Here is a 121,896-nt window from a genome sequence, read left to right as displayed (position 1 = left end):
TTTACAACATTCCTCTAGCTAGATTTAGCTAGCTAGCTAACAGCTCTACTGGGACTGAAAATGTTTCCTGAAAACTCGATGATTAAATAACAGCTTACCTCAGATACTGATGAGCTTGAAAAAAAAGGTAAATGAATAGGAAACCAGCAGAATATGTATGCAGGATCATCAGATCAGAAACCCTTGTGAGGTATGATTTAACAGCAGTTGTCTGGGAAAGTATACAAACTGTTGCCATGGTGACAAAGCATTCTGCAGGCAAGTTGTTTATTATATTATATTATAATTGCACTGTATACAACTTCCTCTGAAGTGTGGCCGAGGAAGATTAAAACTCAGCCCGTGTCCGTGTAGCTCTCTCCTCTGCAGGAACGGGGCGGTGGACCTGTATGATAGAAAATACAGGCAGAATGAAAGCAGACAATGCAGACAGTACTGGTTTCCTTTTCTTTTTTTGTGCCTCCATGCATCAGCCTGGTGCACGCCTGGTCTGCTGTGAGTGAAGAGTCTGGTCATATTTTTGGTGAAGTCTTAATAAAGTAAACATGATTTAAAGCTTAATAATGGAATACACACAGAGGTCCGGTTGAGACATACCAACATTGGTAGAACGGCAGTTGGTCGATCCATCAGTTGAAGGTGAAGTCCACAGTGAAAAGGTCTTGTCTTCTGGAGACATTTTCATGTAGACAAAGCTTGTCATGTGAGCATACTTATTACTTATTTATTTATTTATTCCATATGTGTAATCCTGATCCTAACTATCCCACATGTCATTAGTGAACTGGTGGTTGCAACATGCAAACTGACGCTAACTAACTACACCACTGTCATGGTCCTGTGTTTTTTTTTTTTTGTTTTTTTTTCTTATACATAGAAAATAATTTGGATAAAGTGCCTTGCCCAAGGACACACAACAATGACTAGGGAGGAGTTGGGGTTGAACCACCAACCTTCTGGTTATTGGACAAACCTGCTCTACCACTGAGCCTCTGCTGCCCCTGTTTTTGGTTGTTTTGTGTAGTTGTGGTTTCCCTGCTTTGCGTTGCCCTGTTTTGGGTGTTTCCTGTTTTATTTTGAAGGTCTTGTTTTGCTTGTGTATTCCCCTGTGTTTTTTTTTACTTCGTCTTGTGTTTCCCACCATTTGTGATTACCTGCCCCGCCCTGATTGGGTTCACCTGTGTCCTGTAGCCTTGTGTATTTAAGTCTTTTGTCTTTTGTTGCTGTTTTGCTACCTGTGATGTTCCTGTCTCGTCCCTGTCTCGATGCTGTGTTCCCTCTACACTCCCTGTGTTCCCCTGTCTCCCTTTGGATTACTTTGGTTGGTTTGGTTTCAGGCATTTTCTTTGAACTCTTTTGTTTGTACGTGTTTTTGTTTTTTTGAGGCCTTATTTTTAATAAAGCTTACCTTTTGTTGGATACCTTGGTTTATTTAGTCTGTTTGCATCCTAACTGAACTCTAACCCTGACAACCACAGTCACAAGACTCCACAAAGCTTTACTTGATGATCTGTGTTATGGTGTTTTTAAGACAAATAGGCTTCAAAGTGACAGTAAAAATAAAATCTTGTGAACTTGTGTTAAGCCAAACATCTTAAACAATACAAATATCACAGTTACTGATTAGTTCTTTCATGCAAAAGCTAAACACTGAACCCATTTTCTTAACACGATCATCAGACAAATCAGGTGAAAATTAACTCTCATAAAAGCACAAAATAAGAATATATTGATCATCTACGTGTGGGTCATAATCATGATGTTCTTCAGTGATTGTTCCTAATTTTTTTGGTGAGCTGTACACATCGACCCTGAGTTTAGTTCTTCTAATAAAAAGGTGCAGCAGGACTGGAAACATTGTGTGGTCTTGGCAGATGTGTTCTCTGCCTCATGGTGTGATCTGGACCAAATGAATTCTTGCTTACAATTTCCTACAGCAGCATGGTAAATCGAGGCGCTGGCAACTCCAGTGTCTGCTACAAGTGCTACAGGGCGCACGGAGCCGCTGTGTGAATACATCATGCAAATAAATGCCGATAGTCTGCCGAGCACAGAAGATTGATTTCAACAGTATTAATTTCATGAATAAAGTTCTTACAAAAATGCCAAAGCCACAGTGGATGAAAGTGTGCGTACATCATGTCAATGAGGCTTAGTGAACACATCCACTGAGTCTGTGCTGGTTGTTTTAGGAACTTCCTCCCCTGTTATCTGTGTAAATCTGAAGGCTTTTGGTGAGGTGTAAATCACTGGTGCACAACAATAATCATCGCCTAGTCATAGTTCAGCAGAGTCAGGCTTTAATGGTTTGGTCTTGGGCTTGTCAGAACCATCGGGTGAATGAGTTTGATGTGATAATTCCCAGGCAGTGAACATGCAGCCCTGTGTATGGCCCCTGTCTGCATCGCTGCACCTCCCACTCTGCAGTCGGTTAGTTGAACTCATTTGGGAGCACAGTGTGTTTGTGTGCTCTGCTGTCAGCTTTTGCTTCGGCGCTTGTGTGCATGTGTGCATACTGAAGACGGTGAATAGACGTTCAGCCGTTTGTATGTGTGTGTGTGTGTGTGTGTGCTGGTACATCTGAGCTCCCATCGTGTGTAAATCAGAGCGCCTTGTCTCATATATTGTAATGTGCACAGAGCATGGTTAACCCAGGCCTCGGGTTTCAGATGCTGGAGATGAGAACAGTTAAGACTTGTGCACCTTTTTGATATGTAAACAGGAGGGTGTGGGGTCACCATGTTGCCTTCTGACACTGTACTCCCAGCTGAAGGGCTCATTTGATATTCACTTAGCCATTGTAGGTTTGAGTCAGACAGCAGAATGCTGATGTTGTGGGGAGATAATAAGAGACAATAACAACCAAATCTCCAAAATACTGTTTGTGCATGTACACCATAGTTTACTCTATGATTGTAGTAAACCATAAGACTGTGAATATTTAAGTTTTTTCTTCACGCTCTGTGCTTGCATGCTGTTTGACATTAATATTATTAATACAAAAGGATTTAAAGTGTCACCTCAGCATTAATATAAATAGGTTTATGTAAGTGTCTTTTAAATAATCCTTAAAGTTACACTGTTCACCACCAGCAAGGAATGTAAAAACACAGATACATATCTATGTGGAGGGGTAGGTGTGTGAGAGTAAACCCTCTTCCTGACAGGGCCGGTCTGCTCTCAGTAATGGTCGAATGTGTTGCAGATAAGAGATGTTTGCCCTGAAACACGTGTTTAACCTCCTAAACCTGAACCAATAGAAACAAAATTAAAGCAAAAAAAAAAAGTATTCCAGCAGATCAAATATCAGCAAAAACGTTTCAACAGAACAGTATCTCTTAAATCATAAATATCCAGGAAAGGATTAAAAAGGTGGAGTCGACTGCTACCAGAAAACGCTGTTTAGTATTCTTTCTGTTTTATTCCAGAGATATTGCTATCGCCGTTAGCAAATGGCCATCTGTTGGAGAAAATCACCATCCAGCAGCAGCAGCAGCAGCAGCAGCATGTTATTGAGGCATCAGAGTCCTCATTCTCTGGCGGTGTTGTGTGTGTGCTGAGCGAGGCAATTGGTTATTAGGAGGAATCCCAGCCAAAGGGGGAATCAGTGAGTCAAAGCAGCAGGCGGCAGAGATGTTCATTTGTTATTCAGCTCGGGATGGAGACGATGATACAGATCCAGATCAATCCTATGCTGATGGTGCATGCACGTGTGCACAAAGCCTACTTGTTGTGACAAGGTCTGCCACATCCAGCTCGTGCCGTCATATCACACCTACAGCGGGTCAGTTTGACAGAGTGAACAGGAATTCTCAGAGCATAGTATTATCACTGCGAAGTTCAAATGTTGCTATAAGTCGCTTTTACGTTCTTATCAGATTCATTTTTTTGGCAGAGGACAGGGAGAAACATTTAAAAAGCTGACACAACTTTGTGATGAGCCGTCAGGCTTGTTCTCATTATTACTTTGCAATTTGTGAAAAGGCTCCTAAGCCACTTTAAACAGAGCTAAATATAATTAGCCTACACTTTGTAAGGGCAGTGCAGGAGAGTCTCTATAATTATGAAGCACTACTATGAAGAGTGTTAATTTAATTACTGCTGTTACAAATTACAGCATAATTGTCAGAGTTTTGCTGACTGCTGCTTAAATTAGGGCTGGTTGCAGCCAGTGTGTTATGATCCCCAGCAAATTACATATTCTCTTTCTGTCTCAGTGTGCCTTCCCCACTTTCTGTGCCACCCTGCCCCATTATAGCAATGGGAGATTAATTGGTGTCTTTTAGCCTCACTGACTGCCAAGAGTGATGTGTGGAGAGGAAGGCGTTCTCATGACAGGGAAAATTGGACCATTTAGCTTTCTCTTATGGTTCATGTAGCTTCTCCATCCTCCCAACTACAGCTTTGACTCAGCAGCATGGAAAAAATCGGTGATGTTAGGTAAGTCAATTAAGCATCTGAGCAGCTGTGTGCCTGCGTTTGTGTCTGTGTGTGTGGGTACAGTGAGTGTGTGTGTGGTGGCCCACTGCCCTATGGATGCAGGCCATTTCTGGCAATGAAAGTCCTGGCTTCATCAGGAAATGATGGCTCAGCCAACCATGATCAGATTATGAAAAGACGGAGAGCCTTCTCAACCATTCACAACAATCGGCCAAAGCCTGCATACATATCAGATCCTAATGCTTTGAAGCAGGAAGTCCAATGTAGCTTATAAGCCCCGTCATTGAGGGTAAAACAGCAGCTTTACTATGGTGTCAGCCATAAAACAGTTTTATGGCCATAGACCTTAGCTTTATTCTGCCTAAAAACTTTAAGAAGTTGTCAGTTGTTCAGGCACTGTGATGTCTGTCATTCATTCATGCTGCTTTTTGGCATTTTTGGTGGATCTTGGTTGTCCAAAATGACAGTAAGACCAGTATTTGGTCTCATTTTATGGCTGAGTCGGTGAGAAATTGTATATAACTCATTTATTCATATTAAGACTTAAGAATTTGCATAATCAAGCGATAAACAACTTCACTTGTGCAATTACAGTGTTGTAAACATCAAGAAAGAGTATGAGGTATAAAACAGAACAGTGGAGGACAGTGAATGTAAATGGTTTAAGTGTGATGGCTTGAAGGAAGAAGCTCCTCTTCCTCTTAATGTTGGCCTTCAGCTGTCCAGCTGTTCAGCTGTTCAACGTCTCCCTGATGGTGGAACAGGGTGGTTGAGTTCTCTGGAAATCTTCCTGGCAGCATTTGGTGTGAATGTCCTGCAGGTTAGAAAGGGCGGTCTCAATGAATCACTCGACCCTTATAAATCTAATTTGGACTAATCAGAAGTTTAGGCAGATGCTGCCAACATGGTGACAGTGGTAGCCTCCAACAAAATGGCTCTTCAGAAACCCGGGGGGGTGATCTCACATGAGATGTTGTTGGTTTATGAATCGATCGTCACTATCTGGAAGAAAGCACATCAGGCGTCCAATGATGGGAAGTATCTGAGGATTGTAACATGGATATATGTTTTACTATTTTGCGATTCACAGTAAATTGTCACAACATCGTCATATAGACGCAGATACTCCAATTCAATAAGTCATGATCTTGGTTTTTGTTTACAGACATCGTGCCCTTTGTTTTGTAAGGCTCGGCTTGCCATCATTCTCAGGAAAAAAAAGTGTTGACACCAAAATGAAAAGGTGTCACACGTAGACGCTCTGCATTCATGCTGTCTGACAGCCTGTCAATGAGTGTTACCCAGGCTGGCCTGTCAGTGATATCACTTGTTAGGAAAATCCCCTACAGATATGGGATTAGAGTCATATCTGAGGGACACTGCCATCAGTTTCTTTCACATATAAAGGACCAAAACAACCACAGCAATAACAAGCACTGCACCAAAATGATCTGCACTGGAAGATGGCACCCAACTGGGTTGTGCTGCGTATAATGACAGTAAAGATTACATTCTGGTCTACTGTGTGTGTCCAGCTTCTTCGTGTGTGTTGCTGTGTTGTTTTATGAGTAACCACACGTCAGGGGCTGTAGTGTATGGAGACATTTCAATCATGGGAGACTCAGCGAACTGAATGAGAAAGATTTATTAAGTACAAAGTTTGAATGTGCATTGGCGTCCTAGACCCCGTTGTGAAGACCACATCCGGAAAGGGGGGAAAACGCAAGAGGAGAGGCCGCTGGATCAGAGGATCCCCCCCAGGGTCTAGACCTGGTGGTGGTGGAGAGCTGGAGGGCAGAAGATAGGAGGTCTGAACTGGCGTGGATCTGGTGGTGCTTGGGGTGGAGGAGGGTTGCCGGGTTCGATCAGAAGACAGCTGGAGGAGAGACAAAGACTTTTAAATTTCATGCTAAGCTGTGATTGGTCAGGAGAAGGATGGAAAGCGACAGCTGATTGGTGAGGGAGGTGCTTTCTATTAAGCACCTGACTAAGAGAGCGGAAGAGAGGGGGAGCAGAGGAGTGAGGGATAGAGGGAGAAAGATTAGGAAGCGGATAGGGATAAATGGTGAATGATGGGAAACAGAGTCTTCCTGATTGAACTTACTCTGAGAGCTACATATCTCTATTTCTGCAACATGTATCATGTATCATCATCTTTAACTCTAATCATTATTTTCAAAGTTCTGTATTTTCCCCTCAGTTGTTGCCCTAAAATAAGAGAAGTGACTCCTTAATAATTCATTAACGTAAAATTAATTCTTCTTTTTTGCTGACTTGACCAAACCATTTTTCATACATTTGAGTTATAAACTTAACTTATGTAGCTCTTAGCGTAAGTTCAATCAGGAAGACTCTGTTTCCCATCATTCACCATTTATCCCTATCCGCTTCCTAATCTCTCTCCTTCTATCCCTCACTCCTCTGCTCCCCCTCTCTTCCGCTCTCTTAGTCAGGTGCTTAATAGAAAGCACCTCCCTCACCAATCAGCTGTCGCTTTCCATCCCTCTCCTGACCAATCACAGCTTAGCACGAAATTTAAAAGTCTTCGTCTCTCCTCCAGCTTTCTTCTGATCGAACCCGGCAACCCTCCTCCACCCCAAGCACCACCAGATCCACGCCAGTTCAGGCCTCCTATCTCCTGCCCTCCAGCTCTCCACCACCACCAGGTCTAGACCCCGGGGGGAATCTTCTGATCCAGCGGCCTCTCCTCTTGCGTTTTCCCCCCTTTCCGGATGTGGTCTTCACGACGGGGTCTAGGACGCCAATGCACATTCAAACTTTGTACTTAATAAATCTTTCTCATTCAGTTCTCTGAGTCTCTCATGATTGAAATAAAGTTGTGTGGATCAAACAAGTTGTCACATTGGACCAAATTTTCATTTTCTTTTCAAACCAAACCCACTATTGATTAAAACTTAAAGACAAAAATAAATCTAGCAGGTGGTAAGCTAATCTTAACCAGACCTACCTGTTCTAAATAAAGCCTGCAACCAAAAATATAACTTAAGTAAATTCATTTGTTCAGTGTGTACAAAAAAAATGCTTCTGGAGTACAGCCCACACTGTAAGGTTGCCAGGTAACTGGTGGAGGCTTCAGCAGGTACACACAGCCAAGAAGAAGTCCAGCACTTAATCTCCTGTAAAACAAGTGACCCTGCCCTCTGAAGCTCTGTTATTTTAACCTTTAAAAGAAACATGTTTCTCTTGCTTGCAGTAATGCTAACCTATGTGCCTATTGGGTTTAAAAACAGTTAAGAGAATTCAATCAATCCTCTTGTCTAAACAAGAAACCCATCCCCCCAAAACATTTCCCTAACTTCCCATTTGATAGACAGTGTGTGATAGTGCACCCTCCAATCTCTGGCTCCACTGTTGTACACTCAGGAGGTTTTGCTAATTAATCAGTTGCTTGGCAACATGTGGCAGGGACGTGATTTATGGCAAACACTTGTTATACTGAGATGGGAACGGCTGTAAGTTTTAGTCATTGTGAAGGCTATCATCAGGCCCCCTCCCACAATAGAGTCAATATCTGTGACTGGGTGACACGCTTGTGTTTGACTGCAGCATTTACATATTTAGAAGTCCCTTGCTCTGAATTTAAACAGAAGATTGGGTTTCTATTGTAAATGAATGCAACAGCTTGGAGGATGTTTCAAGTCTATTTATTTACATTTCTTTCCACTGGTGTCACCACTCGTTAGTTGTTGTTAAATGAAAAGCATGCAAAACATTTCTGATTGCAGGGCTAAGATAAACCGAGGCTTTGTGTCTTTACAACAGTTTCCCTCACATCCTCATTAATAACACACGTCACATTCAAACAAAGCTTCACAACCAAGCAGAGATTTCCAGAGGGTACCTCCAATTATTACCAAGCTGTTTTCCTGTTTTCCCCCCCTAAATCCTCAGCTAGCTTGTTTGTACCTGCAGGGATATGGCAGTCATCCAGGGAATCTTGTTGTCTCACATTTCTCAGACTGTTCCCCTGGCATCTGTTTGCAAAAAGAGAAAGATAGACTGTGCCCTCTGTGTGACACTCATTCCAAACAATACGCTCTTACCTGCTGTTTGTCATGTATGAAGTGACACAGTGCTGAGACAGGTGTCAGGTGGTCATGCTTAGCTATGATGGAGTGTTCTGGGAACTCATTCATCACAGCTCACCAAATAAAATCAGCAGTCCATTAATTGGATTTTGCAACAATCATGATCTACTAATAAGGAATCAAGGAGCTCATTTTAAATACACTACTGTAACTGCATGGTGATGCAGCCACTAATAACTAACTTATCCCTTTCAGCTCTGATTCTTAGTTTGTTAATAGGAGCAGGTGAAAGGTGCATTTATAACTGTGAGGTAGGAGAAAGAACAAGTGAAATATTGCTAAATAACACAACGTAAAGTACTGCACCACCTCCTTCAGCTGTAATCTCTGGCCTATAGAGCATCATTCTATGTGCTTCTCGGACCTGTTATGCTGTTATTATTATCTCTACCTTGCTTTGTGTTTGGTATCCAACAAGACTTTGAGAAATAAGGATATTGTGGTCATCGATGTTCTTTAGAAATCTATCCGTCCACCTATCCGTGTGACTGTCAGTTTAGGGTGTTTGCTTGCTCTTTATTTATTTGACCTTTCTGCTGAGCGCAGCAGCTGCAGTGAATGTGAGCCATCCAGCCGACAAAGCACTGATTAATTGTCTGCCTGCAACGAGAGAGAGTGAAAGCAGCAGTGAGGGGAGGATAGAGATGGACAGAGAAGAGAAAATCAGGGGGATAACTGCCCAGTTAAGCTTTGAGACGTCTGACAAAGCAGATAGTTCTCGGTAGTATCTGTGCACACCTGTCCTGTGTATTTGTGTTTTTTGCTTGTATGCATGTAAATGCGACGTCCGCATTACACAATATAGACCTCCCCAGCCCACATCCCTCCTACTCCTCTCCCTGCAGGAGGTCATCTGCTTGACATCTCATCAGCTAGGCTGTATCTGAGATAAGTGAGTAATCAATAGTTATTGATTAGCGGAGCTGCCACAAGAAACTCTTCCCTTTCCCCGCCTGCTCTGCCAGAGCATCCCAGTGCAGAAGGCAGATGGCCCTTACTTAGCGGGCGGATGTGCTTAGTGGCCCAGACACAACCTCTCCACAGGACTCAGCTGTGTCCTCTGCCTCTCCAGCAAGCTGACAAATTTAGATCCTCACATAGACACACATACTGAGGCCATCACTAATTGAAAGAGTTGTCAAGGATGTTTTTTTTTTGTTTTTTTTTAATATTGTGAAATGTTATTTAACCACAAGGTGCTTGGTTAAAATGCAGTTTTGTTACAGTGGGTGAGTGATATGTGCAGTAATTGCTTGAATGTTGATGCTCTATCCTTATGCTTACTGGACCTTGACAAGGGAGGAAACGAGTTCAGATTTCCCCACAACCCAACACTCCCACTCATCGATTCAGAGCCAATTTACTGTCCCAGCTCTTTCACCATTGCTGACACCAGTCATCTTGTCACATAGCTCAACTATATGCATTTTACAGTTTGTGGTCTGATTTTTAATTCAGTATTCCAAAGGAGTCGACATACCTGAGCAGGTGTAGAATAGGAGGCTGACTCAGCATATGAAGAACCTGCCACATAAGCAATAAAGCAGCAGAAAGAGATACATCCAAGTCACTTTTTTATTCAGTCATATGTACATAAAAAGAAGAATTTCATCATCATTTCAATCATTTTCTGAATGAACTGCAGATGACAGTAAATATCTGCCTTGGATGACACATAGTAATAGAAAAATTCCTTCATTTCCCCCTCTAAACCTGTTGCCTTAGTTCTGTATTCCAGTCAGTTAACACAGTGTGTGGGAGTTCCACTGGCTTCTGATGCAGACTGACTCTTACTCCCTGTTTGGCTTGGCGTTGTTTTATGAACATGTTGTAAACTGGCAGTCTTATAAGGTCTCAGAGGACAGAGCATTTGTGGCAGAAGAGTAAATGCTGGTGCAGCCTGTCAACATGATGTGATGGCTCGGATGAAGCGGTGTGGTTCCTAACTGCATTCTTCATCAATCATTCACAAGATCTGTCCTTTTAGGAAGTCGCTGCAGACCGTGTGGCGTCATTACACAACATATACAAATGTTCTATATTTCAGCAGAGAGCTCTAAAAAAACGCACTGGTGGTGTTTACAGTTTCGCACGAATAAGAGGCAACTAATAGGTTTGTGGCCTAAGATATAGATAAGATATACATGCAAGTGTAGAACTCCCTCAAGACCGCATCCCGGAATGCAGATTTTAACTCTCTGCCCTGCTCACTTGTTTTGGCATTCCTTGACTTCTTCTTCTCTAAGATAAAGAAGAACAGTGGTGATGATAATGTTACTGAGAACCAAATCCTGGAAGCCTGAGATTTGCTCTGATATATAAAACAAATACATTGTTATCCTTCACAACGGCTGGATTAAGTGTGTAAATGAGGGGCAAGGCTTCGAAAGCTAATTTAACTGTCTTATCAATCACTTCTCTTAAGTGTAACTCACTCCTTTTCTCTTGTGTAGTGACTGAGAAGTATGATTAAGGACACAGACACAACAATCAACACAGAGGAGCCTTCTATATGCAGAGGAGTGACTCATTTTCTGTAGCCATCCAAGATTTCACAACAACTTTGTGAGTGTGTGTGAGAGAGAGAGAGAGAGAGAAAAAAGAACCTTAAAGGTAACTACACAGCTTTTTTTATTAATGTAAAACAAATACTGACTCAATCTGATTATAAGAATGGTTGTGCTTGATATTCCAGATTTCGCATGACCTTGAGTTTTATAATAAAAAAAGAAAGCCCAAAATAGCTCTGAGCACAGCAGATGTTCATACATAAATATGTACTGTGATGTCAAAGACAACATCATATGTTTGCATCCTGTCTGGAATATCTAATTACTGTGAGTAGTTTGAAGGTTATTTCATTTGGAAAGTTTAATGTATAAACAGTAAACATTGTTTTTGTTCTTTCAAAGCCCACTAGTTGACAGAAATAGTGATGGTTCTGTTAAGCACACATCTCCGTTGACTCAGCCTGAGAAATAATGATAATTTTGCAGACTTTTCATTAGGAGATAAAACACCTCTCTTTGAAGCATAGACGTGTATTTTATTGTCTCAAAGTCCCACATCATGTAGAGATTCAGTGCTGTCCTTGAGGAGTTGTTGCCATCTGCCTTAGAGAATTCTTTTCTAACTGTTGCTCACATGACCCCTGCTGCCCTGAGAAGATGCTCATGACCTGTTTGTCACACTGCTCCGCTTTTCCCATCCAGACACAGGATATGTGTGTCAACAAAGAAGGACTGCTGGGACAGTCTGAATATTGCAAAACCCAACAGATGTTGTGGCTGCAATGTTATACATGTGCATGTCAAAAGCTATGAAATCCACCCAGCCACACATTTATTACCACAGAACATCCTAACCTCACACATTTAAGGTGTCTGCAGTGGAAGGCTGCCTCTCCAATTCCCAAAGCGACAGATAATCACGTCTTTGAAACAGCACTTGGCCTGAAGTGGTGTATGAACCGATCTGTAATCTGCTACTTAAGCATATATTCACTGCAGGGCGAGGTCGCAGGCTTGCACTCATGAAGATGAAACCAGGAGGTGCTGAGCATCAGAATTTGTAACGTCAGCACATGTGATGAACTTTAATGAGCCCTGCATGCTGGGGAATCACAGACGTGTCAGGTTATTACAGCAAAGTGGAGCTCAGAACCCTGATCAATGTTAAAGAGCCCATCATCCTGACTAATAATCTGCTCCATTACTTAAATGAGTAATGACAGCAGCTACAATCAATACAGCCCCCACTCCTGTTATGTGTGGATGATTTAGCATCTAGTATATTTACTGTAACCTTTTGTAATGCTTAAGTGCAGATTGCAATTAATAAAGCGGTTTATTAAGGAGACAGGGCTCCAGGGAGGCGAGCTAATTTCATTACCTAAGCACAACAATGCTGAGACTACATGCGGTGATTATGTCTCTGTTGATGCTTAACAGACAGATGGATTTTGAGAGCCCTGGCCATCTCTTTACAGACGTGTGATACTTTATCCCTGCTGTTGGTCTAACTGTTCTGGGTTTTTTAACCTCAGTCTGGAGCTCTGCGGGAAAGTTAACACAGTCCACCTTTTCAGTACTTAAAGCACGCATAAACTATTACACTGCACACAAGCCCAGCTCTGTTTTTACTTTGCATAGCAAAATAAAACCCAGTAGAGGTCTGAGAGGGGAAAAAAACACACACACCACGGCACAACTGCAACGAATTTCTTCTCACAATCATTTCAACTGCCACTCTGCAGCATCCTCTAATTACAAAATAGCGTCTCCTCCTCATTCGGTCCTAATGACACATATCGCTAGTGGAAATCTCATAAAACATTTGGCCTTCACCCAAAAAATGCAGCAGCTCCAGTGAGGTCATCACTGTGGTGAACAGAGAGACGTTTGTGGGTTGGGTTTTTGTCACGCTGTGACTAACACTGCTTCAGGAAGGCGTGTTTAATGATTCAGAGGTGAGTTGTGAGAACTACACCTCCCTTCAGGGATCTGTTTCCACAATCCTTCAAAGCCTGCACACTCATTTTCTGTCATCTGCATTGCTTCTTCTTCTGCATATAACTGAATTAAGTGTTATACCATTTTTTTCCTCTGTTGCCTGCTAACCTGCTCTGCTGACTTGACTAGCCGCTAATAGCTGTATGGTTTGTGGGTTATGCATGCCTGTCAAATGATACCGTGTGTTGAAATTGTAGAAGCACAGATGACATCATATTCACATCATTGAGCAATGTGTAAGCAGCTGACTAAAGAGCGTAGCAGGAGGAAGTTATTGTGTCCAGTATGTTGACTTGCTTAGACTTGCTGGATGAATGTGAGGCTGTGTATCTGGCACTGTTACTTTGATTTAATCATACAAAAACTCACAGTCATTACTGTGTTCTATCTGGATCTATCTGCACAGGCTTTTGATACCAGGTCTGAACAGATGCCGAGTGGCTCCAGTCTAAAGAGGAGAGCCCTCTCTTACCTAGCGCACAGACAGACACAGGGCTACTGCTGAGCTGGCACCAGAACAAAGCCCTCCAACAGCTGCTTGATAACCATTAATTACCTTTTGATGCCTCAAGTCTGGCCCGTGTCACTGAACGGAGAACCCTCGCCTTGCTGAGCATGGAGCAATTATGTAAGAATGCGTTACACAATGTTAACCAGATACAGCACTGTATATATCTAAATAAGGACTCTCTCATTACATATTCAGACCCCAGGAATCCTTAAATACTGGGATTATAGTGAGATTAAGAACTGGGAGTCTGGCTGTGAGGGTTAGAAGGGTTATTTTGAAAAAAACATTACACATCATGCGTGTTTAAAGGCCTGCTAGGAAAGCTGATGCTTACAAAGCTAATAAGCACATCTGTACATTGTGGCTGTGGGAGGGATTCTGTCAGCTCGTCCAGCCAGTTTGAACAGTAGCTAGAAAAAAAACAAGTGTGATTCACGCCCTAAACTGCTGCTGAAGGTGCTTCTTAAAGTTACAAACTAGGTGTTTGATGTGGAAAACTGTACTCAGGGCACTGTTGGTGTTATGTGAGGCTTATAGGAAATTGCAGACAAAAAAAAGTAGCCAATTTAAATATCATATTAATTCATTCTTTTAATCTACAGCACTGCTCGTTGAAATTATTCAGCTACTCATGTTTTTTCACCTTGATCCTGTTAAGAAAGGTTCACACATGCCTGTCCTGTACCAGTGCTATACCTCCTGCAGAGCAGCTCTCCACTCTCATTTGACTTTCCACTTTAGCTAAATGGTATTAGGTTGTTAGAGTGTGCATGATAAGCTATAGCTCAGCGAAGCACCCTGGCAACTGAGGGCTGCAGTTGAGAAATGTCTGCTCACTGCCAAAAGAAGAATTATATGACCCACAATGCTTTTGGACTTTCTGTTATGTCAATATCATCAGACCTTGGGAAAGGAGTTCCACGCAAACCTGCTGAGGGCACAGCTGAGTTTTTCAATCACCCCGTCACTCAGGAAGCTATAAAAAAAAAAAATGGGGAAAATATTTGGCTTTTCTTCTGCCATAATATTTCTACCAAGCAATGCAAAATTGCTATTTAAGATTTAGTCTATAATTTTGATAGCTGTGCAAAGATAAAAACAGACCGTCAATGTTTCACTGTTGCCGGGAAGATTTCAGTTGAAAACCTAGAGGCAAAGACCCCTCGCAACCTCACTTTCAGATCCCACGGGTATACAAACACACACACACAGGTAGGTGTCCGGCTCTAATCCAGTCCTTTCCACTCTAATGGATCTTATTCACTGATTTTCTAAAAAGGATTAAATAACGCCTAAAAGCCAGGACACGGGCAAGCAAGCAACATTCCTATTTCTGTTCCCTTTCCTTAAAAAGTGTGATCTTTCAACATGTTAAACAGGGATTTTATTAACACTGTGCACTCTGGTCAATATGAGGTTAATTAGAGGGCATATGAAGCTCAGTATTGATATGTTTTTTTTGGTGAGGTATTGTCCTACTGCCTGAGGAAAAAACAAGCAGTTGTTCTGTATGTCACATTGCCTGGAAGCTGTGTTATTCTGCCTCAGGTGAGCGGAACACAAAGGGCTCAGTGTTTGACATCTGCCATCGGCTAACTGCTACCCCTCACCTTAAGAGTTACTCTCCTATGGATAGATGACCTGGCAGTTGGCAGATACGTCCACTTCCCACCCCCCCTCCACCAGCGTGCTCACACTAAAACAGTGGCCTACCATGTGTCCAAACAAAACAACAAAACAATGCAACACAGTGCAACAACAAGCCGTGCACAGTGGTGTTGAATGACTCGTCTTTGTGTGCTGTGAAAGGCTGATGCTGCAGTTTCATGCTGCACAATGACAGAAGGCGGAGACCAAGAACTGAAAGGTAGAGTTGAAAGTGTGGGGTGCGTTAGTAGACTGTGAATAGTGCCTGTCTGTACCTCGCCAGGCAGAGCAGGGCTCGCCTCTTTAGGACATCAAAATCCTGCCTGAAACACTGTCTGATTTGAGAAATAGTGTTTGAAAAAAATTCTACCTTTAACTGTGCGACTTAAGCGTCTGCAGTGTGTGAATCCACAGCTCATGATGTGCTCACTGCATGTTCTCATTGTTTAACCATGTGCACAACTGCTGTTGTATATATATGTATGTATATATATGACCTATATATATAGGTCTCTGCTTCAAATGTGTTTTAACTTGAAAGTCAGAAATTCAAGCCGGCATCCTGCAGCTCTTCAGCATCATCTGGCTTGTTGTGCTTATTTAATCAATCTTTTTTTTTTCTTTTCTTTTTGCCATATGTGCCAGAAAAAAAGAACAAATTGAACATGGTAAGAGCCTCAGGTGGCAATTAGTTCCTGACCTGGGGGCAGAGTTTTGAAGAGGACTCCTCGCTGTGTTCAAATACTGTAGTTTTTCTTTAATATTTTAGTAACACCTGTGTGGTTTTCTTTTTGTCTAGGACAAGACAACCTGTCTGATGTGAAACTGGCTTACTGGGGCCCAGGAGATCAATAAGGTCCTGAGGGGGCCAGTTAATCCATCCCTGCCCCCCCTCCCCCATGTTTGATGTCCCTTAACAATATAAAAAAACACAAATATATATATATATAGATGCTCCACAAAGATAAGCAAGTCGTTTGATACGTCTGTAATTTCAAGGACATACATATAAGTGGACTTTACCTGCCCGCCCTAACCCCCCACCCCCCCTTCCTTCAGCCATCCGCCGTTGCCAAGGTTTCCGTGTACGCGCCGCCTGTGAGAGCGGAGCCGCGCGATTGTCATACAGTACAGCCAGACATGGCGGCGGATCTACAGCCGGAGTGGATTTCTTGTCTCCCGTCTTCCTGGAGTTATGGGGTTACTCGTGATGGACGCGTCTTCTTCATCAAGTAAATATCCCCACGGAGGACTCGGTTTAAGTCGCCCTGTCTTGTTTCTCATTCGAACAAAGTCTCTCTTTTGAATAATGAATGCATGTCTCTCTCTCTCTCTCTCTCTGTGTGTGTGTGTGTGTGTGTGTGTGTCTCAACAGCGAAGAAGCCAAGAGTACAACCTGGCTGCATCCAGTGAGTGGCGAGGCAGTAATAACCGGCCACAGGAAAACTCCAGGTACAGACAGCAAGTTTCTCTTGTTAGCCTCAACGTTTGTCATGTCCGCCGTCATGTGTTGTTGTTGTATCCTGAGCGGACACTTCCCACGCTGACACACACACACACACACGCGCGCTGTGTGACATCCACGCTGTCTTTCTTACTGCGTGAGTGGGCATTTGACGCTCGTGCTGTGAAAAGTGAGCCCTCTCGTGCCCACCTCTGCCGTGGCTCTTGCCACTTCCTGTTAGCTCGGTCAGTGAGTGGAGTTAAAGATCGGACATTAAAGACGGAAACTTGGTAAAACTACCATTTATTTACTGCTGCAGGTCAGAGCTGCACCTTCGATAACAATACCGAGCTAACTAGAGTGAACACTAACAGCTGCTATGAATGAAACTGTTGAAAACATTGTTGACATATTTCTGTACCACAGCCCCGCTCTACTTGTTTTTAATGTCAACGTGTGTTTCATGGTAAAAAAAAAAAAATAGCTCATATCAGTGCAGCGTGCCCAGCAGCACCCTCCTCTGTAACTTAGTGTCCTCACACTAATGTCAGGACATCTTCACTCATGTTATCAGATTCATTTTGCCTGGTGTTGATTTATTCCTTGAGCGTCAGTGTGCATGCTGCCCTGTGATGGACTGGTGACCTGTCCAGGGCGTACCCCGCCTCTCACCCATAGAGGGTGAGGCTCCAGGAGAGGCTCCAGCCCCCCTCCCATGGCCCTGCACTGCAGGACAACGCAGAGTCAGATGATGGATGGATGGAAAAAGTTCACATCTATCACATCAGTTGCTTTGTTTTTGATGCAAACTGAGGTCTCACATACCCATGCATGAGGTCACAAATAGAGCGATGCATAAAAAGGCAACATCACAGTGGTCCTATTTGACAGGAATAGGGTGACTAGTCCATGTAGAGTCACGCCGCCTCCTGACTTATGTGTTGTCAAAGGCCCTTACCGAGCCAGGCGTTAAAACTCTGGCATTATAAGATCGTGCTTCTGTTCGTCAAATATAATAGTATATTACATGTATTTCAATGGTTGGTGAAACAAACTTGTTGCTTTTAGTAATTTTCTAGATTCTATAAATGAAATCTGTCAGAATGAATCAGTAGTTGAAACAATGACTTCATCTTTTTTCAAGCTGCACTCCCATTAACTATAATATATATGACAAATAAGCAACAGATGTAACTCACCAGCTGGGACTAACAAATGGTGACACACTAAGGTAACTGCATGTTAGTCCTTTGACTGAATCAGTGAATGCACTGTAGAGGCCTCGTTAAATTAAAACCCGCTTCATAATGTTTCTTCCATCAGTTTGTGTTAACATGTTTTTTTTTTCCCCCCCACCTTTCACAGACCTGCCCACCGGATGGGAAGAAGGGTTTACTTTTGAAGGAGCCCGCTGCTTTATAAAGTGAGTCTTCCTCCACAGAACACACCCATAACAACCTTAGACCCTGCATACACACTATCTCAACGGCTGTATGATCTGCATGTAACCATGATCCTGTTGTAGTCTCCTCAGATGAATGTGGCAACGTTGTTTGTAGACATGCTGTGCGCTATAAGTCAATACTGAAAGGTTGTAAAATTTGGAACCTTTACTCCCTTTTCCTGGACTGCAGAGGCCTATCACAAAAGTTAATGATTACACAGGAACACTGTGCAAATACCAGTCAGACACGGGTAGTGTGTGTGTGTGTTTGCTGTCTTCTTGTTGTTGTGAGTTGTTGTTATTTATTCTGACATACCCTGCTCCTCAAAGCTGAGCCTACTTTTTTTTTTTGAGAGAGTTGAACCAAAGCATAATGTGTTCTCATTTTCTGACAGTTATCCTCACTGTTTGGATTTATATGGTCTGCTTAAAGTTTAAAATGACACTTTTCTTAAGTAGATGCTGGAAAGTATTTTTCAGAGTTGTACATGCCAGTCCCCACTGCATTACAGGAATTTGAAAACGCTTCTTATTTAAAGTCTCCTTCCGCTTATTTGGGTTGTACATCGTATCCTTTGTATGTATCATTTCCTGCGGTTGTGTGGGTAGGAGAAAATGTGATATATCCTCCATGTCCACTGAAACTGTGCAGTTCACTCCTCTCTCTTTCTCGGGAAGACCAGGACTGACATGAATTACATTAGTAGATAGTCTTTGAACTATAGTATATTTCACACCCCCCCCCCGGACTCTCTCTCCTCTGATGCAGGCAGCTATAGCAAAAGAGATCAGAGACGATGTCATTTAGTTGGCACTGATTCATCATCTGTCCTCCAAATCCAAGGATATAAGTTGAAATATTTAGTTATTTTGCACATCCTGTTGAAATACGTATGTGCCAAAGTACAAGAATACTTCTGTATGACTGAAGATATTGCAATACACACCCTTCAAATTTAAGATATTATGCCTTATTATCCTCACTGGATCCCTTCTCCTGTTTTGACATCCTTATGAATATGAGTAGCTGCATGTGGCAGGTTGCCAGGAAGACTGACTGAATAACAGTAATTTTATATTCCAGCATTTTTATCAGAGCTTCTCAGTGCAAAATTGACTCATGGACCACATTCATTAGTGGATCGCTGTGATTCTGGCACAGACTGATGGCGTTTGTAAGGTTCCCTGTAAAACAAGTTACAAATTAATTAGGTTGCTCCCTGTAAAGTCTGCAGACTATGCAGTGGAAAAAAAAGCACTGGTTTAATCCTCAAGCTGAATTTTAGACATGTTTTAGGTCTTAAGACAAAAACTGTTAAGTCATTTAAGGTGTTTGTCTTGATCCCACGTACAAGATCATCCCACTGTACAAGGTTTAAAGGAGCCAAGTGACAGTAAACAAAAACATGTGTTCAGCAGCTAAGTATAATACAGAATAGCTGCAGCGACAGTAAACATCTTATCTTAAACATGTAGGACTGTGATCAAACCTCTTTTTATCGTTTTCATAAAAAAACAGAACATTAAATTCATTTAGCAAACACTCCCCCCCTAAGGTACTGTTGCAGTTTAATTGATTACTTTCCTTTTACAGCACTCTCTCATCTCTTGCCCTCTGTTTCTTCATTCCTCCTGTTGTGCATTCATATTGCATCACACTTAGGTTTTTTTCTGTACTTTACTTTAGTCCTTTTTAAATCTGAATGCTGAACGTGATCTTCATCTCATATTGTCGTTTAGTTTTCAGCAGATGCCGAACATTTTGCAGACTAACCAGCTAGCCTGACCATACCTTGGTATAATTACCACTTCATAGAATTGTGAGTCAGTGTGCTGTCTTGGCAACATGAGAGGGAGAAAAAGTAACATCAACCAGACATGGAGTGCATCAGTATAATAAACTTTTAACATGAACATGAGAACTTATCTGCAATTCAAAATCTTGCAGATAAGTTCAACCGGTGTGATAATCTGCAGGATAAACTGCATCATCTCTGTTTGCTGCGAGCAGACTACATGGTTTATAGACTGTTACTCTCACAGAGATTTGGCTTATCGTCAGCATTCCGGCTTGTTTTGTGCTGATCTGTGCTGGTAATACAGAATGGTGCTATAGTTTCTGTTGTGTTAAGTAAGTCTTCCAACTGGTTTGCTGGGACTGGCTCGGGTCCTTTTGGTTGTTCAACAGCTTTTATAAATCCAGTCACAATCGTAAGTGTCATAAATTTGGCTGGTTGCACTGATGAGCATGTATGGTCAAATCCAAGGCACTAGATCAGTCAGTGTTTGTGCGGTGATGAAGACATCTTTCAGATGTACTTAGCTTTAAGCAATTAGTCGATGTAAAACCGTGCATGCCTGTTAACTTCATTGTGACTCAATGTTTTGACACAGAGATTTGTTGACAGCTTTATGTGATAAGTGTCTTGGACAGTCCTTGGGACATTTTGAGGCTTCATGTGAGGTTGCCAATAAAAGCCTCTGAAAACTTTCCAGATCCATTAGCCTAGTGACAGCTGGATAAGCCTGAGCCTTATGTTATACTGTAGGTTATTATTACTTTGTCATCATTTTGTGTGGTGTTTACAAGTTTAGGGCTATATTTTTTGCGCTTTTATGTAAAGAAGGTGCAAACAGTGTTAACCAAATAGTCCACATGCTCCTGCAGAATGCATGCATAGCAGATTATTGATTCATTTCTGTCACTCTTTTTACTCAAAGGGATCTGGCTTATTCACATGCTGGCAGTGTAGCCTGGCTGTTACCATCAGGTTACACAGTGTGAGCATCAAGGAGCAGATTGTGCTGACGCAGATTGTCCTCTGATATGTTGGGAAGGATGACTTGTGGGTTGTTGGTGCGACAGTGAGAACTAAAAGCATCCCAAAATCGGATTATTTTATGGTGCTGTGGGTTTTTGAATGACTGAAGGTCAGTGCAGATGTTAATGAAATCAGTCATGGCTTACTGCACCTCGCAGACAGCCATCTTGTTTACATTTCTAAGTTGTCTAAGGGTGGCCCAAATGAAACTTGAATTTTACACTGATCAGCCTCTGATCACCCTCATAGTCTGAGTCCCTCTCCCCCACCCCCTTAAAAGTCAGTGGCTCAACCAGATTGAGATTTGGGAAATTTGGTGCCTCTGTCCCTGTCAGTTATGGACAGAGGTCTGTAGGGTTACCACAAATTCTGTTTTTATTGCTCATTAGGCCTAGTTGTAACTCTATTCGGTTAGTAATATAACACTAGATTAAGGAATAGCTTAGGGAAAACACCCTGGTTTGGATCTTGGTTGCCTCCTTGACAGCTCCTTCTGCTTTTAGAATATGATTTGGTGCCTGAAATGGAGTGATGACTTTGGTCTTACGGCATCTCTTCCTTCTGTTATAGTGCTTTTATTGTTAATGTGGAAAACTTACAACAAACTCTGGCTTCGGACTCTGACTGTATAGTTGCAATGAGACAGCATCTAACAGTAATGGGATAATCATGGTTATTCACTACAGTCTGTGGTTTTAGTGTTAAGACTGGTTTCCAAGTCTGACCTGACAGTGACAGTGTATTTAGATGCTGCCTTATATTAGCTTTAATGCTGTATATACATAATCTTATTTATGTAGTCTAGTGAGGAAGGTGCTGCAGGTCAGTAGCGCCTTAGCAGGAGTTGGCCCAACTTGTTGAGTGTGATTGAGACTTTGCCTGTAGTTTGTACCCTAAGTTGGAAGCTGAGACATTTGAATTCTCTTACTGAACAGTGCAAGGAGAAAAAAAACCCTCATTGCCTTATAGTCTCAGTGCAGAGAGTCAAGCAATTCTACAACCTTTTTTTGGCATTTTATCTGTATTTGCTTCCTTGTGACTGTCTGTTAGGACATCCAAAAGCCCCCCCAGAGTACAGTATCTGTTGAGCTTGTTTTTGTTTGGGACATAAACAGTGTTTGGATGAGACAGTTCCATTTGGCAGATTTGTGTTTTTCATTTTATCTCTGTAGCACATAATCCTGCATTTTAACTTAAGCCTCATTTTGAACAAGAAGTGGGTCCATGATTTGGGCAATTTTAACCATGATTTGTCACAGTGTTGGTCCGTCACTGCCTGCCGAGGAGTGCTGACCTGTAAAAAGCCTTTTAGATGGGTATATAAATGGGGAGGTGTCAGTTTGACTGGTGCAGAAGGCCTAATATTATACTTGGAAAGTGCTGACCCTAATTATGACTTTGTTTCCTCTTGGGTGTAAGAAGTGTTTACAGCAATTATATTTATGAATAGACAGGTGCAGATTCCTGCCAGTTCCCTCTCTTTGTTTGCTATTCTTGCCTCATTAATTCTGTTTGGAAAAAGGAAGGGGGAAAAAAGCCAAACAGCTGAAGTCAGGGCTAATTGCTCTCGGCTGTACAATGAAATACAATTGGTGTTGTCTTGTTTTGAAGACTAATGAGTGAGTAATAAGTTGAGCTGACCACTCACAGTACTACGGGCCTGAAGTCTAGTGCTGTACAGTTATGAATGTTTTATCTAATGATATATTCTCAGTGTCTTTTGAGGACAATTTGCTATTTCCTAGAACTCACCAGTATAAAGTGCAACATAAAATATAAATATTGCACTCATCTGCTCTGCTCCACCACTTTCATTAGACCGTTCACTTCTACTGCTGCATTATTCATCACTCAGAAGAAAGCATGTCAATTGAAATTTGGCCAATTATGACAAAAATCTCTCAAGTGGCTGTCTGTTTAGCTGTTGGCTTATTCATTTATTATTTATTTTGGCTTTGAAGGCCCACACTTTCACCGACTGAACATTTAAAAGCATGAGTATGGAGTTGCTCTCATGTCAACATTCACTTTTGCTAATTGTCATTTGGAGATAAGCAATAATAATTTGAGCTTTTTCATAATTACAATGTAGATAAAAAAACTACTGTATTCATATATAAACGACACAACGACGTGGATCTGATGGCTATTTCGTATGTCTGCTAACATTTTAATGCTAGGTGAGTTAGCCCGTTCACTCACCAGATCTGCACCTGTAGTTTCAATGGCTGTTTATGGAGACAATGCACCTGTGCTGTGAGCATGTCCTTGGTTTACTTTTTATTCACTTTGTCAGTCAAGTGCCACTTTGAATGCATTTTGTCTATATAGGGTTTCTGATTTCATCTTTTTCGTCTCTGTGTTTTATCTTCAGACGCTGACACCTCAGGCTTTAGTCAAATGAGGCATCTTATCAGAGATCTTACCTTATCTGAAGAACGGATTAGCATCTCATAGGAGGGACTTGTTTCCATTCTTACGAGTTACATCAGCTAACATGAATAAAAGTCAGTGTAGGAAAATTTTCACAGTTTTTCTCCTTTCTGTCCATGTGACTTTTCGGTAGAGCTTTCTGCGTAGCTTCACCTGGAGAATGGCAAGAACTGAGAGCCCAGGTCTGAATCTCTGGGGGCGAGAAAGATGGGAATCCCTGTAAACCCTCTTCAGCTGTTAGTCAGACAGTCAGACATTTAAAGTCTGTTCTCTCTCTCTTCAGGGAAAAATCCAGGCTTCTATCTGTGGGCAAAACCTTGTATCAGATCTGATTATGTAACCATGAAAATCCACTCACACTCAGCAAAGGGACCAAGTGTCTAGAATTGGAATGAAATTGAATTAAATTAAAAATAGGGTTATATTTATAATAATTTAATGACAACGGTGACTCCTGAGGAAGCAACCAGTCAAAGTAATTGTTCTATAATTACTTTCCACTTCCAAAACATGTTTACAGCTTTAGGCAAGAACAGTGTCAGCAACCTATTAACCTTAGTGTCACATAACACCATTTTTTTTATGATAGGATCAATTGTTTTTAAGCATGCATTATGCATGCTAATTCTCACAGATGAAACTAACCTAATCATTGTAATCTAGCCTAATGAACCTGTATCCTGTGCGGCTGTCCTGCAGCTCTCCAGCGTGCCCCTGTCTGTGTTCTCTTCCTATTAAATCAGCTACAGTCCAATGTTACACACAAAGCCCTGCCTCTCTGGGTGTATGTGTGTGTGTCCTGGTTGTGCCTTGAAGTACATCAAGAGATTTATTATAAAAGGGAACGAGTAGAGCCAGTTCCTTTCATTTGTATTGCTGGAGCCACAGCCTGTTCCAACACACTGGAGAAAAGGAAAGGTTGCACACTGGAGAGAGAGAGAGAGAGCTCACCAGCACAAAGACAGATGACCATATTCACACCTACAGGTGAATTCTTTTCCTTTTTCACCCTCTGTATCTTATACGTTGGAGAAAACTTGTGCAACCAAACCAAACTTCCTACTGGTGATCCATGTACTGGAGCATTTGATCTGTTAAATCTACACCCACTCTGACCTTCACTTAGCTGCCTTCACCCAGATGTCAGTCAGTAGTACAAAGATTCTGAGAGCAGAATTTTACTAGTGAAGTTGAATACATTTAGGCTCACCAAATGAACTCAGCTTTGTTTTTTTTGTGTCCATTCATATTGTTGTTTTCTGCCTTCTACAGAGGCTGGGAGTCGTTGTCCATTTCTCCTGTGTGTCTCTGAGTCCTTGTTGTTTAATAGATCAGATGGATGTCTGTCTGGAGATAGACATCAAAAGCTCTCTCTGTGTGGAGTCGGTAACATTTGAAAAGTTTTTGTTTTGTCTGTAGGAAATTGGCATGGCAGACGCCATGTGTCATGCAGATGTGTGGATGTCAAACAGTGATGACTAATACGTCCTTAAATTGATTATAATTTCAGTTCTAATCATGGAGTCCATTTCTAGAGGTCTATTGTAAAAGAAACGAGGTGTGTCTACATGGTTAACATTAACAAATGGCACACTTCTGCACAATGTCTCATTCAAACTGCAAAGCACTGGGAGAATATTTACTCACCCCCTTTGGCAGGAGAAGGCTGTGATGGCTGTGACTGCTGAGTCACTAACTCTGTCAATGCTCTGCACACTTGCAACTGATTTGTGTGTGTAATGTGATCGAAGAGGGAAACCAGTAGATCTGGATCTGCTCTACATCATCCCTTATAACTCTCAGGGTGCTGACTGGGAGACAGACAGACAGTCAGCAAGGCGAGCTCGAGCTGCTCAGACTGCTCTCACACGTTTCAATCTCTGTGGGGTCCCCACCATCTGGCTAGCACTGGAGGAAAAGCATGTGTCTGTTTTGGTGTTGGGATGCTCTGTGTGTGAACATGTGTAGGAGATCCTCTGACCGCCCCAGTTGCTGATTAAGACAGTTTCTCAGAGAAAATCCACATCAGTGTTTTGTAATGCACAACATTTGTTTGCATTGATTGATGTTTGTCTCTCCATGCATCTCATCTTTTGTAAAGACTTTGTCAGGATCAGAAGGTGATGGGGTATAATAGAGCATACAGTCATACAGCTTTGCTGCTAATAGGACTGTCAGTCTTTTACGACATGTTCTCGGATGCTCTATCTGGCCAAATTGTCTATGCAGCAATTTCCAGTGTTAAAGAATAGGCTTGTTTAATCCTTACTGGCATAGAATAGAATATACTTTATGAGTTTAGTAGCATACAGACTACAGTAATTCTTTGGTCCTAAAGCCTCTTAGTGGTGTGGTGTCTTTGATTTAATGCTGAGAGACCAGTTGAACTTGATTAATCCCTGTATTAATCTGCAATGAGCCATCCTTTGCTGATGTTGTGCCAGGTTGAATGCGGGGACAGCTGCCTTCATGGGGGTCATGCTGTTGGTCTGCTGTAAACCAACACAATATAAATTCTGCATGCAAAAAAATGTGGTCTTCCAGCCTGTTCTGATCATTAATCAGACAGTCAGAGTTTGTATTTCATAGGCTCATGTCTCCTTCTAAACAGTCCACTTACTTTTATTTTCATCCATATAGCTGCAAGTTAGAGAAGGATGCAAAGCCTGAGTCACAAGGACAGGTGAGAACATTCATGTCTTAAATATCCCTCCATCCAGCCCAGCACAGGGGTTTTTATGCATAAAGTGCCACACAGAATGGTTCTAGATGCAGTGTCAACATTTATTTGTATTTGAATAAAACAGAAGTCTGGTTAGTTTCTCAAAATAGCAAAACATAAACAAAAACCCACACCGTTCTCAAACAAAGCTCTTCCAGCACAAGGCTGTAGTTATGAAATAATATTTTTGATTTTGTTACGTTCTAAATTGCACATATTTCTGTTCAATAACACACTCACAGCCTTCACTATATACTCTTGTGCACAGTCACCCCCAAAGCAAAGTGTCCCAGGGTAGAGGAACCCATGGTGGCAACAAAGAATTGATCAGTGAATGTGGACGTTTTAGGAGTCCATTATTTGCAAAATAAGGTCCTTTTTAATTTGTGATCTTTAGGTGGTGGATATCTCGTACAGATGTGATATCATGCCCTAAAAAGCACTACACTGACTTATCTTCCTCTCTCTGTTTCTCTTGTCTGTCTACCTCAGTCCAGCGGACATTGCATGGCCCAGTTGTTTTCCAGATGGTCTGTGATGATTAGGGAGAGTTTGGAAGCCATCACTCTGCTAAAATGCTCTACAGCTGTGAGCTCTTGGACTAACATGTTAAAATGTCCACACAGGACTTTGGACCAGTGCACTGTTTGATCTGAAACAGATTGTTACAAATTCTGCCCCTGAATTTGTCTTCCCTCCAAATCCAGACAGGCAGCCACTTAGAGAAAGAAACCAACCCTGTGTTTGCACCGTCACACCTAAGGGTCCACTAAGGTATTGCAGCTTATCTATTTTTCACACTCTTGGGTTGAAATTAAAGAAGCGCTATACAGTGCTTACCTTCTTGGTGCCAAGCTTTCAATTTAGCAGCAGCAGCGGGGGGACTAATATCATACCCTATTGGTCCTGTGGTTTTGGTTGATTCTATCCCCTCTTGGCAACAGTGTCACCTGCACAATTCCCCCTCTTCTCAGGCATGTGTTGTTCAGGCTATAGTGTATGCTATCAGCAGGACATTGTTCCAGTCTCCTGTTAAGATTTTAATCCTTTCAAAATTCTCCTCTGTGTTGAGCTGGGCGACTGCACAAATGCTTGTTGCTTGTTAAGTGCAAAGCGTTTGATGTTGTGTTGCTCACAAGAATCTTACACTGTGGGCTAATAATTGGGTATAAAGTTGCTGGCTGCCTAATATGTAGATTGACAACCCTTAGCCTATCTCTAATGCTTCATGCACCGAGTTTTCTCTTTAGTCTGTCTCCATTGCTGGCACTTATGGAAGCCATTCATCTAAAAAGGTCCTTATATAATCTCATAACTGTGTAAAGGGCTTCCAGAGTTACTCTCAATAACTCTGGAAGCCCTTCACACAGGGGCTTGAAAAGTTTCAAAGGGAAACAGCTTTTTACAACCTTATCAGGCCTCTTGTATGTCTGTGTGCATGCATTTTAGAGTGAGGCCCATCATGACTTGAGTGCACTGCTGCTAGATGGGACACTTGACAGATATAAATAGTAGCCAGGTCAGCACGACTTCTTCAAATAGTACAAAATTCTCTGAGTATTAGTACATCAGAACCACCAGATTAGACAGAAGTGGTGCATCATGTTGAAATACTGTTACTGTAAGAGAGTTTCCTTTCTTGGTTATTTTGGTTGACTTTTATGTGGGACAGAGACAGTAGAAGCAACTGGATACACTGCTTTTATTGCTCAGCTGTGGGGCAATGACTTTAGTCTGCTGTCCTCATGTGTCCTCGCCTAAACAAACATTTGAACTGTGTGCCAGGTCTCTTATTGTGTAACGTATACTTGCTGTGATTGATATTGTACGCCTGTTTATCTCGCATGCTTAAAGATGTCACCACAGTTACCCTGAAAGGAATGTGTCACGCTGTGGTAAAACATACAAAAAACCCTGGAGAAAACAAACTGCTAAATGCACATCCCTTGATCTAAACTGGTGCCTTGCAAGCGCCGCATGCTTCTTGTATCCCGGTGATCTAGCCTTCTGTTTGGGGTCAGCTGATTCACAGAGAGCTGAAGAGGCTAGCATGGCTGTGTTCGGCACATAACTGTGGAGTGTGTGTCCCCTGATGGAATCAGGTGGCTATTTGGTTTAGTTTTGAGGTGCATCATGATTATGGTAATATTTATATGATTATGTTTATGGTATATGAGGCTGTAGTACAATGTAATATATATATATTTCAATCATGAGAGACTCAGCGAACTGAATGAGAAAGATTTATTAAGTACAAAGTTTGAATGTGCATTGGCGTCCTAGACCCCATCGTGAAGACCACATCCGGAAAGGGGGGAAAACGCAAGAGGAGAGGCCGCTGGATCAGAAGATCCCCCCGGGGTCTAGACCTGGTGGTGGTGGAGAGCTGGAGGGCAGGAGATAGGAGGCCTTACTGGCGTGGGCCTGGTGGTGCTTGGGGTGGAGGAGGGTTGCCGGGTTCGATCAGAAGACAGCTGGAGGAGAGACGAAGACTTTTAAATTTCGTGCTAAGCTGTGATTGGTCAGGAGAAGGATGGAAAGCGACAGCTGATTGGTGAGGGAGGTGCTTTCTATTAAGCACCTGACTAAGAGAGTGGAAGAGAGGGGGAGCAGAAGAGTGAGGGATAGGAGAGAGATTAGGAAGCAGATATGGATAAATGGTGAATGATGGGAAACAGAGTCTTCCTGATTGAACTTACGCTAAGAGCTACATATCTCTATTTCTGCAACATGCATCATGTATTATCATCTTTAACTCTAATCATTATTTTCTGATGTGTTTCATAGACCATAGTTTTTTGGTCTTTGGGATAAGTCATATATATATATATATATATATGGTATGGTATATATATATATATACATATAGCGCTTTGAAGCTAAATTTATCCCACTTCAGTTTTTGCAGGCTGCCTGAGCAAAAACAATATGTACTGTTTTTACTTTTTCTTTCTACCATGGTAACCTAGGAAGCCAGAGGAAGATCCGTTGGTTTTTGAAGCTTGATTTGTTTTTATGTTATTACATTTTACTTTGATAATTCTGCACCGCTGCCAACTGTTTACTGCACTCAGCAGTCTGTAGAAATGTGCCTTTACCCTGTAAGCCTCTGCAAGTCCCTAATAGAACTGAAGAAACAAACAATAGTGGGACCCATTCAACGAGACATCATCCTACATTGTCACTACTGGTTATGAACTCCATAGGTTACCTTTAAAGATGAGGTGCAATGGAATCAATCGTTCCCTCCTTGCACGGTGCATATCAGCTCCACACAGCTTGCTTTCAGTTTCAGTTAGCAGCTGTGTGAGAGATGAGGCCAGAGAGGAGTGAACTGACAGGGGCCTCCTAACAGTATAGTAATGGTTGCACCTCATAGTGATCCATCAGTCTAATCAGCTGTCAGCCCTCTGCAGCGTGTTTCTGCAGCAGTAGGAATGGACGTCTCTGCAAGTCAAGAGTCTGGTTTCAATATCAGCACCACTTGCACAAGGACAAATGCAGCCTTCCCACCTTTGTGCTGCAATTCACAAACTGATGTGTGCAGGCAGGCATCCTCCCTCCTCTCTGAGTGAGAAGTGACCCACTGTTTTTCATTGTAAGACCTCTGCTGGTGGTTCAGATAAATACACCCTCAACTTTGACTGTGATGATTGCTACATCTAGAGTGTGTGTGAGCTAACCCGATTTAGATGCAACCTCGCACAAGACAGCTTTATTACTGCCTGCCACTCTGATGATGGCTCTTACTGAGTGTGCACAGAGTGTGCGGTATGTGTGTTTGCATGGTGGGAAATATAACTGGAATAAATGTCACAACTGTATAGAGATGAGCCACAATATCATTTTGATTATACTGTGTGCATCAACACAATGAACACTTTACCTACATAGCACATCTTAAGAGTAAAGTGGATTAAACGCTATAGTGCAGGGTTAGTGCTAGAAGAGTTTTACCTATTACTCCCAAATTCTGTTTATGTTTGCAGTTTATTTACATCACAGATATTAGCATGGACACTCTATCTGAGATAGAGTGTCGGCCACTCTGTTACGTCCCATGCTGAGCCACAAGCAGTTTCAGTGGTACATCAGATTTTTTTATTTTTTTTATTTTTTTTTATTTTAGATACTTTATTAATCCCAGAGGGAAATTCTTTGTCATACAATGACTAGCAAGGCAGCCACAGGCTAGGGTGAAGTGTCTTGCCCAAGAACACACAACAGTGACTAGGGAGGAGTTGGGATCGAACCACCAACCTTCCGGTTACTGGACATATACATGTTTGTGTAATCACTCCCACTGACATACCCTGTCTACAGCATCTTGAAAAGTGGTGGAATAGGAATTGGTATTATGATTTTAATAAAAGCTAAGTGAACTGTTGTGAGAAGTTAAAGTAAGATTAAGATTTACTTTATTAACCCCCATGGGGAAATTACGTTATTGTCTGTTTTCTTGGTTATTCATCTCAGTACGTCTCAGTACATATATTTGGATTCTGTTTTGTGACACTTTACACGCTGCATTTACTGTATTACAAGAGAAAAGAGTCCATCGAAGTATTAGAGTAGTACATTACAGGCCTGATACATTTGTTCTTTAGTATGGTGGTTGGTGGTTTGTTCAGGAATCCTTCCAGTTCCAAAAACAATTTTTACCAACCACTTGAGGTGGTTCACCATGCACCCACAGCACTATTTCCTGCCCTGTATCAAATGATCTTACAGCCTGTAACCCCCTTTGAATCTCTAAAATCCACAATCAGAATAATGAAGCTTTGAAGACGCTGACTATTTTAAAGTCGGACTTGAAGTGCATGATTCTGAGTTGTGAAGTGCTGGATAAATGATTTGTCTAATAAATTCCAAACCTTTCTGAAATCTATAGCAAGTGTCTGTGCTGTGATTTGGAACTGTCTGTAAGTGGACTGTAAGATCACCCGAGCTGTTAGAATTGCCGCTCTGCCTATTTGTTTTCATTGTTTATTTATGGAGGAGGGAGGCTCATTAGTCATTCAGTGTGACTGTGTAAATGTGTACACAAGAAGTTTGCCAAGAACTAAAGCACAGTTGAAGCTGGCGCCCTGCCACGCCTAAAACTGGCTTTGCTCCGTACCTACAGACAAAATGGCAGTATTCTTCAAACCATCTTCATTAATGTTTTAGAAGGTGAACCAGCACACAGCCTGCTAGGAGCTGCTGTACTGTAGGTACATTGCTGTACATTGTTATTTATTAGCAAGGCTAGTCTCATTAAAGTTCTGGTATTTAGAAGTGCATATTAGTCGTCTCCCACAGGGATTCCAGTCAAAGATGCTACTGGGACAGAGAGCTCTTCACTTGTGAGATCCCAAAATATGAAAAAGTCCCCAAATTAGGAGGCCCACAAAACTTCAGAGTTCTTGATGAGCATGAAACTGAACCAACAGGTGTTAAAAATATGCATTAAACAGTCCAACAGACTGACAGAAATGCCATGGGCTCTATAGACGGTATGAAATGTAGCTCTGACTCAAAAGTTTTTTTAATAATGCAAAGGTTACTATTAGAGTTGCTGGTGTATACAGGGTCAGTGGGTATGTGTCCACCCTTTTCATGCGCAGCTGTAAACTGGATACTTAATGGACTCAGACAGATGCCCCTTTATCTGACTGTTTAACATTATTCTGATCACCCATGATTCATGGAAGTCTGTTAATCCTGTAGACCAGTGTTTTCTTTTTGTTGTATGTAAAAGGCTTAGGTCACATTTCTCATAAGTAACTGGTAAGAGTTGCTCTGTGTGTGTGTGTGTGTGTGTGTGTGAGTCAAGGGTCTCCCTGGTGGACCACTATACTACAGTATATTCACCTAGGTTGTAATGAATGTAAAGGAGGACCTACATGTTTTAAATAATAACATAATGAAAGACAATGCATTCATTTGTTGTTCTCATTTAAAGGTAGGGTCGGAGATTTTGAAAACTCAGTGAGAGTCAGCCAGATTTGGAAAGTAAACACGGCGCCCCTTTCTCTTGGAGCTCACACCAAAACCACGCCTCCAAATCACATGGACGTGCATTACCTGAAGACGAGCTGCGGTCTGTGACTTTGGCCATCATGCACGTACCTCTCTGGTGCGCGCAGAGCAGGAAGAGAGTGAGAGGGTCCACCCGGAGGATTGGCTGATGTTTTTAGCGTTTTATAGCTTCCACAGATGATCAATATTCTAACTAATCGGTTGCTATCGGATTGTAAAGAGAAGTTACACTAATTTAACAAAAAGTGCATCAGAATGAAATCTCCTACCTTTAAGTGCTTATTTGACTTTGAGGTGTGGGGACAGTAGCTGCTTTTCAACATGCAAATATTTCCTTCACTGAGGTTTTTAACATCCTGACTCAGATTTAGGTAAGGCATAAAACCCTTGTGGCTGCAAGCTATTTGCAAGCTGTCCTCTGTTTAATGCTACCTGAAGCCTGGGGAACAACAGCAGCGTTTCAGTGTCCCCTTCTTTGTTTACAGATTGAGTTGTTTTGGCCTTCCATTGAAACTATTTAGTATTCCTGCTGAAGAGGTGCGGTCCAGTGCTTTGAATGGCAATTTACATGGTGATGAAGGTTTTATAGTGTGTATGCACTGATGTAACTGCTGTGCCTGACTTGTGGGCTAAAGACAGGGAGAAGCTATTCAAAATGGGTGATTTACCACTCAGCATTTGTGACCCTAACCTCTGATTAGAAATAATATGAGGGATCATAAATAGAGGCTTGCATTACTTACATCATAACAGTCTAGTTTAGTGAGTGACCCCCCTTGAACCTTGCATTTGAGCAGCTGATTCACTTTGTATTGAGCAATTTGAGGACATTAAAACTGGTCCAGGTGCACCCAAGGCCGAGGAGAAATGACGTAATGAATTTCTGTCCACATGGAAACCTTTTGAAATGCATAAGCTCAGTGACATACAGTATATATGTTTTTTATGTTATTCTCCATCAGTACGACCATTAGCAGACTCTATGTGTGGAGTACAGAGATGAAAGGCACTTTGATGTGCATTATTTTGAGGTTTCCTTATTTGACTGAAGTTATTTTCAAAAATTAAATGGAGGCTGTTCTTTGATCAAGGTTTAGTTTCTGACATTGTCTGATTGAGTTTTAAACATTTGTATTTTCTTTGATCTAAATAATCTTTCTCTCTGTGGGAATTGATTGTTTAAAGAAGTGAGACATTTTCACAACTCAGACACCCTGATGGGTTTTGCCTGCAGTTTACACTTTTTGTTTGATGCAACAAGAGCATCGCTAACACCAAAAAGACAATTTCCAAAATAAACCAGCATCTTTTTTTTTTCTCATGTGTGTATTATGCTTAATACAAACCACGAAACACTGAAGGTTTGCATTTTTCTGGATTAGTAGTTGCACTCTGATGATCGAAAGTGGGCAACGCTGACATTGGATATGTGTGTGTTAACAGTGCTTTGGCTTTGTATCTATCTGTTTAAACGGCCTCTCTTCCAAACATAGATGAGTTGTCAAGCAGATGTGCTCACAGATCTCCTTCCTTGGAGTCTCTGATGAATATGGATAGAATTGCTGAGCTCAACCAGACCTCCTGCCATGTGGGGTTAATTGTTTCTGCCTGCATGCATCTCTTTGCTCATCTTCAGAAAGTGGTTTTCCCTTCCATCCTTTTCCAGCCTTAGGGCAAGCTGACTGTGGAAAGTGAGAAATAAACACTGAGATTAGGACCAGATGTCATCCCTATCCATGCTTCCTATTAATGATTTTGCTAACTAGGTGTAATTACAGATTTGCTCCAGCAGAGGGCGTTAAAGTAGCATATTGTGATCTCTGGCTTTAACATAGTCGTATAAATTACTCATTTTGTCACTTTGATTCAACTCTATATTTAAGTAGCATCTCAAATGGATCTCCATCCATCCATCCATTTTCAACTGCTTATCCGGGGCCGGCCTACGGGGGCAGCAGTCTAAGCAGGGACACCCAGACTTCCCTCTCACCGGACACTTCCTCCTGTTCTTCTTGGGGGATCCCGAGGTGTTCCCAGGCCAGCCAAGAGACATAGTCTGTCCACCACGTCCTGGGTCTTCCCCGGGGTCTCCTCCCAGTGGGACATGCCCAGAACACCTCCTCTCGATGTGGAGGAGCAGCGGCTCTACTGTGTGTGACCGAGCTCTTCACCCTATCTCTAATCTCAAATGGATCTCATTAAATTGCATTTCTAATGCAGAGACTTGTAAAACAGAATTTCAGTTGGTGATGTTTGTGTATGTTTCCTCAAGGTGTGTTATGCCTGTCTCCTGTGCATATGTAGTGTAATGACTTATGGTTGCCGTTAGAGGACAGTGTTGGATCTTGGCATCACCATCTAAACATTCAGCAATACTTATCCATTAAGACTTTCCTCTATTGCTGAATGTGTGTGGAAAAAATAGTGTGTGTGTGTTTGTGTGAGATGGAGAGTGGGATGGTTTTTTTTAGTACTTATTAGATGTTTTTGTGCACCTGTACTAATTTCCTGCATTTTTTTTGTTTCTACCACTTTGTGTGCTGGTTCCATCATCAATCCAGGTAAGAGGCACTTGAGAACATGTTTTTAAAAAACAGAAAAAAGCTTTTTTTTTTTGCCAAGAGTGGGAGGATGATGATGTGTATTTTACCTTGAGCTGTTTACAGTAGGGAACTGCTTTAGTGTTCACTGCGTCTCACACAGCTGCTCACATTGTTTTTCTGGAGGTTGCCCTGTGCCTGTTCCCTGTGTCACAGCTTCCCTTAAATCTTTTATGTTTGTCTGTGTGGTTTAACAGAAAGAGTAATCAGTGTTTGTACTTCTTCTGTTTATTCTTTAGACTTCCCTGCCTTCCCAACTCATCTTCTGCCTTCTTATTATCTTCACGGTTGTCACGGTGTCGATGTATTGCTGTTGTGAACCCTTACACCTCTACACCCGACACATGCAGCTGTTGCTCAGTAGCCCTACAAAATTTACAACACCACATTATCACAGCGCTTGTTGATATGAAACAATATAATCCTTCAGCAGTTTATCATGAATAAGCTGGACGGGTCTGCTTGCTTGTAGGCGTGCTGAGCTATAAAGGAACAGGATTTGAAACCTGACAGGAATAGCTTGTTATCCTTTTTCTCTGAGGATTTGAGTAACGCAGCTGCACCTACAAAAACATCAGTGGGCGACCTAAGAGGAGACACTCCCTGTAAAACAGATACAAATGTCTCCCTCTGATGTGTCTGTTTTTAAAGACCTAATAAAATTATAAAAAAATACTTGGGACTGCGATGTTATCCTCCAGATTTAGAACTTTATAGAAAGCGACTTTGTTTATTTGAATGAGCAATATGAGGGAAGGAGACAAGAGGGAAGAGATGTGAACGTGCCAAACTCCTATTGGATTAAGTCAGTTGGCTGCCCAGCATAGAAAGCTGTCCTCAATTTGTCAGCTGTGCCTTCCTCTGCACACACCCAGCCCTTGTTGTGCCATTGATTGCCCTCTTTTTATATATGGATTAACAGGGTGTTATAGTAGAATGTCAAATCAGGATGTGGGAAACTTCAGCAAGGACATCAGTTTGGGATGCCCTTGGGCTTTTTACTTTAGTTTTACTTATTTACTCATTTTACTCATTGATCTGGACCAATATCTATCTGTAACCATGTTACACACCAATGTAACACATACACATGTCTCCCTGTGAAGTCAGTGTGGAGCTGATGTTCTGCCCCTCTGTGTGTTTTTCAAATTCACCACTCCTCTGTGTGCATGTTTGCGGACTTGGATTATCCTCCTGAAGCTGTAACCACTGATACGGTTCTTGGATTTAGACTGTTTGACATGTGACTGCACAGAAGTGCAGGTGTTGTGTTGAGTAATGACTCATTAGTTACTGATCCTTAACAATACTGATATGGATTATTCACCCATTCGTTCACTTTTACCTGCTTCATGCTGTAATTTCTTGGGAGTCTATTCCACAAGTAACACGCACATCTTCTGCCTGTGGGAGAAGCCTTAGTAATAAAGTACACACCACTAAATAATTTAACAATAAAAAAAGGTCACAAGAATTTTACTTTATGTTTTTTTTTTCCACTACTGCTTTACATGACTGCAAACAGGAACTAGATGTGCTCTCCCCAGTGTTTGTTTAGTCATCTGCTGCTTGCTTTTCTGCAGCCTGCGGTTGATAACATTTGACAATCCACAGCAGTGTTTTTTGGTTGCTTTCAGACTGCTCGTCGTATCCTAAAAACAATGTGATTCTAATCAACAACTGTACATGTAACTGGTAAGGTTACCTCTTGTGTGGCCTGCATGATTACTGCATGAAGACTGTTTACTCCATAAGGCTTCCTCCTTTTAATTACCATCATAGATCATTTTCTGGCTCACTTGAAATCCTCCTTCCTCTAACTCCTTCACTCTTTCCCTCTCTCTCTCTCTCTCTCTGTCTCCAAGTATCTAAATCTGTCACTCTTATGGCTGACCCACTTCTGTTGGTCATCTCTTCTATCATCAGTTGTACCACAGTGACTGAGGCACTGCTGCCCCGTCTCTCTGCTCACGCCAGCAGCAATCTTTGCCTGGGGACTAGAAGAAATAGAGCTTAACAGACCCTGCACTGTGTTTCATTGTTAAAGGCTGGCGTTCCCTCAATCTTTCTGAGGATAAAAGTAATTTTCCTTCAGCAGTTCTTTTCCTTTAACTACAGTCTTTGCCTGTTAAAATTCGTAGTGATAGACAGACGGCGGTGGTATTATTTGTTTGTGGCTGCAGCTGATTAAATTGGATTTTTCTCGAATATTGGGGCCACACACACTCATTGTCTGTCACACACACATACACACACACACACATTTACTGCGAAGAAACTTTCAATTCAATTTCAATTCAGTTTTATTTATATAGCGCATATTACAATCAGACATTGTCTCAAAGCGCTTCACAGGAACCCCCCTAAGAGCACTGTGGCAAGGAAAAACTCCCTTTAAGAGGAAGAAACCTTGAGCAGGACCCGTCAACTTAAGGGGGAACCAGTCCTGCTGCTAGTCAGAGAGGATGAGGGAGAGAGAGAGAGAGAGAGAGAGAGAGAGGATGAAGGAGAAAGAGAGAGAGAGAGAGAGAGAGAGAGGAGCAAACATGATACAAACATGATACAGTACAGAGCAAACATGACAGCAAGATGAAACAGTGATATATTGTAATGATATCTATATATATCGTCGGTCCATAAGTAGGAATAGTAATTTGATAGTAAAGATGAGCAGCAGGGGCTAGTGAAGTCGATGAGCACAGGAGAGACTGCAGGTCAGTATGCAGGTCTTGAGCCCTGCAAAGAGAGAGAGCGAGAGCGAGGCACAGAACTACAAGGAAGACAGTTAACACAGATTATGAGACGATATTACCCAGTATGATCCAGACTAAGGAGAGTGGAGGAGAGGTCAGAGGGTGTTCAGAGGATCGTGTTTGTGCCCCCCGACAACGTAGAGCAAGAGAGACTTCACGGGCCGGACTGCAGGTCATCATCCAGGTCTTGAGACCAGTGTGAGCCAGACTAAGGAGAGAAAAGGAGAGGTTAGAGGGTGAGAGGGTAACTGCTCAGTGGATCATGTTTGTGCCCCCCGACAACGTAAAGCAAGAGAGACTTCACGGGCCGGACTGCAGGTCATCATCCAGGTCTTGAGACCAGTGTGAGCCAGACTAAGGAGAGAAAAGGAGAGGTTAGAGGGTGAGAGGGAAACTGCTCAGTGGATCATGTTTGTGCCCCCCGACAACGTAGGCCTAGAGCAGCATAGCTGTGCTACACACTAGGTCTAAGGCTAACTGTACGCCTTACTAAACAGAAAAGTTTTAAGTCTAGTCTTAAAGGTGGAGGCAGTGTCTGCCTCTCGGACCCAGATTGGTAACTGGTTCCATAATAGCGGTGCCTGATAGCTGAAAGCTCGTCCTCCCATTCTACTTCTATGAATCCTAGGAACTACTAGTAAACCTGCACTCAGAGATCTGAGTGTCCTATTAGGAACATATGGTACAATCAGGTCCTGCAGATACAATGGAGCAAGTCCATGAAGAGCCTTGTAGGTTAGAAGAAGGATCTTGAAGTGTATTCTTGAGTCCACTGGGAGCCAGTGAAGAGACGCTAGGACAGGAGAGATATGATCCCTTTGGCTGCTTCCTGTCAGAACTCTAGCTGCTGCGTTCTGGATCAGCTGCAGACTGTTGATGGAGTAATGTGGACATCCAGACAATAAAGAGTTGCAGTAGTCCAGTCTTGAAGTGACAAAAGCATGGATGAGCTTTTCAGCATCACTCTGAGAGAGGATGCTCCTGATCTTAGTAATATTACGCAGGTGAAAGAAAGCGGTCCTGGAGACCTGCTTAATATGAGAGACAAACGACATGTCTTGATCAAAGATAACTCCAAGGTTCCTCACAGTCGTACTGGAGGCCAGAGTAATTCCATCCAGGGAGAAAGTATTATCTGATAAACTAGTTCTGAGATGTTTCGGTCCAAAAACAATGACCTCAGTCTTGTCTGAGTTTAATAGTAAAAAGTTGGAGGACATCCAGTCCTTTATGTCCTTTAGACACGCCTGTAGTCTGACTAGCGGCTCCGTTTCTTCAGGCTTCATGGATAAATACAGCTGGGTATCATCAGCATAACAATGAAAGTTTATGCCGTGCTTCTGGATGATGTATCCTAGAGGGAGCATGTAGAGGGTGAACAGGATCGGTCCGAGCACAGAACCCTGTGGAACACCGTGGTTAACCCTTGTACCTGTGGAAGACACATCGTTAGTGTGAACAAAATGAAATCTGTCAGATAAATATGATTTAAACCAGCGCAGTGCTGTTCCTGTAATCCTGATCTCGTGTTCCAATCTGTGTAGCAGGATGCGATGGTCTACGGTGTCGAAGGCAGCACTGAGATCCAGTAGAACGAGTACAGAGACGAGACCCCGGTCCGATGCCATGAGGAGGTCATTGGTGACTTTAAGCAGTGCTGTTTCTGTGCTGTGATGGGCTCTGAAACCAGACTGGAAAGCATCAAACAGACTGTTACTACACAGGTGGTCGTTTAGCTGACTTACAACAGCTCTTTCAAGTAGTTTGGAGATAAAGGTGAGGTTGGAGATCGGTCTGTAGTTTCCTAGGACGTCCGGGTCCAGTGAAGGTTTTTTAAGTATCGGAATGATCACAGCAGTTTTAAAAGCCTGTGGTACATATCCTGTTTCCAGAGACAAGTTGATCTGTCCTAATATAGAGTCTCCGATCAGAGGAATAGCATCCTTGAGGAGCTGTGAAGGGATCGGATCCAGAAGACAGGTAGTAGGTTTAGACTTGCTGATGCTGGTGGTCAGCTCAGGGAGGCCGATGGGCGCGAAGCAGTCCAGAGTTAGATCAGGATCCGTTTCCAGAAGTGGCGGTGTATCCTCAGCGGTCACAGAGAGATTGTGGTTGATTTGTCCTCTAATAGTGGTGATTTTATCAGTGAAGAAGCTCATGAAGTCTTCACTACTAAGAGCTGCAGGAATGCGAGGCTCCACAGAGCTGTGGCTCTTTGTCAGCCTGGCCACGGCGTTAAAGAGAAAGCGCGGGTTGTTCTTGTTTTCTTCTATTAGTGATGAATAGTAGGCTGTCCTGGCTTTACGAAGGGCCTTCTTATACGTCAGCAGACTGTCTCTCCAGGCCCTCCGGGAGTCATCTGATTTAGAGGACTGCCACATCCTCTCCATCCTACGTGTAATCCGTTTCAGTGATCGGATGTTTGAGTTGTACCACGGAGCTAGCCTCTTCTGGTTTGTAGTTTTCTTCTTCTTCAGTGGAGCAATCCTGTTTAAGACTGAGTGTAGTGTGTCTGCAGTGTTGTTGACAAAGCGGTCCAGCTCTGCAGGAGTAACATTTAAGTTGGTACCCCCATCAGTACTTGGGACTGTGGGGAGTACTGGTAGGATTGCTGTCCTAAACTGCTTTACGGCGTCTTCAGACAGACATCTGCTGTAGTAGACCTTTTCCTCAGGTGCTGGTAGGTCTGAAAGAGAGAAGTCAAAAGTTATTAATGAGTGATCTGAAAGAACAGGATTTTGAGACCACACTAGCAGGTTCTCAGCTTCCAGGCCGTAGGTGAGAACCAGGTCGAGGGTGTGACTGTGACAGTGTGTGGGTTCATTTACTAACTGAGAGAACCCAACTGAATCCAAGAGTGAGTTGAAGGCAATCTTCAGACTGTCGGAGTCGACGTCCATATGAATGTTAAAGTCACCCACTATAATGACTTTATCTGTGCTAAGCACTAAACTTGATAAGAAGTCTGAAAACTCCAGCAGGAACTCTGAATAAGCAGCAGCAGGTGGACGATACACTACGACCATGACATTATTGGTTTTATCAGAAGTAGGCCAAAGCAGGAGCCTAGCCCTCTGGCAGGCCTCCTGAGCATGCTCAGTAGTAGATCAAAACCTTGTTTTATATTGTCGCCACACTTCTCTCTGTGCTTCTCTCTGTGTCACTGTCACAGCATAGGCGGCTCAATGGACCAGACAGGAAGGGAGACTGCAAAGTCAGCCAGTGTAGTATTGTGGGGATGTTACAGTGCTATTTTTCTTTCTGCTGATTTTTTTTTTTACAGATTAATTCAGTGCCCAAAATAATCTGTCTTGTGGTAAACAACAGGAAGCACATTTCTGGAAGAATTAAAATGAATTTTGCTTAAAATGGAAAAGAAATTGAGACAAAACTAAAAGTTTCAGTTCTTGAAAGTGGGTTCGGTTTCTAGTGGGATAAAAGGCTTGTGCTTCATTCAGATTTAGTGCACAGATACAAGTTTTTTTTGGCAATATGAAACACACACGTGTAAAAGAATAAGATGTCTGTTATATACAGTATATGTATATATAAAAAACTCACAAATCAGGGAAAATGTCAGGTCTGTCTGTAGTCTGACTGTTTAACATGTTAAAAAAACTGCCCACCCAGGTGGAGAGAATTGGGCCTATCAGACGCTATTCTGCAGCTGCAGCTAACTAATGCAAAAGAAATGTAAGTGCGTGCAATAAAACCTATTGTAGGGTATTTGAATTGGTGTTGTTGTCCTTGAGTCACTGAATTGCATAATAGACAACAGTGATTAGAGAAAGAGGAAATGCTTGTGAGGCCAGTCAATCGTCTTGCTGGCCTCTTGGCTAACTTTTTGATTTTCGCTGAGAAGTTAAAATTACGTTTGTTTGAAATTAAAATCAGACCTTTTCATTCCTTTATTACATACGGACACGCATTACCTCGAGTCTGGTGGAGCAGCAGAGGTACCGGTAATTACATTCATAATGGTTGTCTCAGCACAGTTGCTGTAGTATAAAGGGCATTTGGGTGGCAAAAGCTGACCCCCGCATCTCAGACCTTCTTCTTCATAATCAATCTGAAACTCCAGAGGGAAATGAACTGATAGACTGTGCTACTATACACGCCTTGCTGTGCTTTTCTGTATTGCTGTATGATCATCAGTTTTATGGAGGCTCACTGCATTGGTGTGGATGTGGTTGTTGTTACTGTCTGTATTGAATCAGTGCCACAGATTGCATTATCGGCTCCCGGCAGGCTCATTACACGCAAAGACAAGAGTTGATGCCTTCATTAGGCTTACGTAAGTGTGTAAGGTTCAGACTATAGGCTGTATTTTGTGTCTCAGTCATGTCCACAGCTAAAATGGTTCAGATATTTTTTCATTATTTATTATTTTAGTACTTGAGAATCAGTCCTTGATTGTTTTTTTTCTTCTGCTTTCTAACTCTATTACAGACAATATATGAGAACCGCCTGAAGAGACAGAGACATTTGTCTTACCGAGACTTGTTTTATACGAATGACCACTTTTACAAGTGTGTCAGAACACAGTGTGGAATCTCAGTGAAGTACTCTGAACTTTATTTAGCACATCATAGGCTTTTGTGCCTTGTTCTCTGGAATTTCTCAGAATTTTTTGTTAGAAATTGTCCATATACTGCAGAAAATCTTTGTATATTTGTATATACAGCTCTCAAGCTGCTTGGACTCCACAAGTTGCGTATGCAAAACATGATCCGACAGTGTCCCAAGAAGTTCTTGTGATGTCACAAGCACTTGGCTTTCTCAGTCTTCAACTGCCACCATAAATGTTCTATGCTGCAAAGTGTTTTAGAGTGCCATGAACCACTTCCTTAGAAGCCTTTGGTCTAGCCCTAATTGGATGCTGAGAAAGCTTTTCTTTGCTTAAAGAAGCTTGTTTGACGTATCACTTAGTTCTGATACCATGTTTCCCGCTGTCACGTGCTTCTGGGACTCTCTGCTGAGAGGATTGTTTGGACAGAATACCTAAATATTTTTTTCTAGCCCAGTACATGACATTTTTAATGCTCATTATGTTGCCACACTGAAGCCCTGTGGATTGACGATGTGCTTAGCCAAAGGTTTTAGTGTTTACTTTGAAAAGTTGAACTATAAATTATTCATATATTACCTTGTGTGTTTGCCTGACTGTGTGTTGTAAACACAAGCTGTGACGATAGATGTGAAGCTCCTACGTGCATCTATAGAATGAATAGCCTTGGGAGCATCCATTCTCTTTGCTGATGCACTGAGTGCAGAAAAAAAGAAGTGAAAGTCAGACCTAGCCAGCATGACTTGACATGAGTTGTGGGTGAGGGAGGGCATTGAGGGGGCTGGGCAGGGTGATACCTCATGCTAGAGTGCATCGCCATTGGCGTTTCACAACTTGCAAACTTTGGAATTTGTGACTGTCAGTGCTGCCAAGGCTCACAAAGCAGCCTGAGCAATGAACGATTCCAACCCCTCTGTTCTCATGCTGACCTCCTGTGATGTCACTAACCATGGCCATTGTGCTTGATAAATACTGTGTGTTCACTGATCTGAACACCTCATTTTTCTCCCACTCCTTTACTTTGTTATTGTTGTGATTAAGGAATCTGAGCTGATCCCTGCATGGTGCACGTGTTTCCAACATATAGAAGCACTCCACAGGACATGTCATTGCAGTACGCTGATTTTGTAGGCGGCTTATTAAATTATGGTCAGTGGGGTGTTGCAGTTCATTAGAATATTCAGCCTTCACAAACTTCCCGGCAGCCTGCGGGACTGTGTGACTGACTTCCTCATTGATTGGTCCAATTTGTTAACCACAGCAAAATTAGCCATGTCCCCCTTATAACTACTACTGTAAGTCTTGTGTGCAAGTGTAAACACAATTTCATTCATTATAACAAATAAAGATATTTACAAAGACATTGGTAGCTTTGAAAAAATACTCTCAGGTTTGCACAAGATTTAACCCTTGTGCATTGTTCGCAAACACTACCCTTATGTGTTGTTTGGGACAAAAACGTCCCCTAACTTTAACGGTTTTAAAACTATATCAGAAAAATATTTTTTTGAAATTTTTTTGCATAGACCTTTTAATTAACTTCAGTTCTGATCAACAGTAGTGAAAAAATCATTTTCCCCCAGGATTTTAACCCTTTAATCACCAATTTCATAAGAGGTGGTGCAAATAAACGGAAAAAAAAACACACGAAATGGCTCATTTTTAATAGTAAAGGTGAATGTGGACTGGATTTTTTTTAACCTTTATTACAGTCTTGGTCATGTCAAACATCAGTAAAAAATTGACTTTATTGCATTATTAGTTTTTGCACAGCACTGGATAACAACTTAATAACAACAACTTAACAACTTAATGACCCTATTAATATGGTCATTAAGTTAAGTTAAGTTAAGTTAAGTTAAGTAAAAATCAAAAATGTTACCTCCTACCAACAGGGTAAACCGCCAACAATCAAGAATGCATGATTATGTAGTGCCATGGCTGTGCAGTCAAAAAATGTGGTTATAATGGAAGTCTATGGGACAAAAATGGCCACGAACAACACATTAGGGAGAAAAAATGAAAATCCAGTGCTGTGCAAAAACTAATAATGCAATAAAGTCAATTTTTTTACTGATGTTTGGCATGACCAAGACTGTAATAAAGGTTAAAAATAATCCCGTCCACATTCACCTTTTCTATTAAAAATGAGCCATTTCGTGTGTTTTTTTCCAATTTTCAGCACCATCCCTTATAAAATTGGTGATTAAAGGGTTAAAATCCTGTGGGAAAATTCACTACTTTTGATTAGAACTGAAGTTAATTAAAAGGTCTATGCAAAAAAATAAAAAAAAAAATATTTATCTGATATATTTTTAAAACCGTTAAAGTTAGGGGACGTTTTTGTCCCGAACAACACGAAAGGGGGTAAAATTTATATATATATATAGCATCCTGTGTGTGACGTATTTTACCTCTGGAGCATGCCATGTCATGTCCCAAAAGTAGTGAGAAATCCTTCCTATCCAAAACAAAGCCATGTGATTCCTTGGTGTAATCCATGCTTATCAGTCAACAGTGAGTCAACTCTTTAAAAAAATATGTTAGTTTTAATGAAGTAATGTCTCTGGAGTGATTTGAGCTGGTGCATCTGAATGTGACCACTAATATGGTGCCTTGTTATTTTTCAGCTCCACTCCACACACACACTGCTAATTACTGTAGCAAGAGACACCCTAATTCCCTATACATTCATCACACCAGTATACTAAGAGGGCGGCCATTTCAGCCCATCTTCTTAGTGTCTCCCTGAAGACGGTCTGAAAATGGAACTGTTCATGCATGCAGTATTTGTAACTTATCACTCAGAAGGAACAGGCCCCTCCAGAGCACAGAATCATGGTGTCCTCTTCACCATCAACCATACACACAGCTGTTCAGAAGCACCATCGGGTAATAATCTCCACCTTGGTGACAAAGAGAGAGAGAGAGAGAGAGAGAGAGCGTGGGAGTGTAGGTGGAAGAGGAAAGAGCCAGAGACGAGAGCGAGTGGGCAGGTAGGAGAGGCTCCTCTGAGAGCGGATAAACATGTGAACACTTAGCCAGTCCGTCTCTCCCTTCCTGTCTCTCTCTCTCTCTCTCTTTCTGACTCTGTGTGGGCAGTTAATGAGTCTGAAAGTGTCTCCTTGGCATCTGTGTGCTAAGAACCAGTTGAAGCTTCTCGAGTAAAAGAAACACTTTATTACTTATTCATAATTGGATGTAAAGGATTTTTTTTTTTACTTTTCAGTTTCATCTTTAAGTCACTGTGCAGCCCCAGCTGTCATGTGCTACACTGGTTATTAGACATTAAAGATTATTATGCAACTAAACATTAACATTAACAACACTAACATGACATGAAGGGCAATGCAAACACAGTATGGCCTAAAAAAAAAGCATATTCTTAAGTACAAACCATAATCAGGCATTATAATACTCCGTTCACACTGGGGAAAAAAATGTGGCTTAAGCAGGATTCGGCCGCATCCAGATCAATCCAGATGTGTTTTTTTCTGAGTGTGAACACCTCGAATCCGGCTGTATCCAGTTTGATTTCAATCCGGCTAGATCCACCTCTCGTGGGTGGATCTAGCCGGATTGAAATCAAATGTGGCTCAGGTGTGAACGCAAATGTGGCGAGCGAATCCGGCTAGCGACATGCTACTTCCGGTTAGTGACGTGCTACTTCCGGTTCACGGGGCTCGACACGGGACAAAAACCGCACGACGCATGCGCACACGCGGTCCTACCGCGGCGTGAACGGACTCTGTATATTACGAGGCGCCGCCTAGTGGTTTGGAGGATAGCAAACATGCTGGATGAACCCGGATTGAGTGCGGACACAAGTGTGTGCTAGCCAGATTTGAAAATAGGTCTGAACGCATCCAGCTTAAAGGCTGTCTGGGCTCAATCCTACTCTAGCTGGAATGACTTTCTCCAGTGTGAACGGGGCCTAAGATCGTCAAGCGTATTCCAGCACGTGGTGTTGTTCTCGGTTGTCTTGCACAGGTGTTGCTGTTGTTCACAGCTTCTTTGCCTTTGTACATAGCGGAACGTTACTTTACAGGGCCTTCAGGTTTGACAGTCAGACAGCAGCAGTGGAGTTGAACCACTGTTGCGATAACATCGACGGATCTGAGCTTGCCCGCCATGTTTTCCTAACTATGTCATAAAGCCTAATGGTGCATAGCCATAAAATGTAGAGTACTTAGCTTTTGGTTTGGGATGAAATGGACTTTGTTTGGCCTTGGCTGGCCATCCCCCCCCCCAACCCACACTTAAACAGATTCTTGGAACAGTAGTCAGGACTCCCACTCCTACACTGAAGCGGCTGATGAACTTTAAATTCTTCCACCGTGACCTTGTCTCCTAATTTTATAATAAGGAAACAAATAGCAGTTGCACACATGACAAATGCTCAGCTTTTGAGTTGAACTTGCATGAACTCAGAGACATTAAAATGGAAAAATAGTAACAAGTTACACTCTGTTCAGTTTTTAACGCTGCCTGGAGATGCACACACTGGAAGAAAAACACACACAAAGAACCACTATCTACCATCTGGCTAAACAGGAAAAGGTCAAACACCTCAGTGGACATGCTCATTTCCATCCATTTAACAATTCTGCTGCACTTTTGTAATGTAGGCTCCAGTCTTAATAGTACTCTCTGATGATCCTAAAAAGAAAAATGCAAACTCACCTATGGGTGTTAACAGGTTAAAAAAATATACACTACTAATATGGTAAAATGGGGTATATGACAGACGCCACTGTTTTATCTTACAGCTTAAGAGCACTGTGTAAATGATACTTTGGGAAAACTACCGGTATGTATGTTGTGAGGACCAACTCAGCACTACTGTTTGTAGCCACTGTGTCACATTTTTATAACAAATGTACAGACCGTCACAGTGGAAAGATTTTAGGCTGTTGTTTGATTTGAGCACTGACAGCACAAACATTGATTCTGTTATACTCTGGACAGACAAACCATGCTCTCTTGCACAAGCCCGTACACAGATGGCTGAACAGCTTGCTTCGACTTTCCCCTCTGACACCTTTTTTTTTGTGGGTGTTGAAGCAAAAGCTTGTTCTTTGCGATGGATTTATCTTCCATGAATTTGGTCACTAAATATCATATCCCATATATCCTCCCAGATATCCATTATTCCCCCCATCTTCTTCCTGGGTATAATGTTGTTGTCCATTCTGCCGCCCCAGGTGGTGGCCAGCTCCAGCATGGGATGTGCTCCCTGGAGGACCAGAGATAGCTTAAGCATTGAATGTTCTAGTGCACCCCTCACCCCTCTTTGTAATGGAGCCTAATGCATTATTTATGTAGGAGAGCTGGTCAAGGTAGTTCACATATTAGTGATGGTGTAATGCCTCTCTACAGTGCGTTCTGCCCATAAAGAACATTGTTTGCAGTGAGTGACTCTTTCCCAGCTACAGTATAGCTTTAAGATGTTGAAGTATCACTTAAAGGAGGGAGCAGGGAGAGAAAAGATGCTGCTTAAGAGAGCATTGACCGTCTCTGGGTGTCTTCCTGCACCATTGACTGCACCCAGCAGGTTGATGAGTGGAGGAGCTGTTTGCCTTCTTGGTTTGAGCTGAGGTCATTGTCCGGGCTTTCATGTCCTCAATAGCTGCAGGCTCCCTGCTGAACCTACTTGATATTCAGTCCTTTCTCTTGCTTCATCCTATTGAAACTAACAAGCCTCAAACAGATAGCACCGCTCCAGTAAGTGGGCTGTACGAGGATGGAAAGCAGAGCTAAGATACAGTATGTTCTGAACTCTGTGACAATGCTTTCAGACACTTTTACTGCACCTTTATCCGTGATGAGCCTCGTCATTTTTCATTTTTTTCTTTTTGCCAGGACTTGCTGAAGAATGAGCTGAAGGGGGGGGGGGTGCACCTTGTTTAGCCACTTTTGACGCCAGAAACAACAAAGCTTTCTCATGAAATAATGCTCAAAGTCATTTATGTGTGACCCTGCCTGGATACACTCCTAAACAAACAGAGGAGGAGGGCTGGAGCCTGTTTAAATCAGGGCTGTGGCTCAGTTCCTCCATGTGGTTGTGCTATAAATATTGTTACTGGGGCTATCCCATATTTTTCCGTGCAGTTCCACATTTCCTCCACACGTGGATGGGTTTGAAATGGTATTTAACTTGTATGTAGAGAAATGATTCGTTTTATTTCTTCACTATCATCCTGGAGCCTCCTCCTCTGTGTGTGTGGTGTGAGCGGACTGCTGTTTGGCGGATCTGGTAGCTGTGCTTGTTCAGTGCCACCTTTCCTTTGCTTTTTACATCCGGACTGTGACATCATCGCCTCTCGGGTTTCAGTGTGTGTCTGTACTACGGGCGCACGCGGCATGCAGCAGTCAGCGCGAGTACTTCAGCCGCGTGAGCACCGCAGCAGCAGCAGCAGTGGCGCACGGAGAGAGCGCACTTTACGCATCTTCAGAATAAAAACTGCCGCTCACACCAGGATACAACGCGTCTTCTTCTTTTGATTTTCTTGCCTGCCTGACTTCACCGCCCGGACATTCATGGAAGATTGCCTTTGTAAGTGCTTAATATGTGAGCGGCATGCTCCCCCTCTCCCCCTCTCTCCCTCTCTCTTAACGCGATAATGGTTGTGGTATTTAATTTGTATTGATAAATATAAAGGGGCTGTTCAGCCTCTGTGATCGCTTATAATCACCTATGGACGTGTTTTGTTCCTTGTGTGTGTGTGTGTGTGTGTCTATTGTGCAGCGGGCACCAACGTGTCCTCACGGTGTTCCGTCCTGCTGCTTCTGTCAGAGGTTTCTTGTATTGTTACCTCCTAATTTATTAGCGCTTGTGTGGCCATTTTTTTTTACTGTTTCCTTAAAATAAATTGTGCACGCCGATTCCTTTTTTTTACTTTATATCTACAATCCCGTCAAGAAATGCAAATTGTTGTGTAGCCTCCTTTTCTGTCTGACTGTGCATCACACTGAAAGTAAACAGCCTGCAGGGACAATACTTTTATTACATCCTGAGACTTTCTGTCTGTGTTTACTTTTGATGGTTATTTCTGTTTGCATCATTTCCATTTCTCTGCAGTGTATGCCATCACTGTAACCACACCACTGTGCTTTTTTTCCATTCTAACTTTGCATTTGATCATATATTTTCTGTTGCTCGCTGTGCTGAACTCTTGCTGTGATCTTTAAAAGCTTTTATCTGTTAATCACAGTCTGTTAAGCCATAATAGCGTTGCACTGTCTTTCCTGCAGTGACCCAGACTATCTAAAAACCCGACCAGCTAACACCCACTGCCAGTACACCATCGGCTCAACAGTGTGCATTATGTTGTCTTTGATTTTTCAGTCTCGTACTCCTGGAAGCAGCTAAACCAGTTCCTTATATCCCTGCAGGATATGACTTTAGGAGTGATGTTAAACTCACATGTGTGAGCTTTGGATCATGTCCAGACATCATCTGTGAAGGGTGCCTTTGTGTTTGACAGTATGTATCAGTAGGGGTGGACCTGTGTGGTCTGATTGATCACAGCCTGAGAGGACAGCATTGATAATAAACGTAATAAACATATGTGTGGTAGAAGCTGATATTTAGGTGTTTCCCTTATTCTCTGTTGTCATCCAACACCAGTGTTGAATTTGTGGTCTTCAGGCTGAGGGGCTTAAAACCTGAGCAGCACTCACAGGCTGTATGATTTGATATGAAATGTTTAAAGACTTTTAAACAGAAGCGTTAATGTAGATAAACACCAGCAGTCAGTGAGCCGGAGATATCAAGGGGAGAAGAGGGCGGTGCCCCGTTTGTTTTTCGATCACTGAGTCAGAGACTAACCAGCAAAGTGGTTAAAACTGCAGAGATCCCCACATTCAGCCTGTTTATATGCTGTTATATACAAGGCACCGCATCTTAGTCAAATGTTTTCATGGCAGAAGCGGTCCTTGGTATTTGATTTTCAAACTTAGTTTATGGTTTATGTACACAAAGTACAGTGTAGGCAAACATTTTCAGTTCTGCAGTGTAAAATATTTCTCAGTTCTTTTTCCTTCTAACTAAACTTAGTGGTAAAAAGGGAATAAACACCTGAAAGCAGCTGCTACTTTCCACTTCTTACAAGTCTCGCCTCTACAGAAGACAGCCATTCCTAAGCTACTCTCTGTTGTAATCATGCATTTTGACATCTTTTCTTTTGCTGCTAGCACCCTTAGTGTACTTCTTTAAGGAGCTGACCTGGATTACATGGATATAAGTAGTGTTTTGGGTGTCACACTTCTGCTCTCTCCTGCATTGAATGCTATGGTAGTTCTGGTATGGATGTGACTCTTACATAATTACAGTGTTTTTTTATGTCGGATGTAAGCCTGGTGTTCTCTTGAATGAAGCATAAAAATGCACATTGTGTAGTTAACAAAGGCAGCCTCACAGACACTGAAAGTGAAGATAGAAACTTTAGATCTGTGACTAATGTCATAACATTGGGACGTTTCTGGTTCTACAACAGGATTTTAAAGAAAAACCATTCTCTTTGTCTGCTGAGAATCAGTTGCAATTGGTCAAAAGGTCAAAGTGAAGCTTAGTTTGCACAGAAAAATTCATCGCAGTTCCTAAAAGTTCCATGTTTTTACCTCTTTCAGCCAGCGTTTTATGTTTTCTTAGGATGACAGCTTGTTTCCGCGGCTCGGAAATCTTTGTGAATCGCCTGCTCAGCTGTGTTACCTTGACACACTTTGCACACAGTCACAGCTGCTTCGAGGGGGCTGTAATTTAATTATTTGTGGAGAAAAACTGATTTGTTGCCCAATTGAGCAGCCGTTTTCTGTGGTTAAGTAAAAAAAGGTCCAAGGTGAAAGTCAAAGCTTAACATCATGCAGCTGATGCTATAGGCTGCGGTCTGTTGCAGGTTTTTCCCATAACACCTCTTAGATGTTGTAGTAGAGATTCCAGGTATTCTCAATTGCTTCATGTTGCAGCACTGCATGTCATGTGGCTTCTTAGGGGACTGCAAAGCCCCTATTTTGTCTTTTTTTTTGTCTTTTCTCCTGCTGCCCCCCACATGCCCTCTCGCAAACTGCCTATTCTGCTTATTCAGCTCAACTTTTGAAAGGAGGGCTATTCATCCCACTAGTCAGTGTCCATGTGGTATTGAGGGGTTCCACTGCAGACCAGCTCTTTGCAAGCTAGTTAAGAGTTCTTACCTGTTAATGTGAAATCCGTTACTTTACTCAGATGTTTTGTTCAAGCTCCTTCCTGTGAAATAGGATTAGTTTTATGAGCATTAACAGAAGCACTAAGAAAGGTTTGTTGAATTACAGTGGATTTGTCAAAAGAAAGTTTGCTTCTAGATTGTTTTTGGACTTTTCTTATTGCGTCCTCGATTAAATAAGGAATATAAAAACCTTATAACAATATATTAGCTGAACTTTACTAAGAGAATAGTTACCTATGACATTTTGAGACGTGTGAATATAGCCTCAATGTCACCTCTTCATGCATAGTTAATTATCATGCAAACACACTTGCTTATGCTACTGTTAGGTGCTGTGATTGCCCTTACCTGCCTTTAATGCTATTCTGCACCATGATGTGTCATCGTTCCTAAAGGCCTCTACTGATGATTCAGTTGTTGTGGTAATGTATTTATAAATGTTGTCTAAAAAGACTGGGGCATAATTTCCCAAAGTAAAGGAAGCACTGTCAAAAAAGCATTGAATAAGTAGAACTGAGGCAGAGACATGCTGTTAGCAGATAATGGAGCGTTTGGCTGTGAATCATTTTATGCAACACAGAAGCTACAAACAGGGAGTCCAGTAATTAAAGGAGAATAACACATCCGTTTCTTATGTGCTTCTCACCATGCGCTTTGAGTAAAACCATGTAAAAGGATCTCTGCTATCCAGACCCCAAAAAACACAGTGGTCAAAAAGTTCCATTGATGTGATTTAGTGTCTTAGAGTCACTGAATTATCACGTCAGAAAGAAATCACAGCAGTTTATGCCATTCACAATGACTTGACAGTCTGTTTCCAGTACTACTAAGGAAATCCCCTTCACAGGCACACTGAAGGATTCCAGAAAAGGACATAAATCATGTTACGATTGTTTTTACTTCACTTTGAACTGTGGAAGACTTGATGTTTGTTCCCCTTTATAATGACTTTCTATGTGTTGAAAGATATATACTGTAGTTTAAAATCAATCGAGATTGATGCTGAGATATTTTGTTGATGAGTTGAAATGAACATTAAGGCCCTTAAACTCTGCCGTTAAAATCCTGTGATGTGTTGTCAAAACTCAGGAAGCCCTTTCACCCTCTCTCTAATGTGTGGATCCTATCTCTGAGCCTCCAAGTTGTTTGTGGTTAAACTGCAGTAGAAGAAAAAAGAGGGATCAAAGACCCACCCATAGCAATAAAAGCTTAGCCTGTGGAGATCCGTTGTGACCCCCAGACCTTAAGCTCTTCATTACTGCAGCTTGCTGCTAATTATTGTGGACAGACAGGTCAGAAGCCAGAAACCCTCCCCACTGCTGGGTGGTCACTTCTTACTGCCGCTCCTAGTTCCCCACCTTTTATACATCTGAGGTCAAGAGAAATGGAACCTCCTGGAGCCCTTTGTCGATACCCACCCTATAAACCAACATCTCCCTGTGGAAAATACAGAGAAATTCTAAACCTTGCTAGAGAAGAAGAGTATACAATGTTTTGCCCTCTGTTGAGGCAAATGCTACCACATGCTCCCCTGATTGTGCAGAGCTGTGATTTTATGCTAACATAATCTGGACTGAAGTGACCACAGACCACATCCTCCAGAACATGTGCGACTATTTTAAATGGTCTTGCAAGCTAAGATTAGTTCGACGTCTTTGAAATAATATTTTTTACAAAGAAGGAGATATGATTCTGAGCTGAAGCTGAAGTGGATCTTTCCGTAATGACGGCTGTTGTCGTCAGCTTTAATTACATTATTCTCATGATGATTTCAGAGAGTCCTTATGTTGTGAAGGACGAGGCAGTCAGCTCACATTTTGACAGTAATTGCTTCACAGTGTGATCTGGTCATGTTTACAATCAGCTCCTGATCCCGTATTGAGGAGGTAAAATTAACTTTGTGTGAGGCTGACAGACAGATGCACGTATAGTTTGAATCAAATGACACAACCGCTGTGGGTTACATTTGTATTCTGTCCAGTGGAGACTTTCTACTAAAAAAGGAGGCACATTTTGGCCTGCGTACGACCACAGCCTTGTTCCGAGTCTCATGTTTTCCACTGAGGTTCAGGAACTCACTGTCTCACTCCCATATCACATGGACCATGCTGGGAATGTTTAGGACCTTCTCAAATGGCTTCCGTCCATAAAGGGATACTAGGGACACTGACTTCTAACAGCAGAGACATGTGTACATAAACTTCTGCTAAAAGGTCCTTTCAAGTTGTAGAGATATACGAGCTGTTGTTTAGGATTTCTTTTCTTTCTATTATATGTTTTCTGCATTATGTTTGGCATATATTGTTTTTTACATTTAATTTTGGGTAGTCAAATATACATATTATAACTTTGGCATCACATTGGAGGCTCACTTAATGTAAATCCACATAAAGTCGCCTTTGTGGTTTTGTCTGCCTATTTCTGAGAAAATGTCTGGATATTTTTCGGATAGCACTAGTAGTATGTTTGGCTTGTTTTCTTTGGCAGTTCATTGCGCAACTGGCATACAATTGGCGTCTTTGAGTTTGTATTTTGAGGAAACATACTCACTGTACCATCATTCAGAGCCGCAAAGGATTTCACCATCAAAACAACAAGCTGAAAAACGCTAGGAGCTGAACAGACTTGCAGATACTCGGTGTGTTGATTCTTATTGGGATCGGCAACACTACACAGTTATTCGGAGTTGTTACTGAGTGATTCTGTTGCATATTTACAGTGCTGCATCCTGCAGGGAGCACGGTTTAGTGCACTTTACTGGCATAAGGTATTAAGTGCATTATGTATGAAGTCACTCAATATGTCTTTTATGTAGATTTCTTTTTTAAATAATGTAGAAGGTAGCACTTTCCTCTCCTGTAATCGAATGGGATGCATTGCCAGTTAATTGTTGAGCTAAATACTAAATGTTATATTTAAACCTCTTTTCTTTTTGTCCATGGCTAAAGGACCACATTAAAGTAAAGGTAATATGCATGTATTAAGTAATTATTTGCAAAAATGAATCAAGAGTATCAAAGCTTTTTAGAGCTCTACTATACAGTTCTACATAACTCTTTCATGGCTATGTGAATATGTACGTATTCAGGTTTTCGTCTCATAAATCTGTTACCATCACACATGCATTGTCGAGCAGTAAAAGCATGTGTGAGGAATACCAAAGAAATATGGTGCCATTGGCCTGCCTCAAGACCGCACGGAGCGCTCTGCTGCCAACAGTGCCTCCAGTAATTATAGACCAGAGCTGTGGAAAGCGTTGCTCTCCAGGCTAAACTGAAACTAAACCCTCTATTTCATACTTGGTATTTGCTCTTTTCAGTACCCCATGTTTAAAAACGTTGTTATTTTTGGGCTGTAGCTTGACTCTCATCTGTTTATAGTACAGCCGGACTGACTTGAAATACAGAATAACTGTCCAGCGTGCAGCAGAAGCAGCAGCAGCAGTAGTAGCTCTGTTGTTGACATTGCTGCTCGTTCTGCATTGTCTAATGTTTTATTTAATCTGATCAATATATCTATAACATACTAACTTCCTATTGGTGTGTCGGAGTGATGGCATAATCAAATAACCATTGATTGATTTTCCATTTCTGAATAATAGGCTATGGTATTGGAAGCAGATGAATTGCTTGTTTGAATGCAGTTAGGTTAAGAAAAGTAATGTAGATCTAAGTGGGAAGATTATCCACCTCCCCTGAGACTATCCACATAGACTGACCAGGCTGTGCTTTAGTGGAAAGGGGCTGTTGTTGATTCCTCCTCTACAAAGACTGTAAGGTCCTGGTGTTCTAATTATGCCAGGGTGGAAGTGACTGTGGCACTGTGGGCTGCTGTAATTGGCCAGCAGAATGGGTGGGTGGCATCCTCTGTAACTCTGTCATTAGATAGTGTAGGATGGCAGAACAGCCTGCAGAAACGGCATTGTCTGGTCATTTCAGTGTTTATTTAAATGGGATTTCAACTAGTTTAATGTTCATGTTGTTTAACTAGAGGCATATGTAGCACATAGTTATTGTGTGAGGATTCTATTGGCATCCTTTGTGTCCTCATGGTGTATTTGCTAACCTGTTGTGTGTCAGGTTGAACAAGTCCTCACAGTTTAAACTCTGTCTTGGTGTTTACTTATGTATGGTTCATATGTCCTGTCTTCTCTACCCAGTTAATGTAAACTTTACCTCAACTCTCACAGTTGGTAGGTGAACTATTTTCTCAACCCAACTCCGAAACTCTGAACTCGCTGATATGCATATCTTGCTGATATGTTCGAACTGTTTCAAAGCATTGATCACTTTTTTTTTCTCCTCTCCCTGTATTCTCAATAGTCACAATGAGCGGAAGGTGACCTGCAAGCATCCTGTCTCGGGCTCACCCTCACAGGACAACTGCATCTTCGTCGTCAACGAACAGTAAGTCTCTTGTTTTTGCTTTTTAGAATGCCACTGGGTCGCTTTTTTTTTGTTTTTTTTTAGCACTACAGTATGCTGTTGAAACTCCTTATGTGTAGGCAACATTGCATAAGTCGTTTCCGTTCTCTATTTGCAGTTCTGCACTTCCGAAGCTTCTATTCAACGCATCCTTCTTTATGTATTCATATTCAAAACTTATTATGGATGAGATTGAAAGCATCACTTTCGAAGGCCACATATTATTAAGGAGTTTTTATTCATTGTATCAGTTGTCATAAAGTAAGGGTTTATAATCTCAGGGCTCAGGACTGACATCGGAAATCCATTGTATCATGTACACATCACATAGCTGGAAGGCAGTGATTCACATTTTGTTCCTTGTTCGGGCCTGAACAACAGTACGTGACCTTTTCATTTGTCATAAGTGTTAGGATATGTCCTCCACACATCCATGTGATCATCCACGCTGCTCTCAGCACTAGGCATCACGTGTCTGTCCACATGATTGAATCGGAAGCTAGTCATCTTGAGCTTTTACCATAAAGAGAACAACTCTTTATAAATGAATATCACCGGCTTCAGAATGACTCTGCGGTAACTTTTTTGTGTCTTTGCCTTGTTCCACCATTGTTTATTCCAACATACAGTATGTCTGTGTCGCAGTCCGATTACACACATACTAAACTATTTGTATAACCACCCACAGCCTGACATTACCATCGACTTTCATCGTTTCACTCTGGCCATGTTAACTTAACATTGTGCAACACGTTTCAGCTCCGCTCAGTTTCTTGGTTACGTCAGATATCTCTGTCAGAGTGGATCTCCCACATTGTGAGACGGTTCGCAACAAAGTCATGCCATCACAGCTGGTGTCACTTATTTTAGCAGTGAATGCTAATTGAAAAAATGTTCTGCTACAAGACACATCACTCCCATGTGGAAAACTGTGAGTAACTGGTTGAAGATAAATTCCCTGATGGCTGGTCATTATTGGTACCAGCTTCAGCTGTCGTGTCTTGCTATACATCAAGTACTCATCATCACCTACTCCTGAATTCAGTAATATTCAAGAGGCCGGCCGCCATCACTACTACACAGAATTTTTGTTCACTTAAATCATCAAGACATGGTTGTGAAGAAGCTTGTTGTGCTGTCGCACCGCACTCTGTCGACACATTCCTCTCTTCGCTGTCGCTCTCACGTCTCTGCTGTTTTTCACACCAAGGAGCACAACATTCCGCTGCAAGATGATATCTCATTTAGCTGAATCTATAAGATAATCCTCAAAGTGGATGTGGATGTATATCAGATGTGATGGAGGTCAACTGGTTGGAAAGGCAAAGGCAAAGTGGTAAAACTTAGAGCTTGAGTCATTGTTATTTTGAGTTTATTACTGAGCCTTTTCTAACTGTTGGATTTGTTTTAGCCAGAATAATGAGGGGAAAATCTTCACCCGGGACAAGTAATAAATGGCAAAGGCAGATTTAAGCTGCCACAGGGATAAAGAGGCCCGGCAGAAAATCTCTGCCTAATCTTCTCTCTGCTTTAAAGACATCCAAAACACTAATCTTTGCTAAGATTTGGTATCATATTAGGTTAGATAAAACACATCAACAACATAGATTTAAAGTAACAATGAGCAATTAAAACAGAGGAAACCAAGGTGAGTTTTGTGTTCAAACTTGATTGAGAAAATCTCTGGTGAAGAGGCAACATGTAAAGAAAGACACGGGACAGGTGTTGTGCCACAGTGTTTAGGAAAGCTGCCATTGGTAGGACAGACAGTAACTATCACATACCAGAACAATGTCAGGAAGCTTCTCACTTGAAGATTCAGTGCTCAGGTATGCACAGAGCTTTGCCCCTGTGTTGTTATTGAATGACAAATTTATGTTACACAAGCCTTTGCTTAACCTTCTGTAATATGTGTTTATTACATATACATCTGTTCCTCATACTTACGTATGGCTATGCTGTAATATGGGACTTACTTCTTGTGTCATGCCTGAGTTCTGTATGTGACACGTGGCGGCTTCACCCACCTCTGTGAATGTCAGCCTATGTCTGAGCCTATTTTTGGTGGCGCAACTGTAAATATTTGTGGACAGTCATTCCCATGCTGAGCATGTTAGGTCAAAGGTGAACTCAAGTGAGCTAGCATGAAATCTTTTGCCCAGGAAACTGGAATTATTTTGTTTCCATACAAGTATACACAAATACTAAGACAGTAACTAACGGAAATAGGTTTTATTGACTGTCTCAGAGCTGGAACAATGAAATCTTCTAAGAATTGTAATTTGCCTATAACTGGTGTAACCTTTTCAAAGTTGGTTAGGTCAGTACATAATAACACAGTATGAGCAGCTGGTCGTCAAACCCATCCACATGTTGACATTTAATTTAAAAACAATTATCTTTCCTCTGTTTTATAGTGTGAATTGTGGGAAATTGTGTCACCCAGCTTTTCGCAGGTAATGTGTCATTCGGTGCAAATGTGTTCTTCACATTTGTTTTTATGTAAAACACTTGGACATGTCTGTCTGTCAATAGTCATTGTTGTTCCACACTAACAACAGTGTCAACTGTGGGTGTTTTGAATGTTGTTTTGCCTGATAACCTGTTACTGTATATTTGCACTTCAGAGTTCTGTAAGGTGCACTTTACTGTCTGAACCGTTTGTTGTGTTCTTTTAAACCTTTGTGAGTAACTAGCTACAGAGAGATCTTTAAGCTGCACATCTTTTTGCAGACTGCACTCCTGTTTGGTAGGTCTAAAACTATTACTTGATCATAAGCCCAACGTTGTTAAATAATGTGGTGAATACTATAGTGTTCATTCTTTTTGATAAGGTAGGAGACCTACAATGTCACACTCTGTTAATTGTGGGTGTATTATACAACTGAGAACTGGGTAATGTGACCTGCCAAAAATCTATTTTTCCTATTTACATGAATATAAATGAACTCTTACTTACAAGACATGATATCATTGTATTGCATGCTGCTGGAGTGTTGACTCAGGGGACCACGTCTGTTAATGTTATTATTTGTACTTAGTTCCTTGCAAGGACAGTGGACCTGTGACACTGTAAAGTGCATTTGCTGATATATGATCTGAGCATGCTGCCCTTGTCTTACAATCTTTTGTTCATTAAAAAAAAAAGATAAAAGCTCACTTCAGCAACACACAACAGCCTTATCTCTTTGGAAATGCTGTGTGGTCATTTTAAAATGCACCCTCAGCCACTCAGTTCAGTGTTCCCCCCAGTGTGCTCAGAGCACCAAGCCTCAGTGGCAGTGTAATCCCTCCTCACTCTTTTTTTTTTGCACACACAGACCCACACACTCGACACAGGCGCACAAAATCCATGCAGGACAAGGCAGCGATCTGACGCTTCAATACATACGGGTTTAGCACAGCATGTGCACTGAACTCTTGTCTTGTTGGGCTTTGCCCTCACACAATTTGCTGAAGGTCCACTTTGGTTGCTTATACTGAACTTTAAGTTTAATGAAATTCTAGATGATTTTAGGTTCAAAGAGCCTAATTGACACCGACTAAAATTGTAATGGAAAAAGATTATCCTGACATTGACTTTAAGACACACTGGCAGCTTGTCCAGACTACTTTCTCGCAGGTAACCGAGCAACTGAATGTGTAGTGTGTGTGTGTGTGTGTGTGTGTGTGTGTGCGCCTTTACAGCTTGACTTTAAGGTTCATTGGCATTGCTGTTGACACTGAGCTGTGGTAAACACAAGGATGAGTGTGTTCTGCATGGCATTCTTCTACGATGACTGTGTTCTTACATTACAACCCAAACCAGAAAAACGTCATTTAAAGCAGGAGGCATTCAAAACAGTGTGTCAGGATGCTCAGTAGTAGCATAATCCATAGAGTGTCATGTCAAAGTATGATCATTTGATGGTCTCCATTGTATTTGTTAGTTCTGGAGATGCTCAAGGTGGGGATCACTTAGAAATAATGAGTTACTCCCTGCTAACAATTGTGTGTCTTTCTTATGAATCAAACCCAAGAGAGCAAACACTGAGTGAGGTAGTTTAAAAAGTTTATTAAGAGACAGGGGAGATTGGTGAAGGTGATGAGGATGGCGAGCTTAGATGAAGGGCAAAGCGAAGTGAGGTTGAGAGCATTGTCGGCAGGCTGGTGGCTGGTTGAGCAGGGTGCTAGGAGAGATGATTGGCTGGAAAAGGTGACTGAATAGCTCGAAGTGACTGAAGCAGGCAGGCATGGGATGAATGATAGTTTAAAACGAGGGAGAAAGAAAGATTAACAGCAGAGAAGCAGCATTGTTACCTTGTTGGTTTACCCTGTGATCTGGCCAGTAGTGGTTAGGTGTACTGCAGCTCTGAGGAATAGATGAAAGACAGGTGTAATGACTCACGTAAGTGGAAGATATGAAGTGACTCTTCCTCCCTTGTATTTCTTTTCTTGTGAGGAATATATAAAAAAATATCAGTTTTCAGGGTTTTACTTTGTGGCCTTTTTTCTGTTTACACTCCAGCACCGTGGTATGTTGCAGTAGATGCATACACAAGGAAACTAATCGCACCAACACTCTCAGTTTGACACACCCACTACTTCACTTTCACTGCATGCAGATTGATTATCAGGTCCAAAGTAATTATCTGCAAATCAGAGCCCAGACGTGGTGTGGTGCCAAATAGAGCATCAAAATGGAGCAACATCTCTCTTAGAACAGTCAGCCCACTCCTCCCACCCCTAACCCCACTCCTCCCACCCCTACCCCACCTCTGTGTTTTTGATGGCAGGCGAACATACCATTGATTGTGGTTCAGTTTGGATTTCGCCTGTCACTGGAAGTGTAGAAAACAAAATGTCAGCTCAGTTTGTGCAGCAAGTTCATTACATGGAGAAGAAGGCAGCTCTCAGTGGCTACTCACTCAATACCAGCTCCATACAAGCAGTGATTTTAAATTTGCCCAATCCCATTACACATATTTATGATAACATTTATATTGAAGGGTGACAATGGAGTGTACGAGAAAGAAAACCACTCTTTCAGGCATGTAAGTTGGTTTGCTTCCTCCCACTAAACTTTGTACCAAACTGTCTTAATGCTGGCAAGATTGTCATCGTTTTGTCATGTCACATGACATAAAGGGGTCTGTGCTGCACAGGAATGAATGTCCTGTATGTAGGAGGACGATGTCCTATCTTGCCAGTTACCGAACTAATGTTGTCGTGCAGTGCATTGTGCATCCTGTTTGTGTGTGTTTTGTGTACGTTGGGTATAACAGCATGGACTCTGGATGAAACATGTTTTTTGGATTGATTGAATGTTTTGTCTGCATCACTAACATAAGGACAGATGAACAGGAAGAAGTAGGTGGTGTAGATGGATGATAATCTGGATGCAAGGTTTGCAGTTTTTTGTCCTCGTGCAGTGCGGCGAAACCACCGTGTTATAGGTAACATTTTGTTCAGTGCTGCAGTGTTTCTGCTCCAATCTGTTTTGTGTCCCTCCAGACCACAACATTGTTCCCTTCCTAAAGAATATAGGACATCTACATGGGCCAGAGACAGCTAATTTCACAAGGTGTTCTGTCCAGTGGCAAAAGTCTTGAACTTGCTATGCCTCCAACTTTTGCTTTTCAGTGAAACTTTTGTCTTACCAGAGACATCCTGACCTGATTCACTGCTACAGCTGCTTCATTTCAATATGTCAGGGAGACTTTGCAGGCCATTTACTGTAAAGCTGTTCAAGACCTTGAAATTTATTTGTGCTGACATGGTGGGAGTAATTGGCTTGATTCATGAGCCCATGTTGGGTTCTCATTATAACTGAGAGTTTGAACTTCTGAAGAAGGATGAGGGAAAGGATGATAAAGGGCCGCTTTCTCCTAATTGTTTTATTTTATGGAAACGCAGTCGGACATACTACACCCTTTGCACATCTGACTGCAATGTCTTAGCTTTGCGCTCTTGTGCTTTGTTTCTTCTTTGTTTAGATCTGCGTCCAAAGTGCCAGCGAATGAGAAGACGGAACGGCCAATAAGCACCATGAGTGAGGCCTCCAACTACACAGGCGGCTCGGACTACGCTGCAAACCCCAGCAGTCCAGCGGGACGTGTGAGTGACACACAGGAATACAGGATTATCCTGCACGTCTGTTAGGACAATAATGAGAGCTGGATCCTGTTTATGGCTTAAAAGTAGTTGTGAAATGAGGTCACTTTTTTTTTTTTCCTCACTCAGCCTTCAAGACCGTCTAAAAAAATCCACAATTTTGGGAAGCGATCAAACTCCATCAGGAGGAATCCCAGTGCCCCAGTGATCAAGAGAAACTGGCTTTATAAACAGGTGAGCATCAAAGATGTACATATATACATGTAAGGCGTACATACATATATACATATATGTATATATATGTGTGTGTGTATGTATATGTATATATATATGTATATATATATATATATATATATATATATATATATATATATATATATATATATATATATATATGGTTACAGGAATTTGGGGCTGGTGTAACATTTAGAGAAGGCCCACTTTCTATTATCAGCATTATTCTTTCTATTGTAATGCAGGATACAGGGAGTGTACAAGGTGAATCGATACATCAATGCCTTTCAACTTGTTCCGCAGTGTAATATGCCAACAAAAGTTCACTTTCTGCTTTGTCTAGTCTTACTTTTCATTTTCTCTATAACCAGAGAGGAACTGCAGTCTTTGAGTTTAACCAATCGAGCTCCACCGTGCAGCTTTGTCTTTAATATCCTGCAGACACCCCCCCCCCCCCACTCAAACATCCCTGAAAAACACCCTTACTGTGGAGGTTTTAGCTGCGAGAAGTTGCAGACCATCCAAAAATTGCAGCATTGTCAGTATGAGCTTGATAGTGTGTCCTTAGAATTAACTATAATTTACAGCATGACTAATGTGTCTGTAAATCCCTGTTAAACTGATAGCAACATTTTTTTGTATACACAGCAAAAGAAAATAACAACACAGCGATGATATAAACACAATTTATTGTTGATGTTAATCTACTACTTGTCAGTTTCATCACAGCAACAGTCTTGGGATTAGTGCAAAGGAAGCTTTTTTTGCTGAATCTGTGCATTTCTTTGTCCAGCATTTTTGCTCTAGCCAATATTTAAACACACAGCTCCTGGAGCACGTACAGCAGGGTGAAAACAGGGTGCTTCAAGCAGCTCTTGGCCAGACAGACCTCTCTCATGCTTCTGAACTGGGAGACTCATTTAGTTGTGATTGCAGGCTCCCGGCTCAGTTTTGTGAGCACATGATGGCCTCCCTTTGGTGCAGCTGCCAGCTGCTTTTTCTTTGGAGACCTCAATCAGGGTGACGTAGATCAAGCAAAAGACTCACAAATCTGCTACCCCTGAATAAAAGCTGGATTTGCACTTTTATTTTCCTGCCTCATTGAAACCTGGGAGCTATTGAAGTCCTTGGCTGCGGCCCTTCAGTTGATCCACTGGGAGAACAAAATGCCACAGTGATTGATGTGATGGCGAAAGCTTCTGCAGAGCAGGATCTGACAGAAGTTTTGATAAAGTTATTCTCGAACACATTATAGAATGAGTTGTTTGGACCTTGATTGAAAGGAGTGGAGCTGGTAAATGAATGCATACAATCGCATTGTTACATTTCAGATCTGCCCCCTTTATGAACACACTGAACAGCATCTGGTATCTTTTTTTGTCACTAATGTGTTAAACATTCTGGTTTGTGGAAGTGAATTTCTTTTTAAAGCAAACTGCAGCCCACATGCTGCTTGACCATAATGACAGAGTTGTAGAGATCCCTCCCCCTTTTCTCTGGGTGGAATCTACGATTAGGGGCTCTGCTCAAGTTTTCCAATAAAGCAAACGGGGGGGAGTTAATACCCTTTACTTCACCCTCCTTCCTTTTCAAGTGGCAGTATGAAAAGCACTTAGAACAACTTGAGCAAAGGAAGTAATCAAATGCTATCTTATAAATCACACTTACTTCAGCATAGTCCATGTATATGTCAAAAAATGAGCGACAGAAATTTAGCAGTGCAAAATGGTCCTTGTCTTCATTAGTTGTTGTTTACTTAAAGAATGTCATGCCTAGAGACTGCTCTGTGTGTAAAAAGTCTGCATAGAAGATTATTTAATACATTTATACAGACTTTAAAGTACTAATTATGCAGCGTTTTATGTCATGCAAGCCAAAATATCACATAATAATGACAGATGTTTCATTCATTATTCTAACTAATGTGTTTTTTCTTCTGGTGTCATTTCATCAGGACAGTACAGGGATGAAGCTATGGAAGAAAAGGTGGTTTGTCCTGTCTGACCTGTGCCTCTTCTACTACAGAGGTGAGTCCTATCCCGTTAGGCTAACAGCCAAGCGGCAACCTTCGGGGCTCAAAGTGGAAGCCCATGCGGAAGTGTCAAAACTTGTAATTCACGCTGCAACAGCTGGGGGTTGGCTCCAAAAGCGAGTAATTTCCCATAGACTCCCATGTTAAAATGGCCGATTTCACAGCAGAAAAGAACATGTTTACAGCCTGGTACAAAAAACCACTCTGGTCTCAGATGATAGGTTCTCTTCTAGTGTCAATTGTACGGGGGGGTGAATTTTTTTTACAACTCACTCGTTTCAATTGTATTCGGACTTAAAATTACGCCTAATTATGGGCGTTGCCGCTTGAGTGACAGACAGTTGACGTATCACAGCGTGAGTTTCCTGCTTCCACGATCGCCCGTCCCCCTAAACCCCGCTCGTGCTCCCCCTCTTTGTCCATATTCGGAGTTTTAGTTGACGTGACGCTGCCAACATGGCGGCGGTCATCACGTCCCGGAACCTCCCACTGAGCCTCAAAACGGCTCTTCAGAAACAAACGGGTGACGTCACAGAAGCTCTGTCCATAGTTTTTACTGTCAATGCTAACAGCGTGTTTCATTTGTACTGCAGAGCTATTTGTAGTTCAAGTGTTGTTGTGACCCTCAGAACCGTAAGCCATGGCCTTGCAACTGCTCATATCAGCTTTGATATCCCCTGCGCACTGTGTCGCTCCATGTTAGCTACTGATGGGCTACCACAGCTAATAATTCAGAGGGCCACCTCTACATCAACAAGCCTAGTCTCTACTGCTATAAAAAAAAACATCTGGCACACTAAGAGAGAGGACAAGGGAGGGTGTATGGAGAGACAGTAGCCATTGTTTTCTGCTAAGCTTGTGGACCTAAAATAGCAAGTACAGCAAAATTAGAAAGGAACTTTGTAAAGCAGGTGCTTGCATATGATAGCAGCCCAACTGGCTACTTTGAAGATAGGATAAATAAATCCATAAACATCAGCACAGCACAATGTGCTGGCTATAGAAAGTGACACGTATGAACACACCACATTGTCAGCTATGTACAATTCATCATGTCAGTGCTGAAATTGAAATTACTGGTTTGTTTTGCAGCAATTAATATGCTGTTACCTTTCAGTGAACTTGGAGGCCATCAATATTTAATGCACCTGTAATGATCACTTGTGGCCGCTGCTGCTCAGCAGAAGTCAGATTTGCTTTAATATGCATAGTTGTGGTTGGTAGTCCATCAGGACCAGGAACAGACACTTTAAAGAAAGACTAAATATAGTCATACCATTACAAGGAAATTGGATTTCTAGAATTTCAATACTGTTATTACACGGTATATATGATATATTTCTAAGACTATATTATTTAACCTTTACTTTAAGAAGTGTTTGTTTTCTTGGTAGTCATTACAGCTCGTGGTTTAATTTGATACTGTGGGGTCCACTATCATGTTACTGTGTTCACTTTTTCAAATAGTGTGGTTATTGACTGCAGTAGAACTTGACAGTCTTAATGTTTATTTAAATTGACGATACCTTTTTTTCAGTATAGTCCCAGCTTCATATAAGGGTTCCCACTCAATTATAAAAAGCTGCCTCTCTGATACCTCCCCTTTTGCTGCTAGTATAAGATGAGTTTTTTTATATCCCTATTGACTGGGCTGCCATTGACAGGAGCGTTCATCTTCCCTCATGCAGCACTAATGTTCATATTAAATATTGACACAGCTTTGTCCAACCTTTTTTTTTTTCATTGAAACAATGAAATAAATTCTGGAAATGATCAAGTCTTAACTGTGAAATGGGTCTGCTGTTAGATTGCAGCTACAGAGATCCACTTTATGTGGATACGGTCATGATTTCTGCTGATGGAGATGACATCTAGTCTGTGTTATTTCTAGTGTCTGCCGTTCCTGTCGCTTTCTTTCCGCCCACTGACTGACAAAAGCCACAGACAGCAGCAGCAGCAGCAGCAGACCCAGTGGCTTTATCCAGATGGATATGTTGAGAAATTGTATCCATCAGCAGAGTGGGCAGAGAGGTCATGAACTGCTCTGCCTCAACTAAACAGTACTGCCACAGTATCTGCTGTAGTTATCAGGCTATTATTGTGCACCCGGGATCTCTCACCGTGTTGCATATGTTCTCTGAGACAGCCTGCAGAGGCCTCAGCGTTGATGTGTTTTTATAGAGAAAAAGGCAGAGACGAGATGAATGAATAAATGTCAGGACATTGGTTTGCAGGTACCGCTGACTGTTTGATCAATCCTTAAACCCTTTAGACTTCAGTCCTTCTCGACCAAACCAACTGGATAAACAGCCAATCCATCACTCATTTCCTCGATCATTATTCTGCATTAATTGCTACTATTGTGTTAAGAAGCCGATCATTTAAAAACATCCCCAGTTGACACACATACAGACATGCACACAAACAAATGCGTTTTGTTTTTCCGCACTGTTGTGGGTAAGCACTACTGTTTTCTTTTATCGCATCAGGAGGGTGAGCTACTCAGCTTAAAACTTGGGACTCAATCTAATCCCCCCTGTGGAGAGTGCGCCATTGTCAGTGTGGACCCCTGCCTGTTAACTTAATGAGGATTAGAGCAGCCAGGCTTGCACTGGGCATTGCATCAGTGCTCATCTTTTGCACTGACTGGACTGTGTACTCTCTGCTAGGATCTAACTTTTTCTCTGCCACCCAATGCTCAGCATAAACATTTAATGTATTATCATGAGTTATCCAGTGAAAATGGTTCCTAATATATTATGTTTTTTTTTTCTCTGCAGATGAAAAAGAGGAAGGGATACTTGGCAGCATCCTTTTACCAAGCTTTCATATATCAATGCTGTCTGTGGATGATCACATTAATAGAAAATATGCCTTCAAGGTCAGTGTATGTTTTCATTCCTGTTAAACCCAGTTACATTTCCATGGTTTAATACACTTAGAACACAGAAAAGAAAAGAATTTGTATTAGTTTCACAAGAGCTGATTGTACAAGTCTCCCAGAAAGTACATTTGATCACTGTGGTGGCTCTCCGAATCCCACAAATGTTTTCCTAAGCATATAAATAAGCTTCTAGGTTTACTTTACTTTGAGCATGTTTTGTCGGTACTTTAGAAGTCATTTTCAATTGATTGACAATGGAAGCCTTTTAAAAAAAAAAACACAAACTACAAGCTGCTTAGGTTAAGAGAGTGGAGCATTTGTTATATTTCTGTGCTGGCTACTGCCAATAGTGCAGATCCAGAGCATATTTAATAGGCTCTCAGTGGTGTGTACATTATTTGACTGTGGGTTCATCATAAACCCTAAGAGACAACAAAGCTGTCCTGCCAAGTACAGCCAAACACAGACGCCCAGGAGTCTGTTCAAGGTCTCTCCAACCACATGGCCCACTTCTTCTCCAACTTAGATTCAACTTAGAGGAAAAAAAAACAGCAAAGAGAATAGCACAGCCTCTTCAGCTTACAGTGATTCACTCAGGAATGGGATGACTTTTTGACTGCATATTTTTCATTCTTACGTTTTTCTGCCTCCTGTTGTTAGGCCCAAAACGGCTGTGTCATTAGAGAAATGACAGCGCTTTGTTTGTTTTTTAGACAGTGGTAAACAGGATATTGAGGTCGTTCACTAAACATTCTGTCTCTTCTCTTTCTGTGTCTGCTTTTGACAATATATTGGCTTGTTCACTGCGAGGGAACACAGCAACAACGGAACAATGTGTTTCCCATACAATGCCCTGCATGGTAAGTCCTACAGTATTGTGGCAGATTTACTGGCCTCTAATCTATTGGTATCCATGAAACCCAGGTGACTGAAGGATTTGAATTATCTAGGTGGCACAGATGGCCACAACCAGACATGTTTCACAAACCAACGTTAAACAATGATTTGTATCTCCTCTCTTTTAGGTAACTCTCTCTGGGTGTCACTCTTTCTGTCCATTGTCAATGTAGGCGACACATCCCAACATGCGGACATACTATTTTTGCACCGACACAGCCAAAGAGATGGAATCTTGGATGAAAGTAATGACAGATGCAGCACTTGTGCATTCAGAACCAGTCAAAAGGTTTGTAAGAGATTCATTTCCTTAGATTTTTCTGCAAAGTTGGCTATTTCACATGTGAGAACAGCTTCTAAAAACGTGCATTAATGACTCAGGCATTCCCTGGTTTTCTCCATCCTGATTTTCTTTTTCTTTTTCTGTGTTTGTACAGGAAGTAAGTGAACTTTAAAATCTCTCCGTTAAGCCTGTTAAAGTCTTTGGCAACAGTTCAACACCCACTTTTGACATTTCTGCTCTTTGGGTTTGTTGAAGTAGCTGAAACTGACTTACATGTTATGTAACAGTTTTACAGTATAAGTTTATTACAAGAGCAAGATACATAAGAATGTCATGTGCATGTGGGCAAGAATGCATTGTGCATTGTGCAGGTGGTTGAGGGGATGCTGTGCACAGCTGTACAGCGTGAACAGGATCACTGACTCACCAGGACCGGGCTGTTTTTTCTTCTTTTTAAAAACTGTGTTAAATGTCTGTCATTTGGCAGGCCGCCTGTCTAATGCCCTCCTTTTACATGGGCGAGCAGATGCGTAGTAGTAACAAGCTTTGTAATTACACAGAGCTGTAGTGCCTGAAATCCACTGAAAAGCTCTGTTAAATGGAACTGTATGGTTTAAGCTAGGGATGTTCCGATCCGATCACGTGATCGGAAATCGGGCCCAATTACGTGATTTCAGACTTGATCGGAATCGGACATTACCTCCCGATCAGGACTCGGATATATATTTATTAGGGCTGTCAAAGTTACTGCCTTCTACGCAGGGTTGCTCTGTGTCTTGTAGTGTAGGGGTATGAAAGTTGCTTTTGGTGCGAGAGGTCCTGGGTTCGAGGTCTCGATGAGCTGCTGCATGTGTGAAATCTCTGCTGCAATGAGTGCCTTTATAGAGAAGTATCGGATCGGGACTCGGTATCGGCAGATACTCAAAATCAAATGACTCAGACTCGGACTCGAGGGCAAAAAAACCTGATCGGGACATCCCTAGTTTAAGCTGATCTATTTTTTTTTATCAACTTTAAAATATATTTAACTTCAAAAAAGAAAATTCTACAGTTTCCAAAACAAGTACAGCTAAATGCTCACAGACAGTCTGCGCGGCTAAGTGTGTGCTGTGCTAGGTTGGAGAAGCTGCAGAAAGCTGGAGAAGACGTTATGTGACTAGTGCAGCTATGTGGAAATATACATGTGGAAACATGAGGAATGCCTTCTCTGCTGCCCTCTTATTGCTAACCCAGCGAGCCATGCTTCTGAGGGGAATTTGCCAAACTTTGAAGTTGTGACCTTCAGTCTGTCTAAGGCCAAGGAGTAGTGGTGTCTATTACCTCAGGATATCTCCCAAGGGAACACAGAGTGGCAGACAAGTCTTCTGGAGAGGAGGCAAAAAGGGAGCTACAAATGGATTACCGTGGTCTGAGCGTCACCTTCAAGACTTGCCTTAGCAGAGGCAGTGTTTTATTGGAGATATCTGATTTCCTTTTACACGCTTGGCCCTCACCAGGCAGCTGGAAGAACCATTGTGCACTTCATTCACTTGTGCTTTTTTCACAGCTGCCCCAAATAGTTTAGTTAGTTTAGAGGTGTTGCATTAGGTACATAGTATATTTTTTAATCCATATTTTATACACTGCCATTTTTCAGATTGCAGCCAAAGGGGTCAAAACGGACCAACACAAATCCACGACCCTCAGCCCCGGTTCCTCACAGGGGTGTGCACTGAGCCCCCTGCTCTACTCTCTCTATACACACGACTGTACCCCCGCCACCCCCACCCCCCATCACTGGGGGGATGAGTTGGCCTATAGGTGGAGCGGCTGTCAGGGTGGTGTATAGAGACCAACCCGCTCTTCAACACCACAAAGACAAAGGTGCTGATCATAGACTGCAGGACGCAGAAAATGGACATATACCCACTTTCCATCAATAGGGGCTGTGTAGAGAGGGTAGCTGACTTCAGGTTCTTCGAGGTCCAGATCGAGAAAGGCCTGACCTGGAACACAAACACCCTGACCAGCTGCACAGCAGTTTAGAAATCAGGGCACCAGAGGGTCATAAACTCGGCCCAGAAGATTGTCGGCTGCCCTCTCCCAACACCGGAAGACCTGCACAGTTCTCACTGTCTCACAACACATCCTCAAGGAAACATCACACCCCGGGCACTCTCTCTTTGAACTGTTACCATCAGGATGGCGATGGGCAACCAAACTAATAATATAACTACCCTGAATAAAACTCTGCTTACACAGGACTATGCAGGAGGGGGGGAGTACTCCTTAGTATTTTCTTTTATATTGTTGAAAGTTTTATCTATATTTATAACTTTTATTGTTTATATTGTCGACTGTGTGTATGACAGCGCACATTATATTTCGATCAGTGTGCAGGTGACCTTGACTACCTCCAGACTTTCCTCACACTTATTCTAAGGTTTTCTTCCTGTCTTTTTATAGGTTGGACAGGCTAAAAGTTGAGCAGTGTGGACCACAAGAAATCAACCATGTGGCCAACCACCGGCCACCACTCACACAGCCTGAAATCCAGAACAATGAACGCAACCGTGAGGTTGACCGTGAGCGTATTACAGCAGTCAACACTGCGGAGGAGGAGGAGGAGGAGAAGAGGAAACAGCGAGAAGCTGAGCGCTATGGTTTCCAGAAGGATGGTGCCGAGCGAGAACGTCCACTCACCAAAATAAATAGTATTAAACTGCAGCCAGCCCAGGCAGCAGCCATCAAAGCTAACGTGACCTCACCGCAGACTGAGACCGACAAGGCGCACCCTAGCCCCCAAGTGAATGGATCTGGAGAGCAGAGTCTAGCTGATGGGATTGGAGTTCCTCCTCAGCAAAGTCCCAGCCTTGAGCCAGATCGCAGCCTGAGCAGGACCAACTCTATGCAGCAGCTGGAGCAGTGGGTCCGCACACAGAGAGGACGGAACCAGGATGATGATACCAGGAGGTAGGTTCAGATGCTATAAATACAAACTTAAGAATGGTCCAGTTGTTTTGAGTTCACCTAAGGCCAATCCTTCTACCCAACAGATGGTCAATATCACTACATGCCACTGACCCTGTTGATAGAATTGCGTTTTTAATTGGTTGAGATTAAACTTCCCCTCCCTGTATCAATCTGTCGGGCGTTCAGTTCATCCATATCTCTTATCTGTTTACATGTCTGTCAGTTTACTGTCACCAGGCTTATGCTGAGTTTGACACAGCCGTGCCCCTTTGCCTTCGCTCCTTTCTCGTTTATTTTAAAACATAGATAAACAGACCAAGCTTGAGTGAGGCATGAATGTCAGTGATAAAAAGGCCTCAGTCCTTGTTGCTGTAGTGCTCCTCTGTGATAAGCATGTTCACATTCCATTCTCTTCTCTGTTCATCTCTTTTAACAGTGTCCTTTTGTTGTTACATGCATGTCTACCAGACTGATGTTTGGTTTCCATGCAGGCGTATGCATGCCTTCTGTTTTTTGTAATGCTACAGTACTGGGGTTTAGAGACCAAGGGAGTGTTCTACCATGGATCTGTCAGGGAGTCTTAATAAGAAGCTCTCTCTTGATGCCAGCTGCACTGACTTTGAACCCACCGAGGAAGTGGAGATTTTTTAAGCCTTGTTGTTACTCAGAAGGTTTAATTTGTCTGAGTAGGGGTCTGGATGTTACACTGCCTGTGTAATAATGAGCATCTGAATTATAGCTACCTACTGGACAAAGTCCTGTCTGTTTCTGAAACAGTTTTGTCTTTTTCCCCCAGTGTCACATCATACCAGACCCTGCCTAGAAACATGCCAAGCCATCGGGCACCCTATATGCCTCATTATGGAGATGGCTACCGCAGTATGCCCAGGAATAGCATGGCACAGCGGGACAGCATCTGCAGCATGTCGCCATCGTTGTACGACCAGGCCCTGGGACCCTCCATGGCTGAGAAGCGGCGCTCAATGCGTGACGACACCATGTGGCAGTTATATGAGTGGCAGCAAAGGCAGGCCTACACCAGACAGCCAGGGCTCTACAGCAATATGGCCAGTCCCAAAACCATGATTAACTTGTCTGAGCATGCTGCACCGAGCCATTCCATCCCCCCCTCGCCCTCCCATGGCTCCCTGTCCATGTATGGTGGCTACTCTCCGATGCGTTCTTATAACATGGGCAATACTCGTTCAGAGGTTTCCTCTCCCATCTACAGACGAGACATGAGCATCGACAGACGGCCCAAGCCGCAAGTTAACAAGGTCAGTTGAGGCATCCATGAGTCAGCAAGACATACTGAGTTTTTCCACTTCATCTGCGAATACAGTAGCACTGGTTTTATTTTTCATGTCTTCTCCTTTTACCTTTTTATCTTGGAAATGTTATCACCATACTGTGATCGACCAAAGTATTCACAATAATGATCTGTAGGGGTCTAAAATAAATGCTATCAAATACTTGTTTTGTTTAAGTTTATTTAAATCTCTTTGGAGGAGCCTAACATAAGCAAGGAAAAAGGAAAATGCTGTCAAGTTTAGCACCATGGCTGTAAGCACAGAGAGTATGTACCAAATGTTTCTGTGTATTTGGGGGAATCCCACAGCGATTGTATACAGTGATTGCATAAAGTAGTCTATGATGAACACATACGTTGGATATTAATTGAATGTATCTTGCAGTATGCCTACCCGCCTGATAGGAGGTCCATGCCTGCAGGGATCCCAATCCAGACGATCACTGCCCAGTCTCTCCAAGGCAAAACGGTAAGTTACCATCTAAGCTGCTCCCCTTTCTGTGTTTATCCTCTAGCTATCCAGGTTGGGAGCACTGTGTTGTGTGTAAATTGAGATTAAGGCTTTGATTCTAGAAAGTTACACAATTTGTGTTTGACTAAACTACTCATAGACAATGACATTTTGACTCTTTCTGCCCTTCATTTCCCTTCAGGACATTGTGTTAGAACTTTTAGAGACAGATTTAGGGAGAACTCAGATGTATGTTCCAAGTGGTGGATTAAGGGTATGTTCACTTCAGGAGCTCCTTAGACTCGCTTCACATCTGTGGAGACTTAAAAACCCTGTCACTCACAGCTCCCTAAGCCAGATCAGGAATTTATGTCAAAGACGCACACAGTTCTATATCCTCATGGAGCAGAGAAAAGTGTGAACTGGATTCTGCAATGCATGCTGTTTGGAGTGGATGTACAGAATTTGCATGCTGCTGACAGTGATAGATCACTGGATAATCTCATGAAAACTCAATACCAGGATGTTGCAACTGTCCTTTCTGGGAGCCCAATACCTCTAAATCTCCTATCGTGGTGTGCTCTCTCCCTTCCTCTCCTCTGGTCTCCTTTGCTACTCCCCCTGCGGTGTGTCCCTGTTTCATTGTGGATATGTGTCCCTTCCTCCCTCTGTCCCTCCCTTGCAGCCTGAGGAACTGACTTTGCTGCTGATAAAGCTGCGGCGGCAGCAGGCAGAGCTAAACAGTATCCGGGAGCACACTGTAGCACAGCTTATGCAACTAAACATGGATGGCGACAACCCAAAGGTCAGGCCCTCAGAGACGTCTCTGCAGGCGTGTATGTTAGCGTGTGGTGTGTATGCCATCTTTTACCCACTTCCATCATCCATCTCGCTCCAGAGGATTTGTTTGGTCTTCACACATGGCTGATTATGAGGGAAAAGCGCTAGAACGCATAGTTTTCTTCATGCTTTAAGCTTGAAGGTGTTTGATCATTATCTCTGAGTATAGCCTCTTTAATATCAGCCAAGAAATCTGGTAACAAATATTTTTTGCCAATTGTAAAATTATTTTACATGCAGAATTTAACCTTATACAGTTCATCTGATGAGCTGTTTACATGGGACGAGCCATGCAGGCAGATGTTAGCCAGAAATAACACTTAAAGCCACGACCGAGCTTAAAGAGACTGACGTAATTTAATGTTAGCGTTAATGTAGGATTTTTGTATTTTAAGTCTCTTCTAAGATGCCAGACTACAGATTTGGCCGACTGATGTAGGTCAGTCAGGCTGGAGGTGTAGCATGCTTGAGTTGATTTGAATTCTCCGTGCACCAGTGCAGAGCTGGTTATGTAATTTAGTTTAGCGTCAGGATGCTCACTCTGCGCTCTGTGGTAGGTTGCAGAGTTATTTCCTCCTTGTCTTTTCTGCATTTGGTCAGCCTGCATGGGGCCATTCACCCATCATGGAGCTCTATTCTTTCAGTACTACATCATTCTGCAGTACACATGGTACCGGCCTATTTTCTTCACCTTGACCTGACCCGGTTTCCCCCTCTCTGGTTATCTTTGGTTACATGACATGCTTGCTTGTGTGATTGTGGGTGAGAGAGAGCATCAGTGAAGAACAAGTTCCTTTTATTCTTCTGTCTCACTCTCCTGTTGCCTTTTCTTTCATCCTTTGCTGCTGACGCTAGAACGACATTCTCGCCCATCACCTCCAAAGGAACCTCATGTATTTGGACAATCAGGTGGGGTAATGCATGAATGCATGCCCTGTCTCCTCCTGGCACGAGATGAATTCATTCAATGCTTTGCTATTATTGTGTTAATGAGTATTGTCCACTGTCATTTAGGGATTTTCAACTGCCTTCTTTCGAGTTTTAAGCATGAATCTGTGGCATTTGTAGCTCAGACTACATAGTTCTTTCATGTTTACATTGTCTGACCACACGGCTATACTTATTTAATAAGTGGTCAGTACACAGGTATCATATAATTAAACTTCTAAGTGCTTGTAAAGGGATTTTTCTTCACCTTCATCATCTGCTTTTCTATTGCTCTGAAGTGCTTTGAGTTTAAGTAAGTGCACTGTACACAGAGGCATGATAACACTATGCAATTATTGTATCAACGCTCACCTTAAATATTTGAGAAATCATGAGTATCATCTACTGCATCACTACAATAGAACTGGAGCTAATAAGTAAGCATTCCTGATCCTTGTTTGCAAGCTTCTGTTTCTGTGTTCATCCCTAACCTCTCTGGATGCACATGTTTATGTTTGTGCGTGCCTCATAAGAGAGAGAGAGAGAGAGAAAGAGAGAGAGAGAGAGATCAGACTGTGGGTGTTGTCTGAGAAGTGAAGCTCTGTTGAAATCTTTCTGACACTTGCTATATCGCTCCTCTCCACACTGGACTAGATGAAGGAAAATGACCCTTTAATCGCCATGACTCACACTTTGATTGAGAACTCTGCCCCAAGGCCTCAACTTTACCAGCAAGTAAGGCCAGCCAAAGGCTTTGCTCCATCTCATCCTCACCCAGTCGCTGTTGTTCCTCTTGGTCTGTTTTTTTGCAATGCTCTTCCTTCGATGTCCAAGTCGTCACGGCATCTTGAGACTGGTCTCCCTGTATCGTCTGTATTGCCAGCACCTTCTCATCCATTGCTTTTGACTGTTCTCTTATTATTACAAGAAGTCATGCTCATATGGGCATGACTTTTGATAAAAAAAAGAGTAGTAAGATGTATGTATTCCACTGTTCAGTGAAATCCCTTCCTCATTGCAGTGTGTGATTTTTCATACCACTATGCAGAATATGTTCCCTATCGTTAGCTGAGCCACCTGAACCTGGCAGGCGGACTCTTGATTAGTGGATTAATCCTGTGCTGTCTGCAGTTTGATACTAAAAGGAGGCCTAATTCAAGGCCAGGAAGCGATTGAATTTATGGTGTCTAAGTGAAATTTCAATTTTCATGTTTAGCCAATTATATATCCATGAAAACTGAACAACTGAACCTCCTTCTTAAAGTTTGTGTCCTTATTTATCCCCATCCTATGCAAGTCCGCCAAATAGTCTTCAGCTGTATGTAGTTCAATGTCGGTTTTTGATTGAACTCTGTGACTGATAACTTTGTGGCTTAAACCAAATTGTTGAGGCCATTTTTCGGGGTTAATGGCCTCCCTTCACTGGGATTCCAAGGAAGAGTGCTGCGGGTGGAAAAAAGTCACACTCTTATCGGGGACTGCTGGGGTGCTGATTTCTTGTGACAGCTGCAGAAAAAAAAAGTGCTATTTCACTAGGATAACACTCCAGACCACAGGGTCTACAGTGATGATGGCTGCCATTCAGGACAGTGGATTTGAATACATCCACAAACATCCACCCTATTCATATGCACCCTCAGACTACTGCCTCAACCCAAGAAGATGATGAAGGAGCTCAGTCCATTTTGACATTTTACATGACATTATCACATTTGTGAACCACGTTCTGGAAATCTGGGGCCATCTTCTACAAAGAACAGATGTTTTATGACTGCTTAATTATGTATATATATATATATGTATATATATATATATATATATATATTCAGAGGAGGACTGTGTGGAAAAAATGAGCTTAATCTTCTGAACTTGATGCTGTTTGCCTTAGGCCACAAACTTATCAGTCACAACTTGTACCTAATTTGATTGAGAAAAATACTGGTAAAGATGAAGCCAGATGTTTTCTGGGTAAACTCTACTCCTATTTGCCTATCATTCCTTCCTCCTTCACCTCCACTTGTCATTCTGTTGATGGAAAGGAAAAGGATGAACCGGCTGGCTTGTGTGTAATGATGGCTATGACATCACTTCGCCACTTTTGTGACCCCTCTAAAGGTGTAAAAGTGCTGCTAGAGACTGCCCCTGCGTTCACATCCCCTTCACCCATTCGTTGGCATACTTGCTCCGCAACAGCTGCATTCCCACCTGTTCAGCTGCCAGAAGTCTGTCGTCCTCCTCCCCACATCACTTGTAGTCCACACCAGAAAACACCACAGTGATGCTCCCCGACCTGTGGGAAAGTCTGCATGTTCTGTGTGGAATGCCATGTGGTTCTTAAGTCCCACCTGCTTTGACTGTACTCTGTGGTGCAACTGAAGACAAAAGCTGTGTAGACGTGTGTGTGTGTGTGAACGACTGCAGGTGTGTGTTGGATACTTAGTATTTGGACAGTGTCATGTTTTTGTTATTTTGCTCTTTTTGGCACATTGGATGTGAAAACAAACAGAGTCTGTAACTTAAAGGTGCCAACTCCTAGAGCAGGATAATGAACCTGAAAACACACCTTATCCAAATGAACCATGGCCAAACAGATGCTACAAGTCATGTGTTTCTCTTGCCTAAGGCCAGACTGCAAGAAACTTAGCAACACACGGGGACCGGATGTTCTACTTTACACCTGTTGCATTTCGCAGTATGCTTTTCTGGCTTAGTGATTTTAGTAATAAATTCAATTCAATTCAATTCAGTTTTATTTATGTAGCGCATATTACAATCACAAGTTGTCTCAAAGCGCTTCACAGAAACCCAGAGCGTGAGACCCAGAGCCTGAACCCCCTTAGGAGCACTGTGGCAAGGAGAAACTCCCTCAAAGAGGAAGACACCTTTAGCAGGACCCGTCTACGTAAGGAGGAACCTTCCTGCTGCTAGTCCGCCAGGTAGAGGAGGAGAAGAAGAGGGAGACAGAACAGAGAGGGTGAAGGAGAGAGAGAGGAGAAGAGGGAGACAGGACAGAGAGGGTGAAGGAGAGAGAGAGGAGAAGAGGGAGACAGGACAGAGAGGATGAAGGAGAGAGAGAGAGAGGAGCAAACATGACAGCAAGATGAAACAGTGATTATATTATAATGGATATCTATATATATCGTCAGTCCATAAGTAGTAATAGTAATTTGATAGTAATCAAAGCAAAGATGAGCAGCAGGGGCTGATGAAGTCAATGAGCACAGGAGAGTTCAGGGGCCGGACTGCAGGTCAGCATGCAGGTCTGAGACCTGCAAAGAGAGAGAGAGAGAGAGAGAGAGGCACAAAACTACGAGGAAGACAGTAAACACAGTTTATGAGACGATATTACCAGTATGAGCCAGACTAAGGAGAGTAGAGGAGAGGTCAGAGGGTGAGAGGGAAACTGCTCAGTGGATCATGTTTGTGCCCCCCGACAGTGTAGGCCTAGAGCAGCATAGCTGTGCTAAAAGTTAAGATTTTATAAACCAGGAAAACCAACTGTTAATCAGCTGCTTTTATTCTTGCAAGAAGGAGCAGTCACACACAAAGCTTCTGAAGAAATACCCTAAGTCTCTCTGAGCAGCTCACTTCTTATACTCTTTGTTATCTAACAGTCATGTGTAGATCATAACAGAGCCAAACACAGTTAGTGAAAGTTCACAGGAGTTTAGGGATAGTCACAGGAGTCACCCCTTTAAGGTAAGGTCAAAGGTTTATATAGTCGTTTGTATACATGAGGTAGAATGCTGCATCGTTTCCCAGAAAAACTGACCCACAATCCACCGCACAGCGAAAGGTTTTTTTCAAATCGTAGTGCACAAACCAGGAAACGAATTACATCAGATCTAACATTTGACCTTCCAGTCATTGTGTCTCTTCACATCCAGTGTGGGTACAAAGGCAAATGAACACAGAAAGATTTCACTGTCCTTATATTGATTGACTGAGTGAATGATGATTAATAAGCAGTTTATATGGAAACATGGGATCCAATGCAGCTGAAAAAATGTTCTTGCGTTTGTGTATCTACGTAAATGGTCTTGATACAAGTGGGAAGACAGAGAAAGACTGCCATACATTTAGGCTTTGGATGACTTTTACTTGTATTCTAGTGTAGGGTAAACCTAACAAATAATACACTATGAAACACACACAGAGCTCAGTTAGCTGCAGAGCGTGTGCAGAGAAAACAGTCGATGGACACAGATTAGTGCTGACTTCAGAGTTTACTTAGCAGCATTGTTTTTACATGCCTTCCCTTCCAATACAACCACTGTGTTGTTGATGGAGACAAATGTCTCTGGATGGTACAACACTAAACACAAAAATAACCAGCAAAGACACTGTATTATGACCGACCTGCTGTCCCACTGCTTTTATTTAAAAATGTAGAGTGTCTGATTAAGCCCAATATGAGTTCCATCTTTATTATAAATCCTGTGGCTCAGAGCAAAAGAGCCTCATCATGACACTGCATTAGATCTCCAGATTGTAATGTTGCATGTGCAGATTTGATGCCTCTGTCTGATGGTTTGTCCTTTTTTTACAGTTAAGTCCAGAGGACTTCAGGAATCAAACATACGCTTGTATGCCGGAGGAAGTGGATGTCGATGTGAGTTCTTATGTTACACTCCTGCACGACACAGTTCCGCTTATGTGCGCATTGTGGTCATATTGTTTTTTTTTTTTTTTTTTCTTATTGTTTTCTCCTCAGACTAAACTCAGCAGGTTGTGTGAGCAGGATAAAGTTGTGAGAACTCAGCAGGAAAAACTGCAACAGCTGTACAGAGAGAAGGTAACCAAACACTGCACGTGATTGTTATTTCAACAAGAAAACTAAAAGAATGCACAGTGTATAGTTTGTGTAGACTGTAGCTATACTTCAAGTTATAGGGTTAAGGATATAAAGAACAAACACAGACCTGGAGAACTGCCCTAAATGCAATGGCAGTATAGATAAAAATAATACTAAAAGATGGAAAGGCGGTGCTACAGGCTAAGTAATCCATTATGACTGCACTAAAGTCAGCTGATCCGAAAGGTTATTGTGACAAATACAATTGTCATGCCTGATTTGATGTGTTGTGTATTCCTTCAGCACACCCTGGAGACAGCGCTTCTGTCAGCCAGCCAGGAGATAGAGTTGGGCTCTGAGAACCCAGCTGCCATGCAGAGTGTCATCCAGCAGAGAGACCTGCTGCAGAGCGGCCTGCTCAGCACCTGCAGGGAGCTGTCCAGAGTTACTACTGTGAGTCATACACTCGGCGACATCACAACACATACTGGAACACTGAATCGCTCTATCTTTTAAATATTTTTTCTCTGTTTGTTGTCATTCACACTTTTTATGCCCCCTCACCAGGAGTTGGAGCGGTCATGGAGGGATTATGACAAGCTGGAGGGAGACGTGACTCTGGCTAAGAACAACCTGCTGGAGCAGCTAGAAGTCCTGGGAAGCCCTCAGGTAGGAGCATTTTTTTGAGAATGAAGCTGCACTTCTTTAGGCTTACACCACTTCTACTGTCATAGCACAGTAGTGGAGCTTTGGTTGGAGTAGGAGTCCTTGTAGACTGCAGAGCACCTTTTTGTTGTCACTTGTTTGACTTTGAGACAGAGTAAAGATTTCTGCTCCAGTGGCCTTAGCCGAGCGCAGAGAGGTAAATGGGAGATCAAAGAAACAGAGTGAGTGATGGATGACGGTGCCGATGATAGAGCATCTTCTAATTAAGTTTGTCTTTTATCTTGTCCTTCATCACGGGGAGAGGTGTACAGACAGAGAGAAGTTGTTCTGAGGTTTGAGTCAGAGCCAGTGTTCATTCAAAGGATAGAAGTCAGAGAGACAGCAGGAGGTCTGGTCATCCTCTTCTTAAGTGCCTTTCACACGAAGACAACCTGTCATCAGCAAGGGGAAGATAATTACACGTCTGTCTCTCTCGCTCTACTGCTTTCCCTCCATCCCCTCTTTGTCCAGTCTAACTATAGCCCTCCTCTCCTCTGTGCTTTGGGTCATCCTGTTCTAAGGCTATTTTCTTTTCCAGACAGTAGTCAGCCCTGCACTCCTTACTCCAAAGATAAATAACACTCTGACTGTGTTTCACTCGCTGTCTGTGCTTCAGTCCATCTCTTGCATGTTAATTTTATTAGCTGCTGATCCCCCAGCTTCCTGACAGATATTATTTGGTGATTTGTGTGTTTTGCTGCAGACGGAGCCTCCCAGTCAGCAGCATGTCCGCATCCAGAAAGAGCTGTGGAGCATTCAGGATGTGATGGAGGCCTTGAATAAAAGCAAAGCTCACAGGAATGCTGTAGATGGAGTGGGTTTCTACGGGGCAAAGTCCAACTTCAGTAAGCACAAAAACGAGGTGAGGAAAGTAAAATTGGACATGTAATAGATTATAATAGATTTAACTGTAAATGTCTTAATTGCTCCCTTCTCAAGTCTTGAGTGTGCTCTCTTTCTTTTTTTGTGTCAGTGGTTGACATAACAAGCCACTTAACTTTTTTTTTATGGCAATTAAACCAAAAACTAAAGGTTGTTGCAGCTCTACAGTTGTCTGTTCGTAAATCTGCAGCAGTTGTGTGGACGATGATCAACGTAACCTGGTGGTATCTGGAGGAGTTTGTCAGTAAGGCATCTGGAGCGCGCTCTCTCTCTCTCTCTCTCTGTGGCTAATCAGCTGGTTAGCTCATTCTATGGTGCGAGAACTGCTCCATACCAGATGGCTGTTGCCCTGAGCGTGCACGGTGGCACCATGTGTCACCTTGCCTGTCATGCCCTGTATAATTCCCAGGAGGAGGATTCGGTGCCACCGCGGCCTCCCTTACCCCAGTCCTACGAGCCCAACCCCCCCGCCGTGCCCCCTATGTCCTCTAATGCTGGTACACGGCCTTCATCGCTCCACAGGCCAGAGGACAGGAAGGCCAGCCACAGGAATAGCACGCACAGCGTAAGCTTGTTGACCTCAGACTTCGACCCTGCCCCGAGCTTCTCATCATATGTCATTGCTCACTGTGATGAGTTCCACTTTGAGTCTGACAGATGTCATTTCCTTTGGATGGTTTTTGTTTGGATGATATCCATTTGTTTTCTGATTTTTCAGTTTAAATCCTCACTTGTGTATTTTTTCTCTTTTTTTGTTGCCTTGGTTTGCTTTTCTATGTGACCCCGTGTTTATGTATTTGACACATTCAAACTGAGAATGCTGCCTGCTGCCTGCTAACTGTTTACATCCTATAAAGCATCGTATTATTTATAAGTGTGTCTTTTTATCACCTGTCTTTGATGCCATCTTGTGAAAAAAAAACACATTTTAAAATGTTGTGAATAACAAGTTTAACAAAACAGAAGCTGTTCTTTATGTTTGAGCTTGTTCATGTTTCATCCACAGGGCCCGGACTACAGGCTATACAAGAGTGAACCAGAGCTCACCACGGTGGCGGAGGTGGATGAGAGCAATGGGGAGGACAGATCTGAACACCCATCTGACAGAGAACATGCAGGAAACAAAGGTACACAACAACTTTCTAATTCCCGTGTTCTTGTTCCATCTGAAGAACAGGTGAGTCCGCTTTTATTAGCTGAGATAACAGTACATCCTGATCATTTGCATTCTCATTTTGTCTTAACACAGTCAGCTGTCGAGTCACACTGTATATTGTGGGATTGCCAGCAGAGAATAGTGTACATGCTGCTGTACTTCTTAACCTTTTAACTCAGTGTAGAGACAGTTGGACAGTGTAGGATAGTCAGTGTGTTTTCTGCTAAAGCCTTATCTGGGTCAGCATATTACCCAGCAGCACCCATGGACTGTGTATGTGTTAAAGATTCTGTTTATTAACTTTACTCAGACTATAATTACCCTAAATAATAATGATTAACCAATGTGGTTCAATAGCTCGCAGCTAGCAAGCTTTCACCGAATATTTGAATTGTATTCAACAAAAAAAATATTAAGGAGCCAAGTTGTCGAGAAAAGCTGCGTTAATAAACTGTTCTCATCCTCTATCTTTTTCATCACTTTGGCCTGAGTCCAGAAACTGTATGGAAATTACAAAAACACACACTTACTGACCTCATGTCTCTTTTTTTTTTTTGGCCAGGGATGTCATATCCAGTTGGCATCGTCCCACCTAGAACCAAATCACCAGTGCCTGAGTCTTCCTCTATAGCTTCATATGTCACATTAAGGAAGAGCAGGAAGCCCGATGCCATGATGGTGAGCCATTGGACATCGGACAAAAAAAAAACAAATGCTTTGATTGAAAGCTTGCAGCATGAATGACTTTACTCCCCTCTTATTTAGTTGTTTTGGCTATTAAGCTGTTGCGTGAACGTTACCATGTGCAGGACAGGTCAGACTTCACATGGTTAGGGTGTGACTCCTGCTCTTAAACCAGGCTGTCATAAAACTTGGTTTATACAAACCTCCAAACTATCAACTCAAATATACTAAACGTGTCATTAGTGCACCACACTGGAGGGTGCGTCCTGCTTTCAGTGAGTGAATCTATGTTTAAAAAAAAAAAAGGTGGACAAGTGGCCGTGAAGCTCCTGTCTCTAACAGTTTGTCACTGGCCTGTAGGGCCCTTGATACCAGCTTCTTGAACAGTATGGACAGTGAAGACTTCACAGTCCACATCTGCCAGCCCTCCAGCCAGGTACAAACCTGGGAATGAACAACTTCTCAGTTCACTTCACATCATCAGGCATTTAATCTGCCCCTGGCCTCTCTGAGTGCACCCATGTGTGCCAGCAGCAGCGTGTGAGCGGCACAGCAGCCAAGTTGTTTGGTTCAAAGGGAGTGAACAGGAGCTATTTTACAGTCATTATTGTGTCAATTTCTCCTGTTAAGGACGCAAAAGATGTCCCAGTACCAGCAGAGATGAATCTTCTTGATCAAATATAGACTCCTGTCAGACACACCCTCACCAAGCACAAGAACAAGAATGTGAAAAGTAACCATGGTGTCATTAGTGCCATAGTGTTAACTCTTGTGACAGTAATGCTCCATTAAGTTATTTTAATTGTGCATGTTTTACTGTGTCCCCATGGTGTTCCTGCATATCTGTGGCTTTCGCTGCTGGCTAACAGGAGCGTCCACGCAGCGCGATAGAACAGCAGCTGTGTGCTGCGGAGAGCAGCCGGCCGAGGATGAGTGTGGAGGAGCAGCTGGAGAGAATTAGGCGCCACCAGCAGGGAACTCTCAGGGAAAAGAAGAAAGGCCTCAACATCCGGGGCAGCGGCCAGGAGAACCCACCTTCTCGGAGCCACTCGTTTACTAAAGAAAACCATTTCCGCAGCATGCAGGTTGGTGGTTAGTGACTTCCAGTGTTGCACACTAAAGTAGTTTAAAGATATTTTTGTTTTTTTTTGTTCACTTGTTTTGCATCTTTTTTTAGTCCCAAATGAGGCGCAGGGATGAAGTGATGAGCAGCGACATTCAGGAGCTGGAGGCTGTTCTCAAGCAGCAGGAGGTGGTGAGGGAGCAGGAGACGCCCGCTGAGGAGATCGCCCGTCTCAAAGAATCCTCGCAGGCGGACCATTTTAATGTGGACCGAGAGGTGAGGCGCTGTGGTTTGTAAAAGGTCCAATATTACTGCAGGCAAGGAAGGGATCCATGTGCTTCACTTATCACTGGAGTAAGAGTGTAAATTAGGACTATGTTTAAAAGTAAAGGAATGCTTTATTGTTGTCGTTTTTTTTTTTAGCATCCACCAGTGGGAAAGTTGCAAAACAGGCCTGCCAGGATTTTTTGCAACGCTACACTCATCTTGACACAAAGAGCCTTTTACATGAATCATTTGGCTTCCTGCCTCTAAGCTGGAAACTCAAAGTTAAGGTGCTTCTCGCTGTTTTCAGCTGAGTTCACAGCCTTGCTTTGAACTCTTTTCAGTTTATGTTCCTTGCTGAACTCTGCACGCTGGAGAACGGCCTCACATTAAATATTTGTTAGCGGTGCTTCATTTAGAAAACCAAAGCAGGAGGAGGCTTTCGTGAACTGGAGATGATGACGATAATAAGCTGCTATTTGTTTATATTTGCTATTTTCTGACCGATGTCTTTACCTTCAGTTCGGTGTTATTTGTAAAGCATGTAGTCCATTTACACATGTTTTCTGGTTTCTTCAGCTTTCTGTGCCTGACAAAGTGCTGATTCCTGAGCGTTACATTGAAACAGACCCTGAGGAGGCTCTGAGTCCTGAGCAGGAGGCTGATAAGCAGAGGAAAGTCGACCGCATCAAAGCCCTCATAGCCAAAAACAGGTAAACACACTGTCACGACCTGTCCTATATCCTTTGATATTAGATATGAACCCTTTGGTGAAAGGGTTATCTTTGCAGGTGAGCAGTGATATTTCCCAGCAGATGTCATGCATGAACTTCCTTAGACTTTAGATAGATACATTCAGAGCCATAGATTACCTAAACGAGTCACCACTTTCCATGCAGATGTGTAGTTGTGTTCTTCTCTCTCTGCCACTCTGTGACAAATTCATTGTAAACATCAGTCACGTGATTTAATAAGAAAGATGATTTGTATGCTTGTGTTTGCTCCTAGCATGCAGAATGTGCTGCCCAGCCTGGCTCTAAGCCCCGAGGAGGAGACTGAAGAGGAGGTTACTGTGCAGGAGAAAGAGAAGATGATTAATATCTCCTACGAGCTGGCAGCAGAGGCCTCCAAACGCAGCAAGCTGGTAGCAGGTACATCTCCAGAGGGAGAGAAAACAGAGCGGGAGGAAGTGTAAAGGGGGACTAGATCAAAGCAATGCGCGGTCTAAAAGGAAAGCTTGTGGGAGAGCGACTGTAGGTGCTTCCATTGTGTGCATGTTCAGCAACTTTTTGTCATTTTAATCTCCACTGACTTGAGTGATTAATCCTGTTGTTTGGCAGTTTAGTACTGTGGCTGAAAGAGGTCAATGCACTGCAGCTATAAAAAAATGCATGCAAACACAGACAAACACCAGGAAACAAAGCAAACACACAAATTGAACTGCTCCCAGGGGAGGGGTCGGACTGGGACATTCAGCTCGTTTGATGCTTTGTGGCTTTTTAACCCTCATGCACTGTTCGTAAACACTACCCTTATGTGTTGTTCGGGACAAAAACGTCCCCTAACTTTAACGGTTTTAAAAATATATCAGATAAATATTTTTTTGAATTTTTTTTGCATAGACCTTTTAATTAACTTCAGTTCTAATCAACAGTAGTGAAAAAAATCATTTTCCCCCAGGATTTTAACCCTTTAATCACCAATTTTATAAGGGGTGGTGCAAATAATTGGAAAAAAAACACAAGGTGAATGTGGACTGGATTTTTTTAACCTTTATTACAGTCTTGGTCATGTCAAACATCAGTAAAGAAATTGACTTTATTGCATTATTAGTTTTTGCACAGCACTGGATTTTCATTTTTTCTCCCTAATGTGTTGTTCGTGGCCATTTTTGTCCCATAGACTTCCATTATAACCACATTTTTTGACTGCACAAAAAGCCTGCATTTTTACAGTTAAAATCCTGGGGAAAATGATTTTTTCACTACTGTTGATTAGAACTGAAGTTAATTAAAAATGTATATGCAAAAAAATTTCAAAAAAATATTTATCTGATATATTTTTAAAACCGTTAAAATTTAGGGGACGTTTTTGTCCCGAACAACACATAAGGGGTAAAATTTGCCCACAGTGTACTTTTGACCTATGAAAAATTTTAAAATTATATTAACAAAATTTATGTAAAATTAAGCTTGTTGAGCAAAAATGATTCAATTTGTTCACATATTGACAAAGTTATGGCCAAAATAAACAGAAAAATTACTCTCAGAGGACAAAAATGTCCCGAACAGTGCATGAGGGTTAAGTGACAGAAGCCTGCTGCTCTTCATTATGTTGGGTTTATTTTAACATCCTGATGAAGATGTCTTTCTTTATTTGCAGGTGTTCTGTCATTTGCATGTGTTTTCTTAAGGTGCAGTGTGTTGAGCTCCTTTGGGCCTCCCTAATTTAGTGGACTGATTTTTTTTTTCTTTCTTTTTGATCATGTGTGCTTGTGTGTTGAACATTTTGCCGTTTCGTTGCAGTGAAAAGCCTGTCGTCTTCTTCCCCACCCCTTCCACAGTCTCCCAACACACCCCCACAACTCACTGATGGCTCTCACTTCATGTGTGTGTAGTAGAACCAGTAAGGGCATTCCATCAACTTGTTTTGTCCATACTCATGTTACTAAAGTGTTCTCACAGTTTAATGTATGCTTTTGTGGATAAATGTCAATTTTGTAATCTGGGGATGGGTTTTAATGTGTTATTGTATGTTTGTTCAGATCCACTGTTGTTCCTATGTTGTGGTCTTGTAGTCTTCATTTGTTAATAATAATAATAATAATAATAATAATAATAATAAGTCCTAATATTCAACTTTTGCCTTCATCATGAACTCTTTTCTTCCTTCAGCACAAGCTCTGGCTTCAGTGAAATCCTATACATGAAGGAAACATCCACCAAATAAAGGAGATGAGCACAAGGCCTCAGCCACCTGACAGTGAAACTGCCGACTCCATATTCACAAGACTTAACCTCTGACTTCTGTACGCTGTACACTGTGACATCTTCAGCTCTTATGCCTAACTAACAACATATTTTTATGTTTTGACATCGTTCGCTGCGACACAATACACGCTTTCACGCAAATGCTGCGGTTTCATTTTCAGTTTTTGCAAGGCTCTTACATTCATTTTTATTATTTATATGGTTTCATTAACTTCTTGTTGATTGTGTGTATATAGAAGGATAACTGACTGAGTCACGGCACGTTTTCCATTCATGTTTCATCACCTGTTTCCCCTCAAGAAATATGTTTCATCATACTATTAGTTCACTTTTCAGACCATTAAACTAACAAGTCATATTGATCCATTTATTGTAAAGATACAGAGTAGATAAGAGATATAGATTCCTCCATTATAATAAAAAAGGAGGAGACACTTTATTGCTGCAGACTAAGATTATTTGTAATTCTCATTCTATTTCTGGGTTATAACTATTTAAAATGGGATCAGCAATCCCTGGCACATTTTTTTGCCAACACTTATGTGAATGTTCTGACTCAAGTCGCTCTATACTGTCTTTTTTTTATTGCTGAGAGATATATTTAAACTGAAAGAAGGAAAAAAAAATCAGAGCGTGATTATATTTTATGACATGTATGTTTGAAGCCCTGGTACTAAACCACAGAATTAATTAGCACGTGTTAAAAAAAAAAAAAAAAGCAATAAAAGTACAGCCTTTGTGAGGATATTTTTTTCTCTGTGTGTACAAAGTGTAATTATCAGAGGTTTACTGTGTATATAATGTTCATGGTACAGCTGGATGGAAGGATATGTCCAACAAATGGTTACATACTAGAGTTGATTTGCAATGTTCATATCCCATCTGTTTTATACCATGTTAATAAATGTTGCTGTTCTTAAATGTGTGGGTCTGTTGTGTGATCTTTAAAAATGGAGGCTGGGGGGTGAAGCCATGTACAATTCAAATTAACATTTAAAACTATAATTGGATTTAGACACTAATGATAATGGTGGTCTGCAAAATTAGAAATAATCAAAGCTAATGTGTTGATTTAGTTTTAACTCTTGAAGTATGAATGAAAAGCCATTTTAAATACAAAGACCTCTGGCTCCCTCTAGTGGCCAAACCATGGCAGTAACTGAATTTAGCAACTTTAGCAAGTTTAAAATTCAATTAAATCACGTTGCATCGATCTCTAGTATTATAAATAAATACATTAATAATAAATAAGTCGCCACTGTTGAGTGCTAATCGTTAGATTGTTCCCTGCTGCGGGCCGTGTGTGATTTGGGAAACACATGGAAAGTTTAAATACCAACGTCAGCGTCTCTCCTCCTCGTGCCACCTCTGGGCCAATCAGGGAGCAGACGGTGAGATTAGCCCCGCCTCCCTCCTGCAGCGAAGATTCGGCGATGGCATGATGAGTGGATTTTAACACCGAAAGTACCCGCTGCTACCTCCGCACGCCGCTGAAATGGCCGCTGCGGCCGCAGACGAATCACCCGCGCCGAGTGCTGAGAGCGATGCGCCCCCCGCGGAGACAACCGAGGACCGCGGGGAGGAGAAAGAACAGGCCCTCACCGAACCGGAAACGGAGCAACCAGGCAGTAGCGCAGAGCCGAAAATGGAAGAGGTGGACGCGGAGGCCGGTGAAGAGAAGCCCGATGAAGCGGCAGACAAGGCCGCGAGTGAGGCGGTGACAGACGACTGCGCTGCGCCCGTCAACCAGGAGGCGACAGCCCCGGTAGAAGAAGAAGAAGAAGAACCGGAGCAAAAACCAGAGGTAGAGCAAATCCCGGGCGACGCTAACGGCGAGCCCAGCAGTGAGAGTGCTAGAAAAGAAGCTAAGGAGGAAGCTAAGGAGGAACCGAGGGAGGAACCGAAGGAGGAAGCTAAAGAGGAACCCAAGGAGGAACCCAAGGAGGAACCGAAGGAGGACAGCCGGTGTTCAGGAACAGACAGCGAGAAGAGCAAGGGTGTTTGTGAGGATGGTGAGAAAAGCAGCAGCAGCAGCAGCAGCAGCGGCGGCGGCGGCGGAGGCGGCGAGCTGGGCGACAAAAGGCGGCCAAGTGTGGAGATATCCTCCTCGGATGGGGAACCATTGAGCCGTATGGACTCTGAGGACAGGTGGGTCAGCGGGATCAGTACTTATCTGTACTCAGAGTCTGAACACACACACACACACAATAACACAATAAATCTGAAGAACTGTCAGCCTCCAACCTGCACAGCAGCCTCATGCTGTTGTGTTTGGTTGTCGTGTTTAAGACATAAAAACACTTGACATGAATATTGATTGTAGTCCAGTGAAACATGATAAACATTTTCAAACAGAAATTCATCAAATCCAAAACCTTAAACAACTTGACGTCATGGAGAAACATCCAAACTTGAGCAGCTGCGTGGGGGAAAAAAACTGCACATGTTTGATCCAGTGCAGGTTGAAGTGTTTTTAAATGTATTGAGTTCTGATGCAGTCACAATCATGTCATTGACTTGGTGTGAGTGATAGTGGCATGCATGGAAAATCGGTGTGGCCTGGAGGTCTTCACGCATTGAGACCAAGTAGCGTCTGCACCTGTTCCTTCATGGCCATGCAAAAGCCTGATCTATCCATTTTGTATTAACTGTGAGACTCTAATCCTCCTCCCCGCCTGCTTTTCTTTTCCTCAGTATCAGCAGTACTCTGATGGAGATGGAGAGCACGGTGTCCAGCGGGCGCTCCACCCCTGCCATGATAAACGGACAGAGCAGCACCAGCTCCTCTGGGACCAAGACGCTGGCATACCCCTGCTGCTGGGACCTGTGTCCACAGTGCTTCAACTCCAGCCCTGATCTGGCAGAACATATCAGGGGAATTCATGTGGACGGGCAGCGTGGAGGGGTCAGTGTACTCTAAAGTTTAATGTCCGACAGGCGCATCCACTGTTGATATCACCTCCATTGTAAAAAAAAAAAAAAAAAAAAAAATGCTGTTAAATGATCAGATAAAACAGGAAAAGGGGAAAGAAAGGGACAAATATGTGAACATCCTGAATCCATGCAGTTGACTCATCCTCACTGCTGCTACAAACAGCCGTTTAGAGGCACTGACACAACACTAGGCTTATGTGAGTACATTCAGGCATAACCACAACCACAAAAGTGATGGAGCGAGCCAGATGCACAAGATTAGCCTGGCGCACCTGCTATGTGAATGGCCCATTCCTGCCGCTCATACTCCCTGGAATGTCTTAAGCGCCTCCCTATTCCCTCCACCTCTGGATGCAGGCAGCGTCTCCGTCACTCTGTGCCTGTGCATTTCCTCAGGCGCCCGCTGATGACTTATGCCTTGTTTTTGATCGTGTACGTGCCCCCAGTTATAGGCCTGTCACAATAACAGATTTTGCTGGGCGATTAATTGCCAAGAGAAATGATTGCGATATGCGATAATATTGTCATTTTGAGACCATGTTCAACTAATATAATGATAACGACATATAATGCAAGTACATCCTTTCATAGATCAATAAACTTTAATTTCTAAAGAACATTTAACACTTAAAGGCCCCCAATCATCAACATTATTATTATTGTTATTATTAATGATGTTAATATTAATGTTGATATTATTATTATTATTATGAGTAGTGGTAGGCCTATTACCATGGCTTATCTGAGCATAGTCAATGAAGTTAATGCAGACAGCTGCAGTGAATTTTAAAAACGCCGCCATGTAGACAGAAACGCATAAAATAAACTGATAGCACAGATGGCACAAGGTGGCGACGCAGACAGCGAGCTGACAGTGGTCTGCTCAGAACATCCCATAAACATTACACAATGAGTTAAAAAAATAAGAACTACCTGTTGATTTGACACATTTTAAGACAGAAGCCGCGGCCATTTTTGCACACTTTATACGCTACGACGCACCGGAGTGACGCCTTTTGTCATCCAGTCTCTTTGGCAGCGAGAGGGAGGGAGAGAGAAAGAGAGAGGAAAACAAACGAGCATGCAAGTGTAATTTATCGCTGCCGAAAAACGTATCGAGCCCATTTAATTTATCGTGCAATTAATTGATTTATTGTTTATCGCGACAGGCCTACCCAGTTATTAATGCAACTGCATGCTGATCAAACCGGTTCTGTGTTTAAAGTGATGCATAAATATAAGTAGCCACTGACTGAATCAGAACAGCAGCAGCTGCTGCAAGCGTGCACGTCCGTCTGCGGGTCGTCTGCTTTTGACGAACACCTGCAGCAGAATCCAAAACTTGTCTTTTTTAGTGCATTTTCTTGCAGAAAAAGTTCCATTTAAATTGAAGTTTACCACACCAGCACCATCATTTTGACATTTAAAAATTTATTACACTGCAACGGTCAAACCTTGAGACTCTCTCTCTCTCTCTCTCTCTCTGCGATATCAGAAATCTCTGGCATCTTCCACCATCAGGCTGCGGGTTGCATGTTTAATTTGCAAAACATCCCTGAGTTCTTACCTAAGATAGCTTAGCAGTCAAACTGTTCACTTCCTTGTCTGTTTACTCCAGCAGCTGTATAAAGTCGTGTCTTGTTTTTTTTAATGTGTGTGCCTCTGTTTTCTGCAGGTGTTTGTGTGTCTGTGGAAAGGCTGTAAGGTGTATAACACACCATCCACCAGTCAGAGCTGGCTGCAGCGACACATGCTGACCCACAGTGGAGACAAACCCTTTAAGGTAACACACCAGTGCTGCTCCTCAGCTATTTAATAGAATGTAAAGTATCTGCATGTAAATCTAGTCGTTTCCCCCTTTTCTCTGCTGCAGTGTGTGGTTGGTGGCTGCAACGCCAGCTTTGCTTCCCAAGGAGGGCTGGCCCGCCATGTCCCCAGTCACTTCAGCCAGCAGAGCTCCTCTAAAATGTCCAGCCAGGCCAAACTGAAGGAGGAGTCCCCCTCTAAGGCTGGACTCAACAAGAGGAAGAAGCTCAAGAACAAACGCAGGTGCTCCCTACGTACGTACCTACAGACACAGGCACACAAACCAACCCGGACTTCCTCACTTCTCTTATACCCCGTTCACACTGGGGGGAAAAAATCTGGCTAAAGCGGGATTCGGGCCTATCCAGATGTTTTGTGAACACCTCGAATCCGGCTGTATCCAGTTTGAATTCAATCCGGCTAGATTCACCTCTCGTGGGTGGATTGGCTCAAATGTGGCTCAGGTGTGAACGCAAATGTAGCTAGCGAATCCGGTTAGCGACATGCTACTTCCGGCTAGCGATGTGCTTCTTCGGTTCACGGGGTGCGACACGGGACAAAAAAAACGCACGACACATGTGCACACGCGGTCCTACCATGGCCTGAACGGACTCTGTATATTACGAGGCGCCACCTAGTGGTTTGGAGGACCACAAACACGCTGGATGAAGCCGGATTGAGTGCGGACACAAGTGTGTGCTAGCCAGATTTGAAAATAGGTCTGAACGCATCCAGCTTAAAGGCTGTCTGGACTCAATCCTACTCTAGCTGGAATGACTTTCTCCAGTGTGAACGGGGCCTTAGTTTAACTGAGTTTTCAGGTGGACAGATGGTCTGTGTGTGAGGGGAAGAAACTTTTTCCAAACCCATCTATAAATAAAATATGCATCATCACATGCTGAACTTTTGACTTGATTTATCTAGTAAATGAATGGAGCGGTCTTCATCTATTAAATTAAATTCATACAATTTTTTGGGTTGTGCTAGTTTAAATGGTGACTATAAATCTTTCTGATGATATTGGACAGATGGAGCCCCACATGTATCCACTGAGTCTTCTACTTGTCCATCAAAATTGACTTCCTTGAGATGCGGCATCATAGCAATAATGTTCGCATCTTTTAAGGACGCAAATGTTTTGTGTTACCATGCAAACATTCTGATCTGTTCCATACACAGAGAGAGTAGAGAGAGATTACTGGCTTTTTTGTAATAGAAATGGTGATGATGGATGAACAGCTAGCAAACCCCACAGTCTATCTGTTCTGCATGCATTTGTTGTGTGATCTATAACGGTTCATTTCACTAAAATCTTTACTAGATAAGTGTGTAGAGTGATGCTGTTAACGATAGAAACTCTTTTTTTTACTGATGTGCAACTTTTTCTCGTTAAAGGTAAAGCTTTTTCATTCATGAGATGGTTCTGACCTGGATGTGGTTACTTACAGTTTGTTCATCTGGCAGCCACAGTGGGATTCCTGCTGTTATGTTTTTGTGTGTGTTGTTGTTGTTTTTTTTTTCTTTGCTCACATCTGAATCCTGTCCTGTTCCCCCTCTTACAGCGAGGCCCCACGACTTCTTTGATGCCCAAACCATGGATGCTATTCGCCACAGGGCCATCTGTCTCAACCTCGCCACCCACATTGAAAGTGTGGGCAACGGCCACAGTGTTGTCTTTCACAGTACGGTAGGTCCGACTGTCTGCTTCCTCTTTAATGGGGTTCAAACAGCAGGAGGGGATTCAGAGAGAAACGTTTAAAAACAGTTGTTTTAAATTCTAAGAAGCTTTATGTTTAGCTTCTAACTGTGGATGTTGAAATGTAAAAATGCTTCCTTGTATAGAATATGTGAGAACAAGCATAACTGAAAAATTAAGGATGTTTTTGGTAAATACTGCAGCCATTAGTTAATCATATAATCATAAATAAAATATGTCTTTAGCCATATTCAGGGAGAATAAAGAACCTTTCTGTTAGCATTAGCTTATGGTCCCTAAGCATAAATATTCATACATTTATTCTAATGTATTCAATGTGTTTTTTTTTTCATATAGACAACAGGGGGCATGAAAGAGTCATTACTTGATAATCAGCCTCCTCCAATCATAGCAGACTTCTTGTTTCCCTCCATGCACTTACATTGAACCTGCAGAAACACCCGAAGGCTCGATGGTGTTTTCCTCTGAGTCAGACTTCACAGTTAAAGACAATTGGATTGTTATTGTGTTTGTGTGTGTGTGTGTGCTGCTCGGTCCATTCTGCGCTCACTGCATGATGCATTATTAAAGATCTGTAAAGTGCCCTCGCAGCTTAATATTGAGGCCACAGATGAAGAAATAGGGAACGCTGTTTTTCCATGAAAGGTTTTCCAGCGTATTTGCTGACAACCGCTCTAAAAGTTGAGCACAGGGATTACGTCTTCGTAGTGGGAGGTCAACTGTAAAGACGCTGTCGATATGATGAGTGTGAATGGCAGATTTTTGACTGGCTGCAGTTTTCTTGCAGATCCACTAGGGGTTACTCTATCTCCTTTTTTTTTTAGCACTGGTGTGTAGTCTTTGTCCAAAGCTGGAGGAAAAAAAAAGTAAGGACCATGATCTGCTGTGTAATCCCCCCTTTTGTTCAGATGCTTCACATAAAACACGAAACAATCCCACTCGGTTGTGTCTCTGTACTGTAAGTACTGTATCCTGTTACTTTGTTGTAAGAGCAGACGGTGATCCTAGGGAAGAGCCTGGGCCTGTTTTAGCAGGGACTAGCCTTCTGTAGAGAATATTTTCCATATACCGTTTTTCCCTCAGTGAGTTAATTGATTTATAAACTATGCATTTGGTGTACTGTACCCCTGTGGCATGTCACCGCTTGCAAACCTCTCAGTGGTGGAACCTATTAGAAAAATCCATATTTTCTCCCTTGGGATAAATGCAAAAGTATCTAATGTGGCCTTTTAACAGCCTTTCAAAGACAGCAGTTTATGATAAGTAATAAGCTTGGCTTGGTTTATTTATTTTTTTTGGCACTTTCAATTCAAGCTAAGGGATTAGACCCAGACGGGCAGTGTGCTGTTAGCATGTTTGTGGAATGAAAGTGTGTCTCTTTAGCCTCTGCATTGGTTCAACTGCCATTATCTTTATATTTTTTTCTTCAATAGAGAGCTACTCAAAGTAACACCAACAGTCCTATGAAGGCATGAACACGCTCTGTAGACACAAAGCCTTTTATGTTTTCTGGAGTGAATAATTTAAGCGTCTATAAAACGTGTTGAGTGCAGTTTGAGAGAAACACACACACACACACACACACACACACACACACACAGTTGGGTGTTGACTTCAGCCTTACTCCTCTGTTGGTGTTATCTTACGTGTTTAGTCACATTCAGGGTTTTTTCTGCTCAGCAGACCTCAACTGCTACAAACCTCAACTGCTCAGCAGCAGCCAAGAATTAAAAAAAAAGTGAAGATAAAGCTTGGGAAGAGGTTAAGAGAGGTAACTGCATATTTGGACCCAGACTGAGAAGGTGGAAGAAGCGGTCAGGGGGAGGGAGTGTAACAAATGGAGAGAGAAACAAGAGGCTCCGAAGGAGAGAAGGGGTTAAGTGAAGGTTAGGGTCATGGAATCGGAAGGAGATCTGGCATATATTCTTTTTCTTTCTAACCTCTGGGGGATTGTGGTGGAAAAGTGCGGCGCAGCGCCAGACCCCAGGCCCCAGTGGACACTCCCAGGCCTGGGGAGATGGAGCAGAGCTGCGGGGGGTTCTGTGGAGTTTGGCCAGTAGGCCTGCTGACCTGCCAGAGCAACTCAGTCATGTTTATGGTGGGATATTTTTGTTATTGCACCAATCTGCGTCATCCACAGCTTGACCCCCTGACACGAGACAGGCACCCAGTTTTAGCAGGCCTGCCCTCCCCCGCCTTCGCTCCTGGAGTTTTGTCTGCCTTGTTTTGGAGCCGCACTAATATTCACTCCCTACGTCCTCCTCCATCCTCCCTCCTTTTCTCTTACGTCCCTCCCCTCGGATTTATAGAGGGGATTAGGATCTGTCCCTTAAAGCACCACCTTCCATCATCAAACTACTCGGCTCACAAATCACTTCATGCTGCTTAAACACAAGCCCACTTCTTTATCTTTAGCCTTTACATGCACTGCCATAGCCCTTGGCTTGTGATTATTAACCTTGTGCTATGAGGAGCCTGAGGCCACAGGTTAACAGCAATGCATTTTCAATTAAAAGGGCAGTAAAGCAGCTGGTGCTGCACTGAGTCTTACCTGCAGGGCTTGAGACACCAGCGTAGGGTCCTCTGCAGGAGTTTCTCTAGCAAAGTTTCCTTACTCCTCCCATTTACATTTATAAAGCAAACGGATAAAGTGAATACATGGAGACACAATGCAAATGTATGGTTTGACCCCGATTTTAAAAGTTGGTCAGTTGTCTTCACATTATCCAGCTGGTCCATTTAGCTTACAGAGGATATGTGAAAAGGTTTCAGTTGCGTCACTCTTGCTGCTCTCCACTCTTAAGACATTTAATACATATGCATTGCATTACAGACAAGAGACAACATGGATAAACTGACAACTTTGCTGCTAAGTTCAAAGCTTCCAGCAGACAAATGTTAAGGCGGCAAGCCAGCAACGATAAAATTCATCTTTGCTAAGCTAGGCAAAATGTTCCTTTTTAAAAAAAAAGTGAATCAGACACGTTTGCATCCTGTTTGCTCCCCTCAGAACTATCAGAATGTTTTTGAAAAAGAATTCTCAGATCATCCATCTATCCCCTCAGCTATCGGCTCATCCTTAAGGGATGTTATTATTTTTTTGCCAAAACCTGGAAATGTAGGGGAAGTTGTTAGAGGAGGAGAGCGACTGCAGGTCTCAGTGGCACCTCCTCCCTCCCGCCCTCCCTCCTGTCCTCAAAGCGTTTCCATCAGTGCCACTACCAGTCCCTAGAGTCACAGAAATAATTTCAGATATTCATGTGCGTAAGAGAAGTTCTTCACATGTGAGCTCATTCAACATCCTAAAAATAGACACTCACGGAAGGAAAAAAAGGCAATTGACGCAAGAGGTTATATCTGCGGTTATTTTCGACACTCCGGGTTATTTTTCTAGCCGTTCATTTCCCTACTGACAATATTTGTGAATTCCTGACCAGTTTTTACTATAAACCAACACAGCATGATAGATGAAATGTTATGCATCAAAAGAGCCAACTATTTAGTGGGTCGGGTATCGTCTCGACTGTATTTTGACATGAAGAGAAGCCTTTTAAAATTTGTAGTTGCTTTCGGATTTCGGAGTCGAGTACAAACACCAGGTAACGATGTGGCAGGTCACTGCAGCAACCGTTATCAAGTGGGTGCTAGTCTCTACTAACACATCCCTGCCCTGGCTCCCTGTGCATCTCATGTCTATCTCCCAGGCTCTCGACAATGTCGGATCCAGACAGTGTAACTTTGGTCTGAATTTGAATGTCTTGGTCTTGTAGTATGTTGCCAGGGGAATGTGGGATAGAACCCACTGAAAATAGAACTCTCACAGAGCTCTTGCATGCATTATTAAGGGTGCTCACTATGCTTATTAGTGTAATGATCAGCCACTGTATCACTTGGTAAGATGTTTGAAGCATGTAGTCTCATTATTCATTAGAGAGATGGGGCCAGGACGGGGGCACGTCTTTGAAGCTGGTTCTCCACAGACAACAGAGAATGCTGCAATATTAGCCAAACCTGACATATTCCATGCTTGTAAAAACCACAAATTAGCTTGAAAATTAGCAGTAGCCTAATATTTAGGTTAAATTATGGCCCTGTGTAATTATTTCTGTGTCTGTCTCTGTGCAGGTGCTAGCCAAGAGGAAAGAGGGATCGGGCAAAGTGAAGGTTCTCCTACACTGGACACCTGAGGACATGTGAGTAAAGCTTTCGCTGTTAACTATTGGTACTAATATTTACTTTTGACCTAAGAATGAACTGATCATTGATGACTCAAACACATCCTCCACATATTTAGCCTGGTCCTTTTTGAGGGGTATACATGTATACGTGAATCTCAGCCTGTCTGTGAGAGCTTTATGATTCTCTTTTCCATCCAGCTGCGAACACAGATCAGTGGTCTTCCTACACAATCAGGGCTTGCTGTAAATCTTCCTCTCATGGCTGATTCAGTATTTGTTGTGGAGAGCTCTTGAGTGTGAGGAAACTAGGTCCTCTATAGTGTATATCATTGACCCTCCTTCACAAAGGTCTCCTCACAGAGAGCCATGATTATCAGCCAGTATGTCTTCAGGAGGAGAAGGGGTGGCTGTGAAGTCTGTCCCTCTCTGGGTCTAGTGGTAGTTAGATATACTCTAGGTTGGATTAAAGTGTTGACAACTGATACTTGTTTTATGCTGCTCTGCTTTCACCTTTTTATTGTTTTTGAGCATCACATGGGACAGGTAACCATTCCCTTTGTTTTTCCCTTGATCAAAATGAGTGTGTGTAAACAGGCCAGTCAGCCTCTTGTAGGGTTGGGCGGTATTAAGGTATACTGGCGGGGCACACGGGTAGCGACGGTATCATTTTTTGTTTTTTTTTTATTAATTTAAGATATCATTGTACAATACAACAGGAAAGTACAATATAACCATCTTTTACATTTTAACACCCACCTCACCCACACCCAAATACGACAATAGCAATAAAAAAAAAATAGCTATAGTATAATGTATTTCTAACATAAATGCTGCACAAGACTCTTAACATGATAAAATTACAAAAACAAACAGAAACACATCGGGATGGGTTTATACAAGTTTAATACCGCGGTGTGCTGCCAGCATGAAATTAAAAAGTTTATAATGCGTTTTACCTGCCATGAATTGTAGGCTACAGCAGCTGAATTAGCTGAAATGATGAACTCACATGCTACGTACCCATGTTCGCCTGTAATTAATTTGACCAGGGGGGGGTTGGGTGGTGCACGGCACGGTATTCACGTATACCGGGTAAAATATGGAGGGCGTTTGACGGTAGCAAAATTTGAATACCGCCCAACCCCAGCCTCTTGTACAGTTGCACTCCTGTGCTTAATTGCCTGATATAGGAAAAGCACAGGCGTCTTCTCGAAAAGGCAACGGGTCACAGTCCGACTGGAACAGTGCTAGCATGCAGCCATGGTACACCTGCACAGTTTTCTGAGCTGTAATGTTATAGACACATTCGGAACTGTTCCACCCTGTCCTTATGTGTCCCCAGCTTAGCCCTTCCAGCTACAGAACACTAGAGGTGAACATATTACATTATTTTTTTAATTATTAAAAAACAAAAAATCCTTGGGCAGAAAGGCATGATGGTTTGGCATGGATGCTGTCACAGAGTCAGAGAGCTTCACAGAATGCTGTGATTCTCAGCAGGGCTCTTGCTCAAGGGGAGCTCCCACCATGTTTCCTACTCTCCCACACTCCCATTAAAGGGTTTGACTGCACAGACTCTGATGATGATCAGAGAGCAGAGGGAGGAGGAATGGAAGAAAGGAGGAGTTGGAACAAGGAGGCACAAAGGTGACAACGGTGAAGGGGGAGTGGGGGAACAGGGTCAAAAGGGTTAAAGAAAAACAAAAGATGAAATGTGTTTGGTGAACACATGAGCCAGTATCGCCCATCGAGACCTTGATGATGCATTATGAAACGGATTGCTTCTAACCATTTCCAGTGAGCACAGTGTAGCTGATCCTTAGTTCTCAGGTTCCTGCCACTTCATCCTTCATCCAATCCTTCCTCCTCTTCTTTCCTTTTCCCATCTCTCATCCACCTCTACAATCTTCTCCTCTCTCTGCATGTGGGAGTTTAATCTTCTGCAGAGAGAAATAATGAGGGAGAGGGGGGGGGGTAGAGAAAGATGAAGTTTGGCGATCAGGAAAGACTTCTCAGATTAATTCCAAACAGAGAGAGACGTAGATGGAGATTGATGCTGCGCCTCAAAGTCAGACAGAGGCAGAAAATGGGCGAGATGGCGATTGGAGGAAAGTGAGAAATAGGAGTGGGAAGAGAGTGTCTGTGAGGGAGAGAAATGTGAGGAAGAGGCAGAATGAAACCAGAGAGAATGGATGATGAGGAGGAGCAGGAGGAAAACGGTGATGCTACAGAGTCATTCTTAAACTGCTGTTCGCCCCGTGTCTGACGGCTGTGGTTATTGAAACTATTGATTACAATTAAGGGCGGCTTCATGCTCTCCCAATTAATTTGATCGTATTACAGTACATACAGTAAGTTTGTTAGCCTGATGATGTCATTGATAATTGAATGAAAAGCATGGGGATACATAATGTCATGCTAACAGCTAGATTGATCCTCTTGGTAGACATGGAAACTACAAACTACTACAAAATGATTAAAAGGCTTCTAGGTTGAGGACTGACTGCACTTTCCCCATGCAGGTGGTAAGGCAAGGCAAGGCAGGCTTTATTTATATAGCACCATTCATACACAAGGCAATTCAGAGTGCTTTACATGATGATGAAATCATCATGTAAAATGAATGAATGAATGAATGAAATGAATGAAATCACAGACTAAAAACATTTTAAAACATTAAATTAAGAAGGAAATTAAAATCATAAAAAGAATAAAATCATAAAAACATCAAAATAAATGAGGGTGATTAAATGAGAAGAGTGCAGTCAAGTAATTAGGAGAACGCTGCAGTAAACAAATGTGTTTTCAGGCCTGACTTAAATAGAGTGACTGTCTGAGCAGACCTCAGGTGTTCAGGAAGGCTGTTCCACAGGTGAGGGGCAGAATAATACCCCGTTCACACTGGGGAAAAAAATGTGGCTTAAGCAGGATTCGGCTGCATCCAGATCAATCCAGAAGTTTTTTTCTGAGTGTGAACACCTCGAATCCGGCTGTATCCAGTTTGATTTCAATCTGGCTAGATCCACCCACGAGAGGTGGATCTAGCCTACCGCGGTGTGAACGGACTCTGTATATTACGAGGCGCCACCTAGTGGTTTGGAGGACCGCAAACATGCTGGATGAAGCCGGATTGAGTGCGGACACAAGTGTGTGCTAGCCAGATTTGAAAATAGGTCTGAACGCATCCAGCTTAAAGGCTGTCTGGGCTCAATCCTACTCTAGCTGCAATGACTTTCTCCAGTGTGAACGGGGCCTAACTGAATCCTGCTTCACTCTGTTTGGTTCTGACCCTGGGTACACACAGTAGGCCTGTCCCTGATGATCTCAAGCGTCTGGACGGTTCATAGGGAACCAATAAGTCCAGGATGTATTTTGGTCCAAGACCATTCAGTGCTTTGTAGACCAGGAGTAAAGTTTTGAAATGTATCCTTTGACTCACAGGAAGCCAGTGCAGTGGTACATCCCATCCTCTTTAAATGTTGGTTAATTATAGGTGAGAGTTGTTATTTAGTAAATTGCATGCTGTGTTGCTGCCGGGATCGTTCAGTTCGATCAAGTCGATATATCAAGTCTCACTGTAATGTCTGTCCGATAGATAATGTTGTAGTTATCTGGTCAGCCATGGAGGGCCGTGACACTGAAGTCAACAACGATTGTGTGTGAATGTTTCTTGTCACTCGAGTCAATGATTAGCTGTTTGAATGTGGGAAGTCATGTTTATTAATGCTGGAGCAACCCATTCAGAATCCCAGCAACACTCATTAACTCGGTTTGGATCACTGAGTAACTGATTAACATGAACTATTCTGAACATGAAGGATAAGAAGTTCACCGACGAGGGGAGAGGGGAGGCTGAGAGAGGGGGGGAGAGAGAGAATCATAATTGCTGTCTAATCTGTGATGGATGGGTGAATGGATTCTCCTGCATGCTGTTGATTGCTTTGGAATAACAAACACTAGAATATATATCGTCTCTGTCAGAGCGTGCCTGGAGCCCCTGTATCCACACAGACTTTATCTTGCACAAAATGGCTTTATCTCTTTAAACCTTTGTTGGCTCTTTTTTGTTTAGTGTTTTTCCATCGCTGTGTTTATATTTAGTCATCTGTAAAAGTTCACAATGATCACAAGCTAGTGGGGCTGTCCGAAATAGCACTTTTTCCACATTTTAGATATACAGCACAGTTTCTCGAATACTTGGGAAAGAACTTAAAAAGGGCAATTTTTGATCATCATAATGCGGCAGTGTTTGAAAGTCTATATATGGCAATATTACACGTAATTACAATAAACTGTTACATATCAGGACTTCAGAGAGGAGAATATAAGGAACTGAACTTTAAAACGTTAAATTTAAAACGACAGAGGAGCTGCTGCTACTAAATATTCCTCTGTCTACACATTCACACACTAAAAAATATGAGGTATGCAACATGGACGTCAACCATGCTCATAAAACCTGCTCAACAATATCACAATATCTGGCTGCACTCTTTATTCATTTATGCCAGTGCACGTGTCTTTGTTGTGTGTTAGTTAAAAGAAACACGCCAGCACTAAACCTTCAACCACTGCAGGCATTTGTAGTTATCAGGTAAAGGGAAAAAAACAGCCTGAATAGCAGTGACCTCTGAAACGCCGCACAGTGAGTCCTCTCTGTGCACCTGCAGTGAGTCCTCTCTGTGCTCCTGTATGGTTACATGGGCTGCATCCACTCCTCATCCACTGACCCAGCCGTCAGTCCGGTGTTGAAGACTAGACTTTAGTCTGGCAGGCACCCCTAGTAGCTCTCTGCACAAGGGCCTCAACTCACAATACACGTTTCTGCCTCATAAAGAAGCGAGCCAAATAACGGTCTCCTCTGGAAAATCAAACAAATCCATTTTTCTTTATTTGGCCTGTGTGACTGAATGGGGTCTCTGGGTGGAGACATCTTAGTGGGCTGGAAAGTGTGTTTTTGTGTGTGATCTGAAGGCTGTGGTGTGGTGTGGTGTGTGTGTGTGAATAGTGTGACACGTGTGTGTGACTGTGTACTGTGTATTTCCCATACATTACAGTGTAATAACTCACCAGCACCACATCACACTCTCTGTGTCGCTCATGTTTATGGGGACTGGACTGGAGCATACACATGAGAGTGTGTTCTCTGCAACACTCTGCAGGTTCCCTTCTTGTCATTTTGAGGTTTGCTTTGGACAGTAACTCAGGATTAACCCAAACTTTAAAGCAGCTGTGACGGGGACTGGTTCTTGTCTTGTCTCTGTGTCCTCTCAGCTTCCTCTCTCTTTTCTCACCACCATTAAAAGGGGTAGACACATTCTGGTATGGGCCACTAAATTAAAAAAAGTTGGTACCAACTTGCTTTTATTAAACTAGGAGACAGGTCCCCCTCCAGTTCCGGTTCCGGTGTCCTGTCCTTCGTTTGTCGTCTTTCCATCACTTTTGTTATTCCTTTTCTTCTCATCTCTACCTTCAGCTCTGCTACATGAGAAGCACTACCTGCACACCATCTCACAGAACGGGCTGACTAGGCATGTGAATGAGCGATTTGGCTGAACGACTGCCTGCTTGCCTAACTGCCGCCTGCAGTGTGTGTGCGCGTCTGCATGTGTGTGTGTGTCTGCGTCTCTGGGGGCTCCTGTGATGACGCACATAGTGACGGGGAAATGCTGGGAGTGGAGACGGGGAGGTGGGGGCCGGAGGAAGGAGGCGAGCTGCAGTCGACTTGCTAAGCTCTTTGTTTCTTTCTTCTGCACCTCAACTTGCCACGCCAGTGCTCGCACACTCCCGTCTTTTTTTTCCCGAGGGGATCACACTGCTGTGGGTACAGTAAGGTGCAGCTGAGCAGTACAGTATTTGTGCTTGTCACCCTAAAGACATCACCTCCCTCCAAAAAAAAAAAAAAAAAACCTGTTCTGATTTAAAGGTGCTGTATGTTAAGCTACTTTCAAAAGTCACATGCATGCACCAACACTGTACATACAGACAGTTTGATAAGTCCAAAGGCAGGACTGTACGCTTTGTCCTCCATTTGCGTGTGTGTCTGTCTGTCAGTTCCAGTGTTTTGGTCAAGGCCGCGTTACTTATGGAAATGTACTCAGTGTTCGAAGGAAGGTGTTAACATGTGTGCAGTCTCCTCTCTACCAAACTCCCACTCTATCTCTTCCTCCCCTTCCTTATTGTTAAATATTGAAGTCTAACCACATGTGCTGTGTGTGTGTGTGTGTATTGTCTTGCAGACTACCTGACGTGTGGGTGAATGAAACGGAGCGATCTCAGCTGAAGACTAAATTGGTGCACTTATCCCAGTTACCGCAGGACACAGCGATGCTATTAGACCCCAACATTTATCGGTGAGTGTGTTATGATGATGCCAGCGGCCTCTTTGTGCACATGCATGCACAGACGCACAGTGTCTGCTTTTCCTCAGTTGAACACAAGTTTTCAATGTGCAAATATTTGTTTTATTTATCAGTAGGATTCATCGTTTGAAGCATTAAAGTAACACAGGAAAGTGTTACTTTTCTTGTAACTCTTCACACCTGTGTGCGTATGTGTGTCTGTCTGTGTGTGCGCAAACTTTAATCCAGCAGGTGGCACCAACTCTTGTTATCAGCACTCAGAGTTAGAAAGTGCAGAGAAAACACTTTTGTGTGTGTGTGTGATGCAGTAGATATTATTATGTTACTGCATGGTCAAGAAGTCGGATAAAACTAGCAGTTTTGATTTCATAATGAAGATATATTCAAGCTTGATTAATGACAACTGAGTATTAATGTATTTAATTAAGACAAAAATTGATTTGAATACAGGACAACTCGTACCTTGTTGTCTCCCTAGCTTATTTTCTCTGTCTTTAAATGCACCACACACCACTACACATTAGTGATGATGTCGTTTAAAAGCACCTCTGCAGGACTGAGTACACTCATCACTGATATGAGAAAACAAGGTTAACTTTATGGTATATCATAAAAGGTTAAAAATGAATCCCGAAAGAGGAACAACGTGCCTAAAATAACAAGAGTGGTCATCTTACTGGAGATATATGGCACACAAGTCTGCTAATCAGCACGCAGGCTGACTGATTTTAATTAGACCTGAAGGCTCAGTTACTGCAGAGGCTGCTTCTGGACTCTGATTTCATAGTAGAATATAACCGTCAGCACTTAGCCAATTTATGTCAAGGTTGTCCTAATGCATGAAATCCCCAAACAAATGTGGCGGTCGGTGCCTGTGGCAGTAAACACGGTGGTGTGTCTGGAACCCCTGTACATGTCAATGGGATGGAAACACACCGGCAGTTTAGGATTATATTATGTCATCATTGTTTCCATGTTGAAGTCATTCTGTGTTGCACTAAAAATCATACAGCAAACATGTTTTTCAGAATGGACTTTTTTTTTCCTGTCTTTTCAGAGCTCTTCCTCAAAAGCGGCTGAAGCGTAGGTAAGCTAAAAACCGTTCGCCACACAGAAAATGATCGTGCACGCACAACACTACTGTGGTGTGTTTATGTCACAATCACAATAATGGCTCATAGCCAGCCATTGCAATCATGTTAATCAGTTAAAATAAGTGCACAAGTAATCTGATCTGGCTTTTGGTGCCAAATTAAACTACAAGTACGGTGAAACTGTTGCCGTACGTGTAGAAGGAAACAAAATAAACATTACTGGAAGTTTTGTTTACCTTTAATTAGAGTACCATAATGTCCCAAACTTCTCTCAATATACAAACAATAAAAATAAGGCCAAGAATAACCTTATAGATAAGAACATGAATAACAGAAGTGCTTCCCCGTACTGCAGGACAACTTCTGTGTTAGTGACAGCCAGGGCTGAACGCACAATTGTGGATTTAAAGATGGTCGGATTAATTTAGTATACACAGGTCACTGTGGCCATACATTTCTGGTAATTAGGACAAAGTTTTTACACAAAAAGGATGAAATAACCACGGGATGATATTTATTTTATATCCAGAATACACTTAACTGTGACAGTTTAACCTAAAAACACTACGTTTGACCTGACAGATTTCTCACTGATTCTTTATTAATGCACAGAAGGCATTTTTTCCTCATCTCTTTACATGTAGATACGCGCTTTACTCTACATCACGTCAGTGTCCGTGCCGTAGCTACCATATTAGCATCTTTCCTTCCTTTTTTTTTTTTTTTTTTTTTAATTCAGCAGTGTTTGTACCTGTATGCAAACAACTCAGAGCCACAGAGCGCTGAGGTCACGTGTGTAGTCTGACAGGCATTTTAAAATTTTCATGTTCTTTTGGCTATGACGTACATAAAAGGATGCTGACGCACTGTGATGATATGGTAATCTTCGTGCATCTGCTGCAGTATCCCCTGTGGCTCTGGCTCTCCTGTGATGAAACATCACTGCAGCTGATCACACATCACCCACAGTTTCACAGTTACTTTGTGCCATGAAGCCAGAGAAATGGGTCCATTTAGAGCCATGGCTCGTGGCTTTTACTCGTTGCACTCAAACATTAGGTCATATCTGGATGTTTATTATTCTGTTAATTGACCTCAGCGGTTTAGTGCAGCAACTTTAAATGTGTGTGTGTGTAATGAGAGTCAGCTCAGAACATCCAGGATAAAGCCAATTTTTCATTCTGTAATCTCTCTCTTAACAAACTGGGAACGACTCATGCTCTCCTCCTCTGTGTCTTTGTCTCCTGTCTTTGTGCTCAGCCTGTAAGGAGTCTTCCGTGGACTTGATACTTAAGGGGGAAATCCTTGTTCATAGGAGGTTTATCTTATGGGACGGGACATTCTTCATCTGTCTCTGCAGAATGGGGGGGGGGTGAAGCGGCGATAAAAGGAAGTGAAACTGGCTATGCTGCAGTTCTCCTTTTTGTCAGTTTTTGTGTATCTAAAATGACTGTGTGATGTAAAATGGGACTCAACTTTTAACTTTGTGTTTAAAAAAAAAAAAAAAAAAAAATCAATGAATGTTTTTTTTTTAACAGGCACCAAACTGAAAATGTTCTTACAAACATATAGTGTAAAAAAAAAACAGTTTTGTGTAAGCTTGTCAGATAATGCAGCATATTTTATAACTTTTTTGTGTAAAATATTTATCCAGATTTGTAACTTATTTTTATACCATGAAAATGCTGGTGTTCTGTGGATTTTTTTTGTGTGTGTGTGTGTGTGTGAAGGTTTTGAAAAGAACCGTTTCAACTGTGATAATATGTTAACTGTCGCCTGTAGGGATATTTGGTACATTTCTAGCTGTTATATTACATTGACATATAAGTCTTCACGGATCTTATTTATACTTTACTGAATGCAGTACTGTTAACCGTGTGTATGACAATGAAGTGTAAGGTTGTGCCAGTCAAGTCAGACTCGTATTCACTATGATTCAAACTGTTACAGGAGCAATAACTTTGGACACGACTGTGTAGCTTTTTAAACCGGATCATAAACGTGAGCCTCTGCAGGGACGTACATGTACCTGTCAGTTTATTGTTGCCATGCGGATGTGTCTGCAAAACCACCAGCTACACATGTGTCAGAAACCACAGCTGACTCTTAACAGAAGCTGTGGGAAGATGTCTGTTGCTACATACATCAGTACAGTTTGTCTTTAAAGAACATAAACACAAGCAAATATGCAGGGGTACTGGCTTTAAAAAAAGTCAACATGTACTGTACAACTCTGTAGACTCCTATCCACTGTGCACTACCTATTGATGAGTATAATAGGAACACCTCTTGTTCTCTGAAGTATGAAATCGGCTTGGATTATACACAGTCTGTAAACTATACGACGTAAAAAAAAAGTTCAAATCCCACCAACTTTCCCAGACTTCCACCTCCTCTTCCTAAAGTAACATGAACTGTGTACATATATCATAGTTGTTATGATAAATTTGCATTACTGCTCTTCAAGCACTTACTGTTGAAAAATTGTGTTTTCTACATTGTGTTGTTCCTTTTTGGAAATGAAATACTGTGTTTGTAATAAAATCGGGGAAAAGACAGATGTTGACGAACCCAGCTCATTTTTTTTTTTAAATGGCATGAAGCAGCACTGGTTCTACTCTTCTACTATGAATGTAGGATAGTATATTAGTTCCTTATGTGAGCGTTGGAAGGGTTTGCCTGGGTTATTTGGCGTCCATTAGCAGAACAGCTTTGGGAGCGTGCTGTGGAGGAGCTAATGACTGGGCCAGCAGGGCAGCATCCCTGCCAGCCTCAGCTGTTGGTGAACATGCCTGCAGAGAAAACTTGAGTTCAGACAGAGGTCTGCCACAATACGGCTGTCCTGCTCTTCATCATTTTAAGCTCACACATACAGAATTCATTTAGGACTCTTCAGCTTGTGATATAATGAGGCTCTCAGGTGTTGTTGAGTAAACACTGAGAATGGTTGTGTTTGCTCCGTGTCTTTCTTTCAGATAAATGCAACAGCCTGTGTCCATTCATTGAACTGTTGGTAGCTGGTAAATAATTAGTGATGATTTTAAGGAATACTTGGGTCAAGATGAGGTTAAAAAAAAAGGTTTAAACACTACTTGTTGCTGATGTTTGTAAGGAGAAAGTCATGCGTTCAGACCTCTACACTGTATGCCAATCAATGCTTTTACTTCTGAATACAGGAACCATAAGCATAATCAATAATAAAAATATGTCAATATGCATTTATCACAATTCCATTAACCCGGTTAGGCTACTGTATATTGAAGAGTTTCTTTACATAGAGGGTAACACCACAGATTCAGCCATTGGGCGGGATGCTGTCAGTGATACACGTGAGCTGTCACAGGAGGGTAATACCCCACAATGAATGCATCTTTTTAATAAATAACAGTTCTGATGACTGACTCAGCTTATTAATAACAGAACTCTTGGCAGAGTTGAGCTTAGAAACAATTAAAAAAATGCATCGTATCACAGTCATGTGTGCTGATTTAGCCCCGAGTCTGACAAAACCCTATATTTGAAATCTCTGTTGCTTGTTATTTAATTGGTTTATTATGGTTCCACAGAAATCTGCCACTGGCCAGTCGAAACTGCAGATAATTTACAGATTAATCAGTCTCATATGTCATATCGTGCCTCATAAATTACGTGATAAGTCCTAACGTATCCATGTTTTTCTTATGTCCTCATCCCCTCTGATGCATTGCATTTCCCATAAGTGATTATTTGCAGAATGTTTTGATCAAACAATGTATTTTTCTCCAAAAATTAGTCCAAAAATCTGCTCCACTCCAGAAGTGACATGATTTGCAGCGAACAGACTGATAGAAAGACTGGCAGGCAGATTTAGAAAACGGACAGTAAGTCTGCCTGCACACTCTAATCCAGCCTGTAAAAGGAATCGCTGCGCTGCTACCCTGAAGTGATGTCTGTTCACTCAACCCATGAGATGGAGTTTATACCTCCTTCATATTCTCTTATTATGCCAATCCCTTCGCCTCTGTCTCCACCAGAAAATCCCAGATAAACAGTTTTTTATTTTGTTTTGGATTAATCACAGCATATGGATTTAGTCGTTTTGTAACACACAGCTGCCTCATTATGCAGGTCCACCGGTCATCTTAAGTGCTGGTTCTGTAGTCTTACAGCTCTAATCTGGAACCCCTCCACCGTCTGCAGATCTGCTTTCACTCGGTGCTGAATCATCCATCTGAGTTTGTCATTGTGCACAGAATCCTTCCGTTCTCTTTCTGGCTACGCACACCACTGAAGAATGAAGGCGTTTCATCAATTAGAACAAAACCAATGAGCTGCTGCTCTGCAACTGTGTCCTTAACTTTTCAGTCCTTAACTTTTTTTCTCTATGGAAACATTTACAAGTATACCTATAAAAGTGTGATTTTTTTATTGGTCCACCAACAACATCTAGCTTTGAGTGTCAAATAAATCCTCACACAAACCTTTTTCTTTGTTTTTATAGTATATCAGTTAAGACTACCTAATTATTTCTATTGACGTCCTTTTCATTCTCGCAGCTAGAAATCTAAATGGTCTTTTTGTTTTTTAGTCTATTTGAAATGTTGCTGGTCTTTGTTGTGTCATTACTGTCCGTTCGTAGCTTCGTCTGCTTGCATTATTCATTTATTTAAGCATTGTGCACAAACACATTTTGACAGAATCGGACTCTTCCATTAGCACAGAGAGCTAATGGAGAAATGGTCAATAGGCTGTCCTTAAGTGGTCCTGACTTTTGACACAAACCCCCACCCCACCCCGCCCCTTGTTAAACGCAAGGACCCGACCCTGTCCAAACATCTTTTCAGCTGGTTGGACATTCAGTGCTCGCTGGTGGTCCCAGGCTTATTAATAACCACTGTGTTATTGTGCAGCGTCCTTTTTCCAGCCAACACAGTGTTTGTGAGACTTTCATAGATTAGATTATTCATCATGAATAACCGAATTGTAGCACGGTGAGCTTTTTTTTTAGCCTTTGTAAATACTTGTTTAACCCTCAGGCGTCACTTTAATTTACTGCTCTTTTGTGTCATTAGGGGACAAAAACGTCCACTTCCAAAAAACTGCTATAAAAAAATGGCATTTAAAGGGTTAAATTCCTCAAAATGATTTAATGTTTGGTAGTTTTGAGCAGGGCTGAAGTTGTCTAACATATTTATGCAGAAAAAAGTAAGAAAAAATATTAATCTGTTAATTTTTTATAGCAGTTTTTTGTAAGTGGACATTTTTGTCCACGAATGAGTTTCACCATGTTCTGGTGATGTATTTGAAAAATTTAAATTGGAATTCTAAAATGTGTCTAGAGAGAGTCTTTGTTACAAAAAATTGTGCCATATGCACCAACACAGATAAAATGGTGGCCAGGTAAAGAGGCAAAAATTACCCAAATGGACAAAAAAGTCCCCAATGACGCCCGAGGGTTAATACAAACCTGAACCTTGCCATGGTGATCTGTAGGCAGTGTTGGAAAGGATACTTAAAAAAATGATATTCAGTTACAGAATACAGATCACATGTCCTAAAATGTCATTTGTAATGTACTCCGCTACATTACTCAATCTGAGTAACATATTCTAAATGTGGAGTAAGAATGTGGACACTGTGTACAGGAAGGGCCAGAGTCGCCTCTACTTTCTGAGGCAGCTGAGGTCCTTCAACATCTGCAGGACGATGATGAGGATGGTTTATGAGTGTGTGGTGGCCAGAGCCATCATGTATGCTGTTGTCTGCTGGGGCAGCAGTCTGAGGGCGAGGGACATAAACAGACTCAACAGAATCATCAGGAAGGCCGGCCATGTTGTGGGAGAGGACCTGGACTCTCTGACAGAGGTGTGTCAGAGGAGGATGTTGTCCAAAATAAAGACCATACTGGACTGTCCCTCCCACCCGCTCCACACTGTGCTGACCAGCTACAGGAGCTCGTTCAGCAACAGACTCTGACTCCCACGATGCACCACTGAGAGACACAGGAAGTCATTCCTGCCTGTCTCAATCAAACTACTGAACTCTGACACTCAGACACTGTACATTCATGTCATGCTCTTTACTATGAAAAGGTTTAAACAGTATGCTCTTTAGATACAACTCAGGGACTTAAATGCTGATATTTATTATATATTTCTATTTCATATTTCAATTATTATTATAACATAATTATACCTGCATCAATTATGTGTCTGTAACAAACAAGAATTTCCCCTCAGGGATAAATAAAGTAACTTCTGATTCTGAAATACTTTAATTACTTAAAATAAATAACCACTCGGGCACTCTGTAGAGGCTTTAATCACTTTTTGGCAGGTGGAAAATGTAGCTTCTGAGGTGTATTGGCCCTTTGAAGGTGTGTAAATGGGTACAGATGGGCTGGTTGGATAATAAGTTAAATGTTACAGAATGAAACCAAGTCTTTTTGAGGCAGAAATAATCCCCTTGGCTCACTGTGAGGGGCCACTATCACTTTTTAGCAGATGAAAAACACCAATTTATAAGGTTTATTGTTTTAAAAGCGGTCTTCATGGGTATAAAGGGGCTGGTTGGATGATAATTTCTTAAGTGATGACCAAGAAGGAATTCAACTCATTTGGAGACAGAACTGACTTTAGGAGCACACTTTATGGGCATATCTTCTTTGGTACACTTTACTGGGTGTACTGGCCCTTTACCAGCATTTCTATTGATAAAATCCAGTGGTCAGGGTCAGTGGGGCGTTCTCTGCTGGTCTAAGCATACTCAGAAGAAATTATGTCCATATGCTTGGTTCCAGAATTGTATGTTATGGTAGAGTTTTTATCCAATCAGATTTCAGCTAGCTTGTGTCGTCATGTTCTATGAAATCTGCCTAAAAGGCCCTCAGAGCAGGCTCCCGTGCGCTGTAAGTGAACGGTCAGCTGCAATAGCCAATCAGATCTCGAGACAGTGACGCCAAGGCCAGCTGGAAGGTCTTACGCTGAATTGGACATGAACGAGTCCTGTGATTGGACAAGCACTGTGCGAGCCTAAAGGGCGGCACTGTTAAATGTCTGAACCAAAAACCCGGAGACCCGACTGATCCCAACAGCTACAGATATGTTTATAATCCATGATGGCTGACGGAGGAGAAGGGATAGATGTGGTTGCAGATATACCCGCGACGCCATTCATGATGGAACTCAGTGAGAAAAGTTCGGCCAACCCTTGCGCTAGCTAGCTAGCTATAGCTAGCCTGTCCCAGCAGAGGAAAGGACTGGCCTGTCTGGCTGTGACATCCCCGTGTCCACTGCTTCTGTTGAGCGGACATTCTCGGCATTAATTATGCCAGAAACACGACCAGGCAGGAAAAGAAAAGAACGTATTGATGAAACGCACAGATAAACTGTACAACAGAGCCATGGAAGTCTTCTTGAGAAAAGGAGGATGGATTTTATTTTCAAATAAACAGGCACTGTGGAGAAGATCCGTGTTGGTGAGTGCAAACATTTGATTTTTACCTCTTAAAATTGCCTTTTATTTTGTATTTTGACAGTGCCTGTGATCTTAGCTCCCCACTCTTAATTGTGAATGTGTTTATTGGTTGTAAAGGTGTTGCTCAGCTAGCCTATGTTGAGGTGAAGTTTAAAAACGCCGTACCACGCATGCGCTTATTCCGACAACAACAAACTACAGAGCTTGTTTTTGCCTAGAACAAAAACTTCTGCTCCAAGAACACAGCCAGCAGCGGGTGGACAATAACTAGGTTTTAGCTCCTTGTTATTCTGTTTACATCGCACGAGTTTTGTGCGCATGCCCAGTGTCTTCTTTTCTGTTTACGGTAACGTTACAGCGCCACCCAAAGCCCTGGCATGTGTACTACAGCGTTTTCAGTGGTTTTGTGAGGATTCGTGTGGATGCAGGTATTTATTTTAACGGTTGCCGGGAAAACGTTTTGGAAACAAACATGACTTCGTCTCCCTTGTGGATGTGGCCTAGGTGGGACGCCATTGAAGGCCTAGGTGTGATATGCACGACCCGCCACTGATAAAATAAAATATTACAGCATGTATTTAAATTGAGGAAAGTAAGACCAACTACAAAACGTTTCCTCCCCTTTATTCATAACCACATGAGCAATTATTATATATTAAACACAGCAGCCTCAGAAATCCTACAAGCAAAAGCCTACGAGCATGACAAACTGCAACCTTTCATGACAGAAATCAGTTTTTGGCAGACGATCACTTTCAAGAGATCGCAGCACTTCACTCTTCATCCTCATCCTCAGACTCTGAACCCCATCAGCATGCAGCTTTCTGTCCAGTTTGCTCACATGGCCCAAAAACCTTAGATTTTATTAAAGATTTTGTATTGACGGTAAGCGCTCTCACTCCAATGACTATTCACCGTCATACACATGTACATAACCACACAATGAGACAAGTGACCAGGAGAAAGTCGGACATCTGCTGTAAACAAGATATTTGTTGCACCGAAGACAATGATTTATTTTATCCACCAGAACAAACATGTGAAGTGTCTGTAGGCTACAGTTGTCAATGGTCCTTTTAGGCACATTCTATATTTTACATTAAAGCTGTGGCTGATGGCATCTCGTGTCAGTGTCATTGTGCATTTCGTTGTGATTTTTTTTTTTTTTCACTTATTCTAAAGTGTCCTGTTACATAGAACTGCATGGCTGCTCCTTCAGTAGAATAAGTGCAGCTGACTCAATTGACATAACAATATTAAAACTCAGCCATCTAGCGCAGAGTCAGAGTGTAGAGACTTACATAAGTCATCATTACGGTTGACCTGCAAGCAAGGGAAGGTCTACATTAATGAAGTAATGTCATTTCTGTGCTTACCCAAGACTAATTCACTGCTGTTTCTGCATTTATTGTCCAATAGCCCTTTGGCCATTTACCCAGCATCAGGCTCCCTCTCTCCCCTTTCCCATCAGGCTGTAGGTAGCAGCCTTTATTTATAGCTGATAGTATTTCATTTGATTCACAATGTGTCATCAGAACTGGAGGAAAAAAACGGCAACAATGGGGAATGGAAGAGGCCTAGTATGGATGATTGGTGCATTATGTGTTTCCTGTTTTAGCCGGACATTTTTTCTCTGTTTGGATTTGTCCAAAAAATGTCCCTGTATCACACAGTATCTCATTTCATGTTTATTCTCTGGCTCTTGTGGGATTAGATCCTGCAGATACAAAACTTTGTGACTTCCAGCTGGTGGTCATCACACCAATGTAAACACAAAGCAATAATGCACTGCTTCCAGATTGGCATTAAATTATGTTTTCTGACCCCAGCTTATTATTATTTATGTTTCGGCCAATTATTTATTAGTGAGGTGAGCAGGTTGTATTCCATACAGTGAATCCTGACCCTACGTTGGACAGCAGTTAGCTTGTCTCAGTTTTGACACCACATCTTAATTGTGTCAGCTTGACAGAATGATTCATGACGGTCGAGGGCAGCGAATGGGATGATAGTGATTGAAGAACACTGCGCTGTGGTGACAGAGGCAGAAATAAATGGTTAGGGCTTTTTTTTTTTTTCCTGTATTCTGAACTCAGGCCCTTGGGGAGAGCCAATTAGTGATGGCACATTAACCATGCCTAGAATCAGCTTCTATTCTACCTCATGTGAAATAGAATAAGTCTGTCTCAGTCCTTTAGGTATTGTGCCATAACATATTTCCCATGCATATGTCTCTGTGGGATGGAGAATGTGGGTGACTGAGGTTGCCATATGGGAATAATGTCATGCTTCTTTTCTGCTTTTAACCAATTCCCTCCTGTCAGATTGCTTAAGATCATCCTTGACCTTAGACAGAATGAAACTTTCTCTGTGACAAATGGGACGCATGCGAAAGATGGAGCAACACCGTGCCATTGTGAACGATAATGTCAAAAGAAATTACTCACAGGACATCAAGTTATACACTAATCATTGCCAGAGCAGTAAAGCCCATCAGCATTATCTCCACATCATTGACATTTTTCCCTGTTGTCACGATAGGTATCAGTGGAGCAATTTGGGACTCACTGGTTCTGTTGAGTTTCCTCCTTTCATTGAGCTGGGCCCTCTTTCTCTCTGATGATTAAATACATTTGTCCTTGAAATATGACTGGTCCGCTACCTCTTCTCTCATGGCCTCATATTTTCCAGGCTTCAGTGATTTGTCTAAATTGCTGCCCAGTTTTCTGTGTGGCCTCTCTCTCTCTCAGTTCTTATCTTTCAGCCTCTTCCCATTCCCTCCTCCCTTCATTATCTCCTTAAGATATCGAGCATTAGACTCTGACAGCTACGACTCTATTTCTCTATTTCCTTCTTACATTAGGCAATATCTTAGAGGAAGATGAAAGTCCATCAATCCCGTATGGCTTTAGCTGGTCTGCCAACAGGAAATGGAATATGATGTGTGTGATTTACCAAGTGTGTGTATTTTTTTTTTATTTTTTTTTTACTGCACACAGCATGTTTGTTTGGTTACACTTCATCATGCTTTGAAGAAAGCAAGATATGCTAATGATGCATATCCATTAAAGATAATTAATGATGATTAACACTAATGCAGCACTAATGAGGATATTTAATGCGAATCTTGAACTACTACTGTACAACACTTTGAGGCTCCAAATGAATCCTTGCCTACATTTTTAAGCACAGGATGGTATTTTGTGGCAGAAATTGAACAAAATCAGCAATCTGCATCATTTATTATCAATCTGCTGTCAGGAGAAAAAAAACTGCACTAGACAACACTGACTGATTAGTCACTGCATAAAAATATAGTGGCTCTATAGGGAAATAGGGTGGGTGCTGAAGGAGTTTAAGTCCTGAGCCATCATCATTGTGGACTCAACAGTAGTTCTGACTTATTTAGTGTCTTAAAACAGACATTATTACAACAGGTTATTGACTCTCTCATGTTTTTGACTGTATCAGTCAAATACAAAATTGTGGATTAGCCACAAAAGAAGCAATAGCCCCGAACTACCAACAGTTTTTGTTTTGAGTTTTAGGATTGACACTCAGAATAAAATAAGAATTTCATTAGAGCTCTCTTTCCAAATACAGTGTATCAGACTCTTGTCCAAATGAACAAATGCTGAGTCTGAGCTGAGCCTGTTTGATCTAGCTGACTCGCAAGGTTAGTGTTTAGCTGTCTGCTCAGGTCAAATTACTTAATGCAGTGGTGACCAGCCTCTTTCTCTCTCTAACACACACACACAAGTATGACGCACAGAAGGAATGGGTATGTCACGCTAACTCTGACATGGATGCTACCCCTTTCATCTGAGGGCCAGCCCACCTCCTTGATAAAAGACTCCAATGCTAGCTGCATTGCCTGATATGGAAGTAACAGAGACTGTAATGTGTGTGTGCGTGTGTGTGTACACTTCCATCAAACTAGCTTCTTGTACAAAAAGTGTACATTTGGCCTGTGCTGCAGAGGTAGGATCATCAGGCCCTAGAAAGCATGAGGGCAGATCTCTGTTTCCACGTTTCTTTTCAAGAATGGTATTATCTCACACAGCCATTAGTCTCAGATTTGTTTGTTTGCTAGAAGTGACCACTTCATAGCCTTATCCCCTAAAAGGCTCAGATCCTCTTATATTTAAGATGTTTCCTTGAACGCATCATCACAAAGCTATCTGATCTCTTTTGCTCTGCTTTCAGCTGACACATTGCTGATAACTCACCCAACATGGCGCTTTTAAAGGACTGTGTTGACTGTTAAATATTGCTTTTCCTTTCTAAATCTGTTTTCCAAGACCGTACATCATGTTTGTTAGTTGTTATTGGTCCCACTTGTGTGGTAAATCACAGCGGAGGAAACAATGGTTTAGCATGTGGACAGAAAAATGGAAGCTTGTATAAATACCTGAGCAGGATTAATGTTGGCTCTCCGTCTGTTTTGTTTTGGGTCAGTGCTTTTACGTCTGAATGCAGAGACTGAGATTGGAGATTTTTTAGTTCAAATCATAAATACTGCCATCATACAGCCATGTGAAAAAATACTTTGAGTAGATCTCATGGAGTCTGTTGACTTTTTATTTAACATTGAGACAAACATTTGAACCACTGCCTATAGATTAAGTGGGTGTACTAAACAGTATCACAATAATAAAAAAAAAATTCATAGTCTAAATTGCTGCCCAGTTTTCAGAAGCTATTGTGCAGGAGTTTAAACTCAATATAGCTGAACTCATAGCACATTAGTTTCATAGTTTTCTGAACATACTTTCCCCAAATGGCTTCATAAGACTATGCTGTGAGTCTAGTTACCTCCAATTTTATATTCTTGAATATAACATGACCAGGATGAATGAGAGTCTTCACAGACACTCAGGAACTTGTAGTGTCCCTCATTAGATTTCATTTGTTGCAAGTTGTCTGAGGGTTTTTTTTGAACGTACTACTATGTTGTAGATCATCATGCTTTCATCTTATATTATCTCCAGGCACTCTGCAGTACGATGCAGGTTTGATAGTTGAATTAATACCCGCAGGCAATGAAGCAACTGCAGATCAGAACATTTCTACCACAATGCTTCCCAGGTGGTGTGAGGTTCATATTCTTCTCATACTGCAGCAAATATGTTTACTGTTACACCTCTTTATCATCAAAGCACATCATTGTAAAAGGCAGATTGTTGCCTTTATGTTTACTAGCTAGCATACTCTACTTTAATGTTCTTTTTGGACAGAAAAGTTTTTTTTGGGGTGACAAATCTACCCTACAGGTCATGTTGTGCAGTTTCGTTTTGTGTTCTGTCACATTTACATTTTCTGGTGATCCTGTGTGCTGTTAGTCACCTGGAAATTGTGTGAAATTCACACCAATGGTCTATGCAGTAGAACGATTTATCTTTTGAAATTGCTGGCCAGATTTGACAATCCACAGACAGTTCTTTATTCTTTACTGTGATGACACTTTAATAGCAGAACATCAGACAATTGACATCAGATTTAAATTAGACACCTGTCACTCTAATTATTGGCACCCAACCTGGAATCCTGATTCTAATTTTCTGCATTTGAAAGTGAAAAATATTGGGGGTTTAGAAGATGTTTGCTTGTCCCACTTGGACATGCTACCTCTCTCACTGACGGCCACATGATCGTAACTTAATCACAATGAGATACATGACATCTGCGCACAGCAGCAGTCGTTAAAGGCATGATGACAAGCTGCCTCCTGCTCTCAGAGAGACTGAAGGAGGACGTTGAAGATAAGGGCTGAACACAGACAACCGCGATGTGTGTTTGCGCTGCAGTTAGGGACGACACGTGGAGAGAGGCCTCTGCAGCCTCCTGCCTCTCAGGGCTCCTTTGGCCTGTGAATAATTGATGAGCGGAGTGAATAAGAGATGAGTTTGTGACTGTCAGCCAGCCTGATGGGGACGGACAGAGCTCCAGTTTGGCTCTCCTCATCTGGCTGATGATGACAATGATGGTGATGATGATGCCCGAGTTTCTTCCATGTCTCTGTCCTCGGACTGTGCCTGAACTGTGCAGCACCATTATCGTCACAACTACCTTTTCTGGATGGCAACACAAAGACGGAGGGCTGTGCGAGAAAAGAAGTAGAGAGGAAGAGATGAAGGTGGAGTGTGTGCGTGTGTGTGTGTGAGATGAAGAACGCAAGAATGGAAGATGGATTAAAGGACAGAGGGCAGAGGATTGGAGTTGGGGGTTGATAGGGTGGCTATTGGAGAAAATTACTAAGGGTTGTGAGTGTGCAATTTCAGCTTAGAAAGGGTTAAGTGGAGAACAAATCATTCATATAGAACGTTTCAATCATATACATATAGAAGAAGCTGGAAATCATCAACATATCCCACCCCAATAAATCTTTGGTCAAGGTCTTAATCAGGAAAAAATATTCTCACCTATATTTCTTTGAGTCACGTCATCTACAGTCTCCTCACATTCCTGTCTGAGGACATAGAGGCACTTTAGATAGGAATATTTTAAAGGAGGACTTCCCTCATTAATTCTTCCATCATGGTGAGGTCAGCCCGGTCACCAGGATTTGGTTTGCCATAAGCCTTTAAAATCCATGGTTTGATGGGATGGTTATTGCATTGTGAGAATCGTCCTGCATTTACAGATCATTGCTGTTTCTAGTACACCACTGGGGTCACGACCTTTACTGTGCCTCAGTGCTTTGCTGGTCTCTGCCGGAGACTGAGATTGATGTGAAGGCCCAGAGGTTAGGAGCAGGGAGAGAGGAAAATGTCATCAGAAAATAAAGAGGGCAAAAAGCTAAAAACCCTTTGACAGTTGAGAGAAAGAAGGAAAGCTGCAAAATTAAAATATGACATTTTACACCCTTATTGGTCTCTCTAAGGATGTCACTGTAGTTTCTGTTAAATACCTCTGATATACCAGATATCTTTCATCATCATTTGTGCTTCATGGGTATAAATAAATCAGACTTGATCTACTACTGATTAGGGGGTTAATCCACTACCCTACCAGAGATTAGAAGTATGTAGAAACTCTACTTATACCTCAATGCCACAAAAGGCATTTCTGCTGCAGCACAAACTGAGGCAAGCTGGTATAGCTTGACAAAAGTGTCCAGAACTCAGGAGGGACCAGCTGCTTTGTTTATAGTCATGCTCAGACTCCAACATCAGGCATATATCAGATATAGTAGAACTCTGGTCTCTGCTCACTCTATATGGCAAAAAATTACAATTGCCGGCAGAGACCATCACGTTTTATTTGTGACAGCAATCACATAACTGTGACAGAGAATGACGAAGGTAGTGTCCGAAAATATTTTCCCAATGAGTTCAATATATGGTGCCCTACATTGAAATTCCCATAAGGGGAGTAGGGAGTAAGTGAGTGATTTTGGACACAGCTATAGTTTAAAAACAGATTGTTGAATAATTTCTGTATGGCACATGGCCCCAGCTAACCGCTAACGATACCCCGTCCTTCTCTCTTGTAGGACAGAGATCAGACTACATTGACTTACTAACCCATCTGTTTGTTCAGATTGGTTTTACAAAAGAGACACAGACAATGTCAAAGCTGTTACATATTCACATTTGTTAATAACTTCAGTTACATTTAGGTGTACTGTATTTTCTTTCAGCTGTAGAATATGTAGTAAAGCATATAAATGTGTGCAGAGACATGTTTTAACGGTTGCATTTCCTTTGACTCGGCTCTGGTAAAAAATGTATCAAGAACAATTATAAAGTAATGATTGTGAAGCAGGTGTCGGTGTGAGGACAGCAGTGTGCTGCCATGCTATGAATACATTACCGAGGCCGCCTCTGAATCATTTTCAGTCTGTCTCCCCTTTTTAATAACCATTCTGCCATTGTGAGACAACAATTTACATATCAATGTGTTCCTTCAGAGGAGGATTACCAACAGAAATTGGACTTGTTACAGATTTGATGGAAAGAAGCATTCTACAAATGGCGCATAAAGGAATGCATTTTCTTTCCTTCCTGAATGCTGATGCTAAGCTATCACTGTACAGAGATAACTCGGCTGTGCTCAAGGTGTCTGGGACACAGCAGTGAGGGATTGAACTAGCATTGAGAGTGATCATTTTTAGCTGTCGTTAATGAAAGTAACATTAGAGATAGGGATGTCCCAATCAGGTTTTTTTGCCCTCGAGTCTTTTGAGTATCTGCCGATACCGAGTCCCGATACCGCCACACTGGGGGATTTCACACATGCATCGAAGTCTCGAACCCAGGACCTCTCGCGCCAAAACCAGCTGTCATACCCCTATACTACAAGACACAGAGCCACCCTGCATAGAAGGCGTTAACTTTGACAGCCCTGATAAATATATATCCGAGTCCTGATCGGGAGGTAATGTCCGATTCCGATCGAGTCTGTAATCACGTAATCCGGCCCGATTTCCGATCACGTGATCAGATCGGGACATCCCTAATTAGCGATATGATCAAAGAGTAGTATTGTATTTACATGTTAAATAAACCATAATTTCTTACAGTTTCAATGTATTGATTAATTGTATCTGTGCCAGATGGGCCATCATGAAACAAAACAAGGCGGTAAGGGAGTAATAAACACTGCAAATAACTGCTACCACAGTTTGTTTACACATTACAGTGTAATCTTCTGTGTCAATCAGGAAATGCAAATTAAGCTTGTTGCATGTATCAGTTGTGGAAAGCACCAAACATCACCTGGCTTTAGACTCATCAGCTCTATAATATACTGTGTGTATATGAACTTTGACAGTTCCACATTTTCTGTTCTATAGCATATTTTAAAGCACATTTGTTGTAGTATTTCTTCCTTTTTTTGAGTATGAACACTTAAATTATTATTATAAAACTGCAATGAAGCATGGACAGATGATAAGCCAATGGGCCCCATAAACAGCAAATGTTATCTGATTGAGAAGCCCTATGACAATACAGCACATAACATAGCCAGCGCTACTGGACTGCAGGACAGCATTAACATATTAGGATGGGTAAAAGATATCAGTTTGCATAACAGAGTAGTGCACAGGCCTGTGCTTCAGGATCTCGTTAGAGTCGTTAGATAATCCATTCCTGGTCTGAAGTCTGCTGAGAGAGATTTTAGTCTGACCTCAACAGGAACAGTTCTCAATTTGGAGAGGAAATTGAAGTCGGGAAACTATTCAGATTTACAGAGTTGTAACCAAAACTGTGTTTTCTCCTGAACCTAATCAAGACGTTTTAATGCCTAAGCCTG

At 42.2% G+C, this 121,896-nt stretch overlaps 2 protein-coding genes across 12 annotated transcripts; both read left to right on the top strand.

Annotated features, from left to right (window-relative positions):
* Positions 1-16,300: 16,300 nt before the first annotated feature.
* Positions 16,301-88,013, top strand: LOC114451557 (pleckstrin homology domain-containing family A member 5-like). Of its 11 annotated transcripts, XM_028430279.1 has the most exons (30): positions 16,320-16,450; positions 16,594-16,670; positions 18,028-18,085; positions 55,550-55,633; positions 58,069-58,107; positions 61,627-61,747; positions 61,874-61,978; positions 63,933-64,005; positions 66,791-66,891; positions 67,965-68,080; positions 70,520-71,026; positions 71,823-72,303; positions 72,721-72,804; positions 73,472-73,591; positions 74,482-74,535; positions 75,208-75,288; positions 79,103-79,165; positions 79,268-79,348; positions 79,652-79,801; positions 79,916-80,017; positions 80,757-80,915; positions 81,345-81,500; positions 81,942-82,062; positions 82,654-82,769; positions 83,645-83,860; positions 83,953-84,114; positions 84,682-84,815; positions 85,111-85,253; positions 86,628-86,727; positions 86,997-88,013. In XM_028430279.1, exons 1-29 carry the CDS (start codon positions 16,359-16,361, stop codon positions 86,717-86,719), a joined length of 3,888 nt encoding a protein of 1,295 aa, XP_028286080.1. In that variant the 5' UTR covers positions 16,320-16,358; the 3' UTR covers positions 86,720-86,727; positions 86,997-88,013. The 11 variants fall into 11 exon arrangements, with proteins under 11 accessions (XP_028286079.1, XP_028286080.1, XP_028286074.1 ...); XM_028430273.1 differs by lacking the exons at positions 75,208-75,288; positions 81,345-81,500 and having other exon boundaries at positions 86,666-86,727; XM_028430269.1 differs by lacking the exons at positions 75,208-75,288; positions 81,345-81,500.
* Positions 88,014-88,493: 480 nt separating this feature from the next.
* On the top strand, positions 88,494-107,743 carry LOC114452606 (zinc finger protein aebp2-like). Its single transcript, XM_028431993.1, has 9 exons — positions 88,494-89,240; positions 89,787-89,997; positions 91,702-91,809; positions 91,900-92,086; positions 93,395-93,519; positions 97,675-97,742; positions 103,967-104,080; positions 105,147-105,176; positions 106,444-107,743. The coding sequence occupies exons 1-9, from the start codon at positions 88,588-88,590 to the stop codon at positions 106,448-106,450; spliced, it is 1,503 nt and encodes a 500-aa protein (XP_028287794.1). The 5' UTR covers positions 88,494-88,587; the 3' UTR covers positions 106,451-107,743.
* The last annotated feature ends 14,153 nt before the right edge of the window (positions 107,744-121,896 follow it).

The sequence above is a fragment of the Parambassis ranga genome, chromosome 19 (assembly GCF_900634625.1).
Source record: "Parambassis ranga chromosome 19, fParRan2.1, whole genome shotgun sequence".
NCBI lineage: Eukaryota > Metazoa > Chordata > Actinopteri > Ambassidae > Parambassis > Parambassis ranga.
This window is presented reverse-complemented; position numbering and strand designations above follow the sequence as displayed.

What these genes read in the sequence shown, in the direction of transcription:
- LOC114451557 (XM_028430279.1), top strand. Translation starts at nt 16,359, where the DNA reads ATGGCGGCGGATCTACAGCCGGAGTGGATTTCTTGTCTCCCGTCTTCC. An exon ending in TGTCACCCAGCTTTTCGCAG is followed by an intron (nt 58,108 to 61,626) that starts GTAATGTGTCAT and finishes TTCTTTGTTTAG; the next exon opens with ATCTGCGTCCAAAGTGCCAG. An exon ending in CAGGATGATGATACCAGGAG is followed by an intron (nt 71,027 to 71,822) that starts GTAGGTTCAGAT and finishes TTTTTCCCCCAG; the next exon opens with TGTCACATCATACCAGACCC.
- LOC114452606 (XM_028431993.1), top strand. Translation starts at nt 88,588, where the DNA reads ATGGCCGCTGCGGCCGCAGACGAATCACCCGCGCCGAGTGCTGAGAGC. An exon ending in CGTATGGACTCTGAGGACAG is followed by an intron (nt 89,241 to 89,786) that starts GTGGGTCAGCGG and finishes TCTTTTCCTCAG; the next exon opens with TATCAGCAGTACTCTGATGG. An exon ending in CAAACGCAGGTGCTCCCTAC is followed by an intron (nt 92,087 to 93,394) that starts GTACGTACCTAC and finishes CCCCTCTTACAG; the next exon opens with CGAGGCCCCACGACTTCTTT.